Source organism: Gastrolobium bilobum, unplaced genomic scaffold, assembly GCF_033153095.1.
Source record: "Gastrolobium bilobum isolate Gb01-03AN ecotype WA unplaced genomic scaffold, APGP_CSIRO_Gbil_v1 utg3673, whole genome shotgun sequence".
NCBI lineage: Eukaryota > Viridiplantae > Streptophyta > Magnoliopsida > Fabales > Fabaceae > Gastrolobium > Gastrolobium bilobum.
This window is the reverse complement of record NW_026895785.1, coordinates 1,785-144,471: the sequence shown is the minus strand read 5'-3', so window position 1 is coordinate 144,471 and position 142,687 is coordinate 1,785. Positions and strand designations below refer to the sequence as shown.

Genomic DNA, 142,687 nt, shown 5'->3' with positions numbered 1-142,687 from the left:
AATGTGATTAGCAGCTGCATAAAAGCAGTAATTTGCTGTTGCACATGCAGTAGAAATTGAATAATTGGGACCCATTAGGCCAGTGTCTATAGCCAACAATGCAGAACCCATGTTGGTGATTGAGTAGGGAATGAAAAATGGAGTAATTTTCTTATAACCCTTCTGTATAAGAGCTTCCACACCAGTGCTGAAAGCAGTTAAACCTCCCATTCCTGTTCCCACCAAAACTCCTATTCTTGTTCTGTCCATCTGCTAGAAAAACAATGTATCCATTCATAACTTTTTGGTATCGATCCTAAGTTAGGCAAAATATTGCAACTTCAAAAAGTACTGTGACTTACATTCTGAAGAACTTCATGTCCAAGGTTGGCATCATCAAGGGCCCTCTTGCCTGCAACTATGCAATATCTCCAACAATCATCAAGGCGCCTATCATTCTTGCCATCAATATAGCCTTCTGAAGAGAAATCACGTATCTGACCACCAAAACGGACTGAGAAGTTTGATGCATCAAACCTATCTATTAGGCTTATCCCACTTTCTCCCTCAAGAAGCTTGTTGTAAAATGTATCAATGTCACTGCCAAAGACTGACACAAGACCCATTCCTGTTATTACTACTCGCTTTTTTGGATCTTTTTCTCTCTTAGGAGCTGCTACAGTTGGAGCAGCCATGGCCTTGATTGTTCCGCATTTCAGGGCTGCAATGCAAGTGCTAAGTTTCAATTAATAGTAAAGGATAAGGCAAATTGCATTATCTTAATGTCATCACTGGTGGTTAGTTATAGCAATTCCATGGTAGGAATGGAGAAAATGGTATTAGGAAAGTGTCCAAATATGAGTTTGACAATACTCCAACCAGATTAAACCGCCTTGATAGGAAAAAAAGAATACAGATTTGGTGTTTTATCTTTGCTCTTATACATATAGGAAGCAGAGATACATATTTGGGATGATACCAATGCAAATTCTAAAAATTATATGACGCCTAATATATAACATATAAAATTAATATAATTTTAACATAAATTACAAATCCTAAATTAGATTAAAGACAGTAATATTTCATAAGTCAGTTTTAGTCATTGTGAACACAACTAACACAATAAAATATTATCATTTATCTAATTATTGTAGTATATCATTATATTGTTACAAAAACAAAAATATAAAAGGAAAAATAGTTTGACATTTTAAAGGATGAAAGTTGTGTCATTTTAGCTGTATCCGAAGAATAGATAGTTATAATATTAAAGTTATACTTTTTTCTCTCTCCTCAGAATTTGTCAGCCGTGAAAAGTGAAAAAAAATACAACTTTAATATTATAACTATGAAAAAAAAGTATCTAATGTTACTTTAGACAACTTTGTCTAATGTTCACCAAAACGACGTCGTTTTTGGGTTAAAAAATTAGAATGATAAATGCCATTATAACCCTAAAATAAATTAAAATGACAAACACATCATGATTTTAGCCCCAAAACAATGTCGTTTTGGTGAACATTAGACAAAATTATTTAGAGTAACTTTAGAAAGAAAAAAAAAACGAACTCTATAATTATATACTTCCCGGAATATATAGTTATAAGCAGTTAAAAGGACACAACTTGTGTCCTTCCTTAATAGGAAAAAAAAAAATCCCAATATAAAAATACAAGTTAGAAGAATCCCAAAGTATTCCAAAATCATCTGGTACAAAACATATTTGATATCGATACGGCAATCGTTTGATTCGGTGCTTCTTACGTATATAGAGAGACACAACCTATGCAGACAACGCAAGTTGTTGGCAAACCTGGGATATTACCAAAGAATATGGATGATTACTTGTTATTCTTTCAGAAATTTCAAATTCAAGTCCTGATAGCAGTATAGGTAGGCTGAGATTTGCAAGAGGATGTTGAATAGCTCAAATCCAAAATAGAAAAAGAAAAAGTAAAAAAGTACTAATTAAACCTTACAAACCGGCTGTGGATAATGAAATAATATCATGATAAATGGAACATTAATCTCAATCAAGATACGCTATGTTCACCTATCCAGCAAAAAGAGAAAACAGGTATATTTTGTTAAACCTACTGAATCTACTTTCTAATTGACAATCTGAATTTAAGAATCTAATTTATTGGCAGCCCCAACACAGACACACAAAACACACGTATATCAACAACATCATGCGAAGTGAAAGTGAAACAGGATTTAACAAGCAATATTTGAAACCAGACAACCAGACAGAATGTTTAAAAGGTTGTTCTTACATGAAGCAGAAGTGTACCCGCTTGACATACTGGCAGTTGAAGGCATTTGCATTTTGTGAGACAATCTAAGGCCATCATAATGAACCAGAGATATCCCATTGCTTTCAGAGACTTTGTTTCTGAGCAATGCTCCTAAAGGACATGTACCAGCAATGCTAGCCATCTATCTATCTATGTGTATGTGGTTGTCTCTCACAAGATTTGATATTGATTTAAAGCGAAGGAGGGAACCTTGGATTGTCAGTGGAACAGAAGGAACTAATAAAAAAGAAAAAAATAATAAAAACAAAGCTTTGTATAGAGTTTGGCTTGGGAAGTCCGCCACTGTTTTATGTCTTGAATTGTATGTAAACAATGGCTTTGGCGATGATGGCAAAAAAATAACTAGGCTTTGAGTTTCCCTTTTCTTTCATTTTCTCTAAATCGCTTAACTACCTGAACAACCCCATTCAACCCTCAATAAAGAAAAGCCGTCCTCGGCACATTTCTTGGTGGGTCATGATTATTGTCCTAACTACCCATGCGGCTCTTCTAGTTTAGGTGAACCCTACAAATTGAGATTTTTTTTAAGTACATCTAAATTACTTATTTTTACTTCTAACTGAAAGGGTTTTAAAATTTAAATAAATAGAAGTTAATGACTGAATTACAACATAATTTTATGGCCTGATTATGAAGAAAAAATTAATAATCTATTGACCTCTCTCAATAAGAAAATGAAATCAAGTCAAATATGAAATATCACTTGCTTTAATATTGCTGAACTTATACTAAACATAAAAATGTTATATTATAATCAAATTTATCAACTTAAAAATAACTCGGACAATTCCTAAAATATGCATATGCTTAAAAGGCGTGATAAATGTCGTCCTTGGTCCTAAACAGTTACTTTACTACTCATGGGGCTGCAATTATTGCTATGATCTTCATTGCGCATTCTTTATTAAGTAACAGAAAATGCGTGCCATTTATGATAAGATAAGTCGAACACTCATAAATATATATGACTCTTCATTCCAAGGGAAACTAATTGAGGTACGGCCACCGATAGATCTTGTCCTCCTTTTTTTATGGAAAATAATGTCCTAGTCGTGCCAATCATTTGATTTCAGCGTAATATGATTCTATTTTGAAGTCTGAGCAAACACCCGATGGTAAGATTTGTGTATTTAGCATCCAAAAGAACATAAAGTTGGGATAAAGTGCAAGAAAACTTTTTTTTTTCCTTTGATGTAACCATTTAGAAGACCTCAATTATTATTAGTTTATTAAAATCAATGTTTATTTGTTATATATAGCATCCCAGAGAATTCCTTTTTTCAGATGTACCAATACAACGGAAATCGAGTAACTCGTTTGAAACTAGAGAATAGGATTTTGAAAAAAAGTTTTTTATGACTTTTTTTAATATTTGGATATAGTATATGAAAATGGAAAAATATTTCTGCTTCTTGCTGCAATTTTTATTTTTTTCTATTACGGTCACATAGAATGAGTGAGTCCTATTATAATGAGAAGAAAGATAAAAGATTATGGGATCCTCACTCACTTTTATGTGAGTGTGGCAAGAAAAATTTCTACAACAACAACAGAAATACTAAACCCTTATAAAAAAAAACACCTTTAAATGAGAGTAAATTTGGTGGTGGTAGTTGCGGTGAGGGCGATGGTGGTGGAGACGAGGTGATGGTGATGAGATGGGTGATAGCTACGATGGCGATGATAATGGTGGCAAGCTGTGATGGTGGTGGTAGTGGTGAGAATGATAAAGGTGAGAGGTTGGGGTTATGATGTTGTTGTTGATGGGCGATGGTGGTGGAGATGAGGTGATGGTGATGAAATGGGTGATAGCTACGATGGCGATAATAATGGTGGCAAGCTGTGATGGTGGTGGTAGTGGTGAGAATGATAAAGGTGAGAGGTTGGGGTATGATGTTGTTGTTGATGGCAGAAGTGATGACCAGATGATGGTGGTGTCAGGGTTAGAGTTAAGAAAATTTTGGATTATGAAAAAATAATAATTTATATTCAAACCCTTATGTATAAAGAGGAAGATTTTATTTTATTTTTTTAAAAAAAAATAACTTTTGTAAGAAAAAAAATCCATTCAAAAGACTCTTGTTTGGTACATTCAAAAACCTCTCGTTTGGTACATTTTGCGAGGGAATTTGCGACGAAAAGTAGTAGCGAAGATGAAATTAGCGACAAAATTTCCATAGCAATTCTGTCGCTATACAGGTTTTTTCTAGTAGTGTTGTGTTCTTTATATTGTGTTATATTTTTAATTTTTATTTCCAATACTATTATGGATCAACTTTATTCATTCGTATATTACAATGGTTCTAAAAATGTAGGTTCAAGCGGTTTAACCTTCGAAGGAGAAAAAAAATAAAAGTATATTGTCCGAGTTATGTCCGTTGATGACTTAAAGGAGAAGATCCATCGAAAGTTGAAGTTCCAACAAAATCAAATAATATCTTCATTGACGGGTAGAGTCCCTAGTGAAAATCGCAAATATGTGGGGTTTGATATATTTGAAGATGAGGACATGGATATTGATACATCGGAGGTACCATAAACATAGTAATCTATGAATAATGGAAACTATAAATACAGTAGCATAGATTGAGGGAACCATAAATATGGCAAACAAAGAAAGAGGACGAAACATAAGCTACGATAGTGGAGGCCACTGTCTCTGGCGCGCATCATGCTCTGGGTTCCTACGAACACCACCGTATCCTCGCTCTCCATCAGGATTATGTCTAATCTCAAAATCCTCAACAACTGCCTGTAGAAAGTCATCTTCGTCATCCTCATGTGTCTCGTGCTGCCTAGTATGGACTAGAAGTGGATTGCGACGGATTTCCTGACACGTACCCAACTAGATCAGCTGGATCAATCATCTCACTCCGGCTCGTACCCACACCAGCACTAGAAGACTATCTACGCTGATAGGCTTTGAAGCCAGAAAACCCTAGTCCAGGCTTATAGTCGATTAACCCACCAAAATAAGATGGTTGCAAACTCTGCAACCCTGTACCCTGCTGTGGAGGGTAGCATTTAATATGAGTATAGTCCATCGTAGGCCATTTGTACGTAGTAGTATCCTATAAATCCTTGTCCAGTAACTGTATGAATCGACAAGGGACCATTGAACTAGACTTGTCATAGAGAAAAAATCCACTGAATAAATGCATCAGATATGCACATGTGTAAATAATCTGGCCCTGGTGAGTAGCCGAGTGCTCGTCACAGTGGTCCCAATGACGGTTAAATCAGCTCATCTTAATTAAACCGCCATCCATATTAGTCGCAAGTGGAGTCACTCCCATGTATTGGTGCATTATATTACGCCAGTTGTCATGTGTGCAGCGGGAAACTACTCGTCCCTCATTGGGCAAACCAAGAATGGTCGTTACATCTTGTAGTGTAATAGTTATGTCCCCAACAGGAAGTGTTTTAAAACTCGGACCGGTCATCAACTCGGCTGAGGTACTGGGTCACTGGGTCAGTGGTTCAACTGGGTTCAACCGGATTTCAAAATAATATATAATAAATATTATATATTATTTTGTTATACTGATAATTGTAACATCCCCGTCTCGAGCCGGTTCAATTAACATACATATGATAAAACAGAATACAGCGGAAGACTTAACTTCTGAAAATACGAGCTAACTTTTTTTTTTCTTTTTAAATTCTCATTCGTCGTAAACGAAAATCGGGCAGAGTTTCCTCTATAAATCGGACAACTGGGGATTTTCCAATCCCTCACAGAAGCATTTCCTGATAAACAGTTTATACAAATATAATCAAATGCCCATCCATGGGCGCATGCATAACTTGGCTCAGTGCCACTATATCTAACAGCATGCAATCCAACACGTAAACATATCTGAATACTACCTCATCATATAACGTGCCTGAATACCCAAATGTACATGCATCAAAGCGACAGACATGTACAAAACATATACAGGCCATATACACAATAAAGGATCAATATCATGATCCATCAAATGCGAAAATACTAAAATACATCAAACACTCCAAAAAGGTAGTAGCCTACAGCCACTCAAAATCCAATCTGTCAACTGCCTCAGCCACGTGTCGTGTCCCTGCCTAGTGAGGACTCACCGGGAATCTGGGCACCTGAAAATATGTCCCCAAAGAGGGGTGAGATTACAAATCTCAATAAGCTCCAGGTTTATAGAGAATTCTCCATACCCCTGGCTCACTCCTGCATGAAAGTCAGATACAGAGTATACAAATACAACATATAACAGATATCATAACCGAATAGAGCATATATCCATATCATATCAGAGATGTGCGCCGTCATTCCCAAGGGAGGACCCCAAGCGGAAATCAACGCACGTGTTCCCGAGGGAGGACCCCAAAGCGGAACCAGACATATCAGAGGCGTACACCATCAGTCCCGAGGGAGGACCCCAAAGCGGACATCCGGGTACTATACAATCAATGGCCAGAGATTGTTACAGAAATCATATTACAGAAGTCATATCAGAGCAAAACATATCATGTTATCAAATAACTCTATATGAATGCATCTATACAAAGCATCTAAATCACAGTCATACAGTCCAACCATAGTTCACTAACCATGGTGGAGCACTCAAGCAGGAAAAGACTCCTTAAACATAGAGCTTACCTCTTGAAGCTTTACCAATACGCTTACTTGTGGAACAAGTTACTTTTATCGCTTCAAGAGATTTCCGATCCTTCTCAATCCCTAGGCACACCTAGAGAATAATTTACAATGCATCAATAAAATGATGCAATACCATAATTATTTCATAAGCATACATTTTATCGCTTATTTTCCTTTCTTTGCATTTTTGCCAATCCTATGCCAATACACAAGTCTAGACCTCTTTATAACCGTTGGTGTTCTTTAATTTAATCAACCATTCCCTTAGGAATTTTCAACATAAATCATGCTATTTTTCTTCAAAACTCATCACCTTTATACAATTTATTACAACACATTTTATTTAAAATAAAATGTACAAAATATATCCCTAAATACCCTATAGGTCGAATCCTACAAGGGGAATTTCCAAAGATCCTTCTCTTTTACAATACATTTTCGTTACTTCATTACAACTTGCAAACACCTAGGAATGCTTCCACTAAATTCCTATTTTGAGTTTAGACACCAAGTCCTTTTTACTTAGGCATTCTTACTAACTCATCCATTTTCACTCATTTCCAACACACTATACCTTCACAATACATAATATAATTTTTTCCACAATAACTCCTACTCACTCCATGATGGCCGAAACCTAGGAGGAAGATGCAATAGGGCTTTTAAATTTTTATATCACATGTGGATGCTTACTCAACACTATAACTTCCTAAACAACAATAATCCATCATAAATTTTACATTCTAACATCAATTATTTCCCAACAAAATATGCTCATCATTAACAAGACTCAAATCACCAAAAATATAACCATAGGGTTAGAGGTTTCTTACCTATAGTTGCCAACCCAAGCTCCAAGGAACAAAACCCAAGCTTTTCTCACTCAAAAACCCCACTTTTCCACAATGATGAATAGTGTCACGAATTGGGGGTGAGGAATATTTCTCTCTACAAGCAAAACCAGCCCAAACAAAGCGGTGGAATGGATTCCTTGGTTGATTTCCTACGAATTTCGTGTATGGACTTAAGGATTTGGTTGAGTGTGGAGGGAGAAATCAAAGGAGAAAGAAAACTTGAAAATCTAGCCTTCCATGGAGGAGAGACTCGGCCTTGAGGAGAGAGAGGGAAGGTGAGCTGATGTGAATAGTAACTTTTGGAAGGAAACTTAAGTTATAAGCACATGTGGCTTTCTCAATCGGATGTTTTTCTATCGCGTATTTTAACTTAACGGACCCGGAACTAACTTATATCTACGGAGATATTTTTATTTTTCTAAAATCATTTACATTAATTTTAATTTGTTACTAAACAATATTCATAATTCACAGTATGGTTTTTGCACTGTTTTAACGAAATGCACTGTGAATCACTAATTGTACTTCGCTCACTTCTGAACTTAACTTATAAACTTATCATTTTCTTGGGCCTATTTTGACTTGCTTGGCATATATTGGACTTTCTTATTCTTATTTCATCAATTATTTATTTCTGGACTCTACCGGTTGCTTAAACAGCAGTACAAAATACCCGGTAGAAACACTATTCACGAGATTTTCACGGAAAGTGCCAGACTATACAATTTTTCGTTCTGAACTCATATTTGTCGTCAGAATTATCAAATTATGTCTCTAAAATTATTTTGCTCTTTCTAAGCTCTACCGGTTAATTCACAAAACTGTAAATTCTCCGGCAGAACGCACTGTTTATAACATAGTCATGATTACAGTCAAAATACTCGAAATCGCTCGCTGAATCTAATTATGGCATTTAAATCCTTAAATTAAATCTCTAACTAAGATTTACCAGTTAGGGTCATTATAATAATTACCTTCATTTATAAGATAATCACAATTATGCTACTAATACAGTGCACCTAAATAAAAATCATTTGACTGTCGAAGACAAAAACAAAAAAAGGTAGAAGAGAGAGACAACATCAAAAACGAAGAACACATATAATATAACATAGTTTTATACAGTCTCTAAATTTAAAGACTTTGGAATTAATTAAGCCAAAACAAATTAAACACCAACAACGTTCCATTTTCCCCATTCTAATTCCTAAGTAAGCCAGTTACGGTTGAGCATAACGATGTCGTCAAGCGACCACAGGTCTTAGAAATTGTTGTCCTACTCAGCACCACCACAAATTTAGCCCGGAAGCGGCTGCTGCTGCTCATCATTCTCCAAGCCCAGGAACTATTGAAGGTTCGAGATTTGTTGCATCAGGTCAAGTTCCTCGCCGCCAACACCGCCGTGCACAGATGTGAAAGACCGTGGCTCTATGGGTTTGGAGCACGCTTGGGACTGAGGCATCTCTTCTTAGACGAGGGTTGCGGTGGCGGAGTGGGAGGAGTGGCGGTGGTAGGAAAGTTGAGCTTGGCCCACTTGCCCCATGGCCTTTGTCTGATTCTCTAAATTAAAGTCCCACATCGACTAAAGTATGACAAAACGTACTTTTTATAACCCACTTGAGGAATGAGAAAGAATAAAACTTGAACTTTGCGATCGAGCTTGTCCGATTTAAAACGAGTCACGGGTCTCTGGTTATGGTGCAAACCCGCCGGGTTGATCCGATTTTTACTAGTTGAACTGCATAACCGATCTGATGTGTTGCTCGAACCGGTCAGATGTCCGGTTCGGCGGTTTCTGGGTTGAACCGGCCGGTTTTTAAAACACCGCCAACAGGAAAATGAAAGGTGTGCGTCTCTGGTCTCCACCTCTCAATTAATGCACCAATAAGTGCATTGCCAATCTGCCAAAACAAAATAAAAGGATAAATATAAGGGTCCTATGTTATCTGTCTCATGTAAATAACTAAATGACTATAATTAAATCAAGGGAAAACTTCAAAAAAATCCTTAAAAGTTTAGTCATAATCACTTACCCCCCCTCCTCAAAAAATTTAATCATTTACACCCCCTACTTAAAATTTTTTTATCACTTACCCCCTAACTCGATTTTCCATCCATAGTTAAAGTTAATGGAGTTATTCTTTTAAAAAAAATACCAAAACTACCCTTAAAAGAAAAAGAATTAACCCCTCGACACGTTATTGCTAGCAAGAGATAACAAATAGACTTTGCTTTCTTCACTATATACAATGATCTACTGAAAACTATCATTCAAGTAACATTGATTTTTTTGTTATCTTGTAATTTTTTTTCAGCCCCACTATATGTTTCATCTTTCGTTTGTCAAGATGAACCAATTTTCAATACTTCCATATATTAATTAAAGAACCAAAGGTGTAAATATTTTCAGCAAGTAAAAAAAATGGACAGCAAAAAAAATCAATTAAAGGACCAATTTCATTAACTATTATCCATATGATAACATGTCTGGACAGCAAAAAAAACGAGTTTCCAAAAAACTTGCAAAAACAACAACAAGCTTCAAAAAGATCTCCTTTCAAGCATATTAATCTAAAAAAATAAAAAACTGGACAGCAACAAGCAACTTCAAATCAATGAACCTTCATCACGTGCTAGGGGGCATCAATATGTTTTCCTCTTCTTGTAGCTAGGGGTGTAAATGGGCTGGGCTATGACCTTCCTGGCCTAAGCCTACGTAAAAAAATATTCAGCCTATCTGGCCTACTGGCCTACTGAAGGCTTTATTTATAGGCCAAGCCTAACCTATTTTAAAAAAATTAAAGAGCCTGATATGGCCTGCAGACCTTGTAGGCCTCCCTCGTGATATATTTTTTAAAATTTAAAAAAAAAAATTAACAATTTTTAAAATATTTGCTTGACATTACAAGTCATTAACGTGTTCATAAATTGCTGTATTTTTTTACACGAGATATAAATTTCACTAGTGAGCATTAAAATTTTTACAATAGTAAAAAATATACTGAGCAAAGTTCCATTCATGCATGCACTAGTACTTCTCATAAGAAATAAAAAATGACAAACAAGAAAGAGTCAACATAATACCCTAGCTCTATAATGTATATCAGAGAGGAATAGAGTCAAAGAAATGGGAAAAATAAAAAAATACAATTACTAGGTCAACCAAAGCTGAAATAAAGTCTACAAGAGAATATCATTCATTGAAATATCTTTAAACCACCATCAAGACAAGGGTTGGTACTAATTGCCACCTAAAATAAATATATTATTTTATTTTTAAAAATTAAATAGGCCAGCCTACGAGGCTTTAGGCCATGCTTCACAAAATTGGCCTATAGCCTATTTGTTAAAAAGGCTTTCTTATAAGTCTAAACTTACTCTACTTTTCAACGTGGGCCGGGCTAGGTCAGGCTCAACGTAGGTCGGGCTGTAGGCTAGGCAAGGTGTAAGAACCTGCACCGTTAATTAAGGAAATTAATTAATTAAATATGAAAAATTAGAAAATGATTCCATAATTGACCCTAATAATTATTATGAGGCTTAAATAATTATAGAAAGTGGTTAAGAATGCTGAAAGTCGTTTTTCGGAAGAAAAGTGCAGATACCGGTTCTGCTAGTCAGTATAAATGCGTACAGAGAAAGTATCCCGGAAAATTATAATAAGTGCATGATAATTCCTAAAATAATATATAGGACTTGTAAAACGAGTTACAAGTTAAAATAATGAGAACTGGTTCCAGAAACTAATACTGGCTATGAAAAGCGTGTACCGGAAAGGTGCTCCGAAAAATATAAAAAAAATATGTTAATTCTTGTAAATTGAGTAGGTTAAGAATCCAAAGTTTGGGATTAAAATGCTAAGAGTAGCAATTAAAGTTAATATTGTGTGTTTAATGACTTAAGTGGCCTATATATACTATTGTGATGGCTCAAAACCCTAGGCACATCAGTTTTCTACGTGAAACACTTGGAGGTTGAGTGGTTATCATTGTTCCAATGCTCTTCCTTCATCATTTGTGGCCAAACCACCATTTTCTTTTGATTTTCCTTCTCTTTAACCTTGCAAACACTTGGGTGTGTGATGGGTGAGGGTAAAGGAACCATCTTCTGAGTGTGGGTGTACTGTGCTGGTGGTTTAGGGGTTGTGTTCTTTGCTCTTGTGGAGTGTGGCCTTGTATATGGTGTTTTGAAGCTCCAAGGAGCTTTCTTGTTGAGTTTAAGAGCCACCTTCATGCTCATTTTCGTGGCCTTGGGTTGCTACTCTGTTAAAATGCTTAGAAACCATCAAGACACCTTCCTTGTTGTTGTCTTGGGCTTATGGTATGACCACTACCCTTAAACTTGAGTTTTTATGCTTAAAAATGGAATCTTGATGCATGTAATGAGCTAAGTTGATAACTTAAGGGTGGGTAACGTTAAACACATCTAGAAATGCATGTTTAGGCTTCTGTAAATGGGTAAAAGTGGTACCTTTGAAGGATATCTTCACGAAATGCAGAACTGCATTCTGTCGTGAAATATCCGGATATGGATATCCGGATATGCGTATCCGGATATGCTATCCGGATATGATATCCTGATATTGATATCCGGATATGCCCCCGACATATATCCGGATATTCTGGAATTTCGAAGAACAGTAGCTGCACTGTTCATACAGTAGGCTATTGGGGGTTTGTGGACCCTAGAGTGATGAAGTTGAACTTCTGTTTTAATCAAACTAAGTCAGAATCAAGTGATTAAGGGCTTATGGCTTTGTGTGAAGCCTTAAGACATAAATCGTAAGAAGAAAACGTAGTCTTTATGTTTATGCTTATGAGCTATGAGTGTTGATATGCTTGCTGGTCCTAATCAGATTGTGATCTGCTGTGTGTTGGACTTGAGCGGTGTGGACTCTTGGCATTGGATAATTATAATTATAATTAAAATCACTAATTAGACTTCTATCCTATGATTTTATAAATAACATATCAAATAATTTATAAGAATAAATAAGCAAAGATAGAATACCTTCTTGTAATGGTCACAACCCAAGTGGCAGAGAGAGAAGGCCTTTGGACTCAAATGTAAAGAGAGGGCAGAGAAAAACCGGATAGAGAGAGGATGAAAACTTTAAAAAGAGAGTAAAAAAATGAGAAGATGAATTAGGGAATGGGGGAATAAATATTTGGTAGGCACAAAAGATTCAATGTATCTCATTAATGAAAATATTAAATGTTAGCCAAAATTTTCTCTTCTCTACAAAATTTTTTCTCTCTTCTCTGATGTGTAATACTTTCATTAGTGAGATACATTAAATCTAAGTGCAACAGATATATTTAAAATTTATTCAGAATGGGGAGGAGAGGGAATAAATCTTTGGTACTACTGCTGCATCAAAGATTCAGTGCATCCCATCAATGAAAATATTACACGTCGGTTAAAATTCTTTTTTTTTTTTTGTCAAATTTTTTCGCTTTGCTCTGATGTGTAATGTTCTCGTTGATGGAATGCAACAGTAATACCAAAAATTTATTGAAGGGGAGGGATTGCCGGTGGGTTAAGCAAACGTGTACCACACCTGCAGCATGCAGGACTTCTGCACATGGTCTTGTCCAAAGGCCGTGCACCGTATCCCGTCTACGAAGAATGTGGGAGTGAAAGGTGTACCTTCTATGGAGTATGCAAGACTGATCTCATACTAACAGATCCGAGTTTGACAGCATTATTATGGAAATACATTTCAAAATGTGCTTTGATTAGGCAAAACTTTTACCAAATGTTATTAGTATGGTGGTTTTTCCAACGAATCTTGTTTTGAATTTCATGACAATTGATTAGAGAATGTAGAAAGGTTTAATCCATGAAGCCTTCAGGCTCGAGCCGGTCGTTACTCGTGTAAGTAAAAAGCAAAAATTGCGAAAGTGTGCCATGGCTAATGCAAAAATTGTTCTTTTTCTTTGGGTCAAGTGGCATAAGAAATACCCGAAAGATTCAACTATCCTATAATCACTCTCACGCCCATAAAGTGGAAATTTCAAGTTGTATTGGTTTTGGGCTCTCATACTCTCAATTCATGGGCCCCATGACAATATGAGTAATTGCGCCCAACTCAATTCACAATGGAATTGTTGTGCCTACTTAAAATGTGGTTGGCTGGATCTACATGCCCAGGGTCGAAGCCCGAAGGCAGTGGTGAATAATAAAACTCAGAAAAAAAATTATTTAAAGTATACTGTATTATTATTACGGGAAATATTACTCACATTTTATATGAGATATCATCTCTCATTTTCTCTCACTTCAATTTTCGTATCTCACTTTTTTTTCTTGTAATGGTGAGACCCACCTATTTTCTCTCTACAACATAAAATAACTATTTTATGTTAAATGAGACTAATAAAACCTTATTACTAATTACTGTACGTGTCATTATATGCCATCTTTCATACTTGTGATTAGAGGTGGCAAAGTGGGCGGCCCGCCCCCGCCCCGTCATCAACTCGTCAAAAAATGAGTCAGTCCGCCCCGCCTTTGAAAGCGGGCTGAAAAACTCAGCCCGTCCCGCCCCGTTGGGCGGGTTGGCCCGCCAGCCCGAGCCTATTTTACACTGATCCGCCTCGGTCCGCCTATGCCTGCCATCAACCTGCCAAAAAATGAGCCCGCCCCGCCCCGCCCCGTTTGGCGGGTTGGCCCGCCGAGCCGAGCCCGTTTTGTCGGCTCTACTTGTGATACTACTCATATGCATTGGTTTTGGAGTATTGCAATTTCCTTTTATTCAAAAGTTTTATTTATGGATTTCTCTTTTCTCATATCATATGAGATAACATTTCTCTTGTTATAGACACAACAAGTGGTAAGTCCTACCACTTGTTAAAAAAATAAAAATTAAAAAGAAGATAGTACATAGGGGTGAAAGTGGGCTGGGCTGGGCCAAGCTTTGCCCCGAAAAACCCAAGCCTACGCCAAAAATTTTCAATTTGGCCTAACCCAAGCCTATTACGAGTCTAACTGTTAGCCTGACTTGGCCCGTTTATAAAAAAACAAATAGCCTGGCCTAACCCGTTAGCCTGTTAATTTTTAACTTTCAAACAAAATCATGAATCAACTTTACAAAATACTCAAATTTTGTTGCTAAACCAAAAATCATAATTTCAACGTTCAAACAAAATCATGAATCACAACAAAACTTATACAATATGCATTTAAGTCGTTTTCAAAAGCAAAATGCTCAAATTAAATAACAAATATTTCATCGGATTCAACAAACAAATCCATACTATATAAATTAAAATAATTACATGAATCCAACAACACATCATGATGTTTGTAGTAAGTATAATTTTTCTCAAGAATCTTTTAATATATTCATATACACAATTTAACATGTTGAGATGTTGGTCCTCCTATATAAAAAATAAAGTTAGATTTCTATAAAAATATAATTGAATATAATTAAGTTATAAATAATTACAATTGATTAAATTTATATCTTTTATTTTTTCTTCAAGGCATACTTATTCAATTTTATTTTATTTAAAATAAAAAGTACAATATAGGCCGACATGTAGGCTTATAGGCCAGGCCTTGTGAAAGTGGGCCTACGGCCTTTTTAGTAAACAAGCTTTTTCAAGGCCCAAGTTCGGTCTATTTTACAAAATATACTAGGTCTGGCCTGACGTAGGCCGAGTCATAGACCCCTGTAGGCTGGTCCGGCCCAGTTTCACAAGTATAGAATTCGATACCTCACAACATGAGAAAATGATTTCGCTTTATTTATATAAAAAACATATACTTTATGGAAAGTGCGGATTTAGCCGGTGAAAGAAAAATGCAACTGATTTCATTTTCAGCATGATTAGCATGTAATTGGGGAAGGGGAAGAAAGATGAAGTTTTTTTTCCCTCAATATTTTGATAGAATTAATATTAATAAAATTGATCTGTATTTGAAAATTATATTTAAAATAGAATTTATAAGATGTGATTTTATTTATATGGTAAATTTAATTTTTTAAAATGAAAACATACATGTATTTTTAAAAAATTTGATGACCCTAGCATCCGTGATAAATTCTATTGAATAAAACGTTTAAAATTCTTTACTTTTCTGGAAATCTTACTCATTTAAAATTAATTTTACGATGATCGAATTTTAACCGGACAACAATTCTAATATTTAATGAAATGTATGATTCCATTAAATAATAGAAAAGGACACCACCACCACCAAACGAAGGCGTTAATAAAGGTCCATTGAACGTGTCATAAACCGACGTGCCCGTTGGTCACGGACTACATCCAAAGTCTTCTGTGTGTTCACACACACATTCACACTCACAGGATCCACAGTGTTACCTGCGCCTAGGCATCTGCACTTTCATATCTTCGCAACTAAGAAAGTTCAATCCTCTTTATAAAAGAAGAAGAAGATAGCAATAAACAAAAAGTAACTTATATGTATCATTTATTTTTAAATATTTAATTGTTTTATATTTTTCATTTATCTATTTAGATATTTTAACTTTTCAAGGATATTATAATATTATCTTCGATAACATATTTTTGTGTGAATTTACAAAACTTGTTGAATGTTGTAGTATTTTAAATTGATTTTATACTTTTTAGTTAAGACTTACAGAAAAAAATATTTTTGCAGTTACTGCAAATAAGTTATTTGTATTTTTTTTTAAAATGATATCAATTTTGTATTAAAATCTTAAAAAAATTAAATATAAAGACTATTATAATCTTGAAATAAATTAAAATTATAAAATATCATGATTTCCGTCCCAAAACGATGTCGTATTGAACTTATTGCAGATAACTTGTATGCAATAACGGCAGGAAAAACGAATTTATGTTATATAAGAATAATTTTTTAATACATAAATATAACATAGGACTCACCAAATTTAGAAAAAATATATAAAATGAGAATTTTAATAAATATATGAGAAAACACTTTCTCTTTTAATAGGAGAATTATTTTCTTACGTTAATCTCTAGATCGTTTTGCGTGCAATATTTTTTTTTATTTTTTTTCTTATGATTAAACCCATTTAAATTATGTATGCGTAAAAAATGTTCTAACTTCGTGTTAAATGAAAAATACAAAGCTCTAAATATATAAAAGAAAAATCTTGTATTGTGTGAATTGAGAAAATATTAACCCTTTTACTTATAAAGTGGTAAAACAACGCTTGGCGTGAACTCAAACTAAAGTAACATGAACTCGGTGAGAAACCTCTGACACCTTCTAGAATGTTGTATACAAACAAAATCAAACCCAACTGCCCCCATCCACTATGTGGCTCTCTCCTCCACCTCATCACATGTACGCGTTTTAGCATCAGCATCAACACTCCTTCATGTCTCACTAATCACCACCCTCCACCTAATCAAAATTAAATGAAAAAGAATGACAACACCAAAAACAAATTTCATTTCAACATTTGACAATTAAACACGCAACCCAATTTATAACCCCACTAACTTTATACGAAGTTTCCTTTCATCTAATTTTTCCTATTTTATTTTTTATTTGGCCAAAAATAAAAAACAATATCCATCTTATATATTTAACACTTGTCATCCTTCTTTTCAATATAATACTGCTCTGCCTCCCCCTACACCCACCACTTCTTCTTGTCGGTTTGGCAAGGCAACATTTATTATATATGTACATACATAGTCATAGCTAGAGTTGTATTTAGCTTTGAAGGTGTGTAACTAGTTATTTTACCATATCAGTGTATCAATCATCTAAGAGAATCTGAGATGGAGAACAATCAACAATCTTTTTGGCAATTCAGTGATCAGCTCCGTGTGCAGACATCTAATCTGGCGAACCTTTCTATGAATGATTCGATTTGGAGCAATAGTTACATGCCCAAGAGGCCTGATGAAAGGAGGAATTTTGATATCAAAGTGGGTGGTGAAATCAACTCTCTAGGTGGAAATCTCAAGTCAAAAGCACCTGCTTCTGATTACAATGATGGGTGGAAACAGATGAACAATACAAATGGATCTCTTTTCGCCATGCCTCACAACTTTCTTGATGGTGGAGGAGCAGGTCTCAATGGAGGCTTCAACAAGGGAATTTATTCCAACCCTTCTTTTGCAAATCTTAACAACACTAACATGAATATCAATCTCAAGGGAAACAAGTTCGGTGCCAAGGGTGCAGATGAACTTCTTCAGTACTTACCCAACAAAACTTCTAAGAAGAACACCAACCCAAACAAGAAGCATGGGGACAACAACAACAACGATAACAACAAGGATGGTAAGGCGGCTGCCGACAAGAGATTTAAAACGCTGCCACCATCGGAGTCTCTACCAAGGAATGAAACAATTGGGGGCTATATCTTCGTTTGTAACAATGATACCATGGCAGAGAATCTCAAAAGACAGCTCTTTGGTATGTTCCTTTCCTTGTTTCTCAATTATGCAATTGTTACTATATCTATTAAATACTTTGTTTTTTGTCACTTTAGATTTTGTATGTTCTCTGGTTCTCTATTTATTTTTCTTTGATTTTACATTAATGGTTAGTTTGCTCCTTTATAATTATATTTATGGAGCATGAGATTTTGCAGTATAACAATTTTATTATATATTGTGGGGTTTGATTGCCTTAGTCCTAAAAGGGATAATCTGTTCTTCACTGTAAATTGAATCCCTTTGAGGTGTTGAATTAACAGTAACTTTCAGTATCAATTATCTTAAAGTCCCCATTTTATCCCTATGTTAGATAACAAGCATATGCTTATACAATGAATTTCATCCCCTCCCTTTTCTTTTGTTTGTTTTTTTCCTAACTTCATATGTTGGTCTCTGCTTGATTTGCCTGCTAAATTCGTTTTCTCGGTGAATCCTTGTGGTTTTAGGTCTGCCTCCACGATACAGAGATTCTGTTCGGGCCATAACTCCGGGGTTGCCCCTTTTCCTTTACAATTACTCCACTCACCAACTCCATGGGATCTTTGAGGTGTGTGTATATCTTCTTTCTCACTTAATTAATTTATGTTGATTTAATGAGACTGCATGTTGTGGAAATGATTTCGAATTGATTTATGGATTTGGCCATCACATTAACCTTTAGCAGATTCATGTTTTTTGAGTGCATTTTACATTAAAAGGGTAATAATATGTGGTGGGGTTTGTTCAGGCTGCAAGTTTTGGAGGAACAAATATTGATCCAACGGCTTGGGAGGACAAGAAGTGCCCTGGTGAATCTCGTTTCCCTGCTCAGGTATAATCTCCAATCCAACTATATGTTTTTGAATCTATTTGATTTGCTAGTTTGTGGAAGCTTAGGACTCTTCATAAATGATGATTACAACAGGTACAAGTGATTACTAGGAAAACTTGTGAACCACTGGAGGAAGATTCCTTTAGGCCAATCCTTCATCACTATGATGGTCCCAAGTTCCGTCTTGAGCTGAACGTGCCAGAGGTATTTATTTAATCTTTTAACATGCTGAATATTGATCCCTTTTTAGAAGAAATTAATAGTTCAGTTTTTTGAACCTAGTTCACTAAAAGCTCTTCCCTTTTTGGTTTACAGGCACTGTCTCTTCTGGATATTTTTGCTGAACAAGATACTTTCAACGACACTTTCAAGGCTATACCGGCATAAAAGGATAGAAATAACAGAGAATACAAGAACAGCATTTTACAAAGACAATAGATAATTAGTGATATGGGTTGGTTTTAAAGTTATGGACTAACAAAAAGTCCGAAGATATAAAACAAAAATGAATATAGTGGTGGACGCTTGGATATTCAGCCTGTAATATGTGTTCTAGTGCTTTTGTATAGAGGCTGCTATGCATGGTTGTCCATTTTTCTTGTTTCTGTGATATACTATCATCAAATTAAGAGAATACAATAAGAACGAACTGTTTTTGCCTATGGATTCTTGTGAAAAAACTACAAATTGAGGACGAATGTAAGGCCGGAATGCTGCAGCTTCGTATAGCTAGTGTTGTGTTGGGAAGGGACTAACTAGTGGAAGAGTGTGAAGCCATGATTTAGATGTTCTCCTTTCAAAGAGGAAATTCGGTTTTGATGCTTCATTACAGGGTTATTAATATATCTGTGCTACCCTAGTATGCTTTCAACATTTGGAGATCTCAACTCAAAATATTAATAATTCGTGTATGGCTCAATAGTTGGCTGCTAGCTAGTGGAGGAGTTACTAAGCCCTGTTTGGTATTTTCATTCGATGTGTTTTCGTAAACTTAAAATCAACAATTGCACAAACTAGGAGTGATGCTCGAGCTCCAAAATTGACAACCAGATAATTAGGCTCTGTTTGATTGTGTTTTGATTTTTTTGTTCTTAAAACTGTTTTGTAAAATAGTTTTTAAGAATTGATTTTCAGAATAAAAGAATAAAAAAATCTGTTTGATAAATTTGCTTTGAAATGAATTTTAAAAGTTAAAAAACAAAAAAATCTGTTCGGTAAATTTATTTTATAAACATGTTTTTAAAACAAAAAAATACAAAAACTCATTTGATTGTTAACTTTTGTTTTTCTAATTTACTTTAATAATTTCTTTAATTATATGTAAAAACCTTAGGAGCCAAGATGATTTTTTTTTTAAGATTTTGGGACAAACTATCGATGGAGGTGGAAGAGGGTTCATAGGGAAAAAAAATAAAAAATTCTGGATTTAAAAGATAAGCAACATCCATTCCTTTCAATTCTGAGATTTCGATTTTGTATTTTTTTTATGTTGAGAAAATGGCTAGTTTGAGAGGAAGCACCCTGAACTTTTATCAGCTTTTGAACTTAAACTGAGAATGGCAGCAACACAAGCATAGATGCAGATCCCACCGAACAAGTTTTCACCAAGTTTCGCTCTTATTATTTCACCAATCTTCACAACCCTGAGTTTCATTTAGCTTTTCATCTACTCTAATCTGCTTTTACATGTTATCACCAAATATGCTTGCGTTGATTTACAGTTTTGCTGGGATTTCTAATATTAGCTTATTTACCGTTTTGCCATTAATGAAAATAGTTCTCTGTGTTTTTCTTATTTTGGAAACAGAGAATTAAAAAACAAAAACAAAACACCTAATGGATGTTCTCTAATTCATGTTTTAAAAAGTAAAGAAGAGATGATGTTTTTAGAACTATTTTTCATAACAACCGTTACCAAACAAGTTTTTTTATTTTTTGTTTTTAAAAACAAAAAAGTATTTTACAAAACAGTTATCAAACAGGTCCTTAGGCTCTGTTTGATTACTGTTTTTAAAAACACTTTTTTAGTTTTCAGAATAAAAAAACTCGTTTGGTAAGACTTGTTTTGTAAAAAAAAGTTTTAAAAACTGTAACTGTTTTTTTTTTTTTTTTAGAATCAAATTTAAAAAACATGTCTGAGTTGTTTTTGTTTTCTGTTTTAGATTTTAACTTTTAAAACAAAAAAAACATAGAAAACAACTGTTTCATAATTATTCTACAAAACAGTTTTAAGAACAAAAAAATCAAAACACAATCAAACAGGCCCTTAGGTTACTTTCTCCGTCAATGAAGATTTTGTACCTTGTGTTCCAAATATAGTGATCTTTTACATCTAGAAGAAATTGCCGTTACATCAAGTCGTCTTAAATGTTAGAGGAGAATTGTTGTAACAAAAAGGACTTTTTAACGAGAATTAGGTAATCTATTTCATGAAAAAAGAAATAAGAAACTTAGGTGATGATTAGCTTTGGCGTATACAGAATAACTTAGGGACTCACGGGTATCAGGGTATGTAATCCAAATTCATAACCAAAGGGCAAAACAAATATTCAAAAATATATACTAGGTTGTCTATTAGGTAATTGATCATAGATGTTGATAAACTTAAAAGGTACGTCGATCCATAAATAATAGAACAGCCGATTCTTTCGTTTCAATGAATAACGAAAATTAATTAAATAACTTTTTTTTTTACAAGCGTATATATATACAGAGTCCTGAAGTTCTACAGGTAGGCAAGAACTTGTCAATGAGCGTAATAATGGACCGTCTCGAAATTCTTTCCACTAATTGACTACAGTATAGTCAAATACACATTTCTTTTCTTTTGCTTATATTTTATTTAATTAATTCGTCAATTTTGCAGTTGGCATGTCGCAAGACCAACTGGCCACAGCTGTTACTTTGGGTTCTCTAGGCCAGTGGCGGTGGCAGAGGCTTACAGCATTTTAGATGAATATTGTTATAAAGTAAGTTCATGTTTAAGCTGATTGCGTTTCAAAGACGTATTGAAATATAAAGATGACATGACATGGGATAGAAGGAACGAAAATAAAAATAAAAATGAATAAGACCTCTTCAAATAAAAAGAGAAATACAAAAAAGAAAGGAAGAAAGCTTCTTGAAGAAGACATGGGATGAGATGAATTAGTGTATAAAAGTTCTGAAAAGTAGAGAAAATAAGATATAAAATTTGAGTATAAGAAAATATGGTAGGTAAATATTTCAAAATCAAAAATTAAAATTAGAAGTAAGAGTGCTTAATTAATAAGAAAGCTACATTTAGAAAATGTCAAGATCAATTTAAATCCCATTTATTTATTATTTAATTAAAAAAGACGAGAAAATGGTTTTAAAAAATTGATAAAGTTCCATCCAGTTAGAGAAAAATTAGAGAACTCAACAATAATTGATACCTATCATTTACCTCGCTTACAAGTGTTGCATTTTATGTGATAGTTTATTCTCGTCCGATACCTGCCTGAACTGGCTTTATCTTGTATCTCCCTATGGATTTTCTTTCTTTTTTCCCCCGTTAGATTAGGTTTGAAGCAATTTATAATTAAGAGTTCAGCTTATTAATCAGCAATTGCCATATGGCTGTTAAGATAAAAGGAAGATTGTACATGTCTTGATTACGTGCTAAGGCCTAACTGCCAAAGAGTGCTAATAAGTGGATATAAAAATAATCTCAAATAGAGTTTAGAAAGGATCAAAGGAATATTCCCCTGAATATATTTTTTTCATTATTTGACCTTAATATATTATATAACAACAAAAATTGAAGTAAGTGAAGCAACAGCTTGGGTCCATAGCTCAGTGGTAGAGCATTTGACTGCAGATCAAGAGGTCACCGGTTCGAACCCGGTTGGGCCCTTTTATAATTTACTGTTTTTTTAGAAACTTTTCAAAAGAACCATTTCCAACCTCCCTACCTATCTAGGACAACCAAAAATTAGTGTAAAATAAATAATACTAACCTAACGGGGCTCACAAATCAGAAACGTAGCTAGTACTTTACATAAGTACAAATATTATTCCAATCATTTATTTCCACATCCAAGGAAGGTATTGGACAAGGGGGGAAATGTAAGTATAGCTGGCTTTTTGACCCTTATAACCCTTTATTATTAATTAATTACCGATTTGACCTTGATTATAAACTATTTCAAAAATTTAACCCCCTCAGAAAACATAACACCAATCTGCCCCTGTTTGACCGTTGACCACCAAGCCTACCCGGGTACACCCCTCTGTACCCGGGTATTTTTTGAAAATTTTTGTCTACCCGGGTAGGGAGGCGTGTACCCGGGTATTGTTCTTCGTACCTGAAAAATTGCTTGAATTATTTACCCGGGTAGAGAGGGGTGTACCCGGGTAAATCTTCGACCACCCATTTGGTATTTTCTCTCTCTTTTTTACAGCTAATGAGATAGATCAGTATTATCAAGTTAAGCATGCCTAACCAATTTGAAGAGCTTTTAGCTTTGAGAATGGATTTGGAATTTCCATACATCAACACTTTACTGCTCATCAAAGCGGTCCCTGTTCGTATCGATTATGATAGGGTCTACTTTTATGTACGTCAAAATCGCGCTCCTATATATAAATGTGGTACCGGGTCTATTGGGGAGAGTGAGACGGAAAGAAAATAAAGACAGGGTTCATGGTACAGAAATTTAGTGTGAGCATGCAGCTTTTCATTTTACTGGTAAATGACGAATTATCACGTTCAGGGAAGACATGCATGGGACAAGGTTTGTGGTTGTGGATTTATACTGTTAACTGAGAATTCTCTTTCTGAAATAATCATTGAAAAATATTTGTGTGCTTTACAGACCCAAAAAAGTTGCAGAGGCAGAGCACGTGATAGTCGGTGCCTCTATATTCAAAGCTTGGAGAAGAAGAGTGCATGGGAGATCCAAAGAGTAATCATACCGGGAGGTTGAAGATTTACCCGGGTACACCCCTCTCTACCCGGGTAAATAATTCAAGCAATTTTTCAGGTACGAAGAACAATACCCGGGTACACGCCTCCCTACCCGGGTAGACAAAAATTTTCAAAAAATACCCGGGTACAGAGGGGTGTACCCGGGTAGGCTTGGTGGTCAACGGTCAAACAGGGGCAGATTGGTGTTATGTTTTTTGAGGGGGTTAAATTTTTGAAATAGTTTATAATCAAGGTCAAATCGGTAATTAATTAATAATAAAGGGTTATAAGGGTAAAAAAGCCAAGTATAGCTTCATGTAATGTTTTTTTTTCCAAAAAAAAAAAAAAAAAACTTTGACGTTTGGGGTTATAATCGAGGAAGGAAATAACAAAACTATTAAAAGAAGTGACCAAGAGATGGCATAGCTAAAAGACCAAGCTTCATCACTCATTGGCAACACATACTCAATAGTTGAGGAGATAGAATTTGATTTCTATCAAATATATTTTTAATGAGAGATAAAAAGTGCTTCAAAAAAAATAAATTAAGATCGGTATAAAAAAACACTTGTCAAATAACATTCTGACATTATAAGCACAACCAATTCGGATCGAGTGACCATTCCAAATATGATATGATAATATACATTTAAGGACAGGAATGGATAATTCACAATCCTAATAAGGTACAGTTTCATGACCTCAAACGGATAACAAATATCCATTAGTATTACATATCATATAGTGTAGAAACTTATGAATAAAAGAGTATATATGATGATGGATAAGGAAGTACAAATAGTGAAATTAACTCAAATACAAGAAGGGCAGTGAACTAACCCGTTCTCATTACACTTGGGACACCTTTCTTTGTCAACAGCAGAGACCACAAGCTTGCAACTCCCACCACATTCGAAACAAGGAACAAACCTAGCCCCACCACACCCTCCACATGCTTGTCTTCCAATCCCTCTCTCCACACGCGTCGCATTCAATATCCTCCCGAGTCGACCCGACTCGTTTAGCTCAACCAACTCATCTAACCCACCCACATACCTTCCCTTAACAAACACCCTCGGCAGCGCCACCCCTTCCCCGACCAAATCCTTCACCTCCCTAAGAAACTCGCCGTGAAGCGACACGTCACGCTCGTCGAACACAACCCTGTGTCCCTCCAACATGTCCCTCGCTCTGTTGCAATCATCAAACGTCTTCCTCACGCCACCTAACGACGTCGTATATATAACCACCGCGTCGTTCCCCCCGGGCGGGCACTTCTCCGGGTATTGGCTCAATGGATCCTTCCTCAACCTTTCGTAACTCGATTCCTTCTCTTCCTTTTGTTTCTCCAACCTGTCTCTCACTATGAAGATGTTATCCTTCAACGGTTTGATTCTCACTCCTCCGTTATCTTCTAACGGTTGCGGTTGCGGTGGTTGGGACTCGTTTTTGTTGTTTCTGTTAATTTTAGTACTTTCGGTAGGTTTTTTAAACTCTGGCTTGGAGGTTAACTTGGCGTCTAACTCTTCGAGTGTGTGGAAGGACACACTCTTTTGTGGAGGTTGAGGTTGAGGTTGTTGCGGTGGTTGTGGTTGTGGTGGAGTGGAGGGTTGTTTAACTAGTGGTTTGAGGTCTTCGAGAGTCTTGCTAACCTCGTCCCAGGATTGAGGAGCATCGGTGGCTTCGAGCATGTTGAGCTTGTGGAGAATAGGGGCTGGCACGTGGGTGAGGGTGGGTTTGTCTTGGGGAAGCTGTGGGGTAGTGTTGTTGAGGTGCTTGAGCCATGGCTCCTCGATGGCGTTGATGTCAAACACCGCGAAGCTCGTAGGAGCTGGGTGGTACATGGCTGGGCTTGACTCTATACCCTTGGAGGAAGCACACCCCATTTCGTTTTTGTTGCTTTGCCCAATGCTCAGTGACTCACGGGATAGGGTACAATACAAACCAAAATACATATAGGACCAGCTACGGGGAAATTTAATTACCCTTGCTGAGTATGGCAAATTTATATTTCCTCATCAGTACTTCTTTACACTTTTTCTTTTACATCACCTTGTTTAAGACTAATATGAAAGAAAAAAAAAATGTGTTTTGGAATGTATATATATGTTTTATTTTATCAACTAAAAATAAAATTGTGTGTGAGAATAATGTAATAAAAGTTGATAGACACAAAGATTGATAGCCACAAGATTTTCTTAGCTAGGTCACGTACGGTTTATCATGTCCAAATCATAATATCTAAGTTGGTAACTTTGGGGTAGGAGAGTCTTCCTTTTGGAAAATATTTTCAGTGTTATGGGAGTATATTGTTTTTATCAAATATGAAAAAAATAATATAATTACACAACTTTTATTTTTATAGTTATTTTCTTCCATTTTTTTTTCTTTTTAGTAAAAAAGTAGGTATAGAAAATGTTTTCCTCTTTTTGGGTTGTAGCATATTGATTGATCAAGTCCTTCAAAGATCAAGTTGGAATAGGTGCAAGACCCTCTTAAATTGGAATACGTAAATTAATAAGGTACCTCAATGCTGAAGTGAGTCAATGAATTAATAATGTATGGATTATATGAGTATTACCTATGCAATGATGAGCCTATGTAATTATAAGAATGTGGAGACCGATTTTAGGGCTTTGAGTGACAGCCTTTATGAATGTTGGTGTCAATTCTTTTGCAGTTATAACTGTTAATCGGTTGAATGCATGTGAGGTTCCCATGATACTAGCATTGATCCTGGGGTACTTATTTGCGAGCTAACGGTAAATTAATGGTATTGGGTATAGCTTTGTATCATCCCATAATTGGTTTGTAAATATGGTACCATCCTCTCTAATTCACTGTGGTACTTGCGTCAGTCTTGTCTGTGCTGCTGAGGCACAACTTACTTATTAGATTTGCTTTCCTAATGACAATTAATCTTGATTTGCTTAGTAGGAAAAGTATCGGGGGAATTAGGTCCTTTGTATTGAACAAAAGTTATATATAAATATTGGAGTAAATATTTTTTGGTAGTGAACAAAAAATATAGAATCCATTTTAATCCCTTAGAAAAAAAGCACCTACATTAGTCTTTTTTTAAAGACTAAAATGAGTCTTTAAATTTCACATGACCACAATTTTAAAAAATTGAAATTTCAAAGTGATCACCGGTCAACTTTATTTTTCTAAAGGATTAAAATAGATTTTTTTTTTTTTTTGTTGAGGAACCAACACATATTTACTCTACATATTATTTATTCAGGATATATTGATCCCGTTGCACATAAAAGAAATAGTTTTTTCATATTTCTTTTAAAAATTTCGCTATATTTACTATTATATATAAAGTTTTACAACAAGACTTTCGTGTCTATAAATTTTATATCGAAACTATACAGAAACTAGTCACGTTTATGCAAAAGTAGTTCGAATAAAACAACAACGGTGATTTTACATTTGTTTACTATGTAGTTCTACATATACGGTAGGATAAGAGCAAGCTAATCTAACTATAATGGTAATTCTAATGGCAAATAGAAAGATTGATACACGCGTGGTGCGGGTGTATCATCATATTTGTGTGGCTTTGGTCGAGGGATTATCCACCTGCTTTAGTTTATATTCGATAAATGTTATGGAGAGTGAGGTAGAGGAAAGATGCAGGCCTTACGATAACGTCTGGCATTCATGTTATTTACGTGGATCTGCAAGATACTGACACCTCCAATGAATGAAATTTAGTTTGGTCCTACTGTTTCATTCTTGAAAATGGCACTCTGCCTCTGCTAGTGACCCTTATGGTTGTGGTTTAGCGCCAAAAGCTTGTTTATAATAATGACAAATATCAGATAGTGCTTACGTTTGTGATCCTCTTTGTTTTTCACGCTTTTGTCATTGGACAAACATTAATTTTTGGGCCCATGAAAATGTTTTTCACTCTAAATCTATTCTATACTTCTTAATCTGCAAAGAGGTATCGAAATTGCATGCTCGCAGCACAGCCCAAAGCCCATAGATACAAACACGCCGGACGCAGTTGGAACCCCCTATCATTATTTTATTTTTGGCTCCCTGGTCTCATGATAGTTGATTTGTGCTAAATAAAAAAAAAAAAGTTTTAGTTAAGGTCCCCTTTTTTTATCATGTTATAGGAGAATTTTTTCTCTTATTATAAACATAAGATATGATAGGTCTCACCATCCACTAAAAATAAAAAATACAAAAAGTTATTGCACATAATTCAATGTCTCATTAGTAGAAAAAAAAACTCCTATAATATAAAAAAAAAATTCCTCTTTAATTAGTGGTGTAAATAAATCAGATGACCAAATTATACCACCAGTCTATAGCAAGTAAGACCTGACCTTGCTTAATTAGTAAAACGAATCAGGGCAAAAATAAAAACAAAAAAAAAATCAAAGGCTACAGGCTAGCCTACATCAGGGATTTTTTATTTTTTTTTTCCGTAGCATTTAACTCCGTACATCTTTTTTTTTTACCTCATTTCAATTCAAATATTTTTTGCTATTTTTCTTTGAGTTCTTTTTTTTCTTTTTAGAGGAATATACCATACATCCGTAATACAAGATCTCTTACATCAGATAAGAATTGACTTTAGCGAAGTAATAAAACAGAGCAGAGCCTATTTTAAAAAGTTTAAGGCTTATAGGTCGGCCTATTTAGTGTGGATTATAATTGAAGATTTGTAGGCTCTCCTATCACTGATTCACTTGGCTACGAATGTTCATTTCTGACTTAGGATCATAAGTGTTAGGTTGAATAGTCAAATTTGCATAAATAAATGTAGTTTTCACAAGAGTTGCTCCTAGTTATTGCTGTTTTCTAATTTTTCAAGTAATTCATGTTTAATTTATAATAATTAAAATTATAGTAGGTTAATAAACTAGATCATGCCTATAATTTAGCCAGCAGATTTAAAATATTCTGCATTAACCTACCAAATATTGGCTAATTCTGACTCTTCACATCCTTACTCGTAATCAAACAAACATGATCTGATTTTATGCCTTGGGTTCCCAAAGCAATGAAATCATATGACTTAGTAGCTCGAACACTATTTCTGGGATATCATAAAGGATTTGTATTCTCTTTTTATTTTCGTATAATTGAAAAGAATTATCGCAACATCTTGGGGGGGGGGTTTTAAAATATTTGTTATTTTAAAGGATGGTCATTTTATTTAAAATTAATATTTTTAATTTAAAATTTAAATTAAAAAATACTCTCTTTCTCTTTTTATAATTTATATTATGTATATCTTTTTTCATTTAAAAAGACACATTTCTATATCATTTAAAAAGACACGTAAAGAAAAATGGTGAGACAAACACAAAAAATTGTCCAGGGCATAATGTATGTTTTGAAGTGTTGTCATGTTCGTATTTAACACTTTAGGAGCCTAGTCTAAATCTTTATAAAAAAGACATATTTAATCTGAACCTTGCTATCCTTTAGGTGATGGGTTAATGCTTGAACCTTTCAAACTTGGTGTTATGATCCCGATGCCTTTGACATGCTTGAAAAATTCCGCATATTGGGCACGTAAGTATCACGGGCCAAATAAACAAAAAGAAGATCCGTAAAGGCATCTTCTTTCTTAAGGACCCTACTCCTTACATCAAACAATGGTTCAGATTTCAGAATAATTCCCCAGCTCCCTTATCCATTAGGTGCTCCAAGTCAAGACAGGAATATGGGAAAAAAGTTTAGTTTAAACTAAAAATTAAAACGAATGAACTTAATTCAATTAACCCAGTTTTTTAAGTTTTGAGTGTGAAGTTAGTGTAAGTATTTAATCCTTTATCAAACCATCTTCTTTTTCTTCTCAACAACCCCCCCCCCCCCCCCCCCCCAAAAAAAAAAAAAAAAAAAAAACACACAGACACCCAACACACACAAAAATAAAAAAAGTGAAAAGTCATGATTGGTGATTTTGATTAATAACATAGTGGATTAATGGATGACAAAAATGATAGTTTTTCACAGTTGTTTTCATCACTTCAATAAGTGTTGCATAAGAACTAACCATATATAAAACGTATAAATAAAATGTTATGCAAAATACAAGTGGAGTACAAAAAACGTTACCTATGGTAATTATTTTCCTTGGCTTCCTTTTATATTTTTGGAGTATAGGGTGGAATTTACTAATTCTGGATTGATACATATCGGAAATTATTAACTTGATAATAAGTTTATCCTTCATTGTTAATTTGCTAACAAATTCACTTTTTCACAAACCAATTAGTATAGGGAAAAAAAACTTGAAAATTAAAAAAATACAAGTAATATCTTCAAGCACCAGATTCTATATTTATTCCAAATCCGTGACTTCTAAAGCAAATCAAATGCATTCAAAAAATTCCACCAAAAAAAAAAACAGGTGGATGCAGAGTCTCTGGCGCGGATATTTGAAATAGGCATGCCTCAGAATTGTTTGTTTCCTAATATTAAATTGGAGAATCTACCCATAATTCTGTTGTGTTCCGTTTGGATTCGTCATATCACAAATCCAATATTTGTCAAAGCAATTCCCCAACGGTCCAATTTCACATGGGCGCCGCTAAGCTAAAATATATGAATAAAAACAAACAAGTCCAAGTACAGTAACGTGCCATGACACTATGATAAGGACTAGTTTTTCCTAAGCATAAGAGATTTCAAACTTACAATATAAACTTGGAGTGAAGCTGTATTTGGGGGAAAGAAAACATTGAACCATCACCAAAATCTAACAAATGGGGAATTGCTCTATCAAAGGCACCACTGGTGAATGTCACCACTCTATCCGGGTTCTGAGTGACAGTGGTGCTATCTTACAATTCAAAGGTCCTATAACAGTTGCCCAAGTTCTCCAACGTTACCCTGGTTATGGTATTTTTCGCCAGGGTCATGCCTCATCACCTTTGCCAGAACATGAGAGCTTAAGCTATGGTCTTTTCTATTATCTTCTTCCCCTAAAGGAGGTGCAGGTGGTGGACCAAAATGCTACATGCACTGAAGTTAATGGAGTTTTAGAACAAGTTCAAGGTAAAGGGCTACTTCAAAGATCAGAGACTGAGAATGATCAGAGACCAAGCAACTCAGTGAGTGTTGCAGCATCTGATTATGTCAAGAATTTGTCAAATGGGTCAGCTCTTGAAGTGCTGCCATCAGCAAAGAATGGTGTGTGGAGAGTGAAGTTGGTGATTGAGACAAGACAACTAGAGGAGATTTTGTCAGAGCAGGTGAATACTGAAGCACTGATTGAGAAGATGAGGATGGCTGCAACTGCATGCTCTACTACTACTAGCCCTACAAGGAGCCGAACCATGAGCACTTGGAAAATGGGATGGAAGCCAACACTCTTCTTCAATACATTCTGGGCACCTGTTAACAGTGGAAAAATTACTAAAAGCAATGCAGCTGCAGGGTCAGGATTGGATTTGGGTTCTTGTTAAGGAAAGGCACTTCATTAGTATCTTGGGTTTTCCCTAACCACCAGGTTCACAAACATGACTCCATCAAATATTGTCTGGAAACTTTATAGGTATATCTTAGGGTCTCTTGTGAATATATTTGGACAACCAGTCCAAATATCAATGATATGCTATGGATGTAAGGATTATTAAGCACTTTTCAGTGTTAATATAGTATTTCTAGATTTCTGTTTCTGCTTCTTACTTACCACACGAATGGGTCATGAGACTAGGAAACACTAGGAATGACTTTGGGCTAAGAGAGTTCTGTCACTAATTTGAGGAGCTCTAAATCTGACGTTAAGCATATTTAATGATTTTTAAGTCTTGTATCACAAAAAAAATTGACAACAATATTAGTGAATAAACATGAAATAGTCATCCTCATCCATGCACCGCTCTATAAAGCAGTCATTATAGATGTCTAGAAAACTATTTTAAACATACCATACTGGCTCGTTTAAAAAACAAAAAGGTTAGATTCTCCATAAAACACCTGCATCCCTTTTCAATCCTTTCCCTGACAAAAGAAAGGCTTTATACTTCTTATTTATTCATTTCTTTCTATTTAAAAAAAAAAGTAAATACTATTTTTAGTTCCTGTCAATATCCACGAAGTCCTTTTCAGTCCCTAGCAATAAAAAAGGAACAAATTGGTCTCTGAAATAACAAAAAAAAGATGCCACGTTCATCCTTCTGTTAACTCCCACCTAACGGCCTAACTAACGGTGCACAGTTAGCACGTTAGTTTGCTGACGCGGCTTGGATGTGATACACCGTGGAAGACGAGACGACGATGTTTTGGGTCAAAATGCACGAGTACGTTTTTAGTCCCTGACAAAAAGCACGGGGCCCTTATTGGTCCCTAACCAGAGATAAATAGGCACATGACTTCATTGTTTTTCTATGCAGTCCAATTTTGCAAAACAGAAGTGCATTACATCAGAAACAGGAGTGCAATCCAATTTTGCAAAACAGAAATATGACATTAAATTAGATTTGTATGCAGTCCAATTTGTTAAACCAGAAGACATGGATGTACAAGAACTACAACTACGTATATTAGTTAAAAAACATCAAAAATGGTAAACTTAAACATTCATCAACCCTGTGAAACATAATAGCTGGAACATGATTTGAGTATAATTATATTTGAAGATATAGATGTACAGTAGTGCATTACAAAATAAAGCCAACTGCCAGAAATTAAAATAAAGGCCTCTAATACAATATGGTCAGAATTTACAAAAAAAACATTGACATAATAAGGCCTCCAAATACATAATGGCCAGAATTTTCAAAAAAAGTCAGTCACATAATAATAAACCCTTCTCAGTTGGCTCATGCACTACTCCCAGGTCATATACAGCAGCATGCCATTTTCTTGAGGCAGGCATTGGTGGCCTAAAACCAGGTGTGCTCATAAAGGCCAATAATCTGCTTCGTGTGCCACTGGTTGTTGCATTCATTGTTTCATTACTCAACAGCTCATTTGCCTGTTGTGGATTTGATGGAGGTGGGCTGCTTCCTCTCAAGTTGCCTTCATGTGGCTGAGAACTACCAACTGCTGCAGTCCAGTCAACTGCCATGCTTTGCAATTATCAACAATCATTTACCTGGCTTCTTCTCTGATTTTTCTCTGTATTTAAATATCAACAATCATGCAATTATCTTTTATAGAAAAATAAATAGTATAATTGTAATGCTACACTACTAAGATATTGTTCGTAAATCGCATAACGTTATGTCTTATACAGACTAAGAGAATTAAAGCAATTCATAGTATTCTAGGGATCGTAAAAGCTGTTTGCAAGAGCCAAGAATCCCCTTTAACAAAGTGGGAAGCTTAATTAGCATTGAAAAAAAAAATGAATAATCGTTAATAAGGTCGAAACTTCAGTTAGAAACACAAACTTCATTGAAATAAAATGCCAAGAAGGAGTATTTTACTTTGTGATGAACAAATGGATTGAACTCTTGTTTATGATGTAATGCACTTCTGTTTTGCAAAATTGGACTGCATAGAAAAGCAATGAAGTCATGTGCCTATTTTTCTGTGGTTAGAGACCAATAAGGGCCCCGTGCTTTTTGTCAGGGACTAAAAACGTCCTCGTGCATTTTGACAAGGACTAAAATGGCCTTCGTGGTTTTGACAGGGACCAAAACGTCGTCATCTCGTATTTCACGGTGTCCCACATCCAAGCCGTGTCAACAAACTAACGTGCCAACTGTGCACCATTAGTTGGGCCGTGAGGTGGGAGTTAACGGAAGAATAAACGTGGCATCTTTTTTGTTATTTCAAAGACCAATTTGTCCTTTTTTTATTGGTAGGAACTGAAAAGGACTTCGTGGATATTGCCAGGAACTAAAAAAGGTATTTACTCTATAAAAAAAAAACTGGTTTGGCTGGAGTCTGGACATTAGTGCTCCATGGGACACGTCTGAATAATCGTGATGACATGGCGATAAACGATACGATCTACCCACGGCTTTTTTTTCCTGTGGGCACAATAGGATATCTTTGTCCTTGATTATCAGTAATTTGTTTGCATCACGAACTAGGAGACATCCAATGAAGCCTTTCACGTCAACATATCCGAGAAAATGATTGGGAATATAAAACTTGCTAGTTTCTGCAGTCAATATATTCGATACTCCAATATACTGCTATCGGAAATATGCTTGGTATTTAGTAAGCAAAATGATAGGGCTACTAAAATAGAAATCTAGCAGGCAACCGGTGAATCACCCTGCCAACTAAGCAGGGTATAGGCCACCGGAAAATTCCCATAAACCTGTGGTATTCAAGTTATTAACATCCGGGAGAAGAAATATTGATCCTTTACTTCTTAGTTTTATGTTTATGCAGAAACTAAAAGGAAACAAGCCCGTGTCTAACAAAACCTAACATTAACTTGAGAAAAGAAACGAGTCCGAAGGATATTGAAGGAAATACCAGATTATTATGTTCAGTTTCAAGTTACTAGCATTCATTCTAGCCTTGCTCCAGAGTCTTCCTACAATAGCTCTACGCACCAAGTTGCAGTACTCTTAAACAGTACAGAATTCACAGTGATTTCAAGTCCAAAACAAAATGGTATAGTATCAAAAGGACACCATGATGCAGGATATTCCCTCAAAAAAAAAGAAAGAGCAAAGCCACGTCACTTGAGAGTTGAGACATCAACTTAGTATCACTGCGAGAAGTGAGGTTTGACCGATAATTTAGGTAATGGTATGAATACTTAATCTCCAGATGGACATCCTCACATCCTTATATGCTGCGTGACTCCATTTTCTTAATGGCTTTTTCTATGGCAGGCATATTTTTCTTAAAGGCTGACCACTGCTCCTCTGTCAAACTTATTCCTGTAAAACAAAGAAAGTTAGAATCAGGAAACAACCTTCAATTATCGAGCGGCATAATGTATTGTATAAGGAAACCAAAATTAAAAAATACATTCAGTTCAACAGTACTCAGGGACAAACTACTACTATCAGCACCACTTATCTGCTGCAGTAACAACAAAGTTTACTTTCCTTTTATAGTTCTAGATTACATAAGAAAAGAAAAACTTTTCAGGAACAAACATACGTTCATGCAGGCACGCAGATACAGATTTTTCCTTTCTGTATAAAATAGAAACTTCTGTGTTTCTTAGTAAAAAGACCTGTTCAGTGATTCACACATGAGCATGACAGCCAGCAAGGATCAAGTAGACAAAATCAAAGGCAGAGGAATACTAATCATACTATATGATAGGGGTAGGACCTCCCATTACACAGGAATGAAACACTAGGTAGCCACAAATATGCATAAACATTTTCATGCAAGCTACAAAGGAAGTTCTTAACTGGATGAATTTTGTCATGCTATTTGCAAGGCTAAGGCTTCTATCCAGTCAAATTGGCAATATGGGATGGATAGGTGGAGTACAATGGAACCTGACACCAAACTTAAATTGAAGACAGGTAGTTTCAATTCATGACACTGAAAAGATCTATGTTAGGAATACTTATAGTTCAGTCGTATTATCAAAATGAGGTAAAGCTGGGAGTGGGAACCCCAACCCATTTTGGTCCTACTGTTTCTTAGATCCCAAATGGAGAACGACGAGAGCTATGCTAAAAAAGCTAAACTTAAATCATAACTATCTTCAAATTTTTTAATTTTGATGTGCCCAACTAGACATCCATGAGAAATACTAAAGTTGAACTGAAACTGAAGGCATTTGAAACATAAATGCTTCCATACGCTATAACCATGGCTAATGCATTTGAACTTGAATGCATTGGATATGGAAGGCATGCATACATCATTATACAACAAGAAATCAACATACTTAACATAAACAGTCCCATGAAACTCCTATACATTGATCACTGCAGAAGAATGAATTCAGAAACCACTGAATAACAGAAAGGGGCACTTTTTTCTTATCCCCCTTTCAGCTAATTAGCTTAAATTTAATGACAAAGATTAGAATATGATTAAAACTTAAAACCTATCCCTATTTCGAAAAAAAATAAAATAAAAAAAATCAGAACTTTCAGACGCCCACTATCTAAAACTGATTTCCTCTACATATAGAATCAGAAGAAATGAAAATAAACATAAATTTTCAAAAAAAATAAAAATAAGGAAAAGCATAATACAAGTACCTTTGGAAGTAGGAAGTTCCTTGCCGTCTTTTTTATAGAACTCCCGAATAGAGACCAATGTTTTCCCTCTGAAATCCTGAATCGTCACCCTTCTTTTCTCTGATAGCTGAAATCCAAAAAAAGCAAAATCAATTTTCCCGAGCAACCCTTTTCCCATTGCTTCATCAGTGGTATAACCAAAAAGTGAAACATACCTTGCAAATGATGAGATCGCCACCATCATCGTACTCCTTGTCCTTGGAACTTCCCTCTTGTTGTTGTTGCTCTTCTTCTTCCTCTTGTTGCTTCTCTTGGAGAAAAGCTTCGACGACCTGTTTCACGAAGGCTTTGAAGTGGGGTTGGGATAGGTCGAGGCCAAGTTGGTTAGAGGCCTGCTTTCGAATCTTGGACTCGGTAATCTCGTCCATGTCTGATTCTTGCAAAATCCTACGAACAGTTTCCTCGATTCTTCCATTGGTTTCAGTATCGTCCATTTTTGCACTCTCTCACCTAGTTCTTCTCTGACACCCAAACATACACATATATGGAATATCTAATATAGATTTGAGACAGAGCGAATGGAAATAGGGGTACTTAATAGGAGTTACTTTGTCTTTTTGACGACGGTACCCTTTTTTTAATAATTAATTATTAAATTGTCCTTAATCAGAAATTATTTCAAAAGATTAATCCCTACAAAAAATATAACACTAATCTATTCTTGTTTAACTGTTGACCCATCAAGCCTACCCGGGTATCACCCTCCCTACCTGGGTATTTTTTTGAAAATTCAACCATACCTGGGTAGGTAAGGTGATACCCGAGTATAGTTCTTAAATCTAGGAATTTGCTTGAATTATTTACCCAGGTACGGAGGGTGATACTCGGGTAAATGTTGGCCAGAAACCCCAATATCAATCGATTTCGGCCATTGTTGCGAGTTAATTTTTTTTTTCCCCAAATCTCTCTCCCTTAACATTCCTATTCTGCAACATCACACATATTTTTTATCTCATCATCTCAAAAAGTTTAATCTTGGTAGGACATAGGCATTACACCTCCACATTCCCATTTTGTGCTAAAAAATCCGAACCAAGATCCAATCCCAAAACCTAGACCCAGAATTTCGTGTGAAAGATGAGTTCAAGTCCAAACATGGTTCCTATAGTTATTTACTACAATGGGAGGCATTTTGAAAGTCCGAACGGTGTCCGATTTGAAGGAAAAACAAAAACAATGAAAATCAAAGTGGGCACTACATGCAAGGAACTGAAGGAGAGAATTCTCCAAAAAAATGGGATTAGAAGGCATCCAATCCATCCACCGTATGATAGCCAAGTTAGAGACTGTAGTGGATATGGATACAATATACTACATTGGTAATGATATCAATGATGATGAAGATGTGGAGTTCGTCACAGATGCGTTTGTTGGATGGAAAGTATTAAAAATGATTGAGATATATGTTGAAGTTGATGTTGGTCAGTCTTCATCGTTATCGATGCATACAACCACTGCGCACTGTACTGGTCAAGAAGATACAATTGTACGATCATCTGCACCTGCTCAGGTAACATTGGATGAGGATGAAGATGAGGAGTATGTGGAAAGCGAAGATGAGGGAGAATCTGAAAGTGCTATTCCACAAGGTGATTCGTCGGACACTGACGTGGATGGAAATTTTGACGCTGACACGAGCGCTGTACGCCTGGGTACTCCAGCCATGTCACCACTTCATGTTGACCCAGTCAGTAGTGGTAAGGCACTAAATTTGGACTTTTGCTTTAAACAATTATTATTTGCGGTGGTATTCATTTAGACAATAATGATGAAGCTTTAGATGCAGGGACTGGGGTAGAGCCATTTTGGAATGAAAACCAACATTATTCATTCATTAATTGGACGCACCCTAATGACGAGTTGAAGATCCTCTATGGTGATGATGACTTAGATGGAGGTTGGAAGTTAGGAGATCCGTTATTTGTGCAATAAGAATTTGGCTCCAAACCTGAAATGCAACATGCTGTGAAGATACATTGTATGAAGGGGCGCAAGACAACCATAGTCGAAAAAAGCGACGAGTCAAGATTTGTTATGAAATGTAGAAACCATGCTGACGGTTATACATGTATGCCATGACATGATCTAGTGTCCATCCACCCTCAGGAGCTGTCTATCCACCCTCAAGGGATAAAGGAGCTGGTGTTTGACAGATGCGAGTGGGACGTGTCGATGCGTCATCAACAGCAGCAGCGCCATCATCATCGTCATCGTCACCAAGGCCTGCATCATAAGACATGAAAATCACATATTATAATTAAGAACCATAAAAAAGTAACCATAATGAAACCCTAAACCCAAAATACATCACCTGCAGGTGCATCCTCCATCTCAGCATAGCGGTGGAGTGGGATCTCAGGTGGTTCTGGTGCCCTCTTCCAGTACCAGGTACTCGCCATGCTCTGCAAGATCTCACACTGCTTCAGGAGCCGCTCACCAAATATAGCATTCCAGCATGTGGCTGTCTTCATGGTCTCTGTTGCCATAGGCACACCAAATATATGCAGAATCTTCTGCACCAGGAATGCAAAAGGCAATTCAACCTTCTTTGACTTGGCAGCCTTCCACATCAGTATACATATATAATGCCTCCAGTTCAGTTCACTGGCTGATGGTGAAAGAGGGCCCACAAGATCACAAAGTCTCCTTCCAGCACCTTCGAGTGATTATGCGGGCGCTGGAAAATAATGTGTGTGACCACATAATGAAGAATGCGAGCAGACACCGACAAGTTGCTCACGGGATAATGAGCAAATTGTCCGGCCTCAGCATTTTCCCTCCTGGTCTCTGTAACAATGGCCTCCCGGTCATAATCGCCAAATATATGATGGTTGTCTCCATCATATAGTTTAGCACCTGTGACACCATCAAAGTCGAACCCCAGTAGCTCTGTCGAGATAGGAGCAGTCATGATGATATCAATTCCGCAGACACACGAAGTCAGCTCGCCATCCACATAGCTAAGGTTCTGGTAGAATGCTCTCACCATAACCTCCGAGTATAGGCACCGCATCTCCGCAAGCACAATCAAATGTGTATCCTCAAGAAGCGGCACAATGTCGAATCGCTCCAAGTTGAAGAAGGCTGAATCCAGTGATTTCGGCTCGCAAATCTTCCGACTCATGAATGACTTCACAAACCTCTCATGTGCAACACAGTCATCCTCAAACAAATATCTGAACGGCAAGTCCGGAGCTTGATGCATAGCAGCCTGGGGCTAAAAGGATGACGACCCATCGTGTCGACGCTTGGTCCTCCTCTCGATATCCCCACCGGCATCTTTGAAACGCGTCTAGAAGCCATCGCGTCACACTGTGAAACTGAAAAAAAAGCCAAAATCAGAGATCAGAAACATAAAGGTTAGGGTTAATAATTTTAAAAATTAATCGGTCATAATCAAATGTTTAACATGCAAACTACAAAATCGCAACAATGAAAGGGCAATAAATGACAAACATATCAGAATTGGAACCCAATGGATAAAAAGGAAAAAGAATAAATCTTCAATGGATTTCTATCGGTAGAAGGCAGCAAACAAGGTTGCGCGAACTGATGATCACAAAGAGGAAGAATTTCAGCAAGATTTGGGAGTGCAATCGCATTATTGCACAACTCCAGCAGCTCTACCCAGGTACCCCTTTGTGGGTTTTCCAAATGGGGGCTGCTGGGTTATATAAAAACCCTACTCGCGAAATTTACCCGGGTATCACCCTCTGTACCCGGGTAAATAATTCAAGCAAATTCACATATTTAAGAACTATACCCGAGTATCACCATCTCTACCCGGGTATGGTTGAATTTTCAAAAAATACCCGGGTAGGGAGGGTGATACCCGGGTAGGTTTGATGTTCAACGGTCAAACAGAGGCAGATTGGTGTTATGTTTTTTGGAGGGGTTAATTTTTCGAAATAGTTTCTAATCAAGGGCAATTTGGTAATTAATTATTAATAAAGGGATACAGTGGTCAAAAAGCCAGGTTACTTTTATGCATAAGGGGAAAGCGTGGAAGAAAAATAATAACTTGAGTGCCGCTTAATTGTTTTTAGGGTTTGATGTTTTTTATATTTATATTATTTTAAGGAGGTGTATTGGATCGAGATTTCAAAGAATTTTAATGGATTATTTTTGAAAAAAAAATCATTTGGTATTCAATTAGAATTTTAAAGAATTGAAGAAAAGTCTTGTAAAGAGGTAATTAGGATCAGTTACCAAAAAAAAAAAAGTCATGTGGTATTCGATTAAGATTTTAAAAGATTATTTTTAGAGTCCTTCTAAATCTGTTGGTATTCAAAAAATCTTATGATTTTAATGAATTTTCTATTAGTGTAGATTTTGTGAGACTTTTTAGTGAGAAATATAAATAAGATGTATCTCTCACAATCTCACCCTAACCCCTAGAATTTCTTGAGATTTCTCTATTGCAATTTGCAATGTCTTCTTCTTCTTTTGGTAGGTCGACCCACTCAAAACCAAGTTCCTCCATGAGAGCTTCGTCAAAGCTAAAAAACAACAGATTTTTGAGCGATTTTCATCACAAAGTAACTCATAACCCAACAAGATTTTAATCAATTCATCTAAAAAATAGCATATTTTGAAGCTATTTATGAGTTTTGAAAGTTTAAAAATATTTTTTCAAGTTATTGGTCATGATTTTTATTGGTACGAAAATGTGTGATTTTTGTATTAAAAATAATATAAAATATTGGGAAAACAACATGGGAACGAAAACCCTCAAACCAATTTTTATTTTATATCATTGAAACAAGATCGATTTAAATAAAAATTGAAACTTTCATAATATGAAACATGAACGAAATTCCTTCGCTACATAGGAAACGATTTCAAACAATTTTTGTGTCAATATATCACTAAAAACTTATTTTTTAAAACCCCCACAACAATTTAATATTTCAATGTATTGATTGAAAATAATTTGAAATTTTTTCTAAACTTTAATGTAATAAAACCCATAAAATTCACCTTCAAAATTTTCTTGGAATATGCAATAAAAACATGCATATGATATATGGTTAGAAACCCCAATGTTTACAAGATCAACAGCAAAAAATAACAAACGAAAATTTATCATGAATTTTACTAAATGAAAAAATTATATTACATATTACTTTTTTTTATTAATATCCTTGCATTTCTTTGTTAACTTTTTTATTGACTCTTGTAATTCTGAATGTTTGTCAAAAATTCATATGATTTTTTAAAATCTTATAAATTCATATTGTCCTTTCAAATCTTATAAATTTTATTAAAATCATTTAAAATCCAATCTTATGAAATCTTGATTGTAAAAAAAGTCTTTTAAAAAAGTATTTGAAATCTCTCCAATTCTGAATAGTCTTTTAAAATCTATAAGATTTTTTATTTCAAAAAACTCTTTTAAAATCTTAATCCAATACACTCCCTAAATGAGAAAAAAAAAATATCATCAATGAAAATTATAGGAGAGTAATTTTTTTAAATTTAAATTTAAATAAAAATATTAATTTATATCTTTCTCTCACTTAAAATAATAAAACTCTTGTATCATTTAAAAGAAAAAAACATCTTCCTCTTAATTTTAATAACAATCTTACCCTAAATTACTGATTTCTTGTAGATTTTCAACTCCAACACGAGAAACAAACTACTTTTATGATCAAAATTCAAAAGGGAAAATGCTTATCTTTTTATGGGGTGGTCTTTTTAATTAAAAGTAATATTTTTTATATAAAATTAAAATTAAAAAAAAAACCTTCATTCTCTCTCTTCAATAATTTTTATTATGTATCTCTTTCTCTCGTAACTTTATATCCTTTAAAAAAGACAAATATTAATTCCAAATTCAAAACATATATATAAAAAAAGAGAAAAATTGTTATGTCACAAAAATACTTGTTAATAATTTAAAAATAAAATAAATATTCATTAAGAATATAAAAATTTATATATTAATTCTTAATAAATATAGTTTTGTTTTCTAATAAGCATGTTTAAAACATTCGTAACAAGACCAAAACACATACGTTTGCTATTTTTTTTTTGGAAAAGGATATTGTAACATCCAAGTTGTGTTACTACCATATTACTATCAATCAATCTCACTGTTAGATCGCTTATGTTGATCTAATGGTTATATTTCTTTTCATCTTTGTATGGTTATGATTCCCTATATTTAAAGTGAGAGCATTAAATATGAAAAAACATAACCATACAAATGTGAAAATAAATATAAAGTATTAAATTTGGAAAATCATGACCATACAAAGATGGAAATAAATATAACCGTTGGATCAACATAATCAATCTAACGGTGAGATTGATTGGTAGTAACTTGGTAGTAGCACAACTTGATTGTTACAATATCTTTCTCCTTCTTCTTTTTTCTGTAAATGAAAGTTTTTTAAACATCTTAATTGTTAATTTCGGTTGTATTATTATTATTATTAATTTATTATAAAATCATTTTTTTAGTTTCCCAAGGGTGTCTTCACCTTGATAAAACTAGGGGGCGTTTGATACAGGATATATATTTTTTTATCGGGAAAAAAAGAGTTTTAGAAATATAGCGAGAAATTTTTTTTGTCGAGTAAATTACGAAAAGGTGTTGGGTTGGCCAAAATTTTGCCGAAAAAATTGAGTTAATTTTACAAATGCTATGTTTGGTCATTTGTAAAATATCGATAGGAATATTAAAGTAAAGAACAAAATTACCCTTATTTTTAATTTTGAACTATTAAACCATAAAATATATGCACTTTTTTTTTTTTTTTAGTTTTTCTGTTCTGTACAAGAAACATGTATAGACCCATAAATAAAATAAAAAGACACATTCCCTTCCTAAAGATGAAAGGTATAACTTTCAACTTGGTCGTCGTTCTCTTGAACATATTTTCAACAAATGCGTTGATATATTATGTGAGGTCAATTTCGTCTCTAAAATTTGTTAAGCGAATCCGAGTTGGTGGGAAAAAAAATCACGCGAGGGATGGGTATATTTTTTAGTCATGATTAGTTGAAATTAATTTGATGGGCAAAATTTTTACCTGAAATTGTTTTAACAAAAGCTCATAACAAATGTGGGAATAAAATTTCTCACCCCCACTTTCCCTTCATTATTTCTAAAAAGCACCAAACACGCCCTTGAGGGGCTATTATGTAAGAAGGGAAATATTTTTTTCCCAGCAAAACGGGATGGAGAAATTTTTTTTGCCATATTTGATAAGGGGAAGAGTTAAAATGATAGTGGGAATATTTTTTTGCCATCAAACTTTTTTACACATGGAAATGGTGCAGCAGACGATTGCCATTGAGAACATGGAATTTTTTTTTCCCAGAAGAAACGTCATCACATTTTTTTAAAACGTAAACACTCTTCTTAGCATAACGTCCTCTCTTAGAATTGTCAAAAAGAGACCTGTTCAGTGGATATATCGAAATTTTAAATTGCTTTGGAGTTTTTAAAAAATAAATTTTTAATCATCTATTGACAAAAAAATCTGCTATTTTTGAGATGAATTATATTAGAATCTTGTTGTGCTGTTATTTTTGGGTTATTTTGTGATAAAAATTACTCAAAAATATGATGCTTTTGAGCTTTAATGAAGCTACTATAGCGAAACCTGATTTTGAGAGAATCAACCCGCCAAAGGAAGAAAAAGTGCTACTATAAAAAATCTCAAGAAATCCTAAGAGTTAGAACGAGATTGTGAGAAAGACATCATATTTATACTTTTCACTAAAAAGTCTCACAAAATCTACACCAATAAAAAATCTACTAAAATTGTCAAAGTTTTTAATATCACAAGATTATTTATTCTTTGTTTAAAATCTTAATTGAATATCACCGGATTTGAATGGATTTTAAAATAATCTTTTAAAATCATAATCGAATACCACATGACTTTTTTTTTAATCATTTTAAATCCTAATTTAATATCAATGAATTTTTTTAACTAAAAACAATCCATTAAAATCCTTTAAAATCTCAATCCAATACACCTTAGTGTTACATTTGTACAATACATTTTCTTTTTGTTAGTACGTGAAGCATTTTCTTAAGATATCAAATTCATTAAGCCCGAAGCATGTATTATTTATAATTGTTTATAGGGTTAATTTGATCCGGTTTAAGGATTAACTTCAAATCAAACGATTTATTTAAGATTCGTTTCACCCCAATCGAACACTTCTCAAAACACACTTAACAAAAGGTTCCCCTAAACACACGTTTCTGTTCATTTCCATCTCAAACAAACTAGTTATTAACCATTTACAAAGTATTTGAATCAAACCATACAACAATCATCTTTTTTGCTTCAATTTCAAAATAACAGTTGATTGGAGCTTAATACATTGTCACACTTAAAAATAATAGTACGTATCTTTATCCCAACAAGTGATATTATATAGCCCTATATATTAGAATTTCCCTTAATTATTCACCCCAAAAAAAAAAAATAGAATTTCCCTTAATTAGGCCCTTTTGCTAATTTGCATGATCCCAAATCTTCTAGATTTTGAAAGAGCTTTCCTTATGTTTTCTTGACAACCCTGAACCATTTTATTTTGGCCCCTCCAATACATTATTACTAATTCCTCCATATTGGTAGTGATTTTGTAGTCCCCACTCTAATGCCAATTATGTATCATAAAAGTAATACTAATGGTAGTGAACTGGTGATAAATGAAAAAAAAAAAAAAAAAAAAAAAAAACAGTCGAGATTCAAACACTTAGGTTTACACGATTACATTAAATCGCCGCATTTCCCTATAAGACGTACATATTTCCAGAATCCTTATAGAATATTAAGCTAAAATTTGTAGCTGACCAGAACATCACCAACATGTTCTTTGCCCCCTCCACCTTAATTCCCTTGGTTTTATGTCACCTCAACAAAGCAATGACAAGTATATTTCTTTCAAACATTAACTCTGACCTTTCTTCGGACCTTCCTTTCTTTTACTGCAAGATTTAGCACCATGATATGCACTACTAATTAGAAGCTAAAGAGGGTACGTGAAAGATCAGAAAATCATGATAATAGAAATTCAGATTCTCAGACAAACAGAATTCACCTAGACTAACTTTATAAGATTAATGCACGAGGAGTTTGAACAGTAACTTGGCTAATTCAGATACTCTAATTTCTTCTGCAGCATACTAATTTTTCTTGGTCCACAAAATAGAAATAAAGCAAGGACACTTGCGTTGATAACAGAAACAGTTTATCCAAAGATAGAAAATTATTGTTTTAATGAAGTGGAAAACAGACACAAATTTAGATTATGTGTTTTTCCCTGAAATCAAAACAGCTTGCAGGTCTAATACATTCACAATATCACAAAGAACTTCTACTTAACTAAGACAAGCATCCCCTGACCCAGTTCCAACCAGACATTTCCCAATTCAATAGTCAAGGCATTCAATAATCGAACTACAGACCAAGCCTGCATCAAAACTTTCTTGTATTTTCTGCAACGGATACTGTTCTCACAAGGATCAACCTTGAGCCCTTATCTTTTTACCTTGGTTTTGGACGTTCTTACTTAACATATCTAGGAGCCAGTGCCTCAGTGCATGCTTTTTACAGATGATATAGTTTTAATAGGAAAGTTGAGAGAGGAAATAAATGATAAAATAGAGTTTCGGAGAGAAGCTTTGGAATCAGATGGTTTCCGCTTAAGGAAAAGTAAAATGGAATATATGGAACACAAGTTCAGCAAGATGCACGCTAGCACTGGCTTGGAGGTGAAAATTGGAAATCATGCCATACCACAAGTCACCCAGCTTAGGTATCTTGGATCTATCATACAAAGTGATGGAGAAATAGAGGAATATGTAAATCATAGGATTCATGCTAGGTGGATGAAATGAATGAATGCTTCAGGTGTTATTTGCACTTAAGCTAAAGGGGAAATTTTTACCACACAACTATAAGACCAGCGATGCATTATGGTACTAAACGTTGGGCAATTAAAGGGCCAACGAGAGCATAAGATAAGGGCTGGAGAGATGAGACTGTTACTTTGGATGAGTGGCATACAAGAAAAAGATGAGATTGGGGATGAATGTATTAGAGAAAAAAGTTGGAGTAGCATCTAATATTAAGGAAAAGAGAGTAGAATCATGCCTAAGATGGTTTGGACTTGATAGAAGAAGACCTACAGAAGCCAAAAGAGTTTATCATCTAGAGGATAGCCCATTATTGGGAGGTAGATGTAGTCCAAGAAAGACTTGAGAGTAAGGATGTATAATTAAATGACCTCTCTGAAGAATAGGTTTTGGGCAGAACACAATGGTGGCATTTGATTCATGTAGTCAACCCCGCCAAGTGGGAAAAGGCTTTGGTTGTGGTTGTTGATACTCTTTTCAAAAGGATAAGGAAAGGAAAGGCGGGTCTAAACCATCAAAAAGTGATATTTATTTGATACCCCAAAAGGTGAAAACTAGAGACACTGTAAATATTGTCTTTAGCTCGGGGATGAACGGAGAAAAAAAAAATTTAAAGCATGTAAAAGTCTTGTTGCAGGTTTCATGAATCATGAGTTGTAAGAGTAAGATCTATAGTAGTCCATTTAAAAGAAATGGATAATACGTACCTAGAAATTAGAGGATAACAGGGGTGTCAATTTTTAACACAATCTACTGATATGACATGAATACGACACAAAAAAACCTATTTTCAAATTGGTGTTGTATTTGTATTGACAAAATTTGACACGAAAATAAAATTTGTCGCGTGTCAACCTAAAAACACAAAATTGACACGCGTTAATCTTTTTACATGTTATTCATGTCGTGTCATATTAACTCGCATAATAAACGACACACTTTGAGGTTGACAAGTTACTCGTATCAACTCGCATAATAACCGACACACTATTGACAGATTATTAGTATTGTACCGTATTAACCCGCAAAATAAGCAGGTCGTGTTCATGTTGAAAGTTTTGACTCGCTTTTAAATTTGTAATTTTCATGTTAAATGTATTTGTTTTTATATCAAATTCGTATCATGTCATATGGGCCATTATTGCCACCCCTAGAGTGTAAGAATATCAATGAAAAGAAGGAATATCACATGTACCTTGGCTTAGAGTCACTGCCTGTTCCTGCAGAAGGTGTTTCACCACGACCGAAGGCAACCTCGTCCATGCTTTGTCCTTGTCGCCTATACCTACCACCAGACGCCACAAATCCAGGGCATGGCCTGTAAGCCTTTATAGGCCACCAGCCAAAGCCCGGTACGGTTGCAATCCCACCCTGAACCCTTCCTTCACCATTGCATCCTTTCTCGATTTCTTCTCTTCCACATGCCTTACAACCGCTGTGAAAAACATGTTTAGAAGAGAACATCAGAGTCAGCAATTAGACATCTGAAAAAGTTGTTGTCTGTCTAGAGAGAGACCCTACAGAGTCTCATTAAGTTGAATGTAAAAGAACTGAACACTATTTTCGATGCTAAAAACAAGACAAATCATTCTATGAGAAACATCTGAAAGAGCAAGAAAGAACTACAGTATTGTAACCATTATAGGAAGTTGAATAACTGAAAAAGAGTAAGTGGAGTTTCAATTACATATGGGACGATGATGGTACCTCTGTTTGGCAGCGTATTCTAATTGATCAGGAACAGGAAGTTGATCTGGTGAAGGAGAAGGACGAGGACCCTCTTCTTCTATAACAGAAGTTGAAGCAGAAGAAGGAGAGCACAGAGGAACATTTAACTTAGAAAAAGAAGGGTAAGCGGCACTAGTAGGCAAAGAGTTTTTGTACTTGTACGGTTGGGCCTGAAGAGGCGTCGGAACTGAAAAAAGAGCTATTGTCATTCTCTCTCTCTCTCTCTCTCTCTCAGGTATGGATAACGCGAACCACTCTTTTAATTGAAACTTTCAAAGCGTTCAATCGAATGTGAGGCTGCTAACGAGGCAGCTACTTCCCAGTTCACAATTTTTTAGTCACTTTTCACCAGTAATAATATCACCTGGGCAGGCTCCGAATAGTATTACTGATGTTGGGTATAGGAAAATTTACATTTTGGAAGTCCTTGCAAACAAAATGTTAATGTTAAAAAATGAAACCCAGTCAAGAATTATATTTAATTCAACTAGTATTTGAATTAAACATTATCTACTCTTACATCAAACCAAGAATTAAACACTCAATCAAACTAATTAACCATTCATCAATATTTTATCTTGATTTTCCTTGCATTTTATTGCTTCAGACTAACGTAAACAATCTTAACGGCAGATTCTCAAATTATACATGATTTTATTCTGGTCATTTTTACATTCAAAATCTGTTATCACGTGTTTGACATCGCCGTATTGTACGTTTAAGTAAAAGCAATACCTATCGGACATCCAATTCTAACTCTCTAATACTCATGCTTTACAAGAAAACCATCATTTTGTTAGCAAAGGATCCAAAATTCAACTCATGGTAAAAAATGCACAATACTAGGATGCACAACAAAAATGGAGAATGCTTGTGCATTTGCTCCCGCGACTGCTCAGCCTTGCTTTTCAGAAGTCTCGCCCTAAAATTTGATGCCAGCCAACCTGATCCAACCTATCATTCACAGCTAATCCTTTCGACCCATCTTTTGTGTTTACTTAAATCCAATTACTGTACTTATAACTCTTTTCTGACGCCATTGCGACTTCCTGTCTTATATACAGTATGAAAATGAAACTAAGATTGGAAACAAAAAAAGGATCTTCCAAAGAAATCACAAAAATTTCAAGCATCTTGCTTCTGCAAATAAAACCACCTTTTCTAACCAATATCAGACATAACAATGTATCATCTCTCACTATTTATCCATGCACAATCTGTTGCTCCACCTCTCCATTCATCACAGAACTGTGATGATGAACCATATACCACCTTCCATTATGGAACTCAAAGACATTGGACACATTGAATGGCCCCGTATCCATGTCAACATATGTTCTCATGGTAACCCAAGCCATGTCCGTCAAGACACGAGCACGTACATCCCGAACCTGAAAGTTCAATCCTTGCTCCCAGTTGAATATCAGTTGCCAACTCTGCATTACCGCATTATACCTGTAGCATGGAAGATTGCATTACTGAATGACATTTGCTCACACCAGTATGGCAGAAATTGTATTAAAGTAAAAAAAGAATAAAATGTATATGTAATTTCACAAGCTTGGATGAACTTCAAAAAGAATTTTATGGAATAAAAAGGATATTTTTCCAAGAACGAAAATACATGTTCTATCATATGTTCAAGCTGCTAGTATCTCTGGAGTATCAAGCTAGTTGTTCAAAACCAGTTTTATGGGACTGAAACTAGCATATATAACTAGGGGGTTAAGTCAAAACATCCAAGCCAAAAAGAAAGCAATAGGAATTTTGCACCACCATCTTGCTAGCACGCTTGATGAGATGTCTCCAGCACTAGGAACACACCCCTGCCTTAGAAGAATAAAAAAAGGGAGGAAAAGCAAAAAAGAAGAGGCCGGGAGGGTAGGGATGTCCCTAATGGGAACCAAATCATAAGATGTTTTTCTTATCCCCAAAGATGTCTGTGGTAAGGAGTGAAACTTTACAGAGGTATAACAAAACAATATCCTAGTTTCTTATTTACATACAATACTAGTCCAGCTTTAAATCATCGATAAAAAGGTGAAAACAGCAATCTAAGTCAACTATAAGCATCCAAGAAATTTTGCCACTTTGATATTACAGCATATATCATGCAAGTTCCAACAAGAAATCAACATGAACAACATGTTCGGAAATATGAAAAAGGTATTCTATCTTTGCTAAATGGATAATTTTAGAATAGAAATGACCACCTATTTAAGAAATAAAAGGTCATACCCCGAAAAGAGTTCTCCTGAGGCATGAATGCACTTCACGTAGTCCGCATTTAGCCAAAAATGACTCATTGCTGGAGTAGACTTATCTCTTACAATGTTGAAGAATTCTGTATTAATATTCACAATTGCTCTTGTTGCAGCATAATAAGCCTTCCACCCATTAATTGGTGTAATACTATCTTGTTCCAATGTGAAGTCCTAAAAACAGAATTTGAAAAAGTTATGTTATAACTGAAGATACATAGGGCAAAATGAGAATGATGAAACTCATCTAAAGAACACAATGAAAGCAATGACACGTATTCTCAGATTGAAGGGACAAATTAAGGATATTAAAGGTTCATGTCAATTTGATTTATGCCTTTATCCTATTTCATAAACACACCCCCTGTACTATTTCATCATTCTACTCCTCCTACACTTTAAAACTTATAGGTCAAGGAAGAAAAGACAGGACCTATTTAGATGTTTGAAGGGGCCTACTCAGATAAAGGAGTAATGCAACAGACAAACCCACTTCTTTCTCCAGCTAAAACCCACAAATTGAAGAGCAATAATTATTAGGACATCGGAGGAGATAGGGTGCAAGTTGAAGCCCCGATAGGCCAAACCACTTAGCTTCCACATCAAAGGTTGTGCCAAGACAGGTAATGCCTCCCTGTTTCTTGATACTTTCAGACATAGTTTAATAGCAGTTTTCATTATATATTGATGATGGAAAAGCACCTAAAATTGACATTCTTAGGAAATAAAAAAAATAAAAACACTTCAAATGTTTTTCCATCAGCAATTGTTCAAAACAGAAAAAGAGGGCGAGCCTGCAGTAGTAGTAAGGCTACTTCTTGGTGACCAAGAGGTCATGGGTTTGAATCCAGGAAACAGTCTCTTCACAAATATGTGAGGGTAAAGCTGTGTACAAAGATCCCTTCACCCTTACTTTTGCAAGTCAGGGTTTCGTAGTGATTGGTTTTAAATTGTTACAAACAGAAGCGATTTTTCTTGTTTTCTAAGCCCAATGGTGGCATTACAAAAACACCCAAATCCCAACCGGTGAAAGAAAACTTTCCATGCGAATTCTTGAAATGTCATTGAGATTTTATTACATTTAAAGATAACTCATAAAACGATTCAAACTTTTCTTTCAATGTACTAAAGTAAACAAATTGAACGCATGCAATTACGGCCAAATCAGTAAGCAACACCCACGGAAGAAACAAAGCATTTAAAAAAATCAGTGGAACTCCAGCAGCATTATAGCTACACTACAAACAGAGAAGTAAAAATACATAAAAAACGAAAAGCAAAACCTAATATAGTCACGAATTAGTGTTTCTAGCATGATAAAACTTTCAATTCAAAATAAGTAAATAAATAAATAACATGAGAATTGAATTCACCTTATGGTATAGGGCCTTCCAGGCATTATCATCATTGGCAGCCCTTCGCATCAAAGAATTGGTCATTGAAAGGCGACACAAACTCGGATAATCCAAGTAACTGAGAGCATGCGTTGTTATCTCCGGAACCAATTCCTCCATCATCGACGACCCCGTGCGCCGCTCAGTCAACGCCGCCGGAGTGGGGACGGGACTCGGCTCCAGCATTTCGGCGCCACCGCCGTTCAAGTAGGGCACGGCACTGGCGGACGCAGAATCGGAATTTGAAACGGAAGAGGCGCAATCGCAGTGCTTTCTGAATTTCTTGAGGGAAGAAGGGAGCGAGAATGATCGGAGGAGGGAGAAGAGCGCCAACAAGAAACAGAGGGCAGTGACGGTCACGGCGACGAGGAATTGTTCCGAAACGACACAGGAAATCTCCATTCATAATACATCAAAACTTGGCATTCGCAGAACATCAAAACCCTAATTTAATCTCTATCTAATTTTTATTTATATATGTATATGTCGTCTCTCACTCTCACTCTCACATCGCACGCACTGGGTAGGGTTTTTTTTTTCTTTGTTCCTTCTTCTTCCCGCTAGTAAATGACCTTTACTTTGGACCCAAACCCTAACGTCTTCTTTTAATTTTTTTGGGGAGAGGAATTGAAGGGAAAGAAAAGAGGGTAAGAAGAGGTTGGTTCGTTACTTGGCTTCAAGTTGAAACCCAATCCGTGAGGAATGAGGATAGTGGTTACGATGCTCGAATGCTCACTGCCAATCTGACTCACTGAAACCAACGACGCGAACCTGTGCTCCTCTCTGTCTACTGACTTGTGGGTCAAATATTTTAAGTTCCTCCCTCACGTTTTCGCATTTTTGTATTATCTTAAGATAAATTAATATAAATGTATGTATAATTTTATTAATTATTTGATTCGGGAATTGAAGAGTAAAATTAAGCGTGATTGAGTTTTAATGTTTAAGTTTATGTTAAAGATTTTCTAATTTCGTTCATAAACATCCCCTAATTTTTTTTTATTTTTGGAAAAAGGTGCACTACACTGGAATCATATTAACTTTTCTCTTTAGGAAAAAAGATAATGTGGACTGGGTGCACTTTGATTGGATGTTTTATTTTCTCAAATTAGAAATTTTTTATGATATTTTTATCTCCATCATTTTACTTATTTATATTTTTGAAAAAATGTGCACACCGGGATCATATTAACTTTTCTCCCCAATTAGATGTTGTAAAACGCAAGTCCTAATACATTGATATTAAAATCTGATTTTGGGATTGATCAATGGTGATATTTAAGGGTAAGTTCGATTTGTTAAAACAATTTAGTTTGTTGGACCTACATAATAGGTTTCACAGGCTTTAGGAGATAACGGCCCAAGCCAGTCCTGATTCAAAAGACAAATAACAAATAATAGTGATGTAGTCTCTTGCTCAAATTATATTACTTTCGAGTAAATTCCATCCATAAATAGGAGGAGATTACGCACATATTTTTTAAACTCCTTAATTTTTATTGAGTACATATAGTGTTGGAAGTATTCAAGTATGAGTTGTAAAGAAGTACCACATTGGCTAGACCTAGACCAAGTGATGACCATATAAGTGCAAAAGACCCATAAAACTTACAGCCTTAAGGTTTTGGGTTAAAATGTGGTGTCGGCCCACTTATTGTGGTTTATCACTTGGCCCATGGATGTATCCCTTGCAATGGGTGTTGGCCTCCCCCGTACCATTCTCAACAGTGGTATCAGAGCCAAAGGTTTGGCTGGGCCGAGTATTTAGAGATGGTGATGTTTCAAGGCCTCCGCAGAAGGCTAGTGTGACTCCAATACTTAAAGAAAAAAGACTTCCGCAGAAGTTGCCCTTAAGGGGGAGCATGATGTTGGGTCTCATACTTGAGGGGAAGATGTTGGAAGTATTCAAGTATGAGTTGTAAAGAAGTACCACATTGGCTAGACCTAGACCAAGTGATGACCATATAAGTGCAAAAGACCCATAAAACTTACAGCCTTAAGGTTTTGGGTTAAAATGTGGTGTCGGCCCACTTATTGTGGTTTATCACTTGGCCCATAGATGTATCCCTTGCAATGAGTTTTGGGCTCCCCCATACCATTCCCAACATATAGAATCCAATTTCTCATTGTATATAGAACAATTCCTAAGACAAATATTGTTATAATTAAGTTTTGTATTATTACATTAGATGGAGAATAGTTTTTTTTTTCAGCTAAGACAATAAAATTAGGCCTATCAATTTTATTTTATTTTAAAAAAGACTTTGTTTTTTCATTTGAGGATAGCAGGAGAAGTTACCATATAAAGGTAAATTAATGATTATGATTTTATAACTATTTATTTTAATATTTTCTCTCTTTTCTTTTATTATCATTGATCTATTTTTATATGATTATGATTTTTTATATGACCATGTCATATTTTTTTAACATGAGAGGATCCACTCCCAAAATATTTTATCCTATAGCTCAACCACTTATGTTATATTCAATGGCGGAGTCACTTGGCAGTGGCGGATCCAGGAAATTAATGAAGGGTGTGCACTTAATATATAAGTTCAAGTACATATAGGTCTGGTCTGAAACGTGACTTGCGAGCAGTTACCGGCTGGCTTGGTCTGGTTTAGATCTGGATCTGGACGGATTGCGACTCAACTGGACCGACTATGGAGGAAGAAGCAAATGTTCCAACTTCCAATAATAAAAATTGAGGAGGTTTGAGAGGAGATGAATAGTATGTAGATGCAAATTATGGGTATGAAATATAGTTTTCTGTTGTTAGGTTTGGATAATGAAGGTGGAGGAGAGAAAAAAAAACTCACACGAAAATAAAATAGAAGGAGGAAAATTAAAAGGGTATGATATCATAACAACCAACTAGAGTTACTAATGTTACTACCGATCAATTTCATCATTAGATCGATTATAACAGTTATATTTATTTATATCTTTGTATGGTTATGATCCCTGTATTTAATGTAAAAGCATTAAATATGGAAAATCATAATCATACAAAGGTGAAAATAAATATAAAGTATTAAATATGTGGAATCATAACCATACATAGATGGAAATAAATATAATAGTTGGATCAACATAATCGATCTAACGGTGAAATTGATTGGTAGTAATATTGGTAGTAACCCTAATTGATTGTTACAATATCTTACCCCTAAATTAAATTGAGAAAATTTGAATTTTAATAGAAAAATATTTTTATATTTTTCCATCATATTTTAAGGGTGGGCACTTGCCCCTTCTAATAAACGTAGATTCGCCTCTGACTTGGTAATTAGTCGGTGCCTTAGCATCAGTTTATTTTCAAAAATGATATATATTTTTTTAAAAAGTTATGATACAAACTTGGCACTGGTGGAATTTTAAAAAATAATACAAAATTGACACTAATTAGCTCTACCTAACTTGGTCTTTTGGCACTGAATTTTTTGTTTTGTTTTGAGGTTCCGCCACTAGTTATACTACTGTTCTATTTGTACTGTCACTCAATATGCTTCAAATGCAACTTGAAGGAAGCATTTTCCAGCCATGTGAACTTTTTCATCGCCATCACTTCCTTCAACACTGCTGCCAACGAATCTTTCTTTGGCACCAAAATTTGATTAATACCACCTTCAGAGAAAGAGACAACGAAATTTGTATCAGCGAATCACAATTATTTGATATATGGTGGGAAAGTAAATTTTTTAAGAAAGTTAAAAAAAAATAATTATTTGGTAGGCCAAATATTATCAAAAAAATTGATTTAAATTTTCTGAGTCTATGTTTGGTTGAAGGTAAAATAGTGCTGGAAAAATGAGTTGAAATTATCAAAGTAACCCTTGCCTATCAAATTGTGACACTTTATTTCAAGAATATTTGTGTTCAAATTTTTGCTCTTCAATTTTTTATTTCCCAGCTAAATCAAAATACCACTATCTGGATAGTATTCTCAAGTGGTAATCTGGACAAAAATTTACACATAATGTCATGTTCCCATGCAAATTAAAATCTTAGGCAAATTTTTTTAAAAATCTCTACCAAACATGATTTTTTTGAATCCCACATAAATTTTCCCACACAACAAAATAAAACTCCCCCACCAAACACCTCTGCCGTATTCTCTAAACCAGCCAGTTTTGTATTACTATGGTCTATGGGTGATGAGTTGGATTTGGGTCAATTGACCTTAATATTAAAAAAATATATATCGAAAAAATATAAGAAAATTACCACTATGGATCAGTTGCGCTAGGCATACAAAGAGAGTTAATCGGTCGTCCAAACACATGATAAAAATGCTAGATTATTTTGTAAGCATCTTAATTTCATGAACTAATCGTGTGGGACTTCACACCACACATACACAAACTTACGGTATTTATGATCTACTTATTATATCTTCATATTTTATTTAAAAAATGATCACGTAACATAAAACGATCTCATATATTCACAAATAAATCAATAATAATAAGAGTAAACACCCTTTTTGGTCCCTGGCAATATCTACGAAATCATTTTTAGTCCCTGACAATAAAAAAGGACCAAATTGGTCCCTAACAGTATGAAAAAAGGGCCACGTTAGTGACGGAGGAGTTGACATAAGGACTAATGTGGCCCTTTTTTCATAATTTTAGGGACCAATTTGATCTTTTTTTATTGTCAGGGATTAAGAAGGATTTCGTAGATATTGTCAGGGACCAAAAAATATGTTTACTCTAATAATAAAAGATGAGAAAACACACATTACGATAAAGAGTGAGAAAAAAATAATTATTGATTCGTTTATGTATGATTAAGATTGTTTCACATTGACTTCGTAATATTGAATGAGTTATGAGAGAATATATTAGAAAATATGAATTTTAAGCTTTCCATCCATACAGTAAGCCTCTTTTGCATAAAAATTAGGTGAGGTATATGAAAATTCAAGTCTTAAGTCTTACTCAAAAGAGGTACATTATGTATATATGAAAAGTTTACTAATTTCTAATGGCAAATGAATCACAAATAAATTCCATATATGCAAAGAGATTTATGACACACAAGTATGTTAAAAGATCATGCTTGACATAAGTTTGTTATGTGTGATGAAATGTCCTACATTATCTAGTTCATGAGTTTGAGATGTCTATAAAAATAAATTAGTGTTGTTTTTTTTTTTGGGGGGGGGAGGGGGGGTTAGGGTAAATTTACGAGGTATCCCTAATTAACCACCTCTACCCATTTTACCCTCAAAATATAACCTTAGAAGTTAGAACTCAAGCTAGTATTTATATATTGCCCTTAATTGGCCAACCACCGTATTGTTGCATGCTTGCCAGGTCTTAGCACTTAGTGAGAAGGGCAAAGAGAAAATGTCATATGATAGCACCTCTTGAGAGTGGCATATAATTTACAAATTAAATAATTTTTTTAATATTTATTGGTAATTTTATCATCATGTCAAATTAACATATTTAAATAATGATTTTAAAAATTAAATGGTTTGTAATATTATTATGATTAAGTATGACATTGTTTCATTCTTAAGTTTTTTATAGAATAAGTTACCATCAAATGTTTGATAATTTTTTTTTAATAAAAGTTCAACTATATGTATAGATAATATAAAATATAAAAAAATCAAAATTTTATACTTAATTATACAATAATGCATAGGTGACACAAAAATTAGTACACATGACTATTTAAGAAAATTATTGCATACACATATATAAATATTAAAGCTTTGACCATGCATCATGGGTCAATGGCTCTACAAGACCAGTTATAAGTCTGTCACTATATAACATTTAGATTATTTTTAGAATTTTGTTCATACGTGTGCATATATGAATTTTTTTTTTTTGAATGTATATTGATCATGAGTTATTTTTTTCTTAGATCTTAGAGATTTTTATTTCTCAAAAAATTAGCATAACATAACAAGTTTATATCAATATAGTATATTTTTAAGTAAGAGGAAGAAAAATTTAATTTTTTTTATTTTATCCAAATTAATACAGAGTATCGCCAAATTTAAGATAGTACTATCACATATAATACAATATCTTATATAGTGTTACATCTAGCGTTATCTAATATTTCGAAATTTACTGTAAACATCTTTTGGTCAAGGTCGACCCAAGCCTGAACAAAAAGTAATTTTAAACACAAAGGATAGGTAATTAACTAAAAATTCTCTGAATGAATAAAACAAATATTATTCAATAAATTAATTATAAAAAGTGGCATTTTTTTTTATTTGAAAGCTATTATATCTACGGTTTGCTCATGCTTAAATTGTAACACATGAAACCAAGTTAATGGAATACATTTTAGGGAGATGATTAAGGTTCAATCTAAAAAAAAAAAAGTATATAAATAAGCGTTTGGTGGGTTTAGCTAGCCTACCATATCTTTTGTCTAACCTTTATATATTTAGTTTCTATTTGTCATCTTCCCATTGTGCGCTTTCTTAATCGATCTTCGCTATCTCTTCGTAAATTTCTAAACAGTACAGACAAGACCATTCTTCGAAACATCTTGCATAAACTTGTCCGTGGTGTTTGGGACAGTGGTCCATGGTTCACCCTTAAGTTTTAATAATTTATGGGCTAAACCATTGAAATTTTTATTTGAGGAAACTTTTGTGTAATGATGGATTATTGTATGGATTGTAAGGTATCACAGCTATGGTGAGACAGAACGAAAGGGAAAGAGAATGTAAAGGAAGTTTATTGTATCTTGAATGAATTGATTAACTTGTAACACAGAGAGATGTTGACTTATATACAAGAGTGAGATGAATCAGCTACTACTCACTTGTAACTAACTAACAGTAACTTAGCTAACTAAGAGTTTGTTAAAACTGATTTGGATACAAGACTAAAGCTAACCCAATGGGCCTTGGGCCTCTATCACTATCATCCCGCCACAAATTGAGTGGACTTGGGATTGAGGACACGAAGTTTGGACCGAAAAAGGAGAAAGGGATCAGTAGCAATTGCCTTCGTGAGCCCATCAGCAATCTGCTCCAAGGCTGGGATATGATGAACTATACAGCTTTAGCTACAACCTTCTCTCTGACAAAGTGCAGGTCCAGCTCAAAGTGCTTCGTACGAGAGTGGAAGAGAGGATTTGACGTGAGAAGCACTGCAGAAAGGTTATCACAGTAGATAGTAGGTGAACGTGGTTCAGTGATTTGAAGCTCAGACAGTAGAGATTGGATCCAGCTAAGTTCAGCAACAGTAGCAGCGAGGGCTCTATACTCTGCCTCTGTACTGGACCTACTAACTACATGTTGTTTCTTACAAGACCATGTGACTAGATTAGAACCAAGGAAGATGCAGAGACCACTCGTGGACCTACGATCATCCGGATCAGAACCCCAGTCGGAGTCACAGTATGCAGCAAGGTGAAAATGGTTCGAAGGCTCAACAACTAGGCCATGCATGACAGTACCACTAAGGTAACGTAGTATTCTCTTAACTGTTGTCCAATGGGTGTCCAACGGGTTATGCATGAACTGACAAACCTTGTTGACACTGTATGCAATATCAGGTCTCGTGATGGTGGCATATTGGAGAGCTCCTACAGTGGATCGATATTGAGCTGGATCAGGATGTGGGGATCCATTATGAGATGAGAGTTTGGGGCTACATGTCATGGGTGAGGGCATGGACTTGCAGTCCAGAATGCTGGTTTTCTTCAAGAGATCTGATATGTACTTGGACTGGTTTAGATGATAACCACCAGAGTTTGTTTTGTGAGCTTCAATGCCTAGGAAATAGTGAAATTGTCCAAGATCCTTAAGGGCGAAGGTATTGTTGAAAGAGTGGATGAGAGATGTGATTGCTGAAGTGGAGGATCCAGTGATAAGGATGTCATCCACATACACAAGAACAAAGAGAGTGGTGTTCTTTGTGATGGAAATAAAGAGGCTAGAGTCACATTTAGCAGTAGAGAATCCAAGGCAATGAAGAGTGGTGCTAAGCTTTTCAAACCAGGCACGTGGTGCCTGTTTTAAGCCATAGAGTGCTTTAGTAAGCTTGCACACAAGAGTCTTGTCATGGTGAGTGAAACCAGGTGGCTGTTGCATGAATACCTCTTCTTGAAGATCCCCATTTAGGAAAGCATTGTTGACATCGAGTTGATGAACTGACCACCCTTTAGATAGAGCAATAGTTAGAACAATCCGAATTGTCACTGGCTTAACAACTGGACTGAAGGTCTCTTGATAATCAAAGCCTTCTTGTTGGTGAAATCCCTTAGCCACAAGTCGAGCTTTGTACTTTAGAACAGTGCCATCAGGTTTAAACTTAGTTCGAAATACCCACTTGCATCCAATAGGTAGTCTGTTAGGTGGTAGAGTAACTAATTGCCAAGTTTTGTTTCTAAGGAAAGCTTCATGTTCATCTTTCATAGCCTGAAGCTAGTGTGGTTGGGATAGAGCTTGGGATACATAGGTAGGTTCCAAAGAAGCTGTAAAAACTTTAGGCTTGAAAACTCCAGCTTTGGCTCGAGTAGTCATGTTGTGGTTGTTGAGTGGTGGTGCTGCAACTGGAGGGGAATTAGCTACTATATTGGGACTGATTGTGTAATCAGTGATAGTGGGAATTGAGGATCTGCAAGTAGAGTTAGTAGTGCTAACAGAAAAATCATTATTAATGGCACTCAATATAGGTGAAGTGGGTAACATGTGAGTTGGATGAGAGGTAATTGGGACATTAGGGATTATAGGTGGCAGTGAAGGTTGTGAAATTGAAGTAGAGACTACAGGAGATGGTGGCTCTTTGTAAGGAAAAATTGACTTATCAAACAGAACATGTCAAGCCATTATAACTTGACCAGTTGGACTTAGGCACTTATATCCTTTATGTTTTAGGTTGTACCCTAGGAAAGGTCATTTGGCTGACCTGAAATCAATTTTGTGTCTGTTATAAGGTCTCAAGTAGGGGTAGCAAGCACAGCCAAAGGGTTTTAGGTAGGTATAATTAGGAATTTTGTGAAACAGAACTTCAAAAGGAGATTTTTGATTAAGTGTAGGTGTGGGAAGTTGATTGATGACAAAAGTAGCTGTGAGAAAAGCATCTTCCCAAAATTTGGTAGGTAAATTGGAGGCTGCCAATAGGGTGAGACCAGTTTCAACTATATGCCTATGTTTTCTTTCTGGTTTCCCATTCTGTTGGTGAGTGTATGGGCATGTCAGTCTATGTATAATTCCTTGTTGCTTTAATAAAGGAGATAGTTTTAAGTATTCTTTCCCATTGTCTGTTTGAAGTGCTTTTAGTTTTGCATTGAATTGTAATTCTGCCATTGTTTTGAATTGGGAGAATATGTCAAATGCTTGTGATTTATTTTGCATGGGATAAGTCCAGGTGTAGTTTGAGTAGGCATCTACAAATATAATATAGTATTTTGAGCCAGAATTGCTTGCAACTGGTGCTGGACCCCATATATCAGATAGAATAAGTTCTAAAGGGCTTTTGTAGACAGTGGTGGTACTTGGTAGGTGTAATTGATGCATTTTTCCCATACAACATGCACAACACAATTTTGAGTCTGTTTTATTTATGAATGGTATATTACAGCGTCTAAGAGCCAACTTTACAGTTTGAAGAGAGGCATGAGCTAGTATCGAATGCCAAAGATATAGAGTAGAGCTGCTAGATGTATTATTACAAAGGAAATTTGAAACAGTATTGGTAAGAGGACTTGAAACAGCTTCAACAGTGTTTCTTTGGAGTTTTTGTGGATTATCATCGAATGCATAAAGTCCATTCTTAAGCTTGCCTTGGAGAAGGATCTCCTTGGTAGCCTGGGATTTAACACAACACACATTAGCATGGAATTCAAAGAAAAGATTATGCTCTTTAGCAAATTGAGAAACACCCAATAGATTTTTGGATAAGCTAGGAAGATGAAGTAAATTTGATAATCTAAAAGACATAGGACAAATAGTTTAGTGTAATATTGAGTGTCCAATATTTTTGATTTTCAAGTTAGAACCATTACCTACTTGAACAGCTTCCTGACCATTGTATTTTGCTTTGCTTATCAGGTTATTTGCATCAGGAGTAAAATGATTGGTGGCTCCTGAATCAGGATACCAGCATGAATCAGTTGCTGAGAAGTAGTCAGAAGCAGAATCAAATGGACTTGAACCAGTGTATGAAGAAGAATCTTCCTGCTGCTGTGGACCAGCACTGTTGGTGACTGTCATATTTGCTTGAAGGCTTCCAATTCCAAAACCATTTGCAGAATTGTTGTTGTTCTGAGAAAAAGGACTTTGAAAATTTTGATTGTACCTATTGTGACATTCCCAGCCAAGATGTCCATACTTTCCACAAACTTGACATTGTGGTCTACTGCCACTTCCATAGAACCTGCCTCCTCATCTTTGAAATCTATTTCCTCCTCTATTTCCAGGAAATCTTCCTCGATTGAATCCTCCTCTATAGTTTCCTGAAAAACTGTTTTGTCTTCTTGATTGCATCTGATGCATCTGTGTCATATTTGCTTGCATATTGCCTGCAAGATTTCTTCTGTGTTTTTCAAACCTTTGTTCTTGAGCCATCAGTAGTGCCTCGATTTCTCCCACACTATATGGATCAGATCTGGAAATGACTGAAGTTACAAGAGAATCATAATCTTCATTAAGGCCATCCAGTATAGCATCGATGTGATCTTCTGTATCAACTTTTGAACCTGTTGCAGCAAGTGAGTCTACAATTTTCTTGATTTGAAGTAAGTACTTGGAAACATCTCCTTCTTTCTTTGTATTCTTCAACTGAATTTTCAGTTGTTTAACTTTGGCTCTTGTTTGTGAAGCAAAAAACTCTTCAAGCTTCTGCCAGACTTGGAATGAGCTCGTACATCCCACCATACGTGTATATAAGCTTTCTTACATGGAAGAAAGAAGCCATGATAACAGAAGCTGATCTTGTTGAGTATCAAGATTCTTTGAGCTTGATCTTTAAGAGATCTGAACATTACTTTCACTTTCAGTAGCAGCTGTAGCTACATTTTCAGCAGGAGATGAATCTTGCATTCCTTGGTAATGAACCTTGTCAAATTGTAACCATTGATTGAAGCTGATGCTTGTTGCTTCCAAGGTAAAAAATTCTCTTCATTCAACTTGAAGGAGACAGGATTGGAGAAAGTGTGAACAGAGTTATGCGCAGAACTGTTATTGGTGTTGGTCTCCATGGATCTTTAAGAGCTCTGATACCACGTAAGGTATCACAGCTATGGTGAGAGAGAACGAAAGGGAAAGAGAATGTAAAGGAAGTTTATTGTATCTTGAATGAATTGATTAACTTGTAACAGAGAGAGATGTTGACTTATATACAAGAGTGAGATGAATCAGCTACTACTCACTTGTAACTAACTAACAGTAACTTAGCTAACTAACAGTTTATTAAAACTGATTTGGATACAAGACTAAAGCTAACCCAATGAGCCTTGGGCCTCTATCACTATCATGGATCAAGCAATGGTGACACTAAAGTTGACATGAAAGTGACAAAATAATACTAGTTAGTAGTAACAATAATCCAATGAGTGCCGACAAAGATTCCCGACCCAGTAATAGAATTCAAACAAGAGCTAAATGGCATGGTAGACGGTGACAGTGATAACAAGAGTTTGATGCATAAGATGAGGAGGCGAGTGGTGGTGAATTTGCATGCACTGGACTCACAAGTACATCACAACTCACAATAACATATTTGAGAAAAGAGTTTTGAAGGAAAGCAATTCAGAGATCAAGGAACCGTACATGTATTTCTACTCTTTTTCTCCTTCTCCTCATTTCTCTTTCAATTTCTCAGGGTTTTTATGCGTTTTGGTCTCTTTTATTTGCAGGACTTTCTCAAAACAATTTCAGTACACGGGTTAGACATTTCTGGAGCGTACATCATTTCTAAGCCAGATAAAGGAGCATATGCTCTTTTTTTAATTTAAGAAGCTATTTTTTTTTTTTAAATAATAGGGTTTTATGAGTGTATTTGAATGCAACTTCTGAAAATAGCAGAAGTAAGAAAAAAAAAGTTAACATAATACTTTTTTTAAGCGACGATTCCTAACAACAAAAGTTAATATTACACTTTCTATTTTAAAGTCCTTTTTAAATGCTGACCCAAATGTAAAATAATTCTGATTTTGTTTAAAAATCTTCCACAAAAAGAAAAACAGTGCATAATTTTTATTTTTATTTTTATAAATTAGGCTTAAGCCACACAAATGAAGATTGAGTTAGTGAGTTGCATCATTTGTTGAGTGTAACTGTTTGCTGTCTCGTTCTGTAGCTGGTTATTCGCTTTTCTCGGAGAAACTCGAATTGAACCGTTGTAACTATATCGTTTTGCAGCTGTCACATAGTATAATTTTTGTGAGTAAATACATTTTCGGTTCTCACCAACTTTTATGACGCGCTTTAGTCCCTAACAAATAAAAGAACTATTCATTGTTCTTAAGAAATTTAAAGTGAATCCATTTTAGTGTTTTGAGAGACTAATATGAGTTTTTTTTTTAATTTGTGAGGAACCAACAATAACTTTTTATTTACTAGAGACTAAAACGAACATTGTAAAATTTACCAAGAACCAAAAAAGATATTTGCTCTACTTTTTTCTTGTTAACTCGCTTTTTCTGCACTATGCGGAGGACGGCCCATGGTGGCTTTTGGAAGCAAAATACATGAAAAGGATTATGTGAAAAGTTTTTTAATGAAAAAGTTCTTTTAATTAACATAATTTGTATTGTTTTATTTTTATATAGAAGTGGAACATATATATAAGGGTTCATTTTTCCTGCAATTATTGCAAATAAATTATCTGCAGTAAGCCCAATACGACATTGTTTTGAGGCGAAAATTATGGTGTTTTTGTAATTGTAATTTATTTCAGGGTTATAATAGTCTTTATATTTATAATTTTTTAAAATTTCAATATCAAAACGACGTCGTTTTGAGAATAAATGCAGATAACTTATCTACAATAACTGCAGGAATTTTTTTTTCTATATATATGTGTATATATATATATATATATATATATTATATAGGAAAAATATGTTCTCATGTTGCATGAGAATTGATCCTTTGATTCGCGTGTGAAACTTTTTTTTTTCTTTTTTTTTTGGGATCCACCACTAGTTGAGTCACAGCTGAATTCTCATGCAACATGAGAAAATCAAACCCTATATATATATATATATATATATATATATATATATATATATATATATATATATATATATATATATATATATATATATATATATATATATATATATATATATATATATATATATATATATATATAGGGTTCGCTTTTTCTGCCGTTACTGCATGTAAGTTATCTGTAGTAAACCCAATATGACGTCGTTTTAGGGCGGAAATCATGGTGTTTTTGTAATTTTAATTTATTTCAGGGTTATTATAGTATTTATATTTATAATTTTTTAAGATTTCAATACCAAAACGACGTCGTTTTGGGAATAAATGCAGAAAACGTATCTGCATTAACTGCAGAAATATTTTTCCCATATATATATTGTCCACTTTCTCTTTCTCGTGATCTATCTTTTTCTCTCACTCAAAAAACATAATTTTGTATATTTTAAAATGATATATATTTTTCTCAAAATTTTATTATCATCTCGTAAACGGACTTTAAATAAAGATTATATTTACTCGTTTTACATTAGAGAAACAAATTTTTTATACAAGGTTGGGTTCTACCTCTCTTTTTCTCTCTCTCTTCTTACCCGTGGATCCCATTTGTAATTTTATTCATGGAACATTAGATAACTATTTTCATGGAACATAAAAAAATTATTTACCATAAATTTAAACACATTTTTCTTTATCTCGTTTTAGGGTTTGCATTACAATCTTTTCAGAATTAGTTACTTTTCAATTTTTGGTTCTAATAACAAAAATGGATAGAAATAGTATTTGATAAAACCAATTTATTTTTTTGTTTTCGATAATGAATTAGTTCAACTTTTGTGCGGGGAACAGAAAAAAGAATCAATTTTCTTTTTGCTTTTTTGTTCACGAACACAAAATGAGAAACACTCTTCACCACTACTATCATCACCACTACCACTATCTCGACACGACCACTGCCACCATCACCACCACCGCCACCTCACTACCACCATGTCACCATCACTACCGCTATTATCATTGTCACCACAACCATCACTACCACTACCGTCACCAACGACCATTACCATCGTCGTAGCCACTACCGTCACCACGACCACCATGCAATCACCATCACCACCACCACTACTACCACTATCGCCACCACCACCATCACGCCACTATCATCGTCACCATTACCACCACCATCATCGTAGCTATTATCATCACCACCACTACTATCACCACGCCTAGGGGTGTAAATGGGCCAGGCTGGCCCAGCCTAGCCTACAACCTGACCTACATTAAGCCTGGCTTGGCCCGGCCTTTGAGAAAAGTAGAGTAGGCTTAGGCTTTTAAGAAAGTTTTTTTAACAAATAGGCCGTAGGCCAATTTTGTCAAGCCTGGCCCAAGGCCTTATAGGCTGGCCTATTTAATTTATTAAAAATAATATAATAAAATAATATTTATTTTATGTGGCATGACAAAGTACCAATACCAATCCTAATTTGTAGATGAATGACATTTTCTTGTAGACTTTATTTCAGCACCCAATAATTGTATTTTTCTTGTTTTCCCTATGTCTTTGACTCTATTCCTCTATGCTATACATTCTAAAGCTGGGGTATTATATTAACTCTTTTTTATTTGTTATTTTTTTCTTATGAGAAGTACTAGTGCATTCATGAATGAAACTTTCTTTGCTCTATGCAATTATTTTCTTTGCTTAGTATCTACAGTGGTAGGCCTACAAGGCCTGTAGGCCATGTCGGGCTTTCTTATTTTTAAAAATAGGCCGGGCTTGGCCTACAAATAAAGCCTTTGATAGGCCAGTAGGCCAGATAGGCTGAATTTTTTTTTACGTAGGCTTGGGTCAGGAAGGCCAAAGCCCCGCCCAGCCCAGCCCATTTACACCCCTAACCACGCCACTGTCACCACTACCACCATATTACCATCATCGTCACCATTTTCACCACTACCGTCACTACCACACGCATGAAAAGGAAATTGATGATCCGAAAAAAAATTGCTTAATAGAAATGATTTCCCCCTATTATTTGTTGTATTATCAAACACAATTATCTTTCTCGTTATAAAAATATAACACGTTATCAAATAATTTTTTTTTCCTCATAAACTGTCCCGGGCTTAAAAAGAGGAAATAATTATTTCTTTTCAGAAACAGTGTGAGAGAATAGAATAATTGTAATACACACGTAATACACACCCTTATGAATTTCATCATTAAAATTTAAAAACTGTGATAGTTAATTTATCAATTAATGACTTAAATTTTTCATATGATACGGTCATCAAGTCAGAATAAAACATAAGAAGATATGTTTTTACATATTAAATGATTTCTCTCATGTTAGAATACGGTCATGATTATTTATGGTACTTTTTGATTCGTTTCATGGTTCAGCTTAATTCATATGAATTTTTTTACACTAATATAAATGAGCATACTTTGATTCAATTTGATTTTCTATATTAAACGGAACTGAATTAATAAAATGGTCGTAAGTCTTTAAATCGAACCATTTTTTTTTTTTAAAAAAAAACATCTGTTCTCAAATCGGTTTAACGAAATGATTCAATTTATAGACTTGTTCAAAAAATATTATTTATTGTGCAATTCATGTTATGATTTGATTTAAATATTTTTTTTTGGTAAGTATTTATATGATTTTTTTACACACTGATGCATTTATAATTGGTCTATTGCATTGCACGTAATTCAACTGTTGATTTAATAAATCCTGATTCAATAAGAATTATGGTTCAATTGTTAAAAAAAGTAATAATTTGAAATATATCAAATTACGATAAAATCTAAGTCTAAATGAAGCAGTAACTATGATTGTGATTTGTTTGACAAGTAAAGGAAAACAATACATTTGACATGATTTGAGATCGAAAATTTAAGACGTGTTTTGAACGATTAATTGTAATTAATTAATTATTTTTAGAAGTTAATTATTGTTATCGATTTTGGATTTTGGAGTTGAATTTTGTTAATAAAAATTGAAGATCGAAGTGTTACTCTTTTATATAATCTCAACTTTCTACGTCACACCTCCTATATCAAATCGTCTCACACACACAGGAAAATTTAATCCTCAATAATAAGGTGATATATTGCACCTTTTTTTTGGGGTTAAATTTTAGTACAAATATTTGACAAATAAGGGGGATAACGATGCAAAATGAAAGTAGTTACGAAATAATATTACATAATATGCTGAATTGCATTACACCTATATCTGACTTGAATACTTGTGTTTTCAGTCTAGACGTGATTTTTTAGACTAATTTCATCATATATACCATATAGTTCTTCTTTTTTTTCTTTCTATTATGCCACATTTTATGCAACATTTAAAAATTGAACATACAGATTAGGGAAGAAAACGTTCATTTTTCTAATCCACAGCATTCTATATAAGTTGCTTCAACAAATTTGCGATTTTGTTTAGGATGATTAGAGCAATTTTTGCACTAAGATAAAATATATTTTTAATTGATCATAAAGATAATTTCCTTATCTTAAATTTCTGTCAAGGAAAGTGTTGGAATATATATATATATATATGTTTGATGTTTGTCATTTTAAACGATATAAGTTATGTCATTTTAAGAGAGAGATAAACACAACGAATGAAAATTATGAGAGAAGAAGTGAGGTGGTTTTTTTTAATTTAAATTTTAAATAAAAAATATTTTTTTGTGTCTATCTCTCTTAAAATGACATAACTTTATGTCATTTAAAATGACAAACACTTTTTCCTATATATATATATATATAAGGGGAGGATATTGTGACAACCAAGTTGTGTTACTACCAAGTGACTACCAATCAATCTTACCGTTAGATCGATTATATTGATCCAACGGTTATATTTATTTCCATCTTTGTATGGTCATGATTTCCCAAATTTAATACTTTATATTTATTTTCACCTTTGTATAGTTATGATTTCTCATATTTAATGCTTTCACTTTAAATATGGAGAATCATGACCATACAAAGATGAAAATAAATATAACCGTTGGATCAACATAATCGATCTAACGGTGAGATTGATTGGTAGTCACTTATTAGTAACACAACTTGGTTGTCACAATATCATTCCCTATATATATATATATATATATATATATATGTGAGGTAAGATCCTTTTTAACATCAGTTTCAAATTTGAAATTTGACATCTCATCTGATAGCCGTTAGATCAAAAAAGATCAATGGTATCACATGCTTACAAATCAGAGTCGTTGATCTTTTTTGATCTAACGACTATCAGATGAGGTGTTAAAGGATTCTACCTCTATATATATATATATATATATATATATATATATATATATATATATATATATATATATATATATATATATATATATATATATATATGGATGAACAATATTTGAAATAACTAAGATAATATTAGGGGTGATCGACGTCCCGATTGGATCGGTTTTGAAACAAAAATCATTTGATCCAATCCCTTTTATTTGATAATTTAATCATCTATTCGGTTTGAATTTTTTTTTAAAATTCGATCTAATCCAATTTTATTTAGTTTGGTTTGAATACAAAAAGCTTAAAATTTCATCCATACAAATTATTAGCTATATCAAAATAAAGTCATATAAAGTTATAAACCACTAGAAAATTCAAATATTCAAACTAAAACAAGTCTTAAAACTGATTAAGAGTTAAAATAGTTTGATAGATAATAAAAAAACTAAAACGAGATAGTTTGTTATTACTAATATATCCGAAATTTCAAGTCTACGGAACAACAAAATTCTAGATTGGAAGTCAATATTTTTTTAGTCACTATTTTCACCGACTAAATCGAAAATCAATTGAATCCAATCAATAATATACCATTTTTTATATTTTTAAATACGATGGTTGGAGTGCGCGCTATATAAATTGAGCTCTACGACTCAGCACATATTCCATCAACAGAAGTTTAGAGAACTCTCTTTCATCTCCGAAACAAGCTACTCGAGAGGGTGACACCATGGCTGGCTCGAGTTCACGCAGGTCTCTGGTTCTTCTAGCCATCGTTTCCTTCGGTAATTATATCTCATTACCTTTTTCTTATAGCTTTTGCAAAGTGAGTAATCGTATGCCTCTCTGTGCATCTAAGAAACTCATCAACAGTGATTAGTTCCTGTTCTGCTTTACATCTTGCAGGAGTGTTATATTGATTTTATTATTTCCTTTTTATGTTTGTTAATCCGAGTAAACATTTATGATGAAGCTTTTCCTAAATATGTGTTATGATGAAGCTTTTCACAAGTAGGCAGTTGAAAGACATTAAATATTGTAAATAGTATCAATCAAAGCACGAATATCAATATGCATTCTCATTTTTTAGTAATGTCGTTAATGGAATTGGCATCAATCACCATTGTAACCTGATTTCCCTTATTTGGGAAGAACGCATTAAATAATTGAGTTCTGTTTTTCTACAATAATGCTTTTGTTAAAATAATTGATTTCTGTTTTTATAGAATAAAGGCTTTTTCACATGAAATTGCATTATTCAATTCAGCATCAGTAACTACGTTGAGTTTGTGTTGTAATTAACATTGAGAAAGTTCATCACAGGATGTCTGTTTGCAATTTCCATTGCAAAAGAGGAAGGCACCAAGTTAGGGACAGTTATTGGGATAGACCTTGGAACAACCTATTCCTGTGTTGGTGTTTACAAGAATGGTCATGTTGAAATCATAGCCAATGACCAAGGTAACCGCATCACCCCATCATGGGTTGCTTTCACCGACAGTGAAAGACTGATTGGGGAGGCTGCAAAGAATCAGGCAGCTGTCAACCCTGAAAGGACCATATTTGATGTCAAGAGACTTATTGGAAGAAAGTAAGGCATCCTCAAGTTGTTGATTAATGACAATTTGACTTGATGGGAATAAAGGTGACTGATGGGTATCTTTTTGCAGGTTTGAAGATAATGAAGTTCAAAGAGACATGAAGCTTGTTCCTTATAAGATTGTCAACAAGGACGGCAAACCTTACATACAAGTAAAAATAAAGGATGGTGAGACCAAGGTGTTCAGCCCTGAGGAAATCAGTGCCATGATTCTGACCAAGATGAAGGAAACTGCTGAAGCATTCCTCGGGAAGAAAATTAATGATGCTGTGGTCACTGTCCCTGGTAAATGGAGCAACTTACAACTTATTTCTCCCGCAATATTGGTTCTTTTGTTCCTGCTTTTGTCTTTATTCTAATTTCTCTCATTTTCTTTTCAAATGTACAGCTTACTTCAATGATGCTCAGAGGCAGGCCACCAAGGATGCTGGTGTCATTGCTGGTCTGAATGTTGCTAGAATTATTAATGAACCAACTGCTGCTGCCATTGCATATGGATTGGACAAGAAAGGTGGCGAGAAGAACATTCTTGTCTTTGATCTTGGGGGTGGGACATTTGATGTCAGTATCTTGACAATCGATAATGGTGTTTTTGAGGTTCTTGCTACAAATGGAGATACTCATCTTGGAGGTGAGTACTTTTTTTTCCCCCTTATAAAATAAGACAGAATAAGAGGAAATTATTAAATAAAAGAAAAATTATTCTTTCCATAAAAAATTTTCTTCTGCTGTTAATGGCTGCTATTCCTCCTTTCCTTAACCAGGTGAGGACTTTGATCATAGAATAATGGACTACTTCATTCAATTGATCAAGAAAAAGCATGGAAAGGATATTAGCAAGGACAACAGAGCACTTGGCAAGCTTAGAAGAGAAAGTGAGCGTGCCAAGAGAGCTCTCAGCAGCCAGCACCAGGTTCGCGTGGAAATTGAATCACTCTTTGATGGTGTTGATTTTTCTGAGCCACTTACCAGAGCTCGGTTTGAGGAGTTGAACAATGACTTGTTCCGTAAGACAATGGGGCCTGTGAAGAAGGCAATGGAGGATGCTGGATTACAGAAGAATCAGATTGATGAGATTGTTCTTGTTGGCGGAAGCACAAGGATTCCAAAGGTACAACAGCTTTTGAAGGACTACTTTGATGGAAAGGAGCCAAACAAGGGTGTCAACCCTGATGAGGCAGTTGCCTATGGTGCTGCAGTTCAAGGAAGTGTTTTGAGTGGAGAGGGTGGTGAAGAAACCAAAGGTACATAGTCTAGTTTCTTAATTATTTGGCTAGAGCTCATAAATTTTATTGATGCAAGTAGATTGCCAAGCATTACACTTTCTCATTGTTATGTGGCACTCTGGATCCAGATATCCTTCTCCTGGATGTGGCTCCCCTCACCCTTGGAATTGAAACTGTTGGTGAGGTGATGACAAAGTTGATTCCCAGAAATACTGTTATACCTACCAAGAAATCTCAGTTTTTTACCACCTACCAGGACAAGCAGACTACCGTCTCCATTCAGGTACTGTTCCACTCTAATTCATGATGCTGAGACATTTTTCTTCTAAATTCGTAATGTTTGGCCTCAATTTTGACACCTTTTTATTAATAGGTATTTGAAGGTGAGAGGAGTCTCACAAAGGATTGTCGGTTGCTTGGGAAGTTTGATCTGACAGGAATTCCACCAGCTCCTAGGTTTGTTTCCTGCTTTTCATGCGGTCCTTTCTAAATTTTGCTCAATTGATGTTTGTAATTTATTGATAATTTGGTGTGGTAATTGAACAGAGGTACCCCTCAAATTCAAGTGACCTTTGAAGTGGATGCAAATGGCATCCTAAATGTGAAGGCGGAAGACAAGGGAACTGGTAAAGCAGAAAAGATCACCATTACAAATGAAAAGGGACGGCTGAGCCAGGAGGAAATTGAGCGGATGGTTCGTGAAGCGGAAGAGTTTGCCGAGGAAGACAAAAAAGTGAAGGAGAGGATTGATGCTCGTAACGCTCTCGAAACGTACGTCTACAGTATGAAAAACCAGATAAGTGACAAAGACAAGCTGGCTGACAAGTTGGAGTCTGATGAAAAGGAGAAAGTTGAAACTGCTGTGAAAGAAGCTCTGGAATGGCTGGATGACAACCAGGATGTGGAGAAAGAAGAATATGAAGAGAAGCTCAAAGAAGTGGAAGCTGTTTGTAACCCAATTATCACAGCTGTCTATCAGAGATCAGGTGGCGCCCCAGATGATGCATCTGGGGAGGACGAGGATGACTCTCGCGACGAGCTCTAGAAAGTAGGAGCAAGAATTGATGAGAATTAGTAGGTTAAGCAGAGTCTTAAAATTTAATTATGGGTGGGAGTTGAGAAGTATTTCCCCGCTCCTGTATTTTCGGTGGCCAAGATACTTTATAGAATACACTTGTATTTTTTCTTTTTTTGGTTAGTTTTACGACAACACTTCTTCAGCTTTTTAGTAGATGTTAGATGTCTAGAACGTTATTTTTATAGATTTGGCTGAAACCTAGAGGTAGATTTATATGATAGTTCAGGTGGTACTGTCGCATAATTGAGTAGTAGTATTCTTCTATTTTGCCCCAAAAGTCATCGAACATCGTGTTGTTGTTGTTGTTTTTTTTTTTTTTTTTTTTTTTTTTGAATATATTGAAGAATTGAATACACAACTTATTATATAACTACCTATATTCCACACTATCAGGCTCTAACATCCCATTTTAACAAGATATAATATAACAAGAAGAGGGTTATATTTAATACAAATTACACTATGTACTTTTGGAATTATATTAGGTTATATTATGTAGAATATATAGTGTAATTTGCAAATATTTGTAAAAAAAAATTGTAAACGGATTAGTCCCCATATAACAATGGGTTTTGTTCGGTCCTAGAGAACTGTATTGCTATATCGTATGGTATGCGCTCAGAGATACCCTAGAGATAGTATCCAGATTGGCTTAAAGCCAACACTCCAATCACTGCGCACAAGCAATAGGCTTATAGCCAAGACGTGGGTGTGTGCACAGTGTTGACAGCAATCGTAAATAGGTCAGAAATGTGTACATGGGGTTTTTAGCCTTATATTTGTAAGGGTTACTACCTCTTGGGCTTGTGTAGATCTCCCAGTTAGGGGTGTAAATGGGCTGGGCTGAGCCGGGCTTTGGCCTTCCTGGCCCAAGCCTACGTAAAAAAAAATTCAGCCTATCTGGCCTACTGGCCTATTAAAGGCTTTATTTGTAGGCCAAGTCTGCCCCATTTATAAAAATAAGAAAGCCTGCCATGGCCTACAGGCCTTGTAGGCTTACCACTGTAGATAATAAGCAAAAAAAATAATTGTATAGAGCAAAGAAAATTCCATTCATGCAATGCACTGGTACTTCTCATAAGAAAAAATGACAAACAAGAAAGAGTCAACATAATACCCCAGCTCTAGAATGTATATCATAGAGGAATAGAGTCAAAGAAATGAGAAAAATAAGAAAAATACAATTACTGGAAGCTGAAATAAAGTCTACAAGAGAATGTCATTTATCTAAAAATCTTTAAACCACCATCAAGACAAGGGAAAGAAGAATATTATTGAAAGATCTTCATTAGTAACATCATAATCCAGGTACCCATTGCTCCATGGTATTAAGCTGCAACAGCATGTAAAATTAGGGTTGGTATTGGTACTTTGCCATGCCACATAATATAAATATTATTTTATTATTTTATTTTTAATAAATTAAATAGGCCAGCCTACAAGGCTTTGGGTCGGGCTTGGCAAAATTGGCCTACGGCCTATTTGTTAAAAATGCTTGCTTATAAGCTTACGCCTACTCTACTTTCATAAAAAGCCGGGTCAAGCCAGGCTTAATGTAGGCCGGGTTGTAGGCTGGTCCGGGCCAGCCCAGCCCATTTACACCCCAACTCCCAGTTATAGTATGATTCAACTTTCTTTCTGTTGGGATAGGAACTCTATCCTTAGCAGTCTTACTGTTTTATATTGTTAGGATAATTAGGTAATTATCCTTTAAGGGATCCTTGGGTAGGTGGTTAGGATATGAAAATATTCCATAACAATTTGAGAAAGGTTATAGTTATTACCTTTTTTCTTACTACTTGTTACTACCAAATCTTAACTGTTGATTTTCACTAATCTAAGGGTTATAATTTATTAAGTTACATTTATTAATTAATTATTAATTCTAATAAATTACAACCGTTAGATTGACGGAAATCAACGGTTAAGATTTGGTAGTAACAAGTAGTAAGAAAAAACTAATAACTATAACCTCTCTCTTAAAATTTATGTATTTGTTGCATTTTGTTTCTATCACACTCAGATAAATGTGAATGTCTCATCATAAAAAGAACAAAGAAAGAATGAGCCAGATAGTGACAAATTTTTTTTCAAATTTTTTCAATAATAAAAGCATAAATATTCTCACCTATAACAATAATAAACTAATATTCATTAATGATTTCAGTATTTATTTTTGCAATTTTTTAATTGAAATCAAATTTTAATATTTTTTTTAAGATCATTTCTACATCAGTTCGTTGGATTCATGTTCTAAAGGTAAATACTAGTATACAATATGATAAAGTCAGCATGTCTATTTATTATTTATAGTTAATTATCTTTATATTTTAAAAGAAAATTATAGATATATAGGTTTTCTTATTGGGAAAAATATTTCTGCAGTTAATGCAGATAAGTTATCTGCATTTATTCTCAAAACGACGTCGTTTTGGTATTGAAATCTTAAAAAATTATAAATATAAAGACTATTATAACCCTGAAATAAATTAAAATTATAAAAACACTATGATTTCCGTCCAAAAATAACGTCGTATTGGGCTTACTACAAATAATGTATCTGCAGAAAAAACGAACCCTTTTTTATTACTATATTTATGCGAATTCTTATTTAAAGAATTTCCATTTTCCATTAACATTATTATAGTAACTAAAATTTTTGTTCGCCTAAAAAGTTTAATATTTTTTTTCAAGTACGTGACATCAACATGTGGTAATAATGATAATGATGGAGAGTGATTGTGAGTATAGTTGTTAAAATCTCGATTTATCACTACGATTTTACGTTCTTACGATTTTGTTTCATCAAAACGATTTTATCAATATTCCAAACACTTTTAAGTTTTTACAATTTTTTTACATTACGATTTTACGTTTTACGATTTTTTAGTTTCCTTCTGATTTTACTTAAAATCTCGATTTTGTGAGAGACAAGTGTTTCTTATTTGGTACTCGGAACAAAAAATAGAATTTTTTTGATCTTTTTCTGTTCCATAGCATAAAAATTAAACTGGTTCATCCTGGGAGCAAAAAAATAAACCGATTTTATCAAAAGAGTTTTCTATCCATTTATGTTACCGGAAACAGAAATTAAGAAAAAACTGATTTCGGGTAGGTTGTCATGCACACTCTTAAGGAGCATTTGGTAATGGGAAAAAAATATTGTTCCAATAAATCATAATATCATAATTCCCATGAATATATTGGGAATATTAATTTTTCATAAATGTTTCCAAGAAAATTATTTGATAGTCAAAAATATTACTAGAAATATTGACTCAAGTTTCTTTATTCTATGATTGTTTGATTATCAAATATTGTTAGAAATATGAGATGATTTACAAAATTAACCTCTATGAATTTGAGGCAATCCACCTTTTTAGATCAACCTTTAGGGAAAATAATAATATCTCAATATTAATCGGTTTGCTATGAGTAAATACGCTTTTGAATGAGAATAATTCAACTAAATGGGAATGAATCCTCTCAGGTTAAAATTTCACATCACTTGGTCATGTAAATTTTTATGTATATATCTTTATTCATTAATGATAATTGGCCCCCACATATTTAATGAATATAAAGAGATCTTTATTCATTAATGATAATCGGCCCCTACCTATTTAATGAATATAAAGAGAGTGATAGACACAAAAATTTTACATGACCAGTTCATGTGAAATTTTAACATGAGATATCCACTTCCGAACTAAATTGCCTTCTTTGCATCAGGAGCAGCCTCTACACAAGAAAAAAAAATAGTCCTCAAACCATGAACACACCCAAACAACAAAAACCCCATCTTGGTTAAAACTTCTTAACCCTACCAAACTCTATACCCAAAAGACATGACTCAATTGAACATGGTTTCAGTTTCTAATTAGAAGTTGATGATTTATACAAAACCAGCAAAAACGTATTAGAAAGACACAAACTTTCTTTGAAAGAAAATCTGCATATCATAGAAGTTGTTGAGTTTTATATTGGCCTGGGCACGGTTGGCATAGAGGTCAGCGTTGTTAGGGCTGAGGGCAATAGCCTTATCGTGAAGAGGTCAAAGGCAAGCTTGTAGTGTTCATCCATGAAAGGCGCTTTGGAATTAGCTTCAACATATGAAGCCATGGAAGAGTAACGTATAAAAACAATACAAAAAAAATAAGAAGAAAGAGAAGCTAAGGGTGTTTTTTTCGAAAAAAATTTGATTTTTTTTTTCACCGGATGAGAATCCAAGAATAAAATCAATTCTTGGGAATCTCATTCTCCCAGAAATTTTTTAGAATCTTTATACCAAACATGAAAAAATAGGATTTCCAACGAGAATTTTTTAGGAATTTAAAATTTATCCCTTTATCAAAAGCCTAGTTGGTGCAATGCATAAAACTTTTTTTATTTGATCTTTTCCTTAATACTCCATTACTCAACATCTCCCTTTCAACTGGCCTTTTCTGATTCTTCCTTCATCTCCCTTGACATAGCATATACGTTTTCACTTAGATATCTTTCGCTTTCAATCTTGCACTTGCATCGTCTATCTTTGATGTTGTTCTTTGTGAGGGAGACATAAATAAGTGGAGTGAATTTAAATACTTAAAATATAGACTTTTGATAGAATAGATGGTTCTCAAAATTTACTCATTTATTTAAGCGTATTATTTTTCTCATATTAGATGAAAAGAAAATTCTTTCATGCACACATGTAACTGCAATATGAGAGTCCCACTAAATAAATGAGAGAGAAAAACATAAAGTGGGACTCACATTACACTTAGTATGTGTGTGCATAAGAGAATTTTTCTCTCATGTAACATTAGAAAAATAATACCATTTATTTAATGAGTAATATTATATGGGTAATAGTTTTCTCATGCAGTAGGAGATAAATATTATCTCCTACAAACTCATTTATGTAGGTGAGATCCACTTTCAGGGAAAGAGGAAAAAAATAAAGTGAGATCCATCTTGAATTTGTGTGTGTATGAGATAGATTCTATCTTATGTAAATAAGAATAATAAATCCCATATTATATTTATAAACTTTTTCGCTTATAAGCTCTTACAACCAAATCTTAATGTTGGTTTTCGCTAATCTCGCAGTTATAATTTAATAAAAAATAATAATTAATTAATAAATGTAACCAAATAAATTATAACTGTTTGATTGATGAAAATTAACGATTAGATTTGATTGTAAAAGTTTGTAAGCAAAAAAGTTTATAAATTATATAACCTCCTCTTATTTAATAAGTTAACTTTAAAATTTGTGTTTCAATTATTTAAAGCTGGAGAAGGATTAATTTATACTGTATTAGAATAATAAATTTTATATCAACTTTTAATTATTAATTTATTTACGATTAACGGTTCTAATTTATTAATGGGAAAAGTATTTTTTTCATCTCAGGAAATAATTTTATCTCTTACAATTCCAAAAAGACATCATTTTGGAGTTTAAAATTAAAAACAAAGGATATTTTAAAAACTTTATTTTCCTCTTGTATCATGAATTTTAATAATGAATTATTTTTAAATTTAAATTTCAAAATGACGTCATTTTAAAGTTGTAGAAGATATAATTATCTTTATGACAGGAGAAACATTAATATTTTTATTAATTACATAAATTAATAGATTTAAATAAAATTAACTACAAAAATTGAAATTATAACTTACATTTTATCCCTTTAAAAGTAATACTTAGTGTAAACAAGTCGGTTAAATCAAAGTGAATTCTAATTTTGGTAAGGTTTCTGTAAGGTATTTTTTTTTATCTAAAAGAGATAAAAGGTTACCATTTTTAAAAAGTTCATTTAACACTTATTTAAATAAATTTACTTTGTAATTAAAAAAGTTAATAAAAATGTCAACAAGTGTTATGACAACCGGTTCGAACTGGAACTCGATGAATCAGTCATCGGACCGGTTCGAGTGAAGTCTCGGACTGCCACGTATCGAATTCGGTCAAAAAGGAGCTATTTGGCACGTGTAGTTTGTTTGATTTTTTTCTCCCGCGTCTTAGTCCTGATCAACCCATTCTAGAACGTAATAATTTCTTTAAAACGTTACACGCTAGTTAAATCAAGGTTAGCCACCTTAATAGATACATCCAGGGGCGCTAGAAATTTTGTTTTTGGAGTTTAGTTCAACCTTAATGGTAGGTGCAAATTCAGGGTGACGATATTTTGTAACGTAGAAGTTAATTTTTATCTATAAGCCGAGGTGAAGAGCTTGCTGTTGATTTTTTTTTTATCGTATTTTTTATTTTATTTTTGAAAAAAATATCGTATTTGAATACTAGTATTTCGGTTCATAAGTAATGTGTTGCCAAGGTGAAGAGCAAGAACGAAAGGGTTGGACCCATCGGTGACTTCCACCTAGGGTCGTATTAGGAAAGCTTACGGATGCTAATAATTAATACGGAAATGATATTCTAATAATCAAGTTGTGTTACTATCAAGTTACTATCAATCAATCTCATCATTAGATCGATTATGTTGATCCAAAAGTTATATTTATTTTCATCTTTGTATGGTCATAATTTTTTAAATTTAATACTTTATATTTATTTCCATCTTTGTATGGTTATGATTTCCCATATTTAAAGTGAAAGCATTAAATATGGAAAATCATAACCATACAAAGATGGAAATAAATATAACCATTGCATCAACATAATCGATCTAACGGTGAGATTGATTGGTAGTAACATAACACAACTTTTTTTGTAAATTAACATAACACAACTTGGTTGTTAGAATATATTTCCCCTAATTAATATTATGAAAGTCCATAAATGACAATAATTAATACTATGAAATTAATTAAAATGATATTTAGAAGTTGAAATTTTGAAAGATCTTCGGCTTAACGAACGACAAACACTGTTTCAAGCAATGATGAACATGCATCTTCAAAAATAAAATTTAAAAAAAGAAAAGAAGGAAAAACAAAAGGGGATAAGGGGAGATTAATAATACAATATCCACGATGATCAATGATTTGGCTTGGATTCTTGGCCACTATCAGCAACCTCCACCTGTGTCAGATCCACCTCTCCGTTGGCTTTCCTTGCAGCAATCTGCCTCTTCGTCGACTTGTAATAGGTGGCGTACAGAATCAGTTGAGCCACCGAAAAAAATGTCCCAAGCCCATTTGGTATCTGATAATTAAGCACAATAGCATAATACCAATAGATCATTCATTCACTTTACAACTATATATTTTGTCGTTTTTAGCATATATGATTAAACGAGAGAAGAGAAGAGAAAATCATGAAAAGAACGATTGTAAAATTTTTATTTACAGTGATGAATGGGTCGAAACGGATGAGAGCGTAAGTTGTCCAAGCCACGCCATTTCCAAAGGAGGCTAGAGAGATGAAAAATGGCATATACTCAACGCTTTTGGTCGTGATCACCAGTTTCTGCACCGCAATAATGAATTAAAATTAAAGTAATTACCTTAAATATATAGTAATTGGTACCGAATTAAAGATGAGAAATTGTAATATTTCATAAATGAATAATAATACTATAGTCTCATTGTTGGGAACTCGGTTCCCTCATATCGGCTCAGGAGCCTTTGTGCGGAAGTCAATCAATCAACAAGATCCTGATCTCGGATCTCGGCAATACCTCGGCCTGAACTTCACCAGGTCGGGTAGTGTAGCGGAAATATCAAAACGAAAAATCACAAAGCAGGAGAGAGAAGAAGAAGAACACAACCAGATTTAACGTGGGAAAACCTTCTTCAATGAAAAAGTAAAAACCCACGGGACCTAGTCCAGATCAAAAATCCACTATGAAAATAATGGTTACAAAATAATCAGAATACACCAATGTGGTGGTTAACTCAACCTCTCCAACAATTGTGATAATCAAACTACCCTAGAGATGTTTAACTCAAACTCTCTCTAGAGATCTCTCAAATGCAAAGCATAAAGCTTTGCTCAAACAATTTTCTCTAAAATATCTATCAAATAAAATTCTCTCATATGACCTAGCCTCCACCCACAACTAATGAGTATATATAGAGGAGGTGGAAATTAGGGTTAGGGTTTTTAAGAAACCCCTCAAATGGGCTTGGGCCTAGCATTGAAGGAGGAAGCACAACAAATCTCCCCCTCCGACTTCAATGCGTCGGCTTCAGCATCAACCCGGCTCCTTCATAGCAGTCTTCAAATTTTCTTGCTGGAACCGGCTTTGTTATCATGTCGAACCAATTTTGGTCAGTGTGCACCTTGAAGAGTTCGAGCTCTCCACCTTCCACCACATCCCGGATCCAGTGATATCTCATATCAATATGCTTAGTGCGGGAGTGATAGGTTGAATTCTTCGCAAGATGGATTGCGCTTTGATTGTCACAACCCAGCTCGTAATTGTCTTGATCATGGCCGAGTTCCATGAGAAACTTCTTCATCCACAACATCTCTTTGCTTGCCTCAGTAGTGGCAATGTACTCAGCCTCAGCTGTCGATAGTGCAACACATTTCTGAAGTCTTGATTGCCAAGAGACAGCTCCTCCGGCAAATCTCATCAAATATCCTGTAGTCGACTTCCTCGAGTCGGCGTCTCCCCCTAAATAAGAATCCGAGTAGCCTTGCAACTCGGCTTTGCCTTCTCCAAACCGGAGGCATAAGTTGGTCGTACCTCGGAGGTACTTGAAGATCCACTTCACTGCTTCCCAGTGCTCTTTGTCGGGGTTTGACAAATACCGGCTTACCATTCCAACAGCATACGCCAAGTCGGGTCTAGTGCAAACCATTGCATACATCAAGCTTCCGACGGCGGATTGGTACGGGACCTTCATCATCTCATCTTTGTCTTCATCAGATCTCGGACATTGCTTCTGGTTCAGCTTTATGTGTCCGGCAAGGGGGTGCTCACTCGTTTGGCTTTGTCCATGCTGAATCTCTTCAGAATCTTCTCAATATATTTCTCTTGACTCAGCCACAGTAGCTTCTTCTGTCTATCTCAGATGATCTTGATTCCGAGAATCTGCTTTGTAGGGCTGAGGTCCTTCATTGCGAAGGACGAGCTCAACGCCTTTTTCAGGGCGGCTATCCTCGATTTGTCTTTCCCTACAATAAGCATGTCATCAACATATAACAACAAAATCAGAAAATCTCTGGCCTCATACCTCTTCACAAATACGCAGTGGTCGGCTTCAGTCTTCTCAAACTTATGATCAGTCATGAATGATTCAAACTTCTTGTACCACTGCCGAGGTGCTTGCTTCAAGCCATAGAGGCTCTTCTTCGATCGACATACCAAGTCTTCTTGGTCTGGAGCTCGGAACCCTTCAGGTTACTCCATATATATTTCTTCTTCTAAATCACTGTGAAGAAATGCCGTCTTCACATCCATTTGTTCTACCTCGAGGTCCATCGAAGCCGCCATGGCTAACACGGTTCGGACCGAGGTCATTTTCACCACAGGAGAAAAAATCTCCTCAAAATCTACTCCTTTCTTCTAATTGCAGCCTTTCACTACAATCCGAGCTTTGTATCTCGGCTTTTGACCGTTCTCTTCATTCTTAATCTTGTAGACCCATTTATTTTTCAGTGCTCGTCTTCCTTTAGGCAACTCGGTCAGCTCATAAGTCTGATTCTCGTGCAGAGACTTCTTCTCGTCTTGCATTGCCTTTTTCCATTCTTCTTTCTCTGAGCTTGTCACATCCTCATCATAACTCTGAGGCTCACTGTCATCAGCAACAACGGTGTATTCATCAGATGGGTATCTCGTAGAGGGTCTTCTTTCTCGAGTTGGATATCTCAGATGTTCTTCAGCTTGAGGACCCGGTTCATCATTCTCATCCCGGATCTCATCATCAACTCGGACATCAGTGTCTTGGTTATCTTCAGCTTGTTACTGGTCATCAATTTCTTCATTTTTATGATTTTCTCCCCCTGCTTCAGCTCAGACAGGAGGGATGGGTTCTTCTCGTCTGACAGTAACTCGGACTTTGGGCTTCGAGATGTCATGAATGTTCTCATCTTCATGAAAGATCACATCTCGGCTTCTCACTATCTTCTTATTGATTGGATCCCAAAGTCGGAACCCGAACTCACATCTCGGCGAACCAAGATAAATGCATTCTTTGGTCTTTGCATCAAGTTTAGCCCTTTCATCTTTAGGGATATGCACGAAAGCTCGGCATCCAAACACCTTCAATTGATTATAGGCCGCTTTCCGACCTGTCCAGACTTCTTCTGGAATTTCTCCTTCAAGTGGCCGCGATGGTGAGAGGTTGATCAAGTCAACAGCTGTTTTGACGGCTTCTCCCCAAAATGATTTCGGCAATCCGGCATTGGACAACATACTTCGGACCTTCTCTTCAATAGTTCTATTCATCCTCTCCGCAAGTCCATTCAACTGTGGAGTCTTGGGGGGCGTCTTCTCAAGTCGGATCCCGGCCGCTTTGCAATATGCATCAAAAGGGCTGCAATACTCACAACCATTATCAGATCGGACCACCTTTAATTTCTTACCAGTCTTCCTTTCAACCATCGCATGGAATTCTGTAAAGGATTGGAGTACCTGGTCTTTAGTCTTCAACAAATATACCCACACTTTGCGGGAATGGTCATCAATGAATGAAACAAAGTACTGAGCTCCTCCAAGGGATCTTTCCGACATGGAGCAGACATCAGTATGGACGAGGTCAAGAATATACCTGCGTCGTCTTGGTTGATCCGATCTCACAAAAGAAACCCGGTGCTTCTTTCCAGCTAGGCAATGCGTGCAACTTTCCAACGCTTGGCCTTTCAACCCAGTCAATAATCCTTTCTTGTTCAGGATCTGGAGCCTTTTCTCGCTCATGTGGCCGAGGAGCTTGTGCCATAGCTCCAAGCTAGGTTCATCTCGGACAGAATTGGCTTCTCCGCCATTGACCTTTCCTTGCATCACGTACAAGGAGCCTTCCTTCTTACCTCGGGCCACAACCAAGTTTCCCTTGGCCAGCTTCCATCTAACACTACCGAAGTAGTTCACTAACCCAGCATCATCAAGTTTTCCTACTGAGATTAGGTTCAAATGCATGTCAGGAACATGCCTTACATCTTTCAACACGAGTCGGCATCCGACATCCGTGGTCAGAGTTACATCACCGACACTAACAATCTTGCTGGTCACTTGATTTCCCATCTTCACGACTTCAAAATCACCACCTTGGTAAGAGAAGAAAAAGCCTTTGTGTGGAGTAACGTGGAAGGAGGCACCAGAGTCAACAATCCAGGTGCAGTCATCATATGCAACATTCAAGTAATTATCCTCACCAAGGAGGAATATCTCGACATTCGAGTTGGCAGCCACCGCAATGGTGCTCTTGTCTTCCCTCTTCTTGGGAATAATCTAATCCGACTTCACAGAGTCGTTCTTCTCATCATTCTGTAGGGTCCAACAGTTTGGCTTCTTATGGCCTGTCTTTCCACAGTAAAAGCACTTCAACTCATATTTCGGCTTTGACCGACCTCTGGACGTTTCTCGTCTGTCACGACCTCTACCCCTGCTTTTGCTTCTTCCCCGGGAGTCGGGTTTCCCTTTGTTCTCAGCAACGTCGGCCTCAGACGTGCTAGAAGTACCTCGTTCTCTTCTCCTGACTTCTTCACTCAGGAGGCTGTCTGTCACGACATTCATCTTCAACTTTCCTTCTGGAGCTGAATTACTCAAAGTCACCACCAGAGTATCCCAGCTTTCTGGCAGCGAGCTCAACAACAGCAAAGCCTGCATCTCATCATCAATTTTCATCTCAGCTTTTGACAGTTGATTCACAATACCTTTATAGGTATTGAGGTGTTCAATCATGCTCATGTCGTCCTTGTATTCAAGCTTCACAAGTCGACGAACCAGGTATGCTTTATTCCTAGGAGTCTTCTTCTGAATCATGGACTCCAGCTTCGTCCACAACTCATACGCGTTCGTGAACTCGGACACGTGCTCAAAGAGGCTTTTATCAATATATTTCCTGATCGTGGCTACCGCCTTTCGACTCAGGATCTTCCACTCCTTATCAGTTTTGCCTGCCGGTCTCTTATCAATGATAATGGGCTCATGTAAATATTTGCAGTAGAGATGATCTTCCATCATCGGTCTCCAATAGGTGAAATTATCTGCGATCAACTTGAACATGTCTCCATCATTGGTTAGGCCATTGGTCTCCATCTCGTCTCCCTCAGAACCCGTTGAACTCGGGCTCTGATACCACTGTTGGGAACTCGGTTCCCTCAGATCGGCTCAGGGGCCTTTGTGCGGAAGTCAATCAATAAGATTCTGATCTCGGATCTCGGCAATACCTCGGCCTGAACTTCACTAGGTCGGGTAGCGCAGCGGAAATATTAAAACGAAAAATCACAAAGCAGGAGAGAGAGAAGAAGAAGAACACAACCAGATTTAACGTGGGAAAACCTTCTTCAGTGAAGAAGTAAAAACCCACGGGACCTAGTCCAGATCAAACATCCACTATGAAAATAGTGGTTACAAAATAATCAGAATACACCAATGTGGTGGTTAACTCAACCTCTCCAACAATGGTGATAATCAAACTACCCTAGAGATGTTTCACTCAAACTCTCTCTAGAGATCTCTCAAATGCAAAGCATAAAGCTTTGCTCAAACAATTTTCTCTCAAATATCTATCTAATAAAATTCTCTCATATGACCTAGCCTCCACCCACAACTAATGAGTATATATAGAGGAGGTGGAAATTAGGATTAGGATTTTTAGGAAACCCCTCAAATGGGCTTGGACTTAGTATTGAAGGAGGAAGCCCAACAGTCATAATGTTGAAGAGTGATGATGAGTGATGACTGACCATTAAGGGCGAAGCATACATCATAATGTTGAAGAGAATGCATGTGGTTCCAACAATGGAAGAGCGTTCCTTGACGGTGTGGGCCATAGTTAATGTAATAACGGTGAGAGCTACGATGAAAATGAGTTCCACGACGAGCCAGAGGAGGACCTTGAGCCTCTTGCTGCGGTGAGAGTAGATCAAGAAAAGGGTCACATAGATGATCTCAATGACACACCCTGAGCCATTGATGGTTACCACCAGCAGGCTGTGTGGGTGCACCATGGGTAGACCATAAAGGGTCCAAACCATGCAGTTCACGAGCGTCGCTAGGTATGGTGCTGCTGAGTACTGCTCCACTGATCCTTTCTTGCTTATTCCAATAAAAGTTGGCCTGCATGCATGTCTCAAGTCAAATAAGGCACATAGGACAAACAATTGCCGTTTTTGTATAAATGCTTTAAGTAGGTCAAAACTCTTTGGTTGATTTCCATTTTACTTGATTGAGGTTAGGTATAAACCCAAAAGCAAAAAAATATAGTCCATCGAATTTGTAAATCTAATGACATCTAGTAACAAGGGATTTGAATAATTTATATTAGGCTATGGGTTGAATTTTTATCAATATATTAAAAAAAATACACCCATCCCACCTGTTTTAAGTATAATTCGAGGTATTCCAAGCCGACTAAATTCGAGCCGTAAAAATTATTAAACTGAATTTTGTCTTTACTAATAAAGTATTTTTTATATATATGATCAGGAATCAAACTTCTATCAACCTGTTTGAGAGACTCAACTATCTATGCATTGGAGCTGGGCTTTATTGGTTATAACATTTTTTTTTTATCTTTGATCATTTCTAAAAATAACTTCCAACATACGGTATATTACCCTATATTACCAAAAAATATGGCACGTTTGTCTTTGTGCTCTCATCTTGATATCAGTTCACTGAATCTCTCCCTCTGCTTTGATTTTTCTTAAGACTTCAGATTTGAACCATGACTGCAGCAGATATTGCTCGAACAGTAGTCGGCATTCTAAGTGGGTCAAATTACTTTCTAAACTTTGTGTCTATGTTTATATATTATTTTCCTTATTTTCACTCTTATTGATATCTATCTCCACAAGCTTACTTTCTAAACTTTGTGTCTATGTTTTATATATTATTTTCCTTATTTTCACTCTTGTTGATGATATCTGTCTCCACAATTTTCTGTGAAACTATGACTCCTTAAGTAATCAATCACGCCAAACTTTAGCCCTTAAGTAATTAAACATGCCCCTTTTATTTTTAACGGTCTCAATTAATTGGGAAGTAATAAACACACTAACCATTAGTAAATTATTATTGTCATTATAAAATGGAATGAGCATTAACTATAGATAATAGAAAGAGGCAGCCACGTGACTACAATGAAAAGTTTGCGAGTCGCTACGTCTGTCTTGCTAATATGTGCTAAACTTTTCACGTGTGTCAAACTATTCCATTTTAGTAAAATGTTATTTTATATTTTTTTAGAATTCTTATTAAGTTCTTTTCCTTAGTATTATATTATATTTAATATTTTACAAGAAAAATAAAAAACCTTAAAAAAAAATATTCTAATAAAATTAATTTAGAATATAATATTATTTTTTTTAGAAAAAAATGGCTTACTTTCAAAAAATAAAATGTATTTGTCATTTTTTAATGACACAAGTTTATGTCATTTTAAGTAAATTTATTGTATTTTGGTGGTTTTTTAATTTCTTTCTCATTCATAATACTCTTATTTTCTCTCTCCTCCTAATTTTGTTAAGAAAAGAATATAAAAAATCACTAAATATGAACAAAAGCACAATAATTTCACTTAAAATGATATAAATTTGTATTCTTTAAAATGATAAATATTTTAAAAAAAAAAAATAAATAAATCAAACTAAGTGAACACGTTGGACACGAAAGTAAAGAGTTAATTCAATTACTCAACTAGATACTATTTTTTGGGAAAATTTAAAAAAAATCCCTTGTGATTTATAATTTTATCACTTTTTTTTTACTTGTCTTTCCTATAAAAATTTTTTATTACAGCCCACGGGAAAAAAATAAACAAATTAACCCTTTAACAGTATTAAAGGTGAACTTAAATGAAAAAATACAAAAAAAAGAGTAAGTGATATATAAAAATACAAAAAATAAATGAAAGAAAAACCAACCACATGAATGTTTTTTAGCTTTTCCTAACTTTATTTGTACATTTTGATATATTTCTGAACATAAATACTTTTCTTCCAAATAATAAAAGAATCTTAGGTAAACAGCTGGGTCCGTAAACTGTCTATATATAAGCGTTTGGTGGGTTTAGTACAATATTATTAAACTGGACCCGATTATTGACCCGGTTAAGTTACTGGGTCACTGGTTTAACGAGTGGGTCACTGGTTTAACGAGTGGATCACTGGTTCAACCGCATGATCCGGTAAGTATATGTAAATCTATAATTTATATTAAAAAAATTATGAATATACTTAAATACTTGTAAACAAATATACCAATTTCAAATATTTTAATATGAAAATAATAAATTACACATCATTGTCCAACAAAAGATCAATCAAACATATAACATTTGTGATACTAGTGTTTCAGGTTCAGTAAACGACGTCTTTAACTATAAATCAAATCAAAATTCTCTGCATATTGCATAATCAAGATAATATTAGTATTGTAGGTACATAATCTATGTAAGTTAATAAGCTACAAATCACTCAAATATTTCAAAAGAAAACAAATCATTTGTGTTTGAGAGTAAAAAAAAAAGAAGAGATTAATTTATGAAAATAAATTAGTTTTTTTTTTATATAGATCGGGCCGGGTCACAGGTTTTTATGAAAACCGACCGGGTCGCATCAGATCACACCAGTTCTGTAACATGGCCGGTCCAATATAAAAACCGAACCGGTTACATGACCGGTTCACCAATTTTCGAGTCGACCCGACCGGATCGGTCCGGTTTTTATAACATTGGTTTAGCCTACTGTACCTTTTGTCTAACCTTTATATATTTAGTTTCTATCTGTCATCTTCCCATTGTGCTCATTCTTAATTGCTCTTCGCTATCTCTTCGTAAATTTCTAAGTAGTACAGACAAGACCATTCTTCGAAACATCTTGCATAAACTTGTCCATGGTGTTTGGGACAGTGGTCCATGGTTCACCCTTAGGAGGCGTTTGGTACAGGAGAAATTTTTATTTGTCTGGGAATCTCAATTTTTAAAAATATGATTTTTATATTCAATTTACGATAATATCTGAAAATTTAAAATTTAAAAAATTCAGTTTCCCTATAATCCAAAAAAAATCTGTGTACCAAACGGCCCCCTAAGTCTTAATAATTTATGGGCTAAACCATTGAAATTTATATTTGAGGAAACTTTTTTGTGTAACGATGGATTATTGTATGGATCAAGCAATGGTGACACTAAAGTTGACATGACATGAAAGTGACAAAATAATAATAGTTAGTAGTAACAATAATTCAGTGAGTGCGGACAAAGATTCCCGACCCAGTAATAGAATTCAGACGAGCTAAATGGCAGGGTAGACAGTGACAGTGATAAGAAGAGTTTGATGCAGAAGATGAGGAGGTGAGTGGTGGTGAATCTTGCATGCACTGGACTCACAAGTACATCACAACTCACGATACCATATTTGAGAAAAGAGTTTTGAAGGAAAGCAATTCAGAAATCAAGGAACCGTGCGTGTCTTTCTACTCCTTTTTCTCCTCCTCATTTCTCTTTCAATTTCTCAGGGTTTTTATGCGTTTTGGTCTCTTTTATTGGCAGGACTTTCTCAAAATAATTTCAGTACACATAAGCCATATAAAGGAAGGAGCATATGCCCTTTTTTAATTTAAGAAGCTATTTCTTTTTTTAAGTAATAGGGTTTTATAAGTGTATTTGAATGCAACTTTTGAAAATAGCAGAAGTAAGAAAGAAAAAAAGTTAACATAATATTTCTTTTTAAGGCACGATTCCTGACTCTTAACAAAAGTTAATATTATACTTTCTATTTTGAAGTCCTTTTTAAATACTGACCCAGATGTAAAATAATTCTGATTTTTTTAAAACTTCCACAAAAAAATAGTGCATACTTTTTTCTTTCTTTCATAAATCAGGCTTATGCCCCACAAATGAAGATCGAGTTAGTGAGTTACATCATTTGTTGCCTGAAGTTTAACTGTTTGCCGTTTCGTTCTGTAGCTGGTTATTCGCTTTTCTCGGAGAAATTCGAATTGGACCGCTGCAAGTTACATAGAGGATGAGAGGGGGCTACAATATTCAGTTAAACTTAAGGCATTTTCATGCACGGCCAAGGGTTCTGATAAGATTTGGGCATATTATTGAAGGCAAGGGAACGTTATTAGTACGAATTTTTAATATGCCTATAAAACTCGTTATGATGAAACATGCTTAATACGAATTGCATGAACAAAAATCATAGCTCAACAAAATACCTATACTTCTGTTCTCACCGAAAGTGCAAGCTTTGAATGAGCTCTTCTTGCATATATGTCCTTGGAGGAATCTTGCCCAAGTGCAACAGCCAAATCTGAAACACTGATAGGCCAAGTATCCAGGAACATATTCTTGGTTTGAAAAGAGGATTGAGAATGAATTCACACGGTTTCTTCCTTTGATTGAGTTTGTAAGGCATACTCCAAATCGTGCACTTGTTCTTTGATGAAAGGAAGGTTTCCAGGATTTTCCTCCTCCAAAAGAAGATGTAAAGGTGTTTGTGGTGGGTATTGGTTCAAAATGAAATTTATTTCTTCACCATTGATCTCTTTCTGATTGAGAAGAACCTGCAGTGCCAATTCATAAGTGATCAGTCACCACGAACTTATAAAAAAAGAAAAGGAGGACAGACTGCTAATTAGATTATTTTCACAGCAGTGGTAACAGCTGGTATAATTTCCGCTATCACAGAAATGCTTGCAGATATTATATTATACTGAAGTTACTAAAATATGCTTGACCCTCACTCATGAAGTCTATTTATAACTTTTTTTTGTCAGGGATCTACAAGATTACCTTTATAGTTTTGAGCAAAGCTGCATGGTGCCTCCTTAGGAGAGACACCGTCTTACCATACATGTTACGTATCAACTCTTCAGTCCTTTGTGCAACTTGATCATCCAGCTTAAAATTTAGTGGGGGTTCAATGAAGTTATAGTCATCATAAAGAGAGCCTTCAAAATCCAGCCTTGGTCCAACAAATTTAACTGACTTCCTCCAAGGTGGTGGTTCTCCATGTATGGTCATTGGATTCTCCAAATTCCATCTGCAAGAGTAGAAATAGGAAAAAAGAAGCTGATAGGAATCAATAAAACACGCAGAAACTTAAATGTATCAAAATAAAAGTAATTATGCTAACATAGTTAATATTTTGCGAGCAAGCCAGGATGCATCTGCAAGGTAGTCAACTGAGGCTTTTGACGTGTCATGTCCATAAATGACCTCCTCAGCAGCTCTACCTCCAAGCAGAACCTGTAAATAAAGACAAACTCAAACTGAAACAAATAATTTAAACACGAAAAAAAGAGAGAGGAAACAACTACATATTTACATTTACATACCTGAAGGCGATGCAGCAATTGAGGTAGACGTTCAAACATATATGATTCATCATCAAGTCGATGAAATACCAATTGAGACAATGTCTGTCAGATCATTAAGGCTAAGTTATTCTCTCTCTTTTGTAAGTCAAAATTATAGAAACAAACAAATAGCCTGATGTAGTATAGTTTTAAGTAAAAATCAACCAATGAGGAACTGTAAAGCATGACTGCAGATGGAAATCTTATATACATAGAAATCAAGTAGCCTTAGGTAAGCATATATTTTGGATAAGATCCATTTAGATTTTTCTTCCTCTTCATTTCTAACTGGAGCTTCTTTTTCTACTAACACTTCCATTTCAATATATTTTACAAACTTTACACATCATTCCTGGTCTTTTCTTGCCTTTCTAATTCACATGAGTGAATTTTCATACTTTTCTGTACCAGATTTCCCATGTTACAGTAATGAAACTGCATTTAAGGTGTATCACATATCCTTTATTAATTTCCCAAACATGTATTGGCAATGCCTCAAAACATGAGAATAGGAAAGATTGACACAATACTTTTAGAAGATAGCAGAGGATAATATAGTGAAGGAAGCTGAACAAGGACCTGACCACGAGGTACTATTGAGATGCGATCACAGCATTCAACTTTTGCATTCTCATATCGCTGGAGCAGATGAGAAGTTAATGCAACTCCCACTTCAGCCGTAGCTCTACGACACTGTCCTTGATAACCTAATTCTATTCCAACACGTTTAGGTCCTACTGTAAGTCTGTCAACTGCATCATCCATATCTGACTGAAGAATTGAATTATGCCGTTTCCTGACTGCCACAAGGGCAGCCTCTTGGACCAATTGTGCCAATCTTGCTCCAGTCCATCCTGAAATTAAGAAGTGTGTTCATAGATTAAAATGAAAAGTTCATTAAGCGAAAAAAGGAGTGCATACCAGGTAGGTTCTGTGCATAGCTGGATAAATCAACAGACTCTGACATTTTCACTTTGCTAGCATGAATTTTCAGAATATCAAGTCTTCCTTTTGCACTTGGAGGGCGAATCCTGATCTACAGGAGAAAAATTCAAGGACCATTAACAGCATATTACCATTGAGAGAACCACATAAAACACATCAAATATAATCAAGCAAATTTAAGACAGTGATGCATAGGTAAATCACTGTTTGCACCAGAAGATTTTGTATTAAACAGTGCATTTAATAGGAAAACCAAAGAAGAGATTTAAGTTCATTCTCTCTCCATTTGCCATTATCTTTATAAAAACAAAATACTTTACCCTGAACCCAACCAATTGTGAGAAAGAAATCCACTAACTCAGTCACAGAAAGAAACCTTGCGATCAAAGCGACCTGGACGAAGAAGTGCAGGATCCAACAAATCCCTACGATTCGTGGCAGCTAGAAATATGACACCCTTTCCAGTATCAAAACCATCGAGCTCTATCAACAATTGGTTCAATGTAGTTTCCCTTTCCTGGGTGGCTGCATTATAAAATTCATCCGTGGACCTCTTGAGAGTACCTTGACGCCTGATCACACAAAATGTTCACAATCAGGCAGGGTAGATGCTTAGGGGATTCAGCAAGTCAATTGACAGCAGATGTAAACCATGCAACATCACTGACTTGGTATAATTTTGATAGTTTTAGTTCAACATATTGAATTTTCATTATTCAACAACTGGAGAGAAACAATTGCCTATCATGAACTATGTCATATTCAATAGTTTACTGCAAGTAAATTTTCCAGAATTATTGCATGCCCATCGATATTAAATATGATGATGTCCGCAAGCTTTGACTTAAAAAATATTCCACAAACCAAACCTAATGTCACATCCCCCCATCCAGTCTCATTTGCAACAAAATCATATGTGAGTAATATAGACACTAAACCAATGCCTAGATTAGACCAATCAATTGATCAACAATGCATGTGATATAGTGGCACTTACAATTACTTACTCTACAGACCTATCAGGAAGCTCATAATGACAAGTGGGTTTAACATAAAGTTAGATGTTCCCCTGGGATTTTATGCTTGCTAAATTACTCGTAACTCCATATGGCTTAAGGTTGAATAATGTGGACAATATAAAATCATTCTCTCAGCTAAACACGTGAATACAACATGGATACACTTGAACAAACAACCCTTAACTTTCTACAGTCTACTGTAACACAAACCCAAATAATCATACCTAGTTGCCAATGCATCGATTTCATCTATGAATATAACTGATGGTTTGTTTACCTGCAAAGAGAATCAAAGATTTGAGTACCCACCAATCACTAGCTCTCCAAAGCATACAAACATGAAACTCTACAACCAATGTCATTTTAAAAACTTTAAACGAGAGAAAGAAGCTCTATAGTCAGTCATATCTCATGTAGAACAATATCTTGCTTCCTCATGACACAAAACTGTCTACCCATTTTTCGCAGCAAGAAAAACAGAGGTTATGAATTTACCCCGCTCTCCCACCCCCTCAAAAAAACAAAAAAAAAGAACAAAAAAAAAAAAAGAACAAAGAAGAAGAAGCAAACTTAATGAATATCCCTCTCGACATTATTTCCACTTCTAGAGAGCAAGGAACTGAAATGCATAAAAGCTGACTAATGAAATTAAGCTATTGCTATCCTGATCAAACAAAAAGAAGTTAAAAAATTGTCATATGAAACCAAGGTCCTTGAAAATGTTGAATAGATTTGATTAAACAAAGCAAAAAACAAGGATATATACTGTTTCTTAGAGAAATCAATACCCTTCACTAGTTACCTCACCATTCACATAAACTGAAGGACTATGTGATCAGAACATTCAGTAGCATGCAATTCTTTTTTAAGTAAGTGTACATCAAGTGGAGGAATAACAAAGCAGGATTCAAGAACTTGATCACATTAGCAGCAATACATAATTTTATAATGAAATCCAGAAAAATAGAATTAGAACCACCTTCGCTCTTTTAAATAAATCCCTAATACGTGCAGAACCAACACCAACTAAAACTTCCACAAATTCTGATCCAGCCATTTGGTAAAATGGAACACCAGCTTCACCAGCAATAGCCTTGGCTACCAAGGTCTGCATAAGCATGAAAAAACTTAAACATATGCCAGACAACACAGATTCTGACATCTAACATAAGTGGAGAACAGCTACCTAACCTTGCCACATCCAGGAGGGCCCTCCAGAAGAACTCCATGTGGAGGTTTGATCCCCATTTTGTCAAATAGCTCGGGATTCTTTAGGTATCTAACCAACTAAACAGAACCATAAATGACTGACATTCATGAGTTTTCATTCTTTAGGTATCTAACGAACTAAACAGTAGGCAGAAACTACTAAAATGCGACATAAAAACAGAATACAGAAGAAAATTATAAAAGGGCAACAGGCAAAGGCAAACCCCAATGCACAAGGCTCCCCGACTTGCAAGGCTAGGGATAAGGATCAATTGTACGTAGTCTTACCTTCGCATTTTTGCAAAGAGGCAGAAGAAAAAAAATAAAAAATACACAGAAATTAGAAGAGACGTGCATATAAATGGCAAGCAAGGAAAAATCCTGGAATCAACTACTGTGATGTAGATTGGATTATTTGTTATTTAATTAGGATTTTAATTTTGCAACTAGGGTTTTTGATTTGGGATTATTTATTGTTATTTGTTATTTAGGGATTTTATTCTATATTAGATTATCTAATCCCAACTTAGAATAGGAATAACTGATTAAGATGTTTGGCTATGTTGGGTCTATAAATAGACCATCAATGTAAACAGTTGACACACTTTTGACTATTATATGATATTGAGTTTTATTCATTCAGACTTCAGAGAGTATCTAATATTTGAGTCGGCGGAGCACTCCGCCCTAAAGGAGTACTTTAGGTTCTCTTAGGGGAGTAACCTGCCAATAGGAGTACTCTTGGATTGTCGTACATCATACTGAGGGGTCAAATTTCTAATACTCATATTTTTTTAAATTCGATATGAATTACAGACTTAATTGTTTCTCCTTTGTCTTCCTTGTGCAGTTGCTTACGCATTAATCTGCTATAGGCCGTTTATAATTGTGCACAAGCTTTCAAATATGGGGGGTTATGTAAGATATCAAATCATTGAAAAAAAAAATTCAGACTTGGGGAGACCAGAACCCCCTGGACCTTCCTATTCATTCTTCCGTGATGGAAAGTAATTTGAGCAGAAGAGTGTAACATGTGGCATTGTTTCAATTATCGCTCCCGTAAAAAAGAAAAAAAAAAACTACTAGATAGTGTCATCAAAAGTGTTCAAAAAGAACTGGAAGTCTGAAACATGTCCAAATTTTTTTGAGAAAAACATGCACCTACAAAGTGATCAAGTTCAAAAGATCAAGTAACCTTTACTTCATGCAAAGGCTTCAACTCATAATACATGGAAAAAGTGATAAAAGATTTCTATCACAAAGAGATCAGTCAAGGAGGAAATAACAGCCAAAGTTTCGTCAAAATTTTGCCTCTTTATTTAATTTTTGAGTCACAGCAAATGACCTCACCTTCTGCCCTTCTTTTTTTTTTTTTAGAGATATACCAATCGGAAAAGGGGGCGAACCGGAGCAGTGGTAAAACTGTTCTTTCATGACTGAAAGGTCATGGGTTCGAATCCAGAAAACAGCCTCTTTGCAATTATGCAAGGGTAAGGCTGCGTACAAGGATTTCCTCCACCCCACACTCGCTAGTCGGGTTTAACGGGGAGTGGTAAAAAGAGATATACCAATCGGTTCATCACTTCGCTACTAGTCCAATTCGGGGCGGGCCTTGAGATTAAGGCTTTAACCCCCTCTCAAAGACGGTACTCGGAAAGATCGAACACATGCTCTCACCCCCACCTACTCAGTTCCTTGGAGCCAACCGAACTACCACCATTTGGTACCTTATGCCCTTTTTTAAAGGGAGACATTGGCACCAGCAGAAATGAAACTTTTCAGCACACTCATAATTGGAATCAGCGAAGTATAAAAGAATTACCTCTTGAAGTTCCTCTACAGCCTCATCAATTCCAGCCACATCACAAAACTTAACTCCAGTTGAACCCTGAAAGGGTGTATTGCAAAGATAGAAACTAAGAATAACATTAAAAGATTTTAAGACTGGAAAACTAAGAATAATAATAATAATAATAAGTGATTTTAAGAATAGAGACTAATGTAAAGATTAGTGTTAACACACATCAACACGTGCTTCAGCTTTTGACCGTGAAAAGTCTATTCCCTGCCAAAGATCCTGCATATTAAAGTAACATCTATTAGAATATATTTATCAAGGACATCCTGGAACAAATATGGCTCAAAATTCATACATAACTCTATGAAAGAATGCTCAGTCACTTACCCACTTCCTGAAGTTTTTAGGTCTTCTTGAAATAGTGAAGCGAATAAGAAGGACCATAGTCAAAAGAACAATCATAATTGGTTTCAATGCCTCAATGCTGGCAGATATACCACCAAAAGTGTAAATTTCATACAACTTGGAGAAAATGCCACCATCGCTGAAAAAATCAACAATATTATCCCAAATCCTCTCCAAAATTGCTAAAACAATTCCAAGAAAAAGCCTGATAAATGGTTTGGCAATTGGCCACACAATATAGACAGATGTCACAAATATAAAACTGGTAACAGCAAATATTGCTGCTGCAAGGAAACCACCAACTAGAATTGCTGCTAAACCCATCAATACTGTCACCACTCCAAGCTCAACCGTCATTCTGCTGGATATGGAAGATGCAACAGGGTGAGGATACTCTGGCAATTTTCCCACCCAAGACTGCAACAAAATAATTTCAAAGTTAAAAGAACAATGACAATATGATCACCCACAACAGGATCTCATCCATGCATTATTTATGCTTAATTATTTAAACTCTGAGTCTCTAACTCCAGACTTAGTAAGAGAGTATAACATAACTTAGAAAAAGTAAACGAAACCAAGGTAAAAGATCAAATCTAACTGATTTTACCCTATTAGTACTAAGACTGCCTAATATAATGAAAATTATTCAAGTATACAGAGATAAAGATTAACAACCGTAGTATGCCTCTCTATCTCATAACGTGGTCCAGTGTAATCCTCCAAAATTGCTTGAGCTTCACTTTTATCCAGCCTGATAACCCTACAAAATTGCGTGCATAATCTATCACGACACAGCAGTACACAAAGAACAAGGTGTACAAAACCACGTAAAACTAATCAAGAATCTCATTTTTTTTTTTTTTTACCATTTGGTTGTGTGCAAGCTTTTATCACCAGGGATTTCCTTCAACTCAACGACAAAATCCCTATAACCACTGCCATAAAAAAGACCTCCACCTTCCTTTGAAGTTATCATCTTGATTTTGTCTTTACTCAGAGCTTTCCTGAACTCCTCAATGCTCATTCTCGGCAACGAGTGTAAATTCTTATCGAACTCTTCCTCTTCCGACAACTCTGTACTGAAAATATGCTCCGGCACGTAAAGTTTCCCTTTATACTCCTTAAGCAAGTCATTCAAATGCACAGAATCTCTCTCTTCCAAAACCTCATTCTCACTCTTCCTTTGGGGCTTCTTCAAGCTCAACCTCTTCAGCACATCAAAAATACCCACATTCACCTTTTTACCCAAATTTTCTTTCTCTTTCAAATTGTAGAACTTGTCGCCAACTAGATACTTGGGTTGCACTTGGCTTGGGTTCTCCTTCAAAACCCGGCTCACAAAATCATCACCATCTTGGGAAGAGGATTTGCACAGCACCGTGAATGACCTCCGGGGAAGAACTTGCATCGGAAAATTCCTGTTACGATTGGAATGCACTTGCTTCGATGTTCCATGGCGGTGGGTGTAGTAGGATTTGTTGAAGTGAAACTGGGGTAAGGAGAGAATGTTCATCGTTCTAGCAAATTCATAAATGGATAAATGAAGATGTGGCACGGAAAGGGTTTATGAAATTAGGGTTTTAAGCAACACGACGCATGGCATGCAAATGCATAGAGATGATGAAGAAATTGAAATTGCTCATCTGCAACTGCTCCATTTCCACCCAATCCGATAAAGCTTGACTCGTTTTCTAGCCGGGTCGGGTACCCAACCCGTATTAATAATTTCATTTCACCACCAAATATTAAGTATAAAATTTATTTCTTGCTCAGAACAAAAAGAAAAAAAAAAAAACTTGTTGACATGCAAAAACTTGTTTTTTTCTTAAACTTTTTTTTATATATTTTTTAGAGAAAAAAAAAATAATGTCCATTTTTTTAAGGGTAAGACTTTATTATTATTTAATTATGAATTCATACCACTTTTGTTAGCTTTTCATAGTAAATGCATTTTAAATTGGGAGATTATAACCATTGTTAATAAACCTGGTTAATAAACCTGGTACAGCTCGAAAATTGGTGAATCGGTTATATAATCGGTTCAAGTGAAGTAACAAATTGGGTATGTATTGGATTCGGTACGACCCGATCTGGTTTATTTAAAAAAATTCAAAAAAAATCATAATTGACATATTTAAGTAAATTGTTGCTAATTGACTTACATAGATCATGTACTTACACTACTAATATTATCTCCACTATACAAGAAATTTTGATTTAATTTATAGTTAGAGATGTCGTTTACAGAATATGAAACATAGTATCACAAACATTATATGTTTGTTTGATTCTTTATTGAACAATAATGTGTAATTTATTTTTTTAAATTAAAATATTTAGAATTTATATTTTTTTCAGTTATTTGAGTATGTTTATAATTTTTTTAATATAAATTATAAATGGATTCTATTAATCTCATGTTAAAGGAGATAAGTTATCTCATGTCATAGAGATAAACTTGTGGGCTCCACCACCTGAAAAATAAAAAGAAAAGAAAAGAAAAAGGTGGCACAGTTATCGAAGGGTGTGTAGGAGAGAAATTTATCACATGTAGCATAAGAGTAGTTTTTCCCATTATAAATAGGGTAAATGATTTCTCCAGTCAATGGAGATAAGTTATCTCCGGTAAGCTCGAAATGACGTCAGTTAGGGGCAAAAATTAAGATATTTTTGTAATTCTAATGTATTGCAGGGTTACATTAGTCTTTATCATTATAATTTTTTAATCTTATAACCACAAAACGACGTCGTTTTGAGCTCATTGAAGATAACTTTATCTCCAGTGACTAGAGAAATACTTTTCCTTTATAAATATACATATAATCACCTTATTATTCAGTTGAACCAATGACCCACTGGTTGAACCAGTAACCCAATGACCCGGTACCTCGACCAGGTCAATGAGGGCTGATTTTAATAACATTGTTATATACTTACTACCTTTTTTCTTAATACTTTTACTACCAAATGTTGATTTTCATCAATTCAACTGTTATAATTTATTGAAAACTAATAATTAATTAATAAGTGTAACCCAATAAATTATAACTCTTAGATTGGTAAAAATCAACGATTAAGATTTGACAGCAAGAGGTAATAAAAAAAAATAGTAAGTATAACCTCTCTCTTTTAAATTAAGGGAAAAATGTTTATTTCTCATTTTAAATGTCATAAAGTTACGTCGTTTTAGTATATTTACATTTTTTTTTCTTTTTTTATGAATTAGAAGAAAAAAAATGGAGGAAATAAAATGTAAAAAAAAAACTAAAATGATGTAATTTCATTAAAAATGTCATGACTTCATGTCATTTAAAATGGCAAAAGAAATTTCCCTTAAATTAATTATTTTTTATTTTAAAGTTAAATATTTTTAGAGATAATATGTATAAATTTTATGTGTAGTCAATATTATTTTGATATAAAATTAGGATTGACAATTAATGAACTGACTATAATAGTGCTTTATTCAAATTTAATTATAAGTTTCGAAGCTTTTAAAACGATAAAAAGAATAAAAAGATAACGATGAGGCGAAGAAAAATTATTTCTCCTTATTTGACGAAAGTGATGAAGAAAGATAAAAAATTACAAACTCATAAAAAATAACTGAAAAGATTACAAGCTCAGAAAAAAGTTTTCAGACACAGAAAATTACAGACCTAATGGGACACAAATCATAGAAAACAAAGTTACAAAAAAAGTAATATCATTCTCCTTTTTCTTTTGTTTTTTTTTTAGGGATCACTGAAGTCAACACCTTTAAATTTTGTGTATAATGAATTCATCCGTTTAAATGTAGTTCCTAACCTTCATTTTGACTTTTTCTTTTATACGAATAGTTGAATTGGTGGGCAGGAAGATTCGAAGTAGTCACTAGTCACTAATCACTGTAGACGAAAATGGAGCAGATAATACATTGAAGGAGGGGAACCAATTCTCCCATTAGTAATCAAATTCTACGTTCATTTGAATAATCTCATGAAAATTTGTCATTTTACCCCGTACCTCAAGTTCTTTCAGTCCTCAATCAATCCCCATTGTGTGCTCAATTCACATATTAATGATCAGCTAAGGCAAATCTAACATGTATTCACAGTTGCCCACTAAAGCAAGTTTCTAAAAAGGTGTAGCACCCCAAATAAAAAAAAAAATTGGTGAATAACGAGCAATAGCTCAAGAAAACTTATCGAGGATTAAATGATGCTACGGGAATCAATTTTTTCTATTCTGTTGGGCTGCTTCAGCATACTGCTCTGCAAGTTTCTTTACTTTCTCACCTTCCTTTATGAGGAAATTAGCATTCTTTGCTTTGCAATGATGCTTCATAACCTTATCAGTTGTTTTTGCAACAACCCACCTGTATTGATCAGCCGTGATCACACCACTCTTGCACAGTGGCCTGATATGCTCCTTGATGTAGGCTTCTACCTGTACAAAGTCCAGCACTGTTACGGAAATCTGGGAATTATACAGGAAACTAAAGAAATGGAAGAAAAAAAATGATAGTATTGACCATTGCTCATTTAAAAAAAAAAAAAATAAGGAAAATGAGTGACAAGGGAAAATTAGATTTCTAATACCTTCCTAGTAACATGATTTACAGAGTCCGACTGCTTGGAAGTGATGTCAGATTTCTCTTCCTTCCTTCGGGAATTTTCCCCCGCCTCAGCTATATTAGATTTGTCAGTGCTGGCAGTGACAAACACATTCTCTGTGAGATTCTCATGCCCAAATTTCGAAACATTTACTGCTTTGTCTAAGACGTGTTTTACGTCATTATGGCAGTCATTGACCTCACTTAGAGTTTCTGTCTTGTCCTCTCCACGTAATAATGATCTTGATTCACCATCTGGAAAAAATTTTATAAGTGGTTCTTTGTCAGGGCCATATAATTCTTCAAATTCTGAATCAACTGGCTCAACAGCACCCTCACAATGTGGGAGCTCAGAAGAAACAGAAGGCTGGCCAATCTCTGCATCAATTGTAGAATCCCTATGCACTGCATTATTGTGACAGTTTGGAGAGCAGGAAGCATCTCCTGACACTTCATTGTTTTCAGACCCCTCACAGTCTGGACAATCCAAAGCATTATCTGACTTTTTCAAGTTCATGGTGGAGAAAACAAGTTTCACTTTTGACTCACTTTGCTCTTGTTTTGGGTTTGAGACCTTTGTAAAACTAGCACCAATGTAATCTTCATCCTCCAAATCGTACTCAAAATCACCATAAATATCCAGATCAGGATGAGAATCCAGTTCAAGTATATTATCCGGCCCTGACATATCATCTTCATTACATATTTCTCTGTTCTTATGTGGACTGCTAGGTGGCGAATCAGACAATAGACCAGCATCTTTCAATGCTATTTCAACTGCAGGATCATTTGAAAGATCATCAGCATTTTGTTCTGATTGATCAGTGAGCACTGCTGATGAGGCAGGTACATTGGATTTTGTGTTATTTGCGCGATGCAAGAGCTCTTGTGAACAAAGGTTTAGATACACAAGCTTGCTGCTTGATCTGTCAGCAACCTCCTTTTCAATATTAATTGCATCTGCAACAGCCAATTCTGTATCTGCAGTTCTGCGAATGACTGGCAGGTTTGTGTTCCTCAATAAGCGCTCTGTCAGGCGGTAAAGTTGTGTCTGTATACATATTAAAATTAACATAGTATGAGATAGCAGAAATCTAACCAACACGATCATTAATAGAGAAAGAAAGCAGCTCCAACGGATTTTGTAACTTGGTATATTGGAAATAGTCATGCTCCATTACTCAAATACAATTCAACTCCACTAACATGCCAAAAAAGGAAGAAAAATTATTCTAAATTTGTATGGGGTCCACCATTAATAATTCCAATCCTTCAAATCTGGCAACCAGTCAATCCGTGACTATAATAGATTCAAATTCTTTAAAAGATTCTATCATTCTTTTTTGGCGTGGAACTTCGCGTTGTATCACTCATCAAGTGCATTGTATCACTCATCCAGTGATACTGACAGTGGAACTGAGATAAAAACCCGGGTTGGAAATCCAGTGGCAATCAGATGTTTGTGTTAAACATTTGAAAACAGCAGAGAGCTAATGTTAAATTTAGTTCCAAAGTCAGCAGAAAGGGATAATTGTACTAAGGATTCAACGTAGGAATTGGGACATATTTTCTCAAACCCAATGTCATTTTGAATTACTATCTATTGATGCTTTTATTAGATGGGAGATATTAATCTTATGTTACATAAGATAGGTATCTTATGTTGGTGAAATAAAGTTGTGGGGTCCACAATTTTTAAAAAAAGAAAAAATGAAAAAAAAAAATGGGCACAAGATTTTATGAGCGTGCAACATAAGACAAGTATCTTATGTGACATAAGACAAGTATTTCCCTTATTAGATACATCCAGCGTACCAAAAAAAAAAAGGTGTGTTGCTTTTTTCATCTCAAGTTTTCTTCTTCAATCTAACACATGTAAGGTGGAAACGAAAGTTACAGCATACCTGCCTCACTGATATAGGAATTTTATTGTGGCGACAAGGTCCCAGTACTGGTCTCATATCAGCTGGTAATTGGGCCTACTCACAATAACAGAAAGAAATAACAGTGAACATTCATAAACAATTTCTGATACCAACTTCAAAGATAATTAAATTGATCACGTAAAAAAACAGTAATCAGACCGTTTACATACCAGCAAAGGATAATTTCCTTTAAAAATTGCATCATCTTCCTGATTTTCATTTGCTGTGTTCCTGCTTGCAGCAGCTGTTTTCCTCGCAAGAACCTCTAAGGCCCATTTTCTTTTATCAATCTTTATAGAATCAGATTTTAGGCCTAACTCCTTTGTGCCAACTTTGGCACCAGCTGATGAAACTGATGCCCCTTTTGTGGGACTTCTCAAACGTGCTTTACCAGAAGCTGAATTATCATCAACTGAGCCATGTACAATCTTCTTATCTACTTTTTTTTCAGATGAACAGACTTTGGTCTTTGATAAAAGATTATTTATCTGTGTTGCTTTTATAATATTGTTATCAAGAGATAGATTTGATACTTTTCCTGATGGGTTATTTTGTTTAGTCTGCTCTGAGCTAGCAATGGTTTTAAGTAGAGAGAGAGGTTTGACATCCTCTTTCCGTGGAAAAACAGATGTATCTGCTAAATACAATCTGGAAAGTATAGGACTCTTGGCCTGACGTTCAGGAGCTTGATTTGATTCTGGGCTCTCCGAACTTTTTCTTAGTAGATCAAGAACTGATTTTAAAGTTTCGATCTTTTCAGGCTTTGAAGCTCTCATGCAACGATATTTCCAAAACTCAATTTCACAGTCCCTGTCCCATGCACGCTTTCTTCTGCCATTTGAAGTCCCAAAAATTTTCTTTGTTAGATGTTCACGTACTTTTCCTTTCTGCAACATTGACTTCTTTGCCTTTACAGCTGAGGGAGATAACTTACTTACAGGTTCAGTTTTAGGCCCTGCTATAGCAGCCCTAAATGCTTCAAGAAGCTTTGTATCAAAATTGTTATCCTCAAAGTTTATGGAGGATTTGTTACGGACAGCTTCTCTAATTTCCTTCCTTAGATTTTGAACTACCAAGGATGATTCTCCATCATCAGAAACTCTCTTCATGATCTTTTTAACCCTCAACCCATCCATATTTTCTTTCTTTTCAGATAACTTGTCAAAAGCATTAGTTCCAGCAAGTCCCTTGGAAAGCCTCCGGTTCGACCCTTTAACTATATTCATTATATCTGATGTGACAATCTCCTTTGTTGGAGAATGTTTTAAAGCAGGGTATTTTTTAGCGTTGTCTGAAAGATGAGCATCAGCTGAGTCATTAGCACTAATCATTTGACTACCAGCAGCTCTAATTTTCTTTTGCAAAACTTCAACCGGAAGTTCAGGCTTGGCATCTCCATCATCAACTTTTATATGAATTTGCTCATAACTGTAACATCAAGAAAGAAATTGAGGGAAAAAACAATTAAAAGAAAGACAGAATTTGAACTCCTCATGTGATGATCATACAACAATTAACAAATTTATTTCAACAGAATATCTTCAGTTTTAATAGCACATATAGGCACCTGCTCCTCTTTCTTTCTGTCTTCATGGGAGTATTAAAAAAAAAAAACCAAGACAAGATTCAAAATGTTCTTATTCATTATTTTGTCTTCACAGCTGGCAGCACCACTTTTATGATGAAAATTTATGCCAACAACCACATACTTCTAAAGGTGAGCATAATGCTAAAAGCAGCCCCTATATATTACAACTAGGTCTCTCGAGTTTTAGAATAATAAATAAATTTCTATCTAAGTGGAATGGTACATCTTGGTATCAGGCTAAGAAAATACTGAACCCATCTACAGTTTTCCTCCTCAAAAGAAAGATGTGGGTGTTCAAAATGGCCAAATTTACATGGCGCAGGTGAAAATCGCATTATTCAGACACAAGAAAATAAACAGAAGCACCTAGTTGAGAGAATTTCAAAGTACTTGACATTGGTAACTGTTAAGAATATAGGGAAGTATTAAGGAAAGTCTTATGGATTAAGGACGCATTGACTCCTAACATCAAGGGTGGTTAATTGGGGGGGCTTGATTCTGGGTGACTGATTCCTGTCAATCAGGAAGTTGATTGCGGGGTGATGGATTGACAACTATAGATTGTATATCACTCCCTCTAGTATAAATACAGGTGAGGTCTACGGCAAAGTGTGCATTGTCCAACAGCCTTTTTATTTTCTCTCACTCAATCTTTCAACAGTCACAATAACTGTTGGACACAACTCATCTTAAATGACATAGATTTAAGAATTATTACCTGCATTCGACATGCTTTCTCTTTCCAGCAGTTACTCTGGCATTGTCCTTCCGAGCATTGGTTTCAATTTCATCTCCTGAGAACATTTTATTTGCGACATTATATGGTTTAAAAATGTGTTCAAATGCTTCTCAGCAACCAATATAATCCGTCAGTGATTTTCCATGAGTCACATAAAATAAAGAAAGCAAAATGAATCATTTCTAAGAATGGTGCAGTACCTTTTGAAAAAAATTCTTCAGGACTCAAGCATAGGACATCAGTTGCTTGATCTTTTGTTTCATTCTTATCCGCATTATCAACTAGAATCACATTAAGATCAAGACAATCAGGCTAGCTTACAATTGGAGAGCACAAAAAATCATTATGATGTACTTTTCATGCTAAAAAAAAGTTAGTGATAAGTTACATAAAATAGTTACCAGATAAAAAAGAGCCCACCGACAAACCAAGATGAAGACCCATATCAGATTCATTTCTGGATGGACTAGTTTTGACATGGGACTCGTCAAATAACTTGGTTCCATCAAAGCCACTTGGTTCACTCCTTGCTCCATTAGCACTTTTCTTTGACTCATTATGCACCACGGATTTAGAAGTTAGGCTACAGGATACATTGTGCGATAAGGACAGCTCCAGTTCCTCTTCCTCCATGACTGGTGACATAATTGTCTTTTCTGTCTCCCTCTGCTGATTATCTGTGTCAGATATTAACATACATGATTCAGTCAACATATCCCCATCAATTTCAAGAGGCAATAGGCCTTTCTCGCTTGTTGCTGGAACCCATGTATTTCTGTCAACCATTGAGACAACAACAGCTGTCTCTCCACTATCAGCCACAGACACACACACTTTTCCTGAAAATGAATCCTCAGCATGACATTCACTGTTACTATTCTCTGGGTTACTTTCCCCGGTTGCCCTCTGTATTGAATTGGCATCTGTTCCTTTAGAAACTTCATCAACCACACATCTAAAACAAAACCCTGAATTAGAATACTAAAGGATGAAAAGAAGAGATTATATACTGTCAGCAAACAATTTTAGATTCATGTGCTTATGTTTCAAGCAGAAGGAAGTTTACCCGGGAATTTTGTAAGTAAAATTGAATTGTACAATACTGAATGGTGTAATAACTGTACAAGAATTCTCTATTTAAAGAGACTAAAAAAATCTAATGGGCTAAGCCCAAATAAACTTCTAGAGTATTCTAACTATTACAAAATAGTGATATAAAAATAATAATCAGATAAATAAATCTAATCTTTGCAATACTCCCCCTCAAGCTGAGGAATGGATATTTATCATTTCCAACTTGTTAGTAAGTTCTTGAAATCTATCATTAGGAAGACCTTTAGTTAAGACATCATCCCATTGATGACCAGAAGGAATATATGCAGTAATGATCAATCCACTATCTAGTTTCTTTTTGATGAAGTGGCGATCAATCTCAATATGTTTGGTTCGATCATGTTGAACTGGATTGTGGGCTATACGAATAGCTGACTTGTTATCACAAAGTAACTTCATAGATCTTTCATATCTCACCTTGAGATCATCGAGAATAATTTTTAGCCACAATAACTCACGGATCCCTTGAGCCATGGTTCGAAATTCTATTTCTGCACTTGATCTAGCAACCACATTTTACTTTTTACTTCTCCACGTTATTAGATTTTCATAGAGAAACATACAATAGCCCAAAGTAGACCGTCGGTCAATCACAGATCCAGCATAATCGGCATCTGTATAAACTTCTAAGAATAGGTTTCCTCCTCTCTGGAACAATAGTCCTTTGCCTGGTGCGCCTTTTACATATTGGAGAATCCTGTCCACATCTCGCAGGTGTTTCTTCCTCGAATCATGCATGAATTGACTAACAACACTAACTGCATAAGCTAGACAGGTCTAGTATGAGCTAGATCTATCAATCTTCCCACTACTCATTGATATTGTTCTTTATCAACTGGAGGGCTCTCATTTTCATTTCCTAGTCTGTGATTCTGCTCAATTGGAGTACTAGAAAGTTTACACCCAAGTTTTCCTGTTTTTTTAAGGAGGTCAAGAACATACTTCCGTTGACAAATAAATATCTCTTGTTTTGAATAAGCAACTTCTATCTCAAGAAAATATATCAGTTTTTCAAGATCTTTAATTTCAAATTCAGCAGTCAATCTTTTTTGCATAGCAAATTTCTCACCTATATCATCCCCTGTTATAATAATATTGTCAACATAAACTAGAAGAATAATGGTCTTACCTTCCTGAGAATGTTTAAAGAAAAGTGTATGATCTCCTTGACTTTGCTTGTATCCCAACGATAGCATAACTTTGGTAAATCTTCCAAACCAAGCACGCGGGGATTGCTTCAAGCCATACAACACATTCTTCGACCTGTAAACTTTATTATCTCCATTTGTAGAGTTAAATCCTGGTGGGATCTCCATGTAAACCTCCTCTTCTAATTCGCCATAGAGGGAGGAATTTTTCACATCAAACTGTTTCAAATCCCAATTAAAATGAGCAGTAAGAGACAATAGAACTCTTACAGTGTTCATTATAGCCACTGGAGCAAATGTTTCTTCGTAATCAATGTCATAGGTCTTTGTGTATCCCTTGGCTACCACTCGAGCTTTATACTTCTCAAGAGTCCCATCAGATTTATACCTCGGAGTATGCACCCATCTGCACCATACTGCCCTTTTTTCATTTGGCCTGTCAATAACTTTCCATGTATTATTTTTCTCCAATGCATTCATCTCGTTATGCATGGCTTGAAACCAATTATCATCCTTTAATGTTTCATGTACTGATTTCGGGAATGAAATGGAGTCAAGTGTTGTAATAAAACTTCTATGCTGCATAGTGAGATTCTTAGAGGAGACAAAATGAGAAATAAGGTGTTGGGTACAAGGCTTTTTCCCTTTCCTTACAACAATGGGTAAGTCATCAGAATAAATATCAGGCTTAGGAATAAAAGAAGTAATGTATTCAGTACTTACCAGCGGTTCAGACAATTGCAGTTGCTGGTGGAGAAGTGTGAGTTGTTTCTTCCTTTGGTAAAATAGTTTGGGTGTCCCAGCTTTACGTATTTTCGGTCGATCGATAGAGGCATGTCACATAAGGAATCAGATGAATTTTCAGCCTTAGCAACTAAGTCTTCCTTCTCATTGTCATGTAGTATAACTACTAGGGTAGGAGATGTAGATAACGGAAAGGGAGACTCAAACTCAAAGAAAATGGATGAAGCTTCTGTATTGTTCTTCCCCTGAAGCTGAGGGTGTAAAAAGTAAGACTCATATTCATGGAAGGTAACATCCATGGAGACAAAGAATTTACGACTTGGAGGGTGGTAACATTTGTATCTTTTCTTATTGGGAGCATAACCAAGGAAGACACACTTAAGGGCTCTAGACTCTAATTTACTCCGATGTTGTTCATGGACATGGACAAGGGCAACACAACCAAAGACGCGAGACTGGAGACTCTTCTTAATTGGAACAGAAGGAAAAAAAAAAGTCATGAAATCAACAGGACTTACATGGTCAAGAACTCTGGAAGGTAAGCGGTTGATCAAATAGACTGCAGTTAATACAACTTCTCCCCAGTAAGAGTTGGGTACAGATGTTTGAAACAATAATGCTAGGGTGACTTCAGGAAAACGTCGATTTTTTTCTTTCAGCAACCCCATTCTGTTGAGGGGTATCCACACATGTGAGTTCATGAACCATTCCTTTGTCTTTAATAAAATGGGAAAGAAGTTGATTAATATATTATGTACCATTATCTGATCTTAAGCGTTTGATATTTTTACCAAATTGGACTTCAATCATATAATAAAATTGGATAAACACATGTGTTACTTCTGCCTTATCTTTCATCAAGAATATCCATGTTATCCGAGTATAATCATCAATAAAGGAGACAAACCACTTAGCAACAGAAATATTAGGGACCTTGGAAGGCCCCCCAAACATCAGAATGAATAATAGTAAAAGGTTCAACATTTTTTATTGCACTCGAAGAAAAAGATATACGATGATGTTTTGCAAACTGACAAACATCACAATTAAAAGACTCAACAGACTGTGACACAAACAAAGACGAAAACATAGACTTAAGTACACTAAAAGAAGGATGACCCAAACACTTGTGATGAAGCCAAATAACAGAATCCGAAGTAGACTGACTAGCCATCAAAATATGATCCCTGGTACCTTCTGCAGCAAATTCTGGAACCAGATAATACAACTCACCCTGCTACTTAACAACTCCAATCTTCTTCCCCATGGTAAGATCCTAAAAAAACACAATGAGAAGGGGAAAAAGTTACAATGCAATTCAAATCTGTAGTAAGCTTATGAGTAGAAAGGAGATTGGTAGAAAGTTGAGGAACATGAAAAGCATTTTTGAGACACAAGGAGGGTTGAATTTTAATGTTACCAGAACTTGCAAAGTGTGTGATCCATCAGCTATAGCTATAGTCCGATACCAAAGTAGGATTATAAGAAAGAAATGGGTTTGTGCAGCAAGTCATATGATCAGTAGCACTAGAATCCACAATCCATGAAGTTTTGAGATCAATGCAAGAAGCAATAAAAGAATAAGTGCACGAGTTCTTACTAATCATAGCCAAAGTACCAGGACCAGAGGGCTTATTGAGAGATTCAACTATGGACCTAAACCGTTCCAATTCCTCACGAAGAATAGTAGTAAACGCACCAGGCATATGTGAGGTCTCATTTACAGGAGAAATGTATGAGGGAGCTAAAAAGGATTGACCACGTGAGGTTGGCTTACCAAGCTTCTCAAGAACCTATTGCTTTCCATGAAGACGATAGCAAACCTCTTTGGTGTGACCTAGTCTTTTACAATAGTTGCACCAACGACCCTCTTTGCTGGACTTAGAAGAAAAGAACCCATGAAGTGGTTTAGCTGAGATCATAGCAGACCCGTCAGTGGACTTAGAATCAGAAAGAGGTGTAGTAGCTTTAGATGAGAGCATGACATATCCTTCGGACAATTTGGCATCCATCATAACAGCCCTACGACTTTCTTCACCCCTGACAGTGTGAAAAACTTCAGAAAGAGAAGGTAATTTTTCCTTACCAAGAATTTGAACCCGAATAGGGTCATATTCTGAGTTGAGGCCACAAAAAAAATCAAAGATCCAATTTCGTTCAGTGAAGGTGGCCAGAGTGGCTAGATCCTTGCTACACTCCATCTTCAAACTTTGGTACTGATCAAGCTCAGCCCACAATCCATTCAGAATTCCATAATACTCTATTACAAAGAAAGAGCCCTGCTTGGTAGAAAAAATCCTATTCCTCAAATCATAGCAGGTGGCGGTATCTTGTTTCATTGATTAAGTCTGCCTAAGAATATCCCAGATCTCAAGAGCAGTAGATAAGAACATGCAATGTTGACTAACCTCAGGAGCCAGAGTTCTATAGCCACGCCATAATAAGGGAGTCTTCATCATCCCAATCAGTAAATTTTGGATCTGTTTTGGTAAGGAAAAGTCCTTCATGATGAGCAATTTTACAACGCCCTCCGAGGATGGTATGAACAAGCTGAGACCATTGTAAATAATTTTTTCCATTAAGACGGTAATTCTGATGGAAAACAGGAAGATCATTTGGTGAAAGAATAGTCATCGAGTGTGTACCAAATGATTGATTGATTGGAGTGTCTTCAATGTCCGACATAACACTAGTTAAGAACAAAAACAATCAAAACAGTGAACAAAATGTCACTGGAACGGTAACGAAATACTGTGGGAAGATTGTGACTAAGTGGAAATGCCAAGATAGTCACAGATCCAGACGCGCAAGGAGACCAGCAGAGCAAAGGTGGTCCGAGGTGAAACCCCACCATCACGCGCAAGAGAAGTTGTCAGCGCGTGGGTGTCACGCGCAGAAGAAGCAGCGCCTGGGAGCGCATGCCTGGTTAGTCGAAGCTGTGCTTTTCAGGTGAAGGTCACCCGAAGGTTGCGCTCCTGTCTGTGGCTGGCTGGAGTCCAAAAAGTCACTGGAATAGTGCTTAACAGTGAGAACAGGTGCGGTTCACTGTTTTTGGAATTGTTTGGGATGTCAATTGACTGGAAAATGTACGTAGAAGGATACATCAGAGAAAAAGAAGTCCAATAGGGTTCCTCTCGGTCCAAAAGATCCCCGAGAAAATTTTCCGGTGGTGGCTAGTGGCGGCGAGAGGCAAATAGAAAAAGGTTTCTGCTCTAACGGCGGGAATTGCTGAAGCAGAACCCTCAGAATCGAGAGCTCTGATACCAAATTGAATTGTATAATATTGAATTGTGTAATAACTGTACAAAAATTCTCTATTTAAAAAGACTAAAAAGACCTAATGGGCTAAGCCCAAATAAACTTCTAGAGTATTCTAACTATTACAAAATAGTAATACAAAAATAATAATCAGATAAATAAATCTAATAATTTACAATAAGTAACAATAATTAGATACAAACCCAGCAATGTGTTTAGCATGAAACTTCAGATAACAGAGAATTTGTTTGTAAAACTAGGATTATGGACAACCTTTTGACAGTTCTATTTTGGTTTTGGATAAAATACATTCATTTGATAGTTAACCACACCTTAAACAGTTTCTAATTTCTTGTTTAGATTATCAATAATCTAACCAAGTTTTCTATCTTAGGGAACCATACTGGGAAAAAAATGTCAAATGAGCGGCTTCTATGCATATGAACAAACAGCATACAAAAGAGCTTTGAGATTAAAGATAATAAGAAGAATTAATTGGAAGCACAACAATACCCAACAGAATAACTGACAATTTAATTTACCTTGGGCATAACCACGTACTGTCAGATGTAGCTTCAGTATCAAATCCCACACAGAAGGCATGATACCTGTCACAATGAAATTCGAGCAACAATCATGGGGTACTTTTGCCAAAAATCCTAATAATGATCTACCCCCCAAAAAAAACACACACCCCACCAATAAAAGTAGTTGACAAAAACACTTGCACAAGCTCTTAGATTTTATACTACATTATGAACACCATCTCTCTTACAATCATGATCTACCATGTGTTTAGAATGGGTTGATCATTGATGGCCATGCTTCAATAGGGTCAGCTTAGCCATGTAAAAAATAACAAGACAAGCAATCCACAGTGTGTTCCGACAGCAAGCATGTGCCTGGCTGCACCCTTGACTCCTGTCAAACTTCTAATCGACCCTTTTAGATTTAACTATCCATCTATTTGTGTTTCTTATGAATTTATAAGCAAGGCAGTCTGTAAATTTTGTTACAAGCTGAAAACGCAGAATTTTTCTGCCAAATGGCTCTTGCAGCTTTGCTCTAAACCTAGGCAAACACGGAAATAGAAAGGGAACCAATCCAACAACAACATCATAGTCATAGAAGACAATAATCTACTGAAATTTTACTCACTCAACGGCATATTAAACAAAAGATATTTATTTCAATCTGTTAAAATTACAGGGATTTAGATATGGAAGGAATAAAAGAGAGAATAAAAACTGAATAATATTGGTATTGATTTGATGTGATGCAATCCCGATTTATATAAATATTAAACTCCAAATCCTAATTAAATAAGGAAATAAATCATGAAATATAAGAAATAAGGAAACTATTCCTAAGAGATCATATAAATTATTATGAACTATTGAACTATTCTAAGATACAATCAAGATATTGTAAGATATTTTTTATACATTATAACACAATCTAAATATCTGAAACTTATTAACCTAATCCATTGTTTTGAGCTTACCATATATCACATGAATCACAAGCAATTGATGTATCAAGACCAGAATCTCCTTCAATAGTTGCCAATCCACTTCGAACTTTGCAGCCATCACCATCCAAGCAAATAACTGCCTACAAAATGATGAAATACATAAGGATTAGTGTTATACATTAATTTCAGAAAAAGACAAATAATAATGCAAAATAAGAATGTTGAAAATTATATTAATTCCTAAGCAGAGTCAAGTGCTGCAGGATTTTGCTACTTAAAAATGTTGAGGAATTGATAAGAGTATTAAGTAACTGAGTGAGAGAATTAGGAAAATATTTGCTTGTAGTGCATCCCAAGTAAAGGGTACGTGACTGTCAATATGTAGTCATAATATTAGAACATGGTTTAGGGGTCGGTACTAGATTTTCAGATTCAGTCAGTATATTTGTGTTCTTTACTTTTCTAACTACCTTTTTACCCTCTCCAGTGTCTCCATTATCTCTTACCATGCAAATAAACTAGCACAATAAATATATGAAGATAAATAAAACGATATCAATCATGACATAATTGTTTTCCATGCTTGAGATTCCATGTTAGTTGTATAGCCAAAATATATATTGCACACAGCTAAAGACTTCAGGCACATGTGCTGTTAATGAACCAATCACAGGTAACACAGTGCTAAGGATCTAAATGCCAAAATTTGTATGCGCAGTTCACTCCAGTGTCCAGACTTGTATTGACATTTAGAAAACACTTGAAATCAATTTATGATTGGAATCAAAAGATTTTTGCGTATGGGATATGTGTGTTAGAATATATTAGATATGATTACATATGATTAGTCTGATTAGATATGATTAGATATGATTAGAGTCTGTAATTATTCTGATTGTATTAGGTCTGGGCCTTTCATATAAGCCCATTAGAGTCTCTATATATTGTAACTCTCTGAATTAGATCAATACACAACATATTATTTTATATTCAAGTTGGTATCAGAGCTCTTTCTGTAGAGTATTCTAGAGTCTTTTTTAGAGTCTAGTCTCTTTGATTAGTGTGATGCCTCTTCGTTTGTTGTGTACTTTTATTTATTTTTATTTATTACTTCAACTCCTTAACTACCTTGTAATCTGTATATATAGAACCCTTTGGGTGTCAATCAATATATGAAAAACATTTATGTCTTATATTTCATCATGGTATCAAGAGCAGGTTATCCTGTGGTCATCTTGTAAACCTCCACGTCTTTTTTTTCCTTTTTTTCTTTTCACTGTTCGTCTTCTATAACCCAGATCTCATATCTGGACCGCTCCAATCACGAAACCAAGGCCACCACTGGACTCAGAAGCCATTTCCGAGTCGACCCACGTCAGCCCCGTCGCCGGAAAGTCAGCCACGCGCCGCCACAGCAGAGCAGCCTCTCCGACGCGTGTGAGCCACGCGCCGCCCTGCCGGTCTCCGTTTGACACGCGGCTTTCACAAAACAGCTCGCCTGGCCTCCCTCTTCCTGTTCTGAGGGTTTAAATCACGATTGGAGCACTTTTTTTGCTGGGTCTTGTTGTTTCCTCTTCGTCAAGCTCGTCAAGCTTTGTTCTGAACGTTTTTTTTTTTTTTTTTTTTCTTTGAACAATGGAAGATGAAAATAATGAGGCTGAGAATAAGCATTATGACAAATCACCCGGTGGAGTTTCCGGTGTCTCTCCTCCTCCCTATTTTTCGTCTTCCGGAGACAACCCAGCTATACAGATTACAAACCACCGTTTAAACGGTAAGAATTATGTGCAATGGCATCAATCTGTCAAGCTGTTTATCCAAGCAAAAGGGAAAATGGGGTATCTTGATGGAAAAAAGGAAAAACCCGAAGCTGATGAACCTGATTATGATAAATGGATGACTGAAAATGCCTTGGTCATGACCTGGTTGACTAACTCCATGGATCCTGATATCAGTCAAACTTATTTGTTTCTTGATACGGCTCAGGAAATTTGGGATGCCGTTAAAGAATATTATTCTAACCTGGGCAATGCTTCTCAGGCTTTTGAACTCAACACCAAGGTAAGAGAGTTACATCAAGAGGGGATGTCTGTTACTGAATACTTTCTTGCTTTAAAAACTTTGTGGCAGGAGTTGGATCTTTATGATGCAGCAGATCTTCAAGGTTTAGAAGCTAATGCAAGGTTTAAGAGTTACTTAGAGAAAAGACGTCTCAATGATTTTCTTGCTGGCCTTAATCGTGATTTTGATGATGTTCGTGGTAGGATATTGGGTCAGAACCCATTACCTTCCATTGCAGCTGCTTTTTCTATGGTACGATGGGAGGAACTTCGCCGAAAGGTAATGTTGGGAGAAAAGAACTCTAAATCCTCCGATGTATCTGCCTTAGTAGCAAAACATAATCCTCGTCCCCCTAGTGATACAAAACGTTCTGACTGATGGTGTTCTCATTGCAATAAGAGTGGTCACACTCGCGAAAAATGTTGGGAAATTCATGGAAAACCACCAAACTGGAAAACAAAGGGGCTGAACAAGAGTCGTGCTTATCAAATCTCTTCTGATGATAAGGGTGAGGAGTCTCGTGCCTCTCCAAATTCCGAAGGTGTATTCATCCCTAAAGCTCAGTATGAGCAATTTCAGAAGGTGATGTCTCAATCTGCTGAGGCAACTAGCCATGTTGCTCAACAAGGTATGGCATTCCATGTTGATCGTAGTAGTCGTTGGATTCTTGATTCCGGAGTTTCTGATCATATGACAGGTAATGCAACCTTGTTCTGTTCTTATACCCCTTATTATCACCAGTCACGAATAAGGACTGCTGATGGTAGTTTCTCTAATATTGCGGGAAAGGGATCTATTAAGCTCTCTGAACATATTACTCTGAATTCTGTCCTTCATGTCCCTTCTCTTACTTGTAACCTTATTTCTATTAGTAAACTTTCCTCTGAATTGCATTGTGTTGCTAAATTCTCTGCCAAAACCTGTGTTTTTCAGGAACAGGATTCGAGGATGATGATTGGCAGTGCTAGAGAGGAAGAAGGGCTTTACTATTTTGAAGAAGATTCTCATGAAAAGAGATTTTTTGCAAATCACTCTTTATGTTTATCAGATGATTGTAATGATGTTTTGTTGTGGCATCGTCGTTTAGGACACCCAAATTTCTTTTATCTTCAAAAGTTGTTTCCAAACTTATTTATCAATAAAAAACCAAGTTCCCTTTGTTGTGATGATTGTCAATTTGCAAAACACTCTCGTGTTTCTTATTCCCCCAGAGATTATCATGTTTCGTCTCCATTTACATTGATTCATAGTGATATTTGGGGACCAGCTCGTGAAAAAAATATATCTGGAGCTCGTTGGTTTATTACCTTCATTGATGATCATTCCAGGGTATGCTGGGTATATCTTCTAAAGGATAAGTCTGAAGCTACAGCCACTTTTAAAAACTTTCATGCTATGGTACAAACTCAATTCCAGACTTCTATCCAAATCCTGCGAACTGACAACGGTACTGAATATTTCAATTCTGTTCTTGGTGATTACCTAACCAAGCAAGGTATTATCCATCAAAGTTTTTGTCCTAACACCCCTCAACAAAATGGGGTGGCTAAAAGAAAAAATAGGCATCTCATTGAAGTTGCTAGAGCCCTCTTGTTTACAATGCATGTCCCTAAATACCTGTGAGGGGAGGTTGTCTTGACTGCCTCATATCTCATCAATCGAATGCCCTCTCGTGTCCTGAATTTTCATTCTCCCATATCTTGCCTTACCCGCTCTTTTCCCTCCGTTCGGGCTCTATCTTACCTTCCTCCAAAATTGTTTGGCTGTGTGGTTTTTGTTCATATTCATCCACATCAAAGGTCCAAACTTGATCCTAAGTCTGTTAGATGTGTCTTCATAGGATATCCTCCTAATCAAAAAGGTTACAAGTGCTACTCACCTTCTCTTCGAAAGGTCTTTGTTTCTATGGATGTTACTTTTTATGAAACACAATCATTTTTTCCCTCGACTTCTCTTCAGGGGGAGTCTATTGGTGTAAATGAAGACATGTCTTGGATTCCAAATAATTCTACTGTCTTACCTTTACCCTTGGAAACATCTGTTGTTTCTCTACCTTTGGAGACAGGGGGAGTTAATGTACAGGAGACAAGGACAGCAACTGTACCAGAGACTGGAGATCCTCCCGGTAAATGGGGAAAATTCTACAGCAGGCATAAATCTCCTCAAGATCCTCTAGACTGCCAGGATTCTGACCCGAGTCCTAGTTCCAGCAATCCACTTGAGAACACTGGTACAGCTAACCTAGATATACCTATTGCCCTTCGAAAAGGTACTAGATCTTGCACTGCTCATCCTATTTCTCATCACATTTCATATGAAAAGTTATCTCCAGGTTTTCGTGCTTTCAACACTATATTAGACAGTACAAAAATACCAAAAAATATCCAAGAGGCACTTAATGACCCTAAATGGAGGGATGCAGTCTTTGAAGAAATGGATGCATTCAGAAAAAATGGAACTTGGGAGTCCGTGGCACTTCCCAGAGGAAAGAAAACTGTAGGTTGCAAATGGGTGTTCACAATAAAATTTAATGCAGATAACAGCATCAACAAATATAAGGCCAGATTGGTTGCCAAAGGATTTACTCAGACTTATGGGATAGACTATCAGGAGACGTTTGCTCCCGTTGCCAAACTTAACTCTATTCGAGTCCTACTGTCACTTGCTGCCAACCTTGATTGGCCCTTGCATCAATTGGACGTAAAGAATGCCTTCTTAAATGGGGACTTACATGAGGAAGTTTACATGGATCCACCACCTGGTTTTGAGGAGGGAGATGGTTCAGTATGCATGTTGAAGAAGTCTCTTTATGGACTTAAACAATCCCCTAGAGAGTGGTTTGACAAGTTTACTCGTGCTGTTAAAGGAAGAGGATTTATCCAAGCTCAGACTGATCACACTTTATTTTTCAAACACTCCGATAGTGGTAAAATTGCTATCCTCATTGTTTATGTTGATGACATAATTGTCACAGGTGATGACTGGGAGGAAATAAAATCTTTAAAGGGGGTTTAGCTAATCAGTTTGAACTGAAGGACCTTGGATCACTCAAATATTTCCTTGGAATGAAAGTTGCTCGTAGCAAGGCAGGAATCTTCTTATCTCAGAAGAAATATATCCTAGACCTGCTACAAGAAACAGGTATGCTTGGGTGCAAGCCTGCAGAAACTCCAGTTGAACCCAATATTAAATTGGGAATTGAAGATGGAGAAGATGTTGACAGGGAGCTGTACCAAAGGTTGGTAGGAAAGCTGATCTACTTATCTCACACTCGGCCTGATATTGCATTTGCAGTTAGCATGGTTAGCCAATTCATGCATTCTCCTAAGGAAAAACACCTTAGTGCGGTTTATAGAATCCTCAAGTACCTCAAAAACACCCTTGGTCGGGGAATGCTCTTTAAAAGAGGACACAAGAGGATGATAGAAATCTATACAGATGCTGATTGGGCTGGCTCTGCAATGGACCGAAGATCCACTTCAGGATATTGTACCTATGTTTGGGGAAATCTTGTGACCTGGAGAAGTAAGAAACAAACTGTTGTTGCCAGAAGCAGTGCAGAAGCAGAATTTCGGGCACTAGCCCATGGCATTTGTGAAGGAATCTGGTTAAGAAAACTCCTTGAAGAATTAAAGATATCTTATTCTCTACCTGTCAGACTCTATTGTGATAATAAGGCTGCTGTCAGTATTGCTCAAAATCCTGTTCATCATGATAGAACCAAACATGTGGAGGTTGATCGTCACTTTATCAAAGAAAAATTGGAGGAGGGTAGTGTATGTTTGTCATATATACCTACCAAGGAGCAAACAACCGACATTCTCACCAAAGGGTTACACAAACCCATCTTTGAGGATTTAATTAGCAAGTTGGGGATGATCAATATATATCTCCCAACTTGAGGGGGAGTGTAGAATATTCTAGAGTCTTTTTTAGAGTCTAGTCTCTTTGATTAGTGCGATGCCTCTTCGTTTGTTGTGTACTTTTATTTATTTTTATTTATTACTTCAACTCCTTAACTACCTTGTAATCTGTATATATAGAACCCTTTGGGTGTCAATCAATATATGAAAAACATTTCTGTCTTATATTTCATCACTTTCGTTCTGGGGACCCTCGCTTCTGCTTAGAAACCTTGTTTTTGCTTTAAAACCTAAGCCCACTGCTTAGGAGTCCTCTTTCTTGTCGTGCGTCCTTCCGGCAAGCCATCTAGGGCTGTAAACAGCCTCTGAGTAATTTTTCCAAACACGTCAGCACCTCCGAGGCCACCGGAACCACCGCCCGCCACCAGAATCATTGTTCAGGCCACCGGAGACTTTTTCCGGCGACTTTTCCGACCAAACTTCACGCGATCAGGACCGTCTCTTCCCCGCGACCAGGTCTGTGGAGGTCCAGTCAGCAACGCACCTCTCAACACTCAAGCAAAAAACACAAGAAATGCCAGAAGCAAGGTTGCCATCAATATACCAGAGGTCAAGATTTTTTGACTGGAATTCTAAAATAGTATTATATGGAAAGTAATTACATTTTCATCGATGTAGTAGGAGGGAAATGATAGAGTGTTGTTCTTCCCTTCAATGGACCAGTCATCATCTCTGCAATCATGAAGGAAAACAGCTAAAAGATTACATAAAAAAAATTTCAGCAGGAACATGATAAAACTGTAAAGCATTTAATCAAAATTGAGCAATAAAACTGTAAAGTATTTACTCAAAATTGAGAGATAAAACTGTAAAATATCTACTTAAAATTGATCATAGTGATGCATGGCTAGAACTATACAAAATTTATGACTTTCAACTTGAACAACAACCCTGAAAATCCCAAACTTAATGTATGTCGATACAAACAAACAAAGAAAATAAGGCTGTTAACCATACAAACATAATGGAGGGACACTTGCCTGAAGTATGAGTCATCTTCAACTTTATTGCTTCCAATGGTATCGTATACCTTCACGATCATGAGATTTACATGTTTAGCAATGCACCAAATTTTAATAGTATTTTCAAGATATTAGATGTATTAATAACAAAATTTTCATAATAATATTAATCAAAACAACAAAGTGCATGGTCCAGAACAGAATAAATAAGGTGAGCAAATTCAATTATAACCTGAAAAGTTATACAAAAGCAATGAACATAAAGCAGCATTCCGCAATTTTATATCACTCACTGGAACACATGTGATCAACTGAAACTCATTCTGGCAAAGTGGGCAGAGATTAGTGATGGTAGCCCAGTTGTCAATGCATACAAAGCAGAACCTGTGAAACGAATGAATCAAGCTCAAAATATCAGATTAATTTCAACATAGATACTGAAAAATGAAGGGGAAAAATCAACATGTAATGGGAAAAGCACAACCACAGGGATGTAAGCAATTTAAATAGTTCAACCAACAGCACCTATGTGCATACAACATCAACATCAACAACAGTGGCAGAGCCACGTTAGGTGGGGGGGCCTTGGCCCGAGCTAAAATTCGAAAATTAGCCACGTTGAAAATGTGGCTACATAACCTTCTACATTTTAATGTTTGGCACCAACTAATTTTCCTGGGCCCTAGCTGGCTTGGGAGGCTGGCTCCGCCACTAATCAACAACACCTTTATCTCAAACTAGTTAGGGTCGATGGCAATGAACCCAAATGGAGAGTACGAAAAGATTAAGGAAAAAAGGTAGAAATTAAATAAATAAAAAACAATAAACAATTAAAAAGAAAAAAGAAAACAAAATGAAGTGACAATAAAGATAAATAAGAGAAAAATACAAAAGAGAAAAAAGAAAAGAAATAAAAAGCAAAAATAAAAAAATAAGAGGAAATAAAAAAAAAAATAAGAGAAGAAGATTAGAGATGAAAAAAAAAGGAGAGGTAAAGAAAGAGAGAAAGAAAGATATAGGGGAAAAGGACTAAGAAGGAACCATTAGTAACAAACTTTTATTCTTATGGGAGCATCTAGGGGTCTTCGAATATGTGCCCAAACCACCTCAATCTATATTCTCTTATATTTTCAACCGCCGGTATTACTCATATCTTTCGTCGAATATCTTCATTTCTTATCTTATCTATCCTTATATGACCACACATCCACCGCTAATCACCTATATCCATAGTTCCACAAAAATAACCAACAATTCAAATTGGCAAAAACAAAACTAAACCTCTCAAAACTTCCTCGCATATACCCTATAATACACCCAAATCTACCACAAATAAATTATGTCAAATACCAGCACCACATTTTACTTGGGCTGTTACATCGACATATACTGCAGGGAGCAGTCCACCATGCACCCCACAGATCACCTTTGTTCTTCGCCATTGTTAGCAACCTCTTCACTCTCTGGAAGCACACACAGGAATACCTTTACTCTCTCCGTTATGCTGCACAACTACCCACTTTATTTTGTTCTTGTGTAGAATGGCAGGGGCACTAGGACCCCCAAAGTCCAGACATGTTCAAGGGTCATGTGCCCATTCATATCCCATCCTTTTACTTATACACTTCATAAGCAATATCTTCTTTTTCCTTTTTTCCTTCTTTACATAAAAATTTATCCACCTAGTGGGAAAAGGCTTTTGTTGTTATTGTTGTAACAAAAAATTTGTTTGGGCTCCACAATTCGATCAAAACCAAGTCCAACAACGACTTGCACCCCCACTTATTGTCTTTTACTCTTACACAAATAGATTTTGCCAGCACATTTCATCATTTCATTTTTCTTCACCATGTGCAATGAATAACGAAACTCAAGCCTATTATTTCTGCGGATGATATGTAAGGCACAATCCATAAAGCGAAATGACACCTCCCAAACAAGAAGATCAAGATGGCAATTTAAAAGAAAGAAAGCATGTATTTTAAGCCTTCAAGACGAAAGGAAGAAAATACATACCAGTGCTGACAGCAATCCAAAACTCCCCTGTCAACAACAATATCCATGCATATTCCACATCTTTCCCCTTCAGTTGCTAAATTATCCTGTTAGTTACCAAATATTAAGTGTTCAGCACTGGTGACAATTAAAATTACAAGCTGGCATGAAATAATCCAAAATTCCAAAGCCTAAGTCATTATTTGAGCAAGCCATAAACATCACTGTTTTTTTTTTTTTAATATTCTTGAGTAACATCGGTGAAGCTAATAGAATTCAGAGCATGCTCATATGAAAATTACATAAAAATAAGCGTAAGGGAGGGTTTAAGTAGCATTCCACGTCCAAAGTGAAAAGTACAAGTTCCACGCCTAATATCTACTCTGTAAAAGAGAGCGATGAGCTTACATTATCGTTAGCATCAAAGGGATCCTGTGTGAGCGTGAGCATGTCATTCGCCTCGAAATCCCCTTCCATTGAGTAGTAATTCGAAGCCAGAATTTAATTTTACACGATATACTGTGAAGTCTTCAATTCGAGAAACGGCCACGAGATTTCGGAACCAATTCTTATCGTAATTCAATTTGTGAAAGCTGGAAGGATTTTGATGAAACAAGAAATGCAACAGAGACACCGAAATTGGAAGGGCAGAGCAGAAAACTGAAAAAGGAATGCGATGAGGACAATCAGATATTAAAGTAGTGCATTTTAATTTATTAAATGATTAATTAATTATTAATTAACTGTTTGTAAAATTTAAAAAAAAAATGTAAATGGAATTGGGGGAAGAGAAACCGCGGTTTCTAATTTCTATTTGGGTAAGGCCCACGTTCGATTCAACCGGCCTGGCTCCGAAAAGTTTCGCGCTGAAAAACGCCGTCTAAATCTGACAGTATCGATGAAGTAAACAAAACTGCGTTGCCGTTAACTCCACGTGAGTGACATGAGCATTGTACACGCAAAGGCATAGAGGATGTTTTCCATTCTTGGGCCATTCAACAAGTTAGGTTTAGTTCACCTCAGGCCCAACCATTGGCCTAATGCATTGGTTTTTTTTCGTTCAAATATAAATCGCTGCAAATGAAAGTTTGTTATCCAGACCCAATTCGTTCATAATAAATTAAAGGGGCGTCTGGTTCAGGAAATTTTTTTGGAATAGTAAGGAAATGAGATAGATAGAGAAATGATTGAAAAGATAGATAAAGTGAGATAGGTAGAAAAATATAAAAAAAAGTTGTTTGGTGGGGAAAAACTTTACTGGAAAAATTAGGTAACTTTATGAAATCAACAGTGCATTAAAAGCCAGATAATCGGTTTTTCAAAAAATCTCACCTTCAAATTGGGTTTCTAAACAGTGCGGATATCTATGTTTCTCATAAATCCAGACAAATTGGATAGATGGGTTTTTGGTGAAAAACGTTGAAACAAACATGGTATTTCTAAAAGCCATACTTAAGAAAGATAGATATCCACTGAAAAGATCCCAACCAAACACCACCTAAGGGAAATATTAATCTCATGTCACATGAGACAACAACTTTCTCTTATACACTCAAAAAGGTACGAGTCTCACTTTAATTTTTTTCCTCTTTTTTCATGCAATAGGATCCACATAAAATTGTGAGTGCAACATGAGATAACATATCTCATGTTGCATAAAAAAATATAATCCCATAAATTAATGGGTTTCTCTTTTCTTATTTTATATGAGATAACATCTCTCATGCTATAGACACAACAAGTGATAGGTCCCATCATGAGAAAGCACAAATTCTGATGTCTCATAACACGAGGAAGCAATCTCCAACAACATGAGAAAATGATTTTTCTAAATTAATTTAGGTTTACGAAATATTACCTTTTTATGGGCCTTGTGGGTTTGGACCTTTTTCTCATGGATTTTAGACTTTGACGAACCTATCATATTTTATCCAGATCAGCAAGTATTTGATTGTTGCACGTACAGCAGCTGCAGAAATGTAAACCCCTATATATATATGAGGTGTGATCCTTTGACACCAGTGTCAAATTTAAAATTTGACACCTCATCTGAGAGTCGTTAGATAAAAAAAGATCAACGACTCTGATTTGTAAGCATGTGATGCCATTGATCTTTTTTGATCTAACAACTCTCAGATGATGTGTCAAACTTCAAATTTGACACTGGTGTCAAATGATCCTACCTCTATATACATATATATATATTACATACTTTAATCAAATGAAAATTATTTTTACGACTGAGGAATATTAAAATGTATTTAAATAAATTTATATGATATAAAATATAACACGTTTATAAAATTATAAATGTCGTGTCTGTTGTTAAACTTAAATATCTTGTCCTACTGTTTGATTATAAATATATTATTATATTATTATATTAATTTATTATTTAATGTTTTATAAAATAAAAACAAAGTACCAATACGATGTTTAGAAACATGGGCCATGTGGGGGTTTTCACTTGAGATGGTTTGGTCACTAGTATATATAGGACAAATAAAAATGATTTTTTATTTTTAAAAATATATATAAAAGAAAGGTAGTAGTGGGAAGTTTTTGCTATAATGTTATGATTGATTCTCATTGGTTAGCTTTGTAGCTTGCTACCAACTGCCCTTGTTATTATATCAAGTCAACGTTCCATTTCACACAAATATTAATTGTAAATTCAACGAAATTCTCGGTAAAGCTAGCTATAGAGTGACGTCCAAGATCATAAACAACATATATAAAAATTAAACGCCGAAAGAAAATGGACGCAGTCAATTGGGAGGAAGAACGAGGACCCAATCAGCTGTCCATGTTTCAAGGACGTTGAATGAACCTGTGAATATTTCTGAACCTTCGAAGGACACAGTACCATCGTCTTCTGGTTTATGTAAGTAGCGTAAAATTAAAACTCCATGTTTTATTATTCTCGTCGCTAAACTATATAAGACAATCTATTTCTTCAATACCTGAGGACGGTTATAACTAATACCGGGATCATCGTACCATATCATATCATAATCATATCAAAGCGTCAATACTAATTTTTTTTCCCCTTGTTTCTTTTTATCATCTCCTTCTTTAGCATGCATAAATAACAAAGGAAGAACATTTGAAAGATAAGGCAGTCTTTTTCTTCTTCTTCTTCTTCTTCTAAGGGATTGAGGTTTCTCACCTCTGTAAGTATCACTTTGTCACTGAAGTCAAATGGTCAAAAACTGCCAAATTTTAGATTTTCCTCTTTTCTTTTCTTGGTTGCTGTTTCTAAATTTGGTTCTGAAAGATTAGCCTTACATTCTGATTTTGCTTATTTATATCCGAAAAGAGTATGGCATCGGAGACTCACTTTTATGACTTGTATTCTGTGATGGTTACATAGAAACCAACGATTATCTAAAGGGGCAAAAAACATGGCCGGAGATATATAAAATATGAAAAAAAAGTGTGTGTCATTTTATAGATATAAAGAGATGAAACTCACGCCTTTTATTTTTATTTGTTTTTTTAGTGAGACCCGTACCTCTTTGTGTCTATGAAATGACATAACTTATGTCATTTAAAATAACGTATATTTTTTCTCATACAAAATTGTTTTCGAATGTTTGAATATCCTTAGCAAGCATTAATTTTGAACTTATGCATATTACTCTTTGGTGTGGCAGGTTCTCTCTAACGGTATTTGTGTTAGATATGGTTATGTCATGTAGTCTTTAATCTGACATTATGCCCATTTCTATGAGCTGTTTTTGCTTGCCGAAAGCTAGACCAAAGGCTAAGCAAGAACAATCCTTCATTCTTGCTTCGGAGACATCCTGTAAGTTAAAATTCAACGTTTACCCTCTCTATTATTTTGAACTCGTATTAAATCCTACTTCTTCCAATTTTCATGAAATGTCCCGTGTTATCAATCAAGTTGCTGCCTTTATCTTGTTGTAGTTTTTGGCATACCACTTGTCATTTGTTGGGGCGGGAAATTTCATGATCATTCTTAGTCAAATTCGGTTTGGATCCTCTCATGTTTGAAAGTATTCATGTAGTCATATTGTTTGATCACAGTCACTTATTGATGAGTATGATTTTTAAGTAAGTGGTTGTATCAAACAACATGATCGCATGATCACAACTCTAAACATGAGAGAATCCAAATCCGCCAAATTCTCAAGGGAGAAAAAAAAAACTCGTTAGGTTTACTCTTTCTAGCTCCAATATCTCACACAACATCTTTAACTGAAAATTTTAAAATATTAAATTTTTGGGTCTTCAACTTATATAATTCTCACTTTGTTCATTCTTTATCAAAGTGGAATTTTACCATTTACATTTAATTTCCCAAGACAGATAATAATTTTTGTCAAATGTGTACTGCACACTGTAGGGCTATACATGTGAGATTTCTTGTAGTTTTAATTTAACTCTGAAATGTCCTTTTACCATTTGACAGTTACTGTAAATGAGGTTGAGGCTTTGATGAACCTTTTTAAGAAACTAAGCAGTGCAATTATTGATGATGGCTTCATTCACAAGGTATTTCCATTTAAGTTAGTAGTAGTACTAGAGAGTCCAAAAATTTTCATCATTAAATGAGCTGATATCACCTTTCTTTCACATTACCATGAGCCGTTTATATTACTGAATGTCATCACAATTTAGTATCAATTTGATAAAATGTAAGTTGTTTTTTGCAATAAGTGCTATATTCTTCAAGATTTTTATCTGCAGGAGGAGTTCCAGCTTGCACTTTTTAGAAATAGTAGCAGACAGGATCTATTTGCAGACAGGGTGTGTACTCAAGTACTAAAAAATATTTTTTCTCTCGTATTAAGTGGATGAAAAGTTATACTAAATGTAATAATGGATAAAAAGATCAACAAGTTTTTGAAATGTTCACCAAAGATCTGAAACGTTAATTTGTGTGTAAAGTAAAATGCTGGGCATTTTGAATCACATGACTCCAGAACTTGACTAAAATTCATGGTAAACATGTTACAATTTTTAAAGTGGATTTTTATTTTTTATTTTTTGGTAAACTTTTGCACACATCTCTTTTTAATATGCATGAAGATGTTGCATCCTGTGAAAACTGCTTGCAGGTTTTTGACATGTTTGATATTAAGCGTAATGGAGTAATTGACTTTGGGGAATTTGTTCGCTCACTGAGCATTTTTCATCCAAATGCATCTGAAGAGAAGAAAATTGAATGTATGGAAATTATTTGTGTTTATCAGAGAAATCAAACGTTCTTTCACTTCGAGTTTTTGGTCATATGACATTATATATAAATTGAGGTTGATGAAAACTTGACTGTGCCAAAATTATTCTCACAGTTGCATTTCGATTGTTTGACCTTCGGAAGACCGGATTCATTGAGCATTACGAGGTGAGTACCCTCAAAAGCTTTCTATTATCCTTCATTTTTCTCTTTAGGATTACAGGAAATGCAGTTTTGACATTTACAATTGTTTTTGTGTGAGTGCTTCCTATGTATGCATCTTTAGCAGTTATAGCCACCTTTATGCATCTTACGCTTCCTTTTTGTGCATGAATGATACACCTGAAGTTAAAGGAAATGGTCTTGGCTACTCTTACTGATTCAGATGTTACACTTCCAGATGATGTCATTGAATCAATTGTGGAAAAGGTTCTTCACCATGCTACCATACATTTGTCCTTCTTTAATTTCCTCAATCTAATTCTTATCTCTTATTTTATTGGCTTAATATTTTTCAGACAATGAAGGAGGTTGACTTAAAAGGAGATGGGAAGATTGATGGCGAAGAGTGGAGAGAGTATGTGGCAAAAAATCCTTCTCTTCTGAAGATTATGACCCTACCATATCTAAAGTGGGTTTCTGTTCTAATCAATGAATCTTATTCTTTATCTCGTCTTATGCTAGGTCATCTATTATAGACCCATTACTTTTCTTCTACTAATTCAAATATATTTACATAATGAAACTTAAATGGTTCTGTTTATCAGGGATATAACCCTGGCATTTCCCAGCTTTATTTTGCACACTGAGGTGGAAGACTAGCTACAAATAATTGGCAACCAATGCACCACAAGGATTGCAGATGTAGTAGAACAGAATTACTCACCGAATACATTGTATAATGTGTTGAAAGCACCATTAACCAGTTTAGTGTATAGGTTGTCTGCCTGATAAGAATGAATAAACCGAAAGTGTGCATGTACTGAACATTGTATATTTATATGCACAATTCCTATCAATAATAGATGTGATGAAAATTCAAGTGTAAGCAATAAACTTTCGTATGGGAAAAAAGTGGGTTAATCATGAAATATATAAGTAAAATGATTCATGAACCTAAATGAAGTATAACAAACATCACAAAGAGATAATCCTTCAGAAAGTGTAGGAAATAACATAACTTTGAAAAGTGTATAGCAAAATATAAGTCGTTGGTTAATCGGGCTAACCGTGCGTGGTATCTAGGTTGCCAGCTCCTAAACCCTCGTGGACCAATGGGCAGTTAAATCTGTAAAAGAAACAATAAGAAACCATCATAAAGTCTCGTGTTCAAGCCCAACCCAAAGGAACAGATAGTATCCGGTTCAATTACTATGCATATAATAATTAAATTAATAAACTCGACGTTGCCGATAATTAAATTAATAAACTCGTCGTTGCCGGTGAGAGGTTGTACTTTTTGTCTTTATTTTATTTTCAACCCAAAATTGATCAGCTATGTTGTATTTACTTTCAAACCCAAAAGCAAGAAAGTCTTTATACAATTGTCATGCGATTTACCACCAAATTTTTTTTATCATTCTTATAATCAATTTAATCATAGTTGATTTTTATTAATTTAACAATTAAAATTTATTGGATCACACTAATTAATTAATTATTAATTATCAATAAATTATAACCGTTAAATTGACGGAAGTCAACAATGATTAAATTGGTTGTAAGAATAATAAATTTTTTTGAGGATAAGTGGATCCCTCCCCATTGCTTTGTTAACCAAAATTGTTTGTAAAACTGTAAAAAAAAAAAAATTGTCTGTAAAACAATATTCTATCTAGCACATTATTATTTTATGCATTTTCTAATGCATATTTCATATCAAAAGTCTATGTTTAATTTCACGATTATATATGATTTTATTGACATTATTCCTTATAAATAATACTTTATTTAAAAAAAAATAAGTATTTACTTGTAAGGACAAAATTCTTTAGAGTAAATATCATTTTTGATCCTTAGCAAATTTCACGATACCCGCTTTAGTCTCTAGCAAAAAAAAAAACTATTCGTGGTCTCTAAGAAATTCAAAATGGATCCATTTAGTTGAAATTGTGGTACCTCATAAATTCAAAAAGACCCCTCAAAAGGACTAAAATGGGACCACTTTGAATTTCTTATGGACCACGAATTTCTTTTTTATTTGCTAGGGACTAAAGAAGACATTGTAAAATTGATTGAGAACCGAAAATAATATTTACTCACTTCTTTATTATGCCATTATATAATAAGGGAAAAACATCTATCATTTTAAAGGATATAACTTTATATCCTTTTAGATCCTAAACGTTGATTTCCGTCCATCAACGGTTATAATCTATTGGGCCAAATTTATTATTAATTAATTAATAATTTTAATCTAATAAATTATAACTGTTGATGGACGGAAATCAACGGTTAGGATCTAAAAGGATATAAGTTTATATCCTTTAAAAACAGTGTTTTAAAACCCCGCCCCACCCCCAGGTTGACCCGGGTCAACCCTGACCCCTCCCCTCTGAGGGTTGGGGTCACAAGTTGGACCCTATATGCATATTGACTCCTCCGACCCCCAAAACCCGGCCGGGTTTCAGTGACTCCCGGGGTCAGAGGGGTCATTGCATGTTTTTTTTTTTTTTAAATTCCATGAAACAACATTGTTTTATTAAAAAAATAAATAAAAATGCTTGCAAACCTAAATCTAATTGTTCTATTCTCTCCTAGTGACCTAAATGTTTTCAATCTTCACCTCACTGCAGTGAATCTTCTAGAAAAGGTAAGAATTTTACCCCTTCAAATGAAATCTTTACGGGTTGTCGATGGAAAACAAAAATTCATTCTTACTTCCTTTAAATTTTTCTTTGTCAGAGACCTTCTCAAAAGAGGCAGAACCGGGTCAGTGTAGTGACCTCGTTAGAATATGAGTTTTGTACTTTGGTATCTTGATACTTTAATTAGGTTGTATAATATTGACTTGTGGTTATAATTGGTGAATTATGTTAAGTATATTTTGAATCTTTGATGATTGGTGATTTATTTTTTAATATTTTCATATAGGATATATCTATTTATATTTTTTTAATATATAAAATCGGGTCAGCGTAGTGACCCCCTGACCCCTGACTTCAGCCGGGTCGATGGCCGGGCCGGGTTTTTAAACAATGTTTAAAAGGATAAATGTTATTTCCAATATAATAAATAATTATTTATGGTTAAAAAAAGTGAAAAACATTATCCAGTTAACACGTGTGTCATTGCCCCACCGACCATAACGGTAACAAACAGTGACTGACGGGAAATTAAAAGTGTTAAATAAAAAGTACTGTAGCAGAGAAAGTTCTTGCAGATTTCGACAACTTTTTTTTTCTTTTGGTGCTGGGCGGTGCACTTTTTTAAGACGAAATTATAATCATTCTTAGACTTAGACTATGAAAAAGATTCTGTAAAATCCACAATTTTTTCTGGATTTTTAAATTATTTTTAAAAAATGCTAAGACAGTTAAATAAATCTTTAAAAAGGTTAAAATATATTAAAAATAGTTTTAATATTTTTTATGCAAAAAATATTTGTCCTCTTGAAGCACAGTTATTTTAATTAAAATTATTATTTTTTATTTCATATTTAAAGAAATTTTTTTTGCTCTTGTAGAAAGAATTTTTTTACCACATTCATATAAAAAGAAAGTGAATTACACTAATATAATAAAAAAGGTTAAAAACAAAATTTTGACTTTGTTTTTTTACTTACAAAAGGACCAACACAAATATAATATTTTATGGGTAAAGAGATAAATTATTTTCAGTGACTTCAAAACGATGTCATTTTTGGCAAAAATTAATATATTTTTATAATTCTAATTTATTGCATGATTATATTAGTTTTTATTATTATAATATTTTAATTTTATAATTTAAAATGATGCTATTTTGTGCTCACTAGAGATAATTTTATCTTCATTGACTGGAGAAATACTTTTTCTATATTTTTTATGTCAAAAAAAGTAATTTCAAAAAAAAAAAAAAAACATAAGAAGTATATCATAAATTTTCATTTTAAGCTTATTCAAACGCGCTCTTTATTATTTACATGTGGAACTTGAATCGATTTCAAAATTTATGTAAAAAAATATGATTTGAAAGCGTTGAGAGAGATCTCACCTTTAGGGGGTGTTTGCTATGTAAAACTTTCGTTGAAATGCTGAAAAAGTGGGATGGAAAATTTGTTTCCTCATATTTGATATAAGTAAAAGTGAAAATAATTTCAAGATATTTTTTTTCCTATTATTTTATTTTTTAACTACATATTTCCAAAAAATAATATCATCTCACCTATGGTAGTTAAAATTTCGATTTTACGATTTTTTTAATCAAAACAATTTCATCAAAATTCCAAACGCTTTTACGTTTTTACGATTTTTTTTACGTTAGGATTTTATGTTTTACGATTTTTTATCCTCTTCTGATTTTAGGTAAAATCTCGATTTTAACTACTATGATGTCACTCATGGTATTATTTTTTTCCCACCGACTAAAAAATGCATCACAACATTGAGACAAAAATGTCCTTGTAAAATGAACGTTTGATGAATGACAAGAGATTTAATATTCAAAATGATTGGTAATTTTGTCATTTTGATTCAGATTCAAATAAATATTTTACATTCCTGAAAAAATTTGACCTACCAAATACCTTTTCGTAAGTTACCAAAAAAAAAATCCAACTATATTCCCAAAAATAATTTTTTCCGCTAAAAAAAATATCTCATCTACAAGTACCCCGGTAGCATCTCACCATATTCCAAAAGATCGATCTCTGAATATATTGTAGTATAAAAACTCCCTTAATCAATTTTCATAACAAATATGAGCTTTGCTCCTTCACCAGCAATTACTTATATATTTAGCATAAAAAAATAAAGATGATTGAGATATGTGGCATGCATATAAGGACTTTGCAGTAGCCAATATTGATATACGAGGAATGGGCCAGGGCCCAGGGAGTACGTGAAGGAGGGTCATGTCACTGGAAAGAACAAATATAAAAATAAATAAAGTTGAAGTATATTGGGGAAATGAAATCCATCCACCTTTTATTCCAATTTCCATTACTAGAATGCATTATCAGTCACATTGTAGATCTCAAAGTCATGAGACACTCAATCCCGTATTCCCAGTGCTGATCTTTCTAAACTTTAGTTTGCTTATTTCAAAAGCTAAAATACATTGAAAATTTAGCAAGCGAAGGCATGATAAAGGCGAGTTTTTACCTTTTGACTAGTGCTTTAGTGGATCTGACTGAAGGTATACTAAAGCCAAACCCGTCACAAACGCTGATGGGTCGAGGCTCAGCATTAATCTTTGTTAAAATCGCTAGTCTACATGCCATGTACCGGAGTTAATTTACTATTATTTATTTTTGATCAACGGTACTTTCGCCGGCATTGTCCTAACAGATGGACAAATTGTTAGGCGCTGCTACTGTCTTATCTCTACACTGACGGAAGTTGTCCATAGTTAGTCTGTGTAATTAATAACACAATTTTTGTAATATATTACGAGATAAGATTGACAGATAACATTTTAGATTTTATAACTTTGTTGAAATAAATATAAATAGATTCTTATTATTATTATTATTGTTAATAATACTAAGAAGAGAAACATTACAAGTTTTAGGATATAAGATATAAAAACAATGTTCCCGTTATAGGAGTGGGGGTCAAACTTTTATAAAAAGCCAACGGCTAGAATAGCGTTCTCTGCAGCATTACAAGTTTATCGGAACAGAAAAAATCGGCCCCTCGCAGGTAACGGATGACATCAATATCGGAATATGCTACAATCCGAATCGTCTTAATTAATCGGCAATTCATCGCCATCTCTGCAACCACCCTTTCCATTTAAGCTATTGTCCCTCCCACATTTCCCTTTGGTTCTTTCCATTCGGTAAGAATCCGCTCTCGCTTGCATCCATTCTTTCTACGCTTCTTTCGAGAGATTATTGCTAACAACAACATTTTCAGACCCTAAATCTCCACAGATTCTTCATTTCATCAATTCCTACAATACAATCTATACCACAAACAATTCCTTTCTGGGTATTTCAGCTTCGATTCAAAATCATTTCTTTTTCTTTTTCTTTTTTTGGGGTCTTTTTAATCACTTTGATTGAAAGACTTTCTGATTACTTGTTTATGGATTTCTTCTTGTAACATTGATTCAAATAAGGTAGCAAATAGGGGGTCATTTTGTTACCCAAAAGAAAAAAATAAAAATTAGTGATTGGAGTTTGAAAGATGTCAGTTGCTGATTTTGCTTTGAGTTCGATTTGCAAAGAAGCGGTATATTGGGAAAGCAAACCGGGACATTGTTCTGGTGAGCCAATCCTGATTTACCTTACTGTGGACGGTGCTGTGACCCCAATGCGTGTGTTGGAATCCGATTCCATTGCTTCGGTGAAACTGAGGATTCAGCAATGCAAAGGTTTTGTGGTGAAGAAGCAGAAACTGGTTTTTAGTGGCAGAGAGCTGGCTCGCAATGATTCGCTCATCAAGGAATATGGTGTCACTGATGGCAATGTTCTTCATTTGGTTCTTCGCCTTTCTGATCTTTTGTTCGTTGTTGTGAGGACCACTTGTGGGAAGGAATTTGAATTCCATATTGATCGGCATAGAAATGTGGGGTATCTTAAGCAACGCGTTAAAAAGAAGGGGGAAGGTTTCGTTGATCTTGAGGATCAAGAGCTTTTCTGCAATGATGAGAAGCTTGATGACCAGAGACTCTTCCATGACATATGTAAGAGTGATGATGATGTGATTCATTTGTTAATTAAAAAATCAGCTAAGGTTAGGACTACACCCATTCACAAAGATTTGAAGCTTTCGGTTGAGGCATCTATACCAGGTGAGACTACAGATCAAAGAGTACAAGTAGGAGAGAATAGGACCAAGCAATTTCAGATAGCAAAGATACCACCTGGTTTAGGTTTCTGGTTGGAACCAATAATTGTGAATCCTAAGATCAATTTTTTTCCTTTCCTTTGGGACATGATCAACTCCACATTTGAGGGTTTGAAGAAAGGAAATAGTCCCATTAGGTCCTCAGAGGGCACAGGAGGGACCTACTTCTTGCAAGATTCAACAGGTCACGAGCATGTTTCAGTTTTCAAGCCCATGGATGAGGAACCAATGGCTGTGAACAACCCACGAGATTTACCAAGTTCATCCAATGGTGAAGGTTTAAAAAGAGGGACAAAGGTTGGAGAAGGAGCTTTGAGGGAAGTTGCAGCTTACATACTAGATCATCCAAGAAGTGGACCACGTTTGGTATCAGGTGAAGTAATAGGCTTTTCTGGTGTTCCCCCAACTGTTATGGTGCAGTGTTTACACGAAGAATTTAACCACCCAAATGGGTATGCTTGCACATCAAAACATGTTAAGATCGGTTCATTACAGAAGTTCATCAATAATGAAGGTAATTGTGAGGACATTGGACCTGCGGCATTTCCAGTGGAAGATGTGCATAAGATTACTGTGCTTGATATAAGAATGGCTAATGCAGACAGGCATGCTGGGAATATATTGATAAGAAAGGAGGCAAGTGGCCAGATTAAGCTCATTCCTATTGATCATGGCTATTGTCTACCAGATAAAGTAAGCATCTCTTGTTCTTCTATCCTCACGTCCCTTTTTTTTCTTACAATTTCATTTTTTACTACATTCTCGTTCTTGTTATGCATATTTGTTTTCCTTTTGTTTGTTTACAAAGAAAATATTTTGCTGTTGCTGACTTGTTAATTCATACAAAATAGTGAAGATGGGTGAAGTTGTATTGCAAGTTGCAACTCAATTTTTCTGTGGAGGCAATATATGTAAGAGTAATTGATGTATATAGTTGGTAGATGGACTCTTCATAGGTGCTTGGAATTTGGGGGTTGTGTTCATACATAGTAATCCATTTCCTGCTAAAAATTAAGATTCTTCTTATTGATTGAATATAGACTCACGTTATTATTCTCTATGCAGTTTGAAGATTGCACATTTGATTGGCTTTACTGGCCACAAGCACGTCAACCTTACTCTCCTGAGACAGTTGATTATATTAAATCTCTGGATGCTGAAAAAGACATTGAACTCTTGAAACATTATGGATGGGATATTCCACTTCAGGTTGCTCGAACACTTCGAATTTCAACAATGTTGCTGAAGAAAGGGGTTGAGAGAGGTCTTACTCCCTATGCAATTGGAAGCATTATGTGCCGGGAAAATTTGAACAAGGAATCTGTAATTGAGGAGATTATTTGTGAAGCCCAAGATTCCATGCTTCCTGGCATGGAGGAATCAACATTTCTTGAATCCATCTCGCAAATCATGGATTCCCACCTTGATAAGCTTGCAAAATAGACTTTTTCTACCTGATTTATAGGTATATTTGTGTGTATTCGGTGAATGACTAGTCCATTTTTGGATGGACTGCAGGTTGTGCATAAAATGTGATGGCTTGATGTGTTCTGCTGGGCATAAGGCCTGAAGCTCTTCTTTATTTCTAGCTTCTCTGAACTGTTTTTTAACAGGATTGTATTGCCATGTTGAACAGAGATTGAAGGTCTGAATAACATGTATTATATTTAAGGTTTCATGTATCGTAGGATTGTATGAGGCTTAGCGAAGGAGCTGGATCTGTCATGTGTACATAATAAATGTAATATATTTTGTTTTCACCCCCAAAGAAAAAAAAAATTGTAGTATGTTAGCCGGATCCTAGTGGAGCATGCATACATATAAAAAATGAACAAGTAAAAATATTGAATTCTTGTTATCAAAAAAAAAAAAAAAATATTGAATTCTTATTTTCGCATAGCACTCCTTGGACACCCGAAATTTTTAGGTAAATATTACTTATTATATGTATCTTATTGAACCCAGAAACATTTGATATGTATAAGAATAATTTTTAGAGATAAATATATTTTTAACTTAATTTCTATAACTTTATAATGAATGTAATATCTATTTAAAAGTGTATTCTTTTAACATTTCGATTTTGGACGAAAATCAATATAAAAAACGACATTGTACTCGATTCCCCTTGAATTATTTTGCTAGTGCTCAATTGTCAAACCAACTCTCTGACACTCCAAAGTCCATGTTCCGAGTGTTAGGAACATGGATGATGTTGGGGCCGCGCAATGTCAAAAGTTGATCATATTAAAATCTAAAGTCGTATTCAAGTACTAACCATTTATAACAATATAAATCTATTTGTAATATTACATTATTGAAATATAATATATTATACTAACCATTAAAATGGTTTGATTTAGCGACTAAAGATGTAACGAAATGGCTGTACTTGTACATCAGTACAAACAAAAAGGGACCACCGCTATCACTCCACACACACAGTCCCCAAGTCCCACTCATAAGACAGTGGAAAATCAAGAAAGGGTCCACTTCAAGAAAAAAATCTAGTCTAAGCAAATAAAAACATACTGTTAAGTATACTTACTTTTATATTTTATAATAAATAAAAAATTATCTTTATTTATTTAATAAAAAAATGTAACAACAGTAATGTGCAAATAACAACGCAAAATACAAAATTGAAAAGTGAAAACAAGGTCGTATATGGTCCTACACCCATCTTTGTGTTCATACAGTGGTGTATGCAATCTCTTTCTTTTGTTTCACCATGTGGGGTTTGGTTTCTACCTCATCCTTATATTATTTGCATCCACATCCACATTCACATTCACATACACATCCTGGTCTCAACATTAACACATCGGATTCACTCCCACTCCGCCACCGCAGCCCATGGCGGATGGACCTATAATCACCGTCACCACCACCACCAAGCAAAAGAGGCCACGGCCACCGTCTGGACGCACTAACCTGGCTTCCTGCGTGGTGGCCACTATCTTCTTAATCTTCATCGTTATCGTCATATTTATAATCTACTTCACAGTGTTCAAGCCACAGGACCCCAAGATCGCCGTCAGCGCCGTTCAGCTTCCGTCATTCTCCGTCGCTAATGGCACCGTCAACTTCACCTTCGCCCAGTACGCATCCGTCAGAAACCCTAACCGTGCGGCGTTCTCCCACTACGATAGTTCCCTCCAATTACTCTACTCCGGCAGCCAGGTGGGATTCATGTTCATCCCCGCCGGCGAGATCGACGCCGGCAGGACCCAGTACATGGCGGCGACGTTTTCGGTCCAGTCATTCCCGTTGTCGTCGGCGCCGGCGAACTTGGGTCCCACCCTGACCAGTGGGGAAGGGGTTGGGTTAAACAATATTGGGTTGAGAGTGGAACCAACGATTGAGATCGAGTCAAAGTTGGAGATGGCGGGGCGCGTGAGAGTGTTGCACTTCTTCAGTCATCACGTGCAGGCCAACGCTGGTTGCAGGGTTGCCATTGCCGCCACTGATGGATCTGTGTTAGGCTTTCACTGCTAATTAATTCGTCTTCTCTCTATTATAATCTTTTTCATTTTTATTTTATTTTTTTAATTTTATTTTTGTAACTCTAGACTTTAGTAGTAGTATATATTGTTGTAGTTGTTAGTCACGTTAAGCATCATAATCGAAATTGTAAAAATGATTTTTCATTTTTCCTTGTTGAATGCAAAGTTTAGTCATTGTTTGTTCTTCAACCACTTGAATTGGGAAATTGAGAAATGTTGTAATCTATTTATTTTATTTTAATTTATTCTATATATATATATATTTGAAGGGGGGTGTGTGTGTATGAGTGGGGACAAAGGAAGAGTGAGTGATTATGTTCTTTTCTTGATACAAGTTAAAGGTTAAGGAAAGTGTAATGTGGGGAGGCAGAAAGTGGATAGGAATGATGAAGTTTGAAAAGGAAAATGGAGGGAGGAAGGGAAGGGAAGCTTTTTTAGTTAATTGTAGGTTAAGTAAAGTTGGATGCCATTGTTGCTAGTGATACTAATTGACTGAATCATCGTCACCTTTGCAATTGCATTGGAGGTTGCAATTGCAATCAACTCAATCAAAATTCGGAGTGAGAAAGAGAGAAAAGGGGGGCCAGGCCAACCTTGCTTTGGAATGGGTGTGGCATATTCCTAAAAGATCGTGAAATGCGGAAGTTCATTTGTGTTGTCTGACACTAAGTAATTATGATATTTCTTTTTTAATTGATGGCAATGGAATCTTGAAATAACAACCTAACATGTAAATAGAGTAGTAGTTCATGATCTACCTACTGATGTATAGACCAAGACCACTCCAATCATGGAATGTGAATTTGTGAGATAGGTAAAAAGAAAAGGAATACTTATTATAAATTGTTGTTTTTATTTTAATTTTTTTTTTATGAAGACTAAAATTGTTTATTTATTCTTTTATAACAAAAATATACTTATCTTTAAATGTTTGAATAATTAATTAATAATGACGAAGTCCATGATAAATTATGAATTACTAGATTTTCACCCGTGGACCACAAGGTGATTTAATTTTAAAAATCTAAAGAAAGTTTCAAATGAATTTAAATTTGTCGACCATAATCCAAGTCAATTTATAAGTACGTGAAAAGGAAAAAAAGAACATATTAAGTAGGCATTGATTCCAGTTGTACTAAAAATACCTCATACATCCTTACAAAAAAAAATAAAAATATGTCAGGAGTAAATTCTCTCATATTAAAAAAGACATGACATAATTATGTAGACAATTATAATTATATAAAAAGGATCAATAACAATAAAAGAGGAAAGAAAAAAATATTAAAATAAATAATTATAAATTATAATTATTAATTTATTTTTATATAATTATGATTATCCCACTTAATCATGTCATATTTAGAATAAGCAAAAGAGTTCCATTTCCAAATAAAATATCTCACACAAAGTCTGGGCTGTATTAATGAGACAGGAATCATTGGTACTGTAATAACGCTCGTTTTTCAGATAGTATTAATTGCATACACCGCGCAACAAGATTTGTTCGTGACTTTTGATCTAGTGAAAAAGATATTGTTTACCACCGTTACAATCAGGGATTTTTTTATTTTTTATTTTTAACAATCAGGGATTTTAAAATGCACCGAGTTCTATAAGTCTATTTAAATAATTCAACAAAATATGTGAACTAAGTAAATAAAATTGAATTAAGAAAAATAGTTTTGACTTGACTTAAGCAGCTTACAAGTTTTATAAATGTAAAAAAAAAAAGTTAATGAAATTCTCTTTTATAAGTTTATTTAAATGTTATTTTAAAATAAATATTCACATATTTTAATTAACAATGCATTTTAATTTTTTAAAACAATTTAATTTAATTTTTTGGATATAAGTTAATTCAATAAATTATTTGCTATTAACATTTTAGGAATAAATTCTTAATTTATACAAAAGCAAACCAACTAATTAATTTAAATCATGGTTTAAATTATAATTATTTAAAGAGTTGTTTCTATATGAATCCGATAATACTCCAACCGATTAACTAAGTTTCCCACGAACAAAATAGGAAAAAAAAAAATATAGTTATAAAAATTGGAATAGACCAATTGGTTCGATGAATCAATCAGGTCATTAGTCCGAATAATCCAAAAACCTGGACAATTAGTCCACCTTTTATTAGTGAAATTTTAAACGAAACCAGAAAGGCTAAGAGCTCAAGGAAGAGAACAGAGAAGCTAGGAGAAGAGAGACTCTCATATTGGAACGTATTTCATTGATTACAAAAGCTGTACAATAGATCTATTTATAGATCAGTGATTATAGATATCAATCTTAACTACTTTCTGTTATAGTCTTAACTACTTTCTGTTATAGTCAGTTAGTTTACCTTATGTCATGGTTAGTTCACTGTTATAGTTAGTTTACAGTTTTGTCCACATGGTTGGACTTGCACCGATTCATTTTCATCTAGGACCAATACTATTAATAGGTCCTCCTCTGTAAATTGTTGATACTTTTGATTATTCAATTCATTGATGACTTTCCAGTTTATTACATTTTGTAAGAGAGAGGATAATCAGTTGCCTTTGGTGCAACTGAATCCGTGAATAGTGGAACAGTCACTGACAACTTAAACTAACAAAGTAACTGAAAGCTAAGTGCAGTAACTAAACTAAGTGCACTGTGATGAATTAGCTGATTTACAATGTGGAGAATATAGCTAATCTACTGTATACTCTAATATTCCCCCCTCAAGCTCAAGGAGGATGTAGCAATGATGTGTGATCAAAAACCTTGAGCTTGTCTCTGAGTTCTCCAAATCTTGCAGCAGACAAAGGCTTGGTAAACGTATCAGCAACTTGCAGTGGACCAGGTTTGTGTTGGACTATAAGGGATTTTGCCATAACTTTCTCCCTTACAAAAAAGAGATCAAGCTCCATATGTTTGGTCCTGGAATGGAGAACAGGATTGTGTGCTAGAGCAACCGTGCTTTGGTTGTCGCAATAAATAACTGGAACTTTAATAGGAACCTGTAATTCCTTCAATAAGGACTGAACCCATAGCATTTCAGCTGCAGCATGTGCAAGACTTCTATACTCAGCCTCAACACTAGAACGAGCCACAAGAGTTTGTTTCTTTGCCCACCAAGAAATGGGATTAGAACCTAAGAACACACATGCACCTGATGTAGATCTTCTGTCATCCGGATCTGCACCCCAGTCAGCATCACAAAACGCCACAAGTGAGAGTGGTTGATGCTTGGAAGGAGGATGAAACAGAAGCCCATAAGAGATGGTTCCTTTGAGATATCTAAGAATCCGTTTGACAATTTTCCAATGCTCCTCTAGTGGTTGAGAGAGAAACTGACACACCTTGTTGACACTGAAAGCTATCTCAGGTCTGGTCAAAGTAGCATATTGCAAAGCTCCTACAATCGATCTGTAGAGTGAGGGATCCGAGACATAATGAGAACCATGTTTACTTAATTTGCAGCTGCTAGGCATGGGAGAAGATATACTCTTGGAATCTGTCATACCAGCCTTGTGCATAACATCTTTGATGTACTTTGACTGAGACAAAAAAAGTCTGCCATTAGAAAGTGATTTGACTTCAATGCCAAGGAAGTAATCCAAATTACCAAGTTGTTTGAGAGCAAACTTGGAGTTTAGCTGATTAGTGAGATGTTGTATGAGATCAGAGTTGCTACCAGTGATTATAATATCATCTACATAAACCAAAATGTAGATGCAATGACCATTGGATCGAAGAATGAAGAGAGAAGGATCACACTTGCTAGAGACAAAGCCAAGCTGATGAAGTGCTGCTTGAAATTTCTCAAACCAAGCCCTTGGAGCTTGTTTGAGACCATAAATGGCTTTATCAAGTTTGCAAACTAATGACAAGTCAGTAACCTCAAAACCAGGAGGTTGAGTCATGTAGACTTCTTCCAAGAGTTCTCCATTGAGAAATGCATTGTTAACATCTAGTTGCTTTAAGGGCCAACCATTAGACAATGCTAAGGTGAGCATAACACGAACAGTAATGGGTTTAACAACTGGAGAAAAGGTTTCATTGTAGTCAAAACCATGTTGTTGATGGAAACCTTTGGCAACAAGCCTAGCCTTGTATTTATTGATAGTCCCATCTGGATTTTCTTTAATGCGAAATACCCATTTGCAGGCCAATGGGTTGTCTAGAGGGAGGTAGAGGGATGAGAGACCAAGTGTTGTTAGCAAGGAGAGCATTATACTCAGTGCGCATAGCTTGACACCATTCAGGAACTAGCAGTGCTTGTTTGACAGTGGTTGGCTCCATATGAGCAGTGAATAAGGAAGGAGCAGGACCTTTGGATCTTGTAAAAAAAGTGTGAGTTGGAGAGTAAGGCATGTGGTTACGTGGAGGAACATAGTCAGATCCTGATGTGAGAGGTGGAGTGGAGGAAGAAGCTGATAAAGGAGACTCAGTGAGGGAAGGACAGGAATTAGTAAGGACAAGAGTGGATAATGGAGTAGAGCCAGGACTAATGTTGATGTTGACTATACCAAGAGGTGAAAGAGACTGAGGACTCAAAGTAGCTGATGCATCTATGATAGGTAGAGTGGCTGGTCCAGGAGAAGGAAGATGTGTAAGGGGTTGTGCTGCTGTATCTGAGATGGGAAGACTTGCTGGTCCAGGAGAGGAAAGATGAGGAATAGGCTGTGTGGTACAGTGTGATGTTTGATGAGAGCAATGGGGTGCAAGAGATGAGACCCGTGATTGTTGAATAAGGGAAGCATTGGGGAAAGAGCAAAAAGAAGGAAGGATGTTGCTAGAATAAGAGGCTGAATTTGGGATAGGTGTGACAGAAGCTGAGTCTGAGGGAAACAAAGCTGAAAATGGAAATTTATTTTCATTGAAAATGACATCTTTGGATATATAGAGTTTGCCATCTGGACTGAGGCATTTGT

At 35.2% G+C, this 142,687-nt stretch overlaps 14 protein-coding genes and 1 non-coding gene across 18 annotated transcripts in view; 7 read left to right on the top strand and 8 right to left on the bottom strand.

The window, feature by feature from the left end:
• Window positions 1-2,698, bottom strand: part of LOC133296001 (3-oxoacyl-[acyl-carrier-protein] synthase I, chloroplastic-like) — a 4,175-nt gene extending 1,477 nt beyond the window's left edge. The window contains exons 1-3 of the mRNA XM_061494949.1: window positions 2,259-2,698; window positions 342-700; window positions 1-249 (exon numbers count right to left, since the gene is read on the bottom strand). The exon at window positions 1-249 is cut by the window's left edge and continues 183 nt beyond it. Of these exons, the coding sequence (XP_061350933.1) occupies window positions 1-249; window positions 342-700; window positions 2,259-2,421 (771 nt within the window). The 5' untranslated portion in view covers window positions 2,422-2,698. The remainder of the gene's footprint in view (window positions 250-341; window positions 701-2,258) is intronic.
• Window positions 2,699-17,377: 14,679 nt separating this feature from the next.
• On the top strand, window positions 17,378-20,062 carry LOC133295996 (DCD domain-containing protein NRP-B-like). The gene is made up of 5 exons (XM_061494944.1): window positions 17,378-18,191; window positions 18,661-18,761; window positions 18,942-19,025; window positions 19,119-19,229; window positions 19,341-20,062. Exons 1-5 carry the CDS (start codon window positions 17,549-17,551, stop codon window positions 19,410-19,412), a joined length of 1,011 nt encoding a protein of 336 aa, XP_061350928.1. The 5' UTR covers window positions 17,378-17,548; the 3' UTR covers window positions 19,413-20,062.
• A 2,768-nt stretch (window positions 20,063-22,830) lies between these two features.
• Window positions 22,831-22,902, top strand: TRNAC-GCA (transfer RNA cysteine (anticodon GCA)). Its single transcript has one exon. It is a non-coding gene; the product is annotated as a tRNA-Cys (tRNA).
• Window positions 22,903-24,482: 1,580 nt separating this feature from the next.
• On the bottom strand, window positions 24,483-25,994 carry LOC133296000 (uncharacterized protein At3g28850). Its single transcript, XM_061494948.1, has 2 exons — window positions 25,450-25,994; window positions 24,483-25,413 (listed from the first exon to the last, which is right to left on the bottom strand). Exons 1-2 carry the CDS (start codon window positions 25,908-25,910, stop codon window positions 24,768-24,770), a joined length of 1,107 nt encoding a protein of 368 aa, XP_061350932.1. The 5' UTR covers window positions 25,911-25,994; the 3' UTR covers window positions 24,483-24,767.
• Window positions 25,995-30,695: 4,701 nt separating this feature from the next.
• LOC133295995 (uncharacterized) lies at window positions 30,696-31,397 on the top strand. Its single transcript, XM_061494943.1, has 2 exons — window positions 30,696-30,929; window positions 31,020-31,397. Exons 1-2 carry the CDS (start codon window positions 30,696-30,698, stop codon window positions 31,395-31,397), a joined length of 612 nt encoding a protein of 203 aa, XP_061350927.1.
• Window positions 31,398-34,358: 2,961 nt separating this feature from the next.
• LOC133296004 (RNA polymerase II transcriptional coactivator KELP) lies at window positions 34,359-36,606 on the bottom strand. The gene is made up of 3 exons (XM_061494952.1): window positions 36,272-36,606; window positions 36,078-36,183; window positions 34,359-34,784 (listed from the first exon to the last, which is right to left on the bottom strand). Exons 1-3 carry the CDS (start codon window positions 36,548-36,550, stop codon window positions 34,690-34,692), a joined length of 480 nt encoding a protein of 159 aa, XP_061350936.1. The 5' UTR covers window positions 36,551-36,606; the 3' UTR covers window positions 34,359-34,689.
• An 8,187-nt stretch (window positions 36,607-44,793) lies between these two features.
• LOC133296003 (uncharacterized) lies at window positions 44,794-48,031 on the bottom strand. Its single transcript, XM_061494951.1, has 3 exons — window positions 47,713-48,031; window positions 47,201-47,440; window positions 44,794-45,075 (listed from the first exon to the last, which is right to left on the bottom strand). The coding sequence occupies exons 1-3, from the start codon at window positions 47,940-47,942 to the stop codon at window positions 45,039-45,041; spliced, it is 507 nt and encodes a 168-aa protein (XP_061350935.1). The 5' UTR covers window positions 47,943-48,031; the 3' UTR covers window positions 44,794-45,038.
• Window positions 48,032-48,343: 312 nt separating this feature from the next.
• LOC133296002 (F-box protein SKIP8) lies at window positions 48,344-52,181 on the bottom strand. The gene is made up of 3 exons (XM_061494950.1): window positions 51,368-52,181; window positions 49,972-50,168; window positions 48,344-49,188 (listed from the first exon to the last, which is right to left on the bottom strand). The coding sequence occupies exons 1-3, from the start codon at window positions 51,788-51,790 to the stop codon at window positions 48,936-48,938; spliced, it is 873 nt and encodes a 290-aa protein (XP_061350934.1). The 5' UTR covers window positions 51,791-52,181; the 3' UTR covers window positions 48,344-48,935.
• A 17,344-nt stretch (window positions 52,182-69,525) lies between these two features.
• On the top strand, window positions 69,526-72,703 carry LOC133296009 (luminal-binding protein-like). Of its 3 annotated transcripts, XM_061494959.1 has the most exons (9): window positions 69,526-69,617; window positions 70,156-70,423; window positions 70,503-70,717; window positions 70,821-71,063; window positions 71,197-71,676; window positions 71,787-71,941; window positions 72,032-72,114; window positions 72,205-72,235; window positions 72,401-72,703. In XM_061494959.1, the coding sequence occupies exons 1-9, from the start codon at window positions 69,563-69,565 to the stop codon at window positions 72,701-72,703; spliced, it is 1,833 nt and encodes a 610-aa protein (XP_061350943.1). In that variant the 5' UTR covers window positions 69,526-69,562. The 3 variants fall into 3 exon arrangements, with proteins under 3 accessions (XP_061350943.1, XP_061350941.1, XP_061350942.1); XM_061494957.1 differs by having other exon boundaries at window positions 72,205-72,703; XM_061494958.1 differs by having other exon boundaries at window positions 69,563-69,607; window positions 70,146-70,423; window positions 72,205-72,703.
• A 7,021-nt stretch (window positions 72,704-79,724) lies between these two features.
• LOC133295997 (bidirectional sugar transporter SWEET4-like) lies at window positions 79,725-86,069 on the bottom strand. The gene is made up of 4 exons (XM_061494945.1): window positions 86,023-86,069; window positions 85,545-85,917; window positions 80,037-80,156; window positions 79,725-79,892 (listed from the first exon to the last, which is right to left on the bottom strand). The coding sequence occupies exons 1-4, from the start codon at window positions 86,067-86,069 to the stop codon at window positions 79,725-79,727; spliced, it is 708 nt and encodes a 235-aa protein (XP_061350929.1).
• A 3,671-nt stretch (window positions 86,070-89,740) lies between these two features.
• LOC133295998 (probable inactive ATP-dependent zinc metalloprotease FTSHI 1, chloroplastic) lies at window positions 89,741-98,177 on the bottom strand. The gene is made up of 15 exons (XM_061494946.1): window positions 97,413-98,177; window positions 97,222-97,306; window positions 96,526-96,960; window positions 96,364-96,417; window positions 96,163-96,228; window positions 94,323-94,418; window positions 94,111-94,239; window positions 93,356-93,408; window positions 92,489-92,684; window positions 92,089-92,203; window positions 91,747-92,021; window positions 91,147-91,230; window positions 90,945-91,057; window positions 90,602-90,851; window positions 89,741-90,372 (listed from the first exon to the last, which is right to left on the bottom strand). Exons 1-15 carry the CDS (start codon window positions 98,057-98,059, stop codon window positions 90,187-90,189), a joined length of 2,784 nt encoding a protein of 927 aa, XP_061350930.1. The 5' UTR covers window positions 98,060-98,177; the 3' UTR covers window positions 89,741-90,186.
• Window positions 98,178-100,475: 2,298 nt separating this feature from the next.
• Window positions 100,476-122,702, bottom strand: LOC133295999 (uncharacterized protein At4g10930). Its single transcript, XM_061494947.1, has 14 exons — window positions 122,479-122,702; window positions 122,092-122,177; window positions 120,369-120,459; window positions 120,094-120,143; window positions 119,716-119,785; window positions 113,160-113,269; window positions 112,198-112,263; window positions 105,794-106,347; window positions 105,593-105,673; window positions 105,372-105,447; window positions 103,236-104,493; window positions 103,045-103,119; window positions 101,127-102,191; window positions 100,476-100,974 (listed from the first exon to the last, which is right to left on the bottom strand). Exons 1-14 carry the CDS (start codon window positions 122,545-122,547, stop codon window positions 100,759-100,761), a joined length of 3,867 nt encoding a protein of 1,288 aa, XP_061350931.1. The 5' UTR covers window positions 122,548-122,702; the 3' UTR covers window positions 100,476-100,758.
• A 2,097-nt stretch (window positions 122,703-124,799) lies between these two features.
• Window positions 124,800-128,284, top strand: LOC133296011 (calcineurin B-like protein 8). 2 transcript variants are annotated; one of them, XM_061494961.1, is made up of 9 exons: window positions 124,800-124,954; window positions 125,727-125,878; window positions 126,506-126,588; window positions 126,784-126,843; window positions 127,155-127,263; window positions 127,389-127,441; window positions 127,622-127,702; window positions 127,792-127,904; window positions 128,041-128,284. In XM_061494961.1, the coding sequence occupies exons 2-9, from the start codon at window positions 125,788-125,790 to the stop codon at window positions 128,093-128,095; spliced, it is 645 nt and encodes a 214-aa protein (XP_061350945.1). In that variant the 5' UTR covers window positions 124,800-124,954; window positions 125,727-125,787; the 3' UTR covers window positions 128,096-128,284. The 2 variants fall into 2 exon arrangements, with proteins under 2 accessions (XP_061350945.1, XP_061350946.1); XM_061494962.1 differs by lacking the exon at window positions 126,784-126,843.
• Window positions 128,285-133,605: 5,321 nt separating this feature from the next.
• On the top strand, window positions 133,606-135,711 carry LOC133296006 (phosphatidylinositol 4-kinase gamma 2). Its single transcript, XM_061494954.1, has 2 exons — window positions 133,606-134,961; window positions 135,334-135,711. The coding sequence occupies exons 1-2, from the start codon at window positions 133,606-133,608 to the stop codon at window positions 135,709-135,711; spliced, it is 1,734 nt and encodes a 577-aa protein (XP_061350938.1).
• A 1,347-nt stretch (window positions 135,712-137,058) lies between these two features.
• LOC133296010 (uncharacterized) lies at window positions 137,059-137,834 on the top strand. Its single transcript, XM_061494960.1, has one exon. The coding sequence runs from the start codon at window positions 137,125-137,127 to the stop codon at window positions 137,764-137,766; it is 642 nt and encodes a 213-aa protein (XP_061350944.1). The 5' UTR covers window positions 137,059-137,124; the 3' UTR covers window positions 137,767-137,834.
• The last annotated feature ends 4,853 nt before the right edge of the window (window positions 137,835-142,687 follow it).

Excerpts from the sequence above, each read along its gene's own strand:
- LOC133295996 (XM_061494944.1), top strand. The coding sequence starts at position 17,549 with ATGGAGAACAATCAACAATCTTTTTGGCAATTCAGTGATCAGCTCCGT. Across the intron at positions 18,762-18,941 it reads AACTCCATGGGATCTTTGAG|GCTGCAAGTTTTGGAGGAAC; the intron begins GTGTGTGTATAT and ends GGGTTTGTTCAG. Across the intron at positions 19,230-19,340 it reads TTGAGCTGAACGTGCCAGAG|GCACTGTCTCTTCTGGATAT; the intron begins GTATTTATTTAA and ends TTTGGTTTACAG.
- LOC133296000 (XM_061494948.1), bottom strand. The coding sequence starts at position 25,910 with ATGTATTTTGGTTTGTATTGTACCCTATCCCGTGAGTCACTGAGCATT. Across the intron at positions 25,414-25,449 it reads AAGTTAACCTCCAAGCCAGA|AAACAACAAAAACGAGTCCC; the intron begins GTTTAAAAAACC and ends TAAAATTAACAG.
- LOC133295995 (XM_061494943.1), top strand. The coding sequence starts at position 30,696 with ATGGGGAATTGCTCTATCAAAGGCACCACTGGTGAATGTCACCACTCT. Across the intron at positions 30,930-31,019 it reads TTCCCCTAAAGGAGGTGCAG|AATGATCAGAGACCAAGCAA; the intron begins GTGGTGGACCAA and ends TCAGAGACTGAG.
- LOC133296004 (XM_061494952.1), bottom strand. The coding sequence starts at position 36,550 with ATGGACGATACTGAAACCAATGGAAGAATCGAGGAAACTGTTCGTAGG. Across the intron at positions 36,184-36,271 it reads GCGATCTCATCATTTGCAAG|CTATCAGAGAAAAGAAGGGT; the intron begins GTATGTTTCACT and ends TTTGGATTTCAG. Across the intron at positions 34,785-36,077 it reads GGAACTTCCTACTTCCAAAG|GAATAAGTTTGACAGAGGAG; the intron begins GTACTTGTATTA and ends TTTGTTTTACAG.
- LOC133296003 (XM_061494951.1), bottom strand. The coding sequence starts at position 47,942 with ATGACAATAGCTCTTTTTTCAGTTCCGACGCCTCTTCAGGCCCAACCG. Across the intron at positions 47,441-47,712 it reads GAATACGCTGCCAAACAGAG|CGGTTGTAAGGCATGTGGAA; the intron begins GTACCATCATCG and ends TGTTTTTCACAG. Across the intron at positions 45,076-47,200 it reads GGCAGTGACTCTAAGCCAAG|TAAAAGAAAGGAAGGTCCGA; the intron begins GTACATGTGATA and ends TAAATCTTGCAG.
- LOC133296002 (XM_061494950.1), bottom strand. The coding sequence starts at position 51,790 with ATGGAGATTTCCTGTGTCGTTTCGGAACAATTCCTCGTCGCCGTGACC. Across the intron at positions 50,169-51,367 it reads GGAAGGCCCTATACCATAAG|GACTTCACATTGGAACAAGA; the intron begins GTGAATTCAATT and ends TTCTGTTTTTAG. Across the intron at positions 49,189-49,971 it reads TCAGGAGAACTCTTTTCGGG|GTATAATGCGGTAATGCAGA; the intron begins GTATGACCTTTT and ends TCCATGCTACAG.
- LOC133296009 (XM_061494957.1), top strand. The coding sequence starts at position 69,563 with ATGGCTGGCTCGAGTTCACGCAGGTCTCTGGTTCTTCTAGCCATCGTT. Across the intron at positions 70,424-70,502 it reads AAGAGACTTATTGGAAGAAA|GTTTGAAGATAATGAAGTTC; the intron begins GTAAGGCATCCT and ends ATCTTTTTGCAG. Across the intron at positions 71,677-71,786 it reads GGGTGGTGAAGAAACCAAAG|ATATCCTTCTCCTGGATGTG; the intron begins GTACATAGTCTA and ends CTCTGGATCCAG.
- LOC133295997 (XM_061494945.1), bottom strand. The coding sequence starts at position 86,069 with ATGGACTATATTTTTTTGCTTTTGGGTTTATACCTAACCTCAATCAA. Across the intron at positions 85,918-86,022 it reads TTATACCTAACCTCAATCAA|GCCAACTTTTATTGGAATAA; the intron begins GTAAAATGGAAA and ends ACATGCATGCAG. Across the intron at positions 80,157-85,544 it reads TGTATGCTTCGCCCTTAATG|AAACTGGTGATCACGACCAA; the intron begins GTCAGTCATCAC and ends ATTGCGGTGCAG.
- LOC133295998 (XM_061494946.1), bottom strand. The coding sequence starts at position 98,059 with ATGAACATTCTCTCCTTACCCCAGTTTCACTTCAACAAATCCTACTAC. Across the intron at positions 93,409-94,110 it reads ATTTATTTAAAAGAGCGAAG|GTAAACAAACCATCAGTTAT; the intron begins GTGGTTCTAATT and ends TTCTCTTTGCAG. Across the intron at positions 90,852-90,944 it reads GCTCGCAAAATATTAACTAT|ATGGAATTTGGAGAATCCAA; the intron begins GTTAGCATAATT and ends CTACTCTTGCAG.
- LOC133295999 (XM_061494947.1), bottom strand. The coding sequence starts at position 122,547 with ATGGAAGGGGATTTCGAGGCGAATGACATGCTCACGCTCACACAGGAT. Across the intron at positions 113,270-119,715 it reads CCTACTACATCGATGAAAAT|GCAGTTATTTGCTTGGATGG; the intron begins GTAATTACTTTC and ends ATCATTTTGTAG. Across the intron at positions 100,975-101,126 it reads TAAATCATGTTACTAGGAAG|GTAGAAGCCTACATCAAGGA; the intron begins GTATTAGAAATC and ends GACTTTGTACAG.
- LOC133296011 (XM_061494961.1), top strand. The coding sequence starts at position 125,788 with ATGCCCATTTCTATGAGCTGTTTTTGCTTGCCGAAAGCTAGACCAAAG. Across the intron at positions 125,879-126,505 it reads TCTTGCTTCGGAGACATCCT|TTACTGTAAATGAGGTTGAG; the intron begins GTAAGTTAAAAT and ends ACCATTTGACAG. Across the intron at positions 126,844-127,154 it reads AGGATCTATTTGCAGACAGG|GTTTTTGACATGTTTGATAT; the intron begins GTGTGTACTCAA and ends AACTGCTTGCAG.
- LOC133296006 (XM_061494954.1), top strand. The coding sequence starts at position 133,606 with ATGTCAGTTGCTGATTTTGCTTTGAGTTCGATTTGCAAAGAAGCGGTA. Across the intron at positions 134,962-135,333 it reads GCTATTGTCTACCAGATAAA|TTTGAAGATTGCACATTTGA; the intron begins GTAAGCATCTCT and ends TTCTCTATGCAG.
- LOC133296010 (XM_061494960.1), top strand. The coding sequence starts at position 137,125 with ATGGCGGATGGACCTATAATCACCGTCACCACCACCACCAAGCAAAAG.